Source organism: Taudactylus pleione, unplaced genomic scaffold (genome assembly GCF_031769625.1).
Source record: "Taudactylus pleione unplaced genomic scaffold, aTauple2 ptg000907l, whole genome shotgun sequence".
In the NCBI taxonomy this organism is placed as follows: Eukaryota; Metazoa; Chordata; class Amphibia; order Anura; family Myobatrachidae; genus Taudactylus; species Taudactylus pleione.
This window is the reverse complement of record NW_028285308.1, coordinates 440,623-584,801: the sequence shown is the minus strand read 5'-3', so window position 1 is coordinate 584,801 and position 144,179 is coordinate 440,623. Positions and strand designations below refer to the sequence as shown.

At 51.0% G+C, this 144,179-nt stretch overlaps 1 protein-coding gene across 4 annotated transcripts; it reads right to left on the bottom strand.

The window, feature by feature from the left end:
- Positions 1-24,855: 24,855 nt before the first annotated feature.
- Positions 24,856-91,940, bottom strand: SACK1H (scaffolding CK1 anchoring protein H). Of its 4 annotated transcripts, none has more exons than XM_088459391.1 (5): positions 91,920-91,940; positions 47,458-47,943; positions 35,099-35,263; positions 29,955-30,079; positions 24,856-28,986 (listed from the first exon to the last, which is right to left on the bottom strand). In XM_088459391.1, the coding sequence occupies exons 2-5, from the start codon at positions 47,908-47,910 to the stop codon at positions 26,358-26,360; spliced, it is 3,372 nt and encodes a 1,123-aa protein (XP_088315517.1). In that variant the 5' UTR covers positions 47,911-47,943; positions 91,920-91,940; the 3' UTR covers positions 24,856-26,357. The 4 variants fall into 4 exon arrangements, with proteins under 4 accessions (XP_088315517.1, XP_088315518.1, XP_088315516.1 ...); XM_088459392.1 differs by lacking the exon at positions 91,920-91,940 and adding an exon at positions 91,717-91,737; XM_088459390.1 differs by lacking the exon at positions 91,920-91,940 and adding an exon at positions 91,377-91,457.
- Positions 91,941-144,179: the final 52,239 nt, after the last annotated feature.

Below are 144,179 nucleotides of genomic sequence, written 5' to 3'. Positions count from 1 at the left end.
TACTACTGGGGGCACTGCATAGGAGTACTACTACTGGGGGCACTGCATAGGAGTACTACTACTGGGGGCACTGCATAGGAGTACTACTACTGGGGGCACTGTATAGGGGGGTACTACTACTGGGGGCACTGTATAGGGGGTACTACTACTGGGGGCACTGTATAGGGGGTACTACTACTGGGGGCACTGCATACTGTGGACTACTACTTGGGGCACTGTATAGAGGGACTACTACTGGGAGCACTGAATTGGGTGGACTACTACTGAGGGCACTGTATAGAGGGACGACTACTGGGGGCACTGTATAGAGGGGACTACTACTGGGGGCACTGCATAGAGGGACTACTACTGGGGGCACTGTATAGTGGGTTACTACTACTGGGGGCACTGTATAGTGGGTAATACTACTGGGGGCACTGTATAGAAGTACTACTACTTGGGGCACTGTATGGAGGGACTACTACTGGGGGCACTGCATAGGGTGGACTACTACTGGGGGTACTGTATAGGAGTACTACTACTGGGGGCACTGTATAGGAGTACTACTACTGGGGGCACTGTATAGGGGGTACTACTATTGGGGGCACTGCATAGGAGTACTACTACTGTGGGCACTGTACAGGGGGTACTACTACTGGGGGCACTGTATAGGAGTACTACTACTGGGGACACTGTATAGGGGGTACTACTACTGGGGGCACTGCATAGGGTGGACTAGTACTGGGGGCACTGTAGGAGTACTACTACTTGGGGCACTGTATAGAGGGACTACTACTGGGGGCACTGTATAGAGGGACTACTACTGGGGGCACTGTATAGGGGGGACTACTACTGGGGGCACTGCATAGTGGGGACTACTACTGGGGGCAGTGCATACGGGGGTACTACTACTGGGGGCACTGCATAGGGGGTACTACTACTGGGGGCACAGCATAGGGTGGACTACTACTGGGGGCACTGTATAGGAGTACTACTACTGGGGGCACTGTATAGGGGGTACTACTACTGGGAGCACTGTATAGGGGTACTACTACTGGGGGCAATGCATAGGGTGGACTACTACTGGGGGCACTGTATAGGAGTACTACTACTGGAGGCACTGTATAGGGGGTACTACTACTGGGGGCACTGCATAGGGGGTACTACTACTGGGGGCACTGCATAGGGTGGACTTCTACTGGGGGCACTGTATAGGAGTACTACTACTGGGGGCACTGTATAGTGGGTACTACTACTGGGGGCACTGCATAGGGTGGACTACTACTGGGGGCACTGTATAGGGGGTACTACTACTGGGGGCACTGCATAGGGGTACTACTACTGGGGGCACTGCATAGGGGGGACTACTACTGGGGGCACTGCATAGGGGGTACTACTACTGGGGGCACTGTATAGAGGGACTACTACTGGGGGCACTGTATAGAGGGACTACTACTGGGGGCACTGCATAGGATGGACTACTACTGGGGGCACTGCATAGGGTGGACTACTACTGGGGGCACTGTATAGGGGGCACTGTATAGAGGGACTACTACTGGGGGCACTGCATAGGATGGACTACTACTGGGGGCACTGCCATGGGTGGATTTCTACTGGGGGCACTGTATAGGAGTACTACTACTGGGGGCACTATATAAGGGGTACTACTACTGGGGGCACTGTATAGGGGGTACTACTACTGGGGGCACTGCATAGGAGTACTACTACTGGGGGCACTGTATAGGGGGGTACTACTACTGGGGGCACTGTATAGGGGGTACTACTACTGGGGGCACTGTATAGGGGGTACTACTACTGGGGGCACTGCATACTGTGGACTACTACTTGGGGCACTGTATAGAGGGACTACTACTGGGTGCACTGAATTGGGTAGACTACTACTGAGGGCACTGTATAGAGGGACTACTACTGGGGGCACTGTATAGAGGGGACTACTACTGGGGGCACTGCATAGAGGGACTACTTCTGGGGGCACTTCATAGGATGGACTACTACTGGGGGCACTGTATAGTGGGTTACTACTACTGGGGGCACTGTATAGTGGGTAATACTACTGGGGGCACAGTATAGAGGGACTACTACTGAGGGCGCTGTATAGGGGGGACTACTACTGGGGGCACTGCATAGGGGGGACTACTACTGGGGGCACTGCATAGGGGGTACTACTACTGGGGGCACTGTATAGAGGGACTTCTACTGGGGGCACTGTATAGAGGGACGACTACTGGGGGCACTGTATAGAGGGACTACTACTGGGGGCACTGCATAGGATGGACTACTACTGGGGGCACTGCATAGTGGGTACTATTACTGGGGACACTGTATAGAGGGACTACTACTGAGGGCACTGTATAGAGGGACTACTACTGGGGGCACTGTATAGAGGGACTACTACTGGGTGCATTGCATAGGGTGTACTACTACTGGGGGCACTGTATAGAGGGGACTACTACTGGGGGCACTGCATAGGGTGGACTACTACTGGGGGCACTGTATAGAGGGACTACTACTGGGGGCACTGCATAGGATGTACTACTACTGAGGGCACTGTATAGTGGGTTACTACTACTGGGGGCACTGTATAGGGCGTAATACTACTGGGGGCACTGTATAGGGTGGCCTACCACTGGGGGCACTGTAGGAGTACTACTACTTGGGGCACTGTATAGAGGGACTACTACTGGGGGCACTGTATAGGAGTACTACTACTTGGGGCACTGTATGGAGGGACTACTACTGGGGGCACTGCATAGGGTGGACTACTACTGGGGGCACTGTATAGGAGTACTACTACTTGGGGCTCCGTATGGAGGGACTACTATTGGGGGCACTGCATTGGGTGGACTACTACTTAGGGCACTGTATAGAGGGACTACTACTGGGGGCACTGTATAGGGGGGACTACTACTGGGGGCACTGCATAGGGGGACTACTACTGGGGGCACTGCATAGGGGGGACTACTACTGGGGGCACTGCATAGGGGGTACTACTACTGGGGCCACTGCATAGGGGGTACTACTACTGTGGCACTGTATAGAGGGACTACTACTGGGGGCACTGCATAGGGTGGACTACTACTGGGGGCACTGCATAGGGTGGACTACTACTGGGGGCACTGTATAGAGGGACTACTACTGGGGGCACTGTATAGAGGGACTACAACTGGGGGCACTGCATAGGGGGTACTACTACTGGGGGCACTGTATAGAGGGACTACTACTGGGGGCACTGTATAGAGGGACTACTACTGGGGGCACTGCATAGGATGGACTACTACTGGGGGCACTGCATAGAGGGGACTACTACTGGGGGCACTGCATAGGGTGGACTACTACTGGGGGCACTGTATAGAGGGACTACTACTGGGGGCACTGCATAGGGGGTACTACTACTGGGGGCACTGCATAGGGTGGACTACTACTGGGGGCACTGTATTGGGGGTACTACTACTGGGGGCACTGTATAGGGGTACTACTACAGGGGGCACTGTATAGGGGGTACTATTACTGGGGGCACTGTATAGGGGGTACTACTACTGGGGGCACTGCATATGGTGGACTACTACTGGGGGCACTGTATAGGGGGTACTACTACTGGGGGCACTGTATAGAGGGACTACTACTGGGGGCACTGTATAGGGGGGACTACTACTGGGGGCACTGCATAGGGGGGACTACTACTGGGGGCACTGCATAAGGGGTACTGCTACTGGGTGCACTGCATAGGGGGACTACTACTGGGGGCACTGCATAGGATGTACTAAAACTGGGGGCACTGCATAGGAGGTACTACTACTGGGGGCAATGCATAGGGTGGACTACTACTGGGGGCACTGTATAGGAGTACTACTACTGGGGGCACTGTATAGGGGGTACTACTACTGAAAGCACTGTATAGTGGTACTACTACTGGGGGCACTGCATAGGGTGGACTACTACTGGGGGCACTGCAAAGGGTGGACTACTACTGGGGGCACTGTATAGGAGTACTACTACTGGGGGCACTGTATAGGGGGTACTACTACTGGGGGCACTACTACTGGGGGCACTGCATAGGAATACTACTACTGTGGGCACTGCATAGGAGTACTACTACTGGGGGCACTGCATAGGAGTACTACTACTGGGGGCACTGTATAGGGGAGTACTACTACTGGGGGCACTGTATAGGGGGTACTACTACTGGGGGCACTGTATAAGGGGTACTACTACTGGGGGCACTGCATAGGGTGGACTACTACTGGGGACACTGTATAGGGGGTACTACTACTGGGGACACTGTATAGGGGGTACTACTACTGGGGGCACTGTATAGGGGTACTACTACTGGGGGCACTGCATAGGGTGGACTACTACTGAGGGCACTGTATAGGAGTACTGCTATTGGGGGCACTGTATAGGGGGTACTACTACTGGGGGCACTGCATAGGAGTACTACTACTGGGGGCACTGCATAGGGTGGACTACTACTGAGGGCACTGTATAGGAGTACTACTACTGGGGGCACTGTATAGGGGGTACTACTACTGGGGCACTGTATAGGGAGTACTACTTCTGGGGGCACTGTATAGCGGGTACTACTACTGGGGGCACTGCATACTGTGGACTACTACTTGGGGCACTGTATAGAGGGACTACTACTGGGAGCACTGCATTGGGTGGACTACTACTGGGGGCACTGTATAGAGGGACTACTACTGGGGGCACTGCATAGGATGGACTACTACTGGGGGCACTGCATAGGGTGGACTACTACTGGGGGCACTGTATAGAGGGGACTACTACTGGGGGCATTGCATAGAGGGACTACTACTAGGGGCACTGCATAGGATGGACTACTACTGGGGGCACTGTATAGTGGGTTACTACTACTGGGGGCACTGTATAGTGGGTAATACTACTGGGGGCACTGTATAGAGGGACTACTACTGAGCGCACTGCATTGGGTGGACTACTACTGGGGGCACTGTATAGGGGGGACTACTACTGGGGGCGCTGTATAGGGGGGACTACTACTGGGGGCTCTGCATAGGGGGGACTACTACTGGGGGCACTGCATAGTGGGTACTACTACTGGGGGCACTATATAGAGGGACTACTACTGGGGGCACTGTATAGAGGGACTACTACTGGGGGCACTGCATAGGATGGAATACTACTGGGGGCACTGTATAGAGGGACTACTACTGGGGGCACTGTATAGAGGGACTACTACTGGGGGCACTGCATAGGATGGACTACTACTGGGGGCACTGCATAGGGGGTACTACTACTGGGGGCACTGTATAGAGGGAGTACTACTGGGGCCACTGCATAGGGTGGACTACTACTGGGGGCACTGTATAGAGGGGACTACTACTGGGGGCACTGCATAGGGTGGACTACTACTGGGGGCACTGTATAGAGGGACTACTACTGGGGGCACTGCATAGGATGGACTACTACTGAGGGCACTGTATAGTGAGTTACTACTACTGGGGGCACTGTATAGGGGGTAATACTACTGGGGGCACTGTAGGAGTACTACTACTTGGGGCACTGTATAGAGGGACTACTACTGGGGGCACTGTATAGGAGTACTACTACTTGGGGCACTGTATGGAGGGACTACTATTGGGGGCACTGCATTGGGTGGACTACTATTGAGGGCACTTTATAGAGGGACTACTACTGGGGGCACTGTATAGGGGGGACTACTACTGGGGGCACTGCATAGGGGGGACTACTACTGGGGGCACTGCATAGGATGGACTACTACTGGGGGCACTGCATAGGGTGGACTACTACTGGGGGCACTGTATAGAGGGACTACTACTGGGGGCACTGTATAGAGGGACTACTACTGGGGGCACTGTATAGAGGGACTACTACTGGGGGCACTGCATAGGATGGACTACAACTGGGGGCACTGCATAGGGGGTACTACTACTGGGGGCACTGTATAGAGGGACTACTACTGGGGGCACTGTATAGGGGGTACTACTACTGGGGGCACTGCATAGGATGGACTACTACTGGGGGCACTGCATAGGGGGTACTACTACTGGGGGCACTGTATAGAGGGACTACTACTGGGGGCACTGTATAGAGGGACTACTACTGGGGGCACTGCATAGGATGGACTACTACTGGGGGCACTGCATAGCATGGACTACTACTGGGGGCACTGTATAGAGGGGACTACTACTGGGGGCGCTGCATAGGGTGGACTACTACTGGGGGCACTGTATAGAGGGACTACTACTGGGGGCACTGCATAGGATGGATTACTACTGGGGGCACTGTATATTGGGTTACTACTACTGGGGGCACTGTATAGGGGGTAATACTACTGGGGGCACTGTATAGGGTGGACTACTACTGGGGACACTTCCTGAAATTATGGGGGGAGAGGGGCATCAGTCCCTTACCTTGCCAGGGGTGCTCGGATCCCTAGATAGTATAATATGAATGAATTTCTTGGCACTGAGATTTGAGATAGGTACTTAACTGACTTTTTCTCTTTGTGATATAGAACTGTATATATGTAGTGATAGATCGTAATATATGATCTTTATTTAATATCCCTTTTACTCGTCTGTCGTATACTATATCCAACTGGATAACCTTTTTTTATCTAAAGATGTAATAAAAGCTACGTTTTAGAAGGATAACATTACATATGGACTACTACTGGGAAACTGTATAGGGGGGACTACTACTGGGGGCACTTCCTGAAATTATGGGGGGAGGGGGCGCCAGTCGATTACCTTGCCAGGGGAGCTTGGATCCCTAGATATACCCCTGCACGCTATGTTGGATGGTGCGCGCTATGTTGGTGCATGATATGTTGGATGGTGTGCGCACTATGCTGGATGGTGCACGCTGTGTTGAATGGTGCGTGCTATGTTGGGTGGTGCGCGCTATGTTGGTGCATGATATGTTGGATGGTGTGCGCTGCAGTATGCTGGATGGTGCGTGCATGATATGTTAGATGGTGTGCGCACTATGCTGGATGGTGCGTGCTATGTTAGGTGGTGCGCGCTATGTTGGTGCATGATATGTTGGATGGTGTGCGCACTATGCAGGATGGTGCGTGCTGCAGTATGCTGGATGGTGCACGCTGTGTTGATGGTGCGCGCTATATTGGTTGATGCACGCTATGCTGGATGGTGTGTGCTACAGTATGCTGGATGGTGCACGTTATGTTGGATGGTGCGCTCTATGGTGGTAGGTGCACGTTATGTTGGTAGGTATGCTCTATGTTGGTAGGTGCACGCTATAATGGTAGGTGTGCTCTATGTTGGTAGATGCATTCTATGTTGGTAGGTATGCTCTATGTTGGTAGGTGCACGCTATGTTGGAAGTTGCGATCTATGTTGGTAGGTGCACACCATACTGGAAGTTGCGATCTATGTTGGTAGGTGCACACCATACTGGAAGTTGCGATCTATGTTGGTAGGTGCACACCATACTGGAAGTTGCGAGCTATGTTGGTAGGTGCACACCATACTGGAAGTTGCGAGCTATGTTGGTAGGTGCACACCATACTGGAGGTTGCGTGCTATGTTGGTAGGTGCACACCATACTGGAAGTTGTGCACTCTGTTGGTAGTTGCGCGCTATGTTGGTAGGTGCACACCACACTGGAAGTTGCGATCTATTTTGGTAGGTGCACACCATACTGGAAGTTGCGATCTATGTTGGTAGGTGCACACCATACTGGAAGTTGCGAGCTATGTTGGTAGGTGCACACCATACTGGAAGTTGCGCGCTATGTTGGTAGGTGCACACCATACTGGAGGTTGCGTGCTATGTTGGTAGGTGCACACCATACTGGAAGTTGTGCACTCTGTTGGTAGTTGCGCGCTATGTTGGTAGGTGCACACCATACTGGAAGTTGCGATCTATTTTGGTAGGTGCACACCATACTGGAAGTTGCGATCTATTTTGGTAGGTGCACACCATACTGGAAGTTGCACGCTATGTTGGTAGGTACACACCATACTGGAAGTTGCGCGCTATGTTGGTAGGTGCACACCATACTGGAAGTTGTGTGCTATGTTGGTAGGTGCACACCATACTGGAAGTTGCGAGCTATGTTGGTAGGTGCACACCATACTGGAAGTTGCGCGCTATGTTGGTAGGTGCACACCACACTGGAAGTTGTGCACTCTGTTGGTAGTTGCGCGCTATGTTGGTAGGTGCACACCATACTGGAAGTTGCGATCTATTTTGGTAGGTGCACACTATACTGGAAGTTGCGATCTATGTTGGTAGGTGCACACCATACTGGAAGTTGCGAGCTATGTTGGTAGGTGCACACCATACTGGAAGTTGCGAGCTATGTTGGTAGGTGCACACCATACTGGAAGTTGTGTGCTATGTTGGTAGGTGCACACCATACTGGAAGTTGCGAGCTATGTTGGTAGGTGCACACCATACTGGAAGTTGCGCGCTATGTTGGTAGGTGCACACCACACTGGAAGTTGCGCACTATGTTGGTAGTTGCGCGCTATGTTGGTAGGTGCACACCACACTGGAAGTTGCAATCTATTTTGGTAGGTGCACACCATACTGGAAGTTGCGCGCTATGTTGGTAGGTGCACACCATACTGGAGGTTGCGTGCTATGTTGGTAGGTGCACACCATACTGGAAGTTGTGCACTCTGTTGGTAGTTGCGCGCTATGTTGGTAGGTGCACACCATACTGGAAGTTGCGATCTATTTTGGTAGGTGCACACCATACTGGAAGTTGCGATCTATTTTGGTAGGTGCACACCATACTGGAAGTTGCACGCTATGTTGGTAGGTACACACCATACTGGAAGTTGCGCGCTATGTTGGTAGGTGCACACCATACTGGAAGTTGCGTGCTATGTTGGTAGGTGCACACCATACTGGAGGTTGCGATCTATGTTGGTAGGTGCACACCATACTGGAAGTTGTGTGCTGTGTTGGTAGGTGCACACCATACTGGAAGTTGTGAGCTATGTTGGTAGGTGCACACCATACTGGAAGTTGCGAGCTATGTTGGTAGGTTCACACCATACTGGAAGTTGTGCACTCTGTTGGTAGTTGCGCGCTATGTTGGTAGGTGCACACCACACTGGAAGTTGCGTGCTATGTTGGTTGGTGCACACCATACTGGAAGTTGCGCGCTATGTTGGTAGGTGCACACCATACTGGAAGTTGTGTGCTGTGTTGGTAGGTGCACAACATACTGGAAGTTGCGTGCTATGTTGGTAGGTGCACACCATACTGGAAGTTGCGAGCTATGTTGGTAGTTGCGCGCTATGTTGGTAGGTGCACACCACACTGGAAGTTGCGCGCTATGTTGGTAGGTGCACACCATACTGGAAGTTGCGTGCTATGTTGGTAGGTGCACACCATACTGGAAGTTGTGCACTCTGTTGGTAGTTGCGCGCTATGTTGGTAGGTGCACACCATACTGGAAGTTGCGATCTATGTTGTAGGTGCGCTCTATGTTGGATGCAGTGGATTGATCTTTGGATACTGCACATGTGCAGAGTAAGTGACAGGTAGACAGTATTTGGGGGAGGTAATGGGGGTGGCTATAAACACAGGCGTTTCGGGACCATTTCCTGAGCGTGCACTAGTGATCCTCTGCAAATTGATACGCAGCTGGAGAGACCCCGGCGCAGATGAGACAGCGTAGGGTGACTCATGGGTTCCATGTGCGTCCGATGTTTCCGCGTTTTTCACAGGGCACATAGTGTAAACTATACTTCATTACAATGATGCACAGTCCCACTTGTACTGATCTAGGGCCTGATTCAGACCTGGTCGCTATGAGCATACGCTCGCTCGCTCAATGTGTATGCAAATATTTGAAAGTGACGCGGCGGGGAGCGATTGCTCACCAAGGCATAAGCACGCCCATCTTACCTGTGCGAGGGTTCGCATTGTGTATGCAGACTCCCCTTTGCGAATGCAGAGACGCCCACTGCCCCACGTCATCTCCTGGAAGTTTATGAAAACATTGGTACATCGACCACTATCGGATGTGAACGCAGTATTTGTGGTAGCTTTTTTCTACCGCAAGCATTGCGAGGAAAACAGAGGAAAAAAATGGCTGGTGACGTGTACTATGACGCTGCCTGTTAATTATGCACGCCTCTCTGATGCGGGACCCTCCGTAACTTCAGGTCCAAAAGGAAAGAAGGGACATAAAACTGGGATCACACCTGGGACTGTATAACCAATATGGCAACCACCAGCACCACAACAATTGGCACCCTCACAATAACCATTGTCCATCAATGGCTGCCAGCGATCGTCTTGTGATGTCCATCCCTAATTTATATCCTGTCATAATAACAGGTCCTTATGGAAACAGACGATTGCATTAACCCTTCATTAGCTGCACATGTACATCCAGCAGATGTGGGGGGAAAGGGCCTGATTCACAATGGACGCAGTGATTTTTTGCAGTCGCAGTGGCGATAATATACAAATGCTAGTTCCCGCCTTCTCCTGGTGCATCAGTGTGCGCCCAGACAGTGCGACCCCTGAGACGCCCACGCTCCATGCCTATGGACAATGTAACGCCACCGGTAGTCTCATGGCTGACATAGGGCCTGATTCAGACCCACTCGCGAGCGGCTGTCCGCTCGCAAGTGGGTCGATGTTATGCACTGAGCATGCGCACGACGGAGGGAGCTCCGTCGTGCGCATGCGCCAGACGCGACGAGCGAAGGAAAGTCCTTCGCTCGTTGTGTCCGATCAAAGGGGGCGTGCTGTCAATGTTGATTGACAGCACGCCCCCTTTGGTGGGCGTGCCGGGGGCGTGCCTCCCTGACGGGGGCGTTCCCACGGGAACGCCTCCCGTCAGAAGCCGGCCCACTGACATCACTAGTGATGTCAGTGGGAGTGATTTTGGCTCTGATAGAGCCAAAATCACTCCGGAGCTTGCGGTTGAAAACCTCAACCGCAGGCTCCGGCTCGCAATTTCGATAGTCGCGATGGTCTCGACCATCGCGGCCATCAAAAAGCACGCTCGTATAGCCTGTGGGTGGTGACCCACAGCTATACGAGCGTCCAGGAGGACGCTCCATGAAAATGGAGCCCGGCCCTCATTCAGAGCGTGCGCTCTGCTCAGAGCGTACAGCTCTGAATGAGGGCCATAGTGTCTCCCATAACACGCCCCTGACACACCCGTCACAGACACCGCCCAGGAACGTCCATGGCTGACATAGTGTCTCCCATAACACGCCCCTGACACACCCGTCACAGACACCGCCCAGGAATGCCCATGGCTGACATAGTGTCTCCCATAACACGCCCCTGACACACCCGTCACAGACACCGCCTAGGAACGCCCATGGCTGACATAGTGTCTCCCATAACACGCCCCTGACACACCCGTCACAGACACCGCCTAGGAATGCCCATGGCTGATATAGTGTCTCCCATAACACGCCCCTGACACACCCATCGCAGACACCGCCCAGGAACGCCCATGGCTGACATAGTGTCTCCCATAACACGCCCCTGACACACCCATCGCAGACACCGCCCAGGAACGCCCATGGCTGACATAGTGTCTCCCATAACACGCCACTGACACACCCGTCACAGACACCGCCCAGGAATGCCCATGGCTGACATAGTGTCTCCCATAACACACCCCTGACACACCCATCACAGACACCGCCCAGGAACGTCCATGGCTGACATAGTGTCTCCCATAACACGCCCCTGACACACCCGTCACAGACACCGCCCAGGAACGCCCATGGCTGACATAGTGTCTCCCATAACACGCCCCTGACACACCCGTCACAGACACCGCCCAGGAACGCCCATGGCTGACATAGTGTCTCCCATAACACGCCCCTGACACACCCATCACAGACACCGCCCAGGAACGCCCATGGCTGACATAGGCACTCATTCAGAGCCGTACGCTCTGAGCAGAGCGCAGGCTCTGAATGAGGGCCGCCCTCCATAAAAATGGAGCGTCCTCCTGGATGCTCGTATAGCTGTGGGTCACCACCCACAGCCTATACGAGCGTGCAGTTTGATGGCTGCGATGGTCTTGACCATCGCGACCATCGAAACTGCGAGCCGGAGCCTGCGGTTGAGGTTTTCAACCGCAAGGCCCGGAGTGATTTTGGCTCTATCAGAGCCAAAATCACTCCCACTGACATCACTAGTGATGTCAGTGGGCCGGCTTCTGACGGGAGGCGTTCCCTTGGGAACGCCCCCGTCAGGGAGGCACGCCCACCAAAGGAGGCGTGCTGTCAATCAACATCGACAGTACGCCCCCTTTGATCAGACACAACGAGCGAAGGACTTTCCATCGCTCGTCGCCTCTGGCGCATGCGCACGACGGAGCTCCCTCCGTCGTGCGCATGCTCAGTGCAGACCATCGACCCACTTGCGAGCGGACAGCCGCTTGCGAGTGGGTCTGAATCAGGGCCATAGTGTCTCCCATAACACGCCCCTGACACACCCATCGCAGACACCGCCCAGGAACGCCCATGGCTGACATAGTGTCTCCCATAACACGCCCCTGACACACCCATCACAGACACCGCCCAGGAACGCCCATGGCTGACATAGGCACTCATTCAGAGCCGTACGCTCTGAGCAGAGCGCAGGCTCTGAATGAGGGCCGCCCTCCATAAAAATGGAGCGTCCTCCTGGATGCTCGTATAGCTGTGGGTCACCACCCACAGCCTATACGAGCGTGCAGTTTGATGGCTGCGATGGTCTTGACCATCGCGACCATCGAAACTGCGAGCCGGAGCCTGCGGTTGAGGTTTTCAACCGCAAGGCCCGGAGTGATTTTGGCTCTATCAGAGCCAAAATCACTCCCACTGACATCACTAGTGATGTCAGTGGGCCGGCTTCTGACGGGAGGCGTTCCCTTGGGAACGCCCCCGTCAGGGAGGCACGCCCACCAAAGGAGGCGTGCTGTCAATCAACATCGACAGTACGCCCCCTTTGATCAGACACAACGAGCGAAGGACTTTCCATCGCTCGTCGCCTCTGGCGCATGCGCACGACGGAGCTCCCTCCGTCGTGCGCATGCTCAGTGCAGACCATCGACCCACTTGCGAGCGGACAGCCGCTTGCGAGTGGGTCTGAATCAGGGCCATAGTGTCTCCCATAACACGCCCCTGACACACCCATCGCAGACACCGCCCAGGAACGCCCATGGCTGACATAGTGTCTCCCATAAGACGCCCCTGACACACCCATCACAGACACCGCCCAGGAACGCCCATGGCTGACATAGTGTCTCCCATAACACGCCCCTGACACACCCATCACAGACACCGCCCAGGAACGCCCATGGCTGACATAGTGTCTCCCATAACACGCCCCTGACACACCCATCGCAGACACCGCCCAGGAACGCCCATGGCTGACATAGTGTCTCCCATAACACGCCCCTGACACACCCGTCACAGACACCGCCCAGGAACGCCCATGGCTGACATAGTGTCTCCCATAACACGCCCCTGACACACCCATCGCAGACACCGCCCAGGAACACCCATGGCTGACATAGTGTCTCCCATAACACGCCCCTGACACACCCATCACAGACACCGCCCAGGAACACCCATGGCTGACAGTGTCTCCCATAACACGCCCCTGACACACCCATCGCAGACACCGCCCAGGAACGCCCATGGCTGACATAGTGTCTCACATAACACGCCCCTGACACACCCATCACAGACACCGCCCAGGAACGCCCATGGCTGACATAGTGTCTCCCATAACACGCCCCTGACACACCCATCACAGACACCGCCCAGGAACGCCCATGGCTGACACAGTGTCTCCCATAACACGCCCCTGATACACCCATCACAGACACTGCCCAGGAACGCCCATGGCTGACATAGTGTCTCCCATAACACGCCCCTGATACACCCATCACAGACACCGCCCAGGAACGCCCATGGCTGCCATAGTGTCTCCCATAACACGCCCCTGACACACCCATCACAGACACCACCCAGGAACGCCCATGGCTGACAGTGTCTCCCATAATTGGCCCCTGATACACCCATCACAGACACCGCCCAGGAACGCCTATGGCTGACATAGTGTCTCCCATAACACGCCCCTGACACACCCATCACAGACACCGCCCAGGAGCGCCCATGGCTGACATAGTGTCTTGTATAACATGCCCCTGGCACACCCGTCACAGACACCGCCCAGGAACGCCCATGGCTGACATAGTGTCTCCCATAACACGCCCCTGACACACCCATCACAGACACCGCCCAGGAACGCCCATGGCTGACATAGTGTCTCCCATAACACGCCCCTGACACACCCATCACAGACACCGCCCAGGAACGCCCATGGCTGACATAGTGTCTCCCATAACACGCCCCTGACACACCCATCACAGACACCGCCCAGGAACGCCCATGGTTTTAACTCACCAACATACACAACACTGGCCCTGATTCAGCAACGATCGCAACTGCTAGAGCGCACGCAGACAGGTGATTGTTGCGTACTGCGCATGGATATGCATTGTAGTGTGCGTGCACGAAGGCACCACTGCGCTCAGGACTGCGCAGACCCAACGCAGAGTGATTAACGGGAAACACTGTTTAGGGGTGGTGACGGGTGGGGGTGGTTGGAGAAACGCAGGCGGCGTGTTAGTGTGTGTGAACGCCGTTGCATGGGCGTACATACATTAGACACTGTGATGCCATACGCAGCCTGAGCGCAGGAAGGTTAGTAATTTAGTGGTAGGGTCAGACCTGCCTTACATGTGCGAGAAGCTCCGTTGTACTGTGATGTTACCGATATTTTGGCTGGATTGCAATGTATTACGGCTATGAGAGAGGGGACGTGGCGCCTGCATGTGGTCGGTGAGAGCTTTGCGACTGCAATTATTATCATATTTTTACAGCAGAACTGTGTGCGCGATTGCTACCGCGATCGCAATAGCGAACCTTGCGAATCAGTCGCAGTGTTTGGAGCCGTACACTCTGCGTGACACATGCGCCATTGGGGTTTCAGGAATTTTCCTGCATGCGCAGTAGCAAATGATCGCTAAATTGCGCAGATATTAGATTTGTGTCCACTCCTGAATTAGCCCCAATAAGGGAGGAGATGACAAAGTGTCACCCACAAACCCACAGCAGTGTCTGCGTCGATGTTATTACAGCTGGTCAGTGCTCTGACTGTCTCACGTGTTACTCGTATTATGATGAATCCACTTTTATACGGTCAGACATCCACAATCTCTCCCCCTCCCCATCCTAGGGGTATAGCTCAGGGGTTTTCATGTATTAGATTAGATTTATCAAAGCTTGGACAGAGATAAGTAGCACCAACGAATCAGCTTGTAACTGTCATTCTACAGGCTGTGTTTGATAAATGACAGAAGCTGATTGGTTGGTACTTTGGGCCTGATTCAGAGCCGCTCACTAGATGCGATCGCTCGCACGATATGTATGCAAATTGCGCCAGTGTTTCTTACAGAGCGATCACATAGTGTATGCAGACACCCACCAGCCTCTTGTAAGATGCCCATTTGTGCACGTCATGTCCAGGAAGTGTAGGCGACCATCGGTACATCGGGTAACATCGGATGCTATCGCAGCGTTTGAGGTTGACCATACCCTGCCGCAAGCACTGCGAGCACCTCAGTGTAAAAACCAACCAGGTGATGTGTACTATGACGCTGTCTTATAATTATGCGCACCTCTAACACGCCGATGAGACGCTCAGGCACGCCTGCGTTTACACCTCCACTCCCCCGATTTTCATGGCCAGCCCGTTACCACCTACAGACGGCTTCTCCTGTCACTCACTCTGCTGGGCTGTCTATGTGCAGCGAGCGAACGTATTGTGAACTTTCACTAAGGTATGCACATGCGCACTGCGATCCATACACACTGTATACCATCGGCAGCAGCGAGAGTATGCATCCTAGCGAGCGGGTCTGATCAGGCCCTATATACCATACCATATATACACTGTATACCATCGGCAGCAGCGAGAGTATGCATCCTAGCGAGCGGGTCTGAATCAGGCCCTTTATCTCTCATCCCCCATAACGAGTTCTCTGATCAGTAAACATATTGGATTATGGCGCCACCTGGTGGATGTTGCAGTGTTACCCTCCCGGTATATCAACAGTCACAAACGGAGGTGCCCTTTATCCTGGGTACAGCTGGTTCCACCACTACTAAATGTACCCGTGGATGGAACACTGCTACATAGAGGAGCATGCCGGAGTCTTAGGCTTCAAACTCACCCCATCTGCTTAATGCTGTTTCCAATCAGTTTAAATAAGATGTTATAGCAGGAAGAAATGTGTTATTACAAAGCCTGTATGTCCATTACTGACTAATTTAATGATTATCGTTAAATTAAAGGAGATTTGAGAACTGAAAGACCCCCAAGAAGTATGATTAATGAAACCGGTCTTCTTATTGGCTGTGAGAGTGGTGTCACCTGGTATGATCCCTACTGAATGGTATAGGAAGCCACCTGATGTAATCCCTACTGGGTGGTGCAAGAAGATTCCCACACCGGGTTTCACCTGGTGTGATCCCTACTGAGTGGTGCCAGAAGCTGTCAGGAATGGTGAGATGAGCCGCCTGGTGAGTTCCCTACTGAGTTGTGTCAGGAGCCAACGGGTGTTATTTCTATAAGTGGTGTCTGTTTTAATCTCTACTGAGTGATGCCTGGAGGCTGTCTGGTGTGATCCCTACTGAGTGGTGCCAGAAGACTAGTGTGATCCCTACTGATAGGGACCGGAAGCTGAATGGTGTGATCCCTACTGAGTAGTGTCCAGACTGCCTGGTGTCATCCCTCCTACGTGGTGCCAGAAGTCTCCTGTTATAATCTCTGAGTGGCGACAGAAACTGATTGGTGCAAGGAGCCACTGATCCCTACTGAGAGGAGTCATGAGCCACTTGTGTGATTTCAGAAGAAAACATTGTGTGATCCCAACTGGGTGGTGTGAGGAGGCATCTGGTATCTCTACCAAGTGGTGCCGTAAGCCATCTCAAGTGATCCTCACAAAGGAGTCAGGAGCCACCTGTGTGATTCCTACAGAGTAGTGCCAGGACCTGCCTGTTGTCATCCCTACTATGTTGTGCCAGGAGCCACCTGTGATCCCTAATAAGTGGTTTCAGCAGCTGCCTGGTCTGATCCTTACTGAATGGTGTCAGTAGCTAACCCAGCCTGATCCCTACTGAGTAGTACCAGGATCCATTCGGTCTGATCTCTACTGAGTGGTACCAGGAGCCATCCACTCTGATCTCTCCTGATTGGTACCAGGACCATTCTGGTCTGATCCCTACTGAGAGGCACCAGGAGCCATCCGGTCTGATCCCTACTGAGTGGTACCAGGATCCATTCGGTCTGATCTCTACTGAGTGGTACCAGGAGCCATCCACTCTGATCTCTCCTGATTGGTACCAGGACCATTCTGGTCTGATCCCTACTGAGAGGCACCAGGAGCCATCCGGTCTGATCCCTACTGAGTGGTTCCAGGAGCCATCCGGTCTGATCCCTACTGAGTGGTACCAGGAGCCATCCGGTCTGATCCCTACTGAGTGGTACCAGGAGCCATCCGGTCTGATCCCTACTGAGTGGTACCAGGAGCCATCCGGTCTGATCCCTACTGAGTGGTACCAGGATCCATTCGGTCTGATCTCTACTGAGTGGTACCAGGAGCCATCCACTCTGATCTCTCCTGATTGGTACCAGGACCATTCTGGTCTGATCCCTACTGAGAGGCACCAGGAGCCATCCGGTCTGATCCCTACTGAGTGGTACCAGGAGCCATCCGGTCTGATCCCTACTGAGTGGTACCAGGAGCCATCCGGTCTGATCCCTACTGAGTGGTACCAGGAGCCATCCGGTCTGATCCCTACTGAGTGGTACCAGGTTCCATCCGGTCTGATCCCGAGTGGTACCAGGATCCTTCCGGTCTGATCCCTACTGAGTGGTACCAGGAGCCATCTGGTCTGATCCCTACTGAGTGGTACCAGGAGCCATCCGGTCTGATCCCTACTGAGTGGTACCAGGAGCCATCCGGTCTGATCCCTACTGAGTGGTACCAGGAGCCATCCGGTCTGATCCCTACTGAGTGGTACCAGGTTCCATCCGGTCTGATCCCGAGTGGTACCAGGATCCTTCCGGTCTGATCCCTACTGAGTGGTACCAGGAGCCATCTGGTCTGATCCCTACTGAGTGGTACCAGGAGCCATCCGGTCTGATCCCTACTGAGTGGTACCAGGAGCCATCCGGCCTGATCCCTACTGAGTGGTAACAGGAGCCATCCGGTCTGATCCCTACTGAGTGGTACCAGGAGCAATCCGGTCTGATCCCTACTGAGTGGTACCAGGAGCATCCGGTCTGATCCCTACTGAGTGGCACCAGGAGCCATCCGGCCTGATCTCTACTGATTGGCACAAGAAGCCATCCGGCCTGATCCCTACTGAGTGGCACCAGGAGCCATCCGGTCTGATCCCTACTGAGTGGCACCAGGAGCCATCCGGTCTGATCCCTACTGAGTGGTAACAGGAGCCATCCGGTCTGATCCCTACTGAGTGGTACCAGGAGCAATCCGGCCTGATCTCTACTGAGTGGCACCAGGAGCCATCCGGTCTGATCCCTACTGATTGGCACCAGGAGCCATCCAGTCTGATCCCTACTGATTGGCACCAGGAGCCATCCGGTCTGATTCCTACTGATTGTTACCAGGAGCCATCTGGTCTGATCCCTCACCTAAGTCCTATAACTACAGTGACCACATACTACTGTATACAGGGTAACTAACAGGGTATTAGATACAATATTTCTGACTACTTCAATCACAATCTCTTCACATGTCACTCAGCAGTCACCAGAATACACACTAACCCCACACACTAACACGCGTCACCCCCTCGCCAACAGAAACAAGAGTCACCCCCTCACTGCCAGAAACACGCGTCACCACCTCACTGACCGACGCACGCGTCACCCCCTTACTGACAGAAACAAGCGTCACCGCCTCGCTGACAGAAACACATGTCCAGAAACACGCGTCACCCCCTCATCGACACACGCATCACCCCCTCACTGACAGGAACACGTCCAGAAACACGCGTCACCCCCTCACCGACACACGCATCACCCCCTCACTGACAGAAACACATGTCCAGAAACACGCGTCACCCCCTCACCGACACACGCATCACCCCCTCACTGACAGAAACACATGTCCAGAAACACGCGTCACCCCCTCACCGACACACGCGTCACCGCCTCACTGATAGAAACATGCGTCACCCCCTTGCTGACAGTGATACAGGTCCAGGGATCGCAAAATACGCGCTATAGCAAACTGGGGACCGAATTTTAAAAAACTAATCGGATCCTGTACGCCACAAAAATGATCGGAATCAGCATGTCTGGGAATTTAACATCGGAGTCCCCTGATCGAGAAGGTTCAGCATCAGGGTAGCAGGTAATCGGGCTGCGGATTTATCACCCGTATATGAAATAATATTATTATCCGACAACAAAGGTGTATACTGCAGCAGAAATGCAGGATGTAATTTCAGTTTAAGCCCTTTGGCGCTGAGGGTTCTCTCCCCTGTGCAGAGTCTATTTTGGCACTTTTTGTTCTTCCAACATCAATCATTACTTTATGCTGTAGCCACACAAATTATATCGTCATTCTTTTTTTTTTTTCCAGAAGATTTTGAATTTTCAGGAACAAACATTAAGGACCAATGTATCAGGCTGCATTTCACATACAAAATGTGATTAAATTCATTATAGCAAGTTAACTGCCATATTGTAGTATCAGTCGTATGTATTAAACAGGAAATGAAAGATTTCACTTTTACATAAGGTTTAGGAGAGGGGGACCTGAGACCCCACCTATGTATGAGAAGACGCCCATGTATGAGACTGCCCATGTATGAGAAGACCGCCCATGTATGAGAAGACCACCCATGTATGAGACTGCCCATGTATGAGACCACCCATGGATAAGAGGACCGACCGCCCATGTATGAGAAAACCGCCCATGTAAGAGAGGACCGCCCATGTAAGAGAGGACCGCCCATGTATGAGACCTCCCATGTATGAGAGGCCATCCATGTATGAGAAGTCAGCCCATGGATGAGAGCCCACCAATTTATGAGACCTCCCATGTATGAGAGGCCATCCATGTATGAGACCGCCCATGTATGAGAAGACAGCCCATGGATGAGAGCCCACCCAGGTAAGAGAAGACAGCCCATGTATGAGAGCCCACCCAGGTATGAGAAGACTGCCCATGTTTGAGACCTCTATCCATGCATGAGACACCACCCATGCATGAGAAGACCGCCCATGTATGAGACCTCCCATGTATGAGAAGACCACTCATGTATGAGACCGCCCATGTATGAGAAGACTGCCCATGTATGAGACCTCCCATGTATGAGAAGACTGCCCATGTATGAGAAGACCGCCCATGTATAAGACCCTCCCATGTATGAGAAGGCCGCCCATGTATGAGACCTCCCATGTTTGAGACCTCTATCCATGCATGAGACCCCACCCATGCATGAGAAGACCGCCCATGTATGAGAAGGCCGCCCATCTATGAGAAGACCGGCCATGTTTTCCTGCTCCTCCTTTCCCTTGGCCTCTTTCTTACTAGTGACCAGGAGCCATCATCACAGTCTACTTCAATTGAGCTTTTAATTACAATTAATTATTTGACATGTGTAAGTAAATGGACTCACAATATATTATTTCTTTTAATTAATTATGAAGCTTCTCCTCCATGGAGCGATGACATGAGGGAATGGTTTGTGGCTCGGACAAATGCGCACGCTTGGCTTCTTTCCCGGCACACGCGCAATGCTTCAGATTCCTGGGTGTTGGCCAACAAATTAGCAAAAAGTATAAATATCGCATCTCGAAACGTTTCGCAGCCCACAGTGGCTCTCGCAATGCGACGCTGCTCGTAAATCTTGTTACATTCCGCCGATAATTTTTTTTATGCATTGCGAAACTCCCCAATAGGATCGTTTTCACAAAACAATAATGCGAAAATGATACATAGGCCCCAGAGTCTGATTAATAGTTGTATTGACTGAAAAGTGCAAAGGCAAATATGTGGTTATTTTATTTATGTATTGGAAAGGCGACCAGGAATCATGGCGGTTTTTGCCTCGGCAGAATTTTACCTTTCCAAAAGGACAAAAAGCTGGTTCTGGTCATTGGTTTCCATACTAAAATCTGCACCTGTAAAGGATCATGCATTGTGTTATGTGTATGCTAGTTTCCACCACTGAATTAAATGCATCCAATGTGCAGGAATAATACAGTAGCCCCATCAGGCATACGCATACTAGACTAGAAAACCTCACATTAACTTAGGGGACCCGTTTTTATCTGTGCTGGGCAACAGAAGCCCCCCCCCAATCTCTGGAACACATAGGGGCTAATTCTAAATGGATGTATCAGACACTGGTTTCCTAATATTCAGATGTGACAATCCGTCTGTGTGGGTGGGAAGTCCGTGCGACTGAATGCGCCAAGCCTATCCCGCCCAATGTGAGCTCCCAAGGCTGAAATGGAGTCGGATTACCATGTGGCACAGCCAGACAACGTCTATGACAGTCCTATGGAAATGAGCGTCGACAAGGTGGATACACACTGGAGCGATGTTGGGACGATACACCGCTTCGTAACGACATATCGCATAGATCACTCAGTGTGTACACGTTGCGCACTCCCGCTATCGCTAGCAAGCCGCCGGTTTTGATGTGTGCACATCAAACCTAGCAATATTGCCAGCGCCCAGCGCATTGTTAATGAATAACATAAGCTCCGTCGTTCATTAAAGTCGTCCAGTGTGGTCGCACAATCACCGTTCACGGGCATTTGTTCCTGTGTCGGAGTGAATGCCCGTCGCTCTAGTTTGTGCCCAGCCTTACAGTGTGGCTCAGTACTCCCCACGCAGATGCCGCGCATTACACGCTAACCTGTTAGTGCCCATGACAGCATACGGATGGACAGACATGCCACCTTGTACTGCCAATTGGACGTATGCACAAATGCAAATATTGGACAATGATGCATGTGCAGTAGGGATTCCGTGCACGATCGCTGTTTACTATTTGAAGTCCTTCACTGCTGAGGACTTGTCCCACTCATCCTTAGCACTGGATGGGGCTGGTTACCAGCGGCCTCTTACAGGATTCCCATCACAGCTACAGAAGGGAACATAGGTTTCTGGACAAATCTCTCTACAGCTCAAACTTCTGCCAGCCAGGCGCTGCTCACACCTCGCACAAGACACAGCAACATGCAAAACGCGTGAGGTGAGTTTGTACTGTGCATGCTCCAGAGCTGGACGCTATGGTGATTACAGACGCAGATCGAGCTACTGTTTGCGACAAAGCATGCGTATAAGCCGCACTATGTACGCACCGAGGAATCCATCGCAAAGCGAGTGACAGGCTGTAAGCATTGGGGTGGTGACAGGAGGGGGGGGTCTGTAAAACGCAGGCGTGTCTGACCATCTGACCGCTATTACATGGCTGAACGTAAATTAGCCACTGCGTTCTCCTACGCCATTGTGTGTGTCAGGAGAACTCCCAAGGCTGCGGCTGGTCAGATCTTCCGCAAGGACAAGATGGCCACTTGATGTGTCGGCCTTGCCGATATTTACACAGGTAAGCGACGTCACACGCATATGAGAAGGCAGCAGTAGGTGTCCTTTTGCTCGGGGAAACTTTGCTGCCATTAGGATATTACCGCAGCTGCGATCGCATTAGCCTCCGTCTCTGAATGAGGCCCAAGGGTCACAGGGCATGAGGTCACAGCGCATAAGAGAGTCTCCCTGTTGGGTGTTCATGCCCCTCCCTATAAAAGCGGTGGTAACAATCCCATCACCTAATGATCCCACAATATAATATAGAGCCTTCCCAGCTATCAGGGAGTCTCTGAGGTGCAATTTCTGCCCTTACCTGTAGATGGCGCAGATAATCCATGACATGAGCCATAGCAGCATGAAGAGGTCGTACAGGCAGTTACAGAGAACGGGCAGCGGCAGCGATACGCACCCAACGTAGCGCAACACCAGTGTGAGAAATGGTGCAAAACCCTTATGGCCATTTCACATGTGTACATCGTGTGTGAGGCATAAGCCGTTATTGGGGTAAAGTTACCATAGGCCAGATTCAGAGGCGCGCCTAATCCCCACGAAACGCCGATGTTCACGTAGTTGAGCGATGATTTGAAACTGCACATGCGCGAAAAGTCCTGAAAGCCCCTATAGCACACGCGTGTAACAGAATGTGCGCTCAACGTTTCTGTTGTGTACGGGACGGTATCAGAAATGGGGCGGGAAAGTGATGGGCGACGACTGGGAGACGGCTAGAAGAGAACGCATACATAATGAAGTCTAATGGGCGTTATGGGAATGTCGCCGGCGTGTCAGTGAGAGCGGCCGCGGTCTCAGATGTACAGCCGCAGAGGCCATGTGCAGAGGGAGAACCTGCGCCTATCCTAGGACTGGAGCAAGTGACAATGGCGCGAGCGTTGGTGGCGCGTTGAGAATCACCGGCGGTGTTACAGCGCTCAGTGGCGCTGAGAGTGGGCGTCACAGTGATTGCACATTCAGACGCAGGCTCCTGCACCAGAGGAAGGCAAAAATTAGCATTGGCATATTACCGCAGCTGCGAGCGACTCCAGTGACAGGCGCAGGAGCAGCAGCGCACCCTCTGAATCAGGCGGAATGGCTTCGCCGTACACAACAGTCAGCGATGGCTCCGTTGTGATTTCAGGCAGTGAGTGGAGAACAGATTCCTTTTTCTGTCATCCATTAATCTCTCCTTTCATCATTGTGTTTCCGGAAAGTCCATCAGAAGCCACACGTGCGCCAAAACCACTGACGTACCGACGCGGAGCACAGAACGCTATGTACACATCAGTGCGCATCTTCTAGGTGTTCATTTACAAATCATTTTATTATTAACTTGTCCGATGAGAAACTAATATCATTAAGTTAGTTTCTAACCTATCTACTTGTGAGCTGGAGATTTCAGCAGATACCTATCACGTGACCAATGAAAGCCACTGCCCAGGGTCTCACAGCAATCTGCCCTCTCTATTCATTGATCTAATGTACAGGACACTTTCTGTGAGGCAGCAGGATAAGGCGTTGGGACGTCCCCAATCATTTATAAGGGTGCGATCAGCGTTTGCCTCCAATTCCCTGAGAGAATAAAGAACCAAAAAATACCAAAACATTTTTTTAATTCTCCCAGAGATCGGTGTCTGCAAATAATTAGAGACGAACGCTGCGCGGCCTCATTTAGTCACAACATATTCAGGAACCGTGGTCACCGCAAGCTGCCATATTTCTGCGGAAGTCTGTACCACATGAAAAACTGCTGTATACACAAACAGCCTGGCAGCAGCCATTTATTATACAGAGAACTGTTCTCAATCTCTTGTATAAGGTCTTTAATAAAGTAAAACCCAGAGCGGATGCTCGTATGTGGCGTCACGCGTTTTACCAAAAAGGATTTCTGTGGTGGAGAACAGAGGAGCTGGGATTATGTTCTCTCTCTATTCATTGAAGCCATAAATAAGGACAAACAGAGCAGTATATTAGGAGGTAAAGCTGAGGACTATTAGTGAAGCATCCATCTCATCTGTTCTCGGCTTTATGTAATGACGGTTAGTCCCTGCACTGCCCTCTACTGACAGAAAGAGGGAGTGACAGGAGTTACACTGCGCAATCATTCAATGAACCCATCACATTTAATGCTTGTTGTACAGTTCTAGCTTTATTTTAAATATCCTCTCACACCAGACATGTTTAACTTGGTCACCATATAAAACTGAGAACAACGGTAAAAAGTAATTTATTGTAAATTGCGCAGCTTGCCCATTGCATCCCTCCAGCACATTGGTCTGTTATGAACAGAAATTCGCCATCAGGTCAGTAGTGGTAACAATCCGTGCGCATGCAGCCAATCGCCGGAGAAGTGCTACAAAGGGGCTTCCAGCAGGTCAGGGCTCACAATAATACATTAAACGGTCATGTGAGGACGCAGCTCCCATATTGCTGGAGCGACTAAAGGGGCTCTGAGCGGCTGATCAGCGTCTCCCAAATAACAGAGTGACAGCGAGACCAGATAAGCAGAGTGCCCCCAGAGACATCCGCGGGTTTCTCACAATGGAAGCTGCTGCAGCCAAACGCTCACATTGCAGATTTTCATGAGACGCTCTTATAAAGTGCCAGTAATCGCAAGCGCTGCTCTCGGGTTGTTATTGTGACACTCACTCGCCAGACGAGCAGGTGAGGGGGGGGCCCTGTGCGCTTTGTTTTTGTAAAATAAAAATGAAATAAAACCTCTCTTGTAAAACCGCACTGCGTAGGCGAATCTAGAAATTTTCGTATGTTCCCATTTTCATGGTATTTTTTTATAAACCTGAATTAAGTGACGCAGCCAATCAGACATTAGCTTTCATTTCCCGGGCCCCCATAGGCTGCGGTTACACTTCGCTGCAGCAGGTTATTAAATTAAAAACCCAATATGGCTGCCACCGTCTTCGGTCACATGACTTTCTCTGATCGCCATCATAAGACTGCGCTATTCCTTTCTGTCTGGTAAAGGCCATATTTCACAGATTTTTTTTTTTTTCATATTGCTAAGAAATATATAATTTACAAATTGTAGAAAAATAGGGATTGCTAAAACCAGTAATGACTGTTCTGTGCTTCGCCCTCTGTATATAAAACGAGGGTACCCCGTGCCGCCCCTCAAATTAGCTTCTCTCTCATTATGTTCCACATCTTCGCAGTATTAATATCATCATCTGACAGGTACCGTTTAACTTGTTAATGAATATGACACTTTAGCCAAATAAATTAATGTGTAAAGCAAGTGATGGATGCATGGCAGTTCTGGGAGTAGTAGTTCTACTGGAGAGTCCGAGCTGGGTTATCCCCCGTATATGCTGCCATTACAGAGAACACAGCTGTAGACGTAGAGAGAAAGACGGAGACTATATAAAACCCTGTCATGGATGTGCTGCTCTGCGCCGTCCCCAAGGCACACGCGGGAGTTTCTTAGGTCAGGCTCGTCCATTTCTTCTCTAGCCAGTCATCCAAGTAAATATCTTAATTGTCTCTATAGGATCAAGTCAGTAGTTTCAACACTTTTTGTTGTATATAACAATTTCAGTCTGTTAGTATAAATTTTCCACAATTGAGGTCCCCGGACAACTCGATGATGGAAGTAGGGTTGTCCAAACAGCGCCTTAGGTGGCATTTAGCACAGAAGAATTCTCGGTAGACTAAAGTAGAATTGGCACCGAATGGAAAAATCTGCACTTTGTCTACGGTCATTTCTTAATTAGACTTCCTAAAATCCTAGGCACAAACTTTCCCAGTTTCTTATCTTTAGAGTCATCCTCATTCTCGTCCGCTTGGCTCGGCTGTTCGTCCTTTTTGCAAAATACCTCAAACCTGCTGTAGACGCGTTTCTCTTTCCTAATGCTCTCCATCCGCTTTAAGAGATTGTCTCTGTCCTCTGGGGAGGTTGGGGAAGGCCGTGAAAAAAGGCTTCGGCTTAGGAAGCTTCCTGTTCTGGTTACGGAGGTTGAGTCTGTACTGCTGGCGGCATCTTCTTTGGCTTCTGATGAGTTGGAGCTGGGTGGTGCACCCTCTGAGTCATTGGTGGTCATAGCTTGTGACTGTTTGGCCATCTCAGCCCTGTTTTTTTGGCTATTGGCGGATATTTGCTCCAAAATCACTTTGGTGTCATCACGTAGGTTACTGCTGAAGATGACATTTGACGTTGACGCGGACAACCTGCTTTGGGAAGTAGATGTAGACTTTGGAGAAACAGGCGGTAATTTGGTTGTCTTATCTTCTCCATCCACTGCAGGTGCAGACTCTGGACTGTCTGTTTTAGAATTCCGTTTGAGTGCATTATTTTGTTTCTCTATTTTAGCTGCATCAGAGGCTGCGTCTTCTTCTGCCTTCTTCTCTGCTTTCGATTGCAAAAACTGTTTGAGTTTCATGGATCCTCTCCGCATGAACTCAAAGGGATTCTGCTCAGTTTTTGACAATTCCTCCTCTGACTTGGTCAAAGGGCTGACAGGTGTTGGGTTTTGTGACATACTCTCTAAAGCATTTCCAAAATGGAGGCCAGAGTTCGCTATGCTCTGGGGCTTTTGCACTTCAACTTCTGGTGGTTTTGGCGGCTCTACAATCTCAGTGATAATGGGTCCGCTCTCTGTTGGCTCTGGAAGGGCAGGTTTGTTGCTTTCTATTGATTGGATAGTTGAGACCTTTTGTTCAATCCTAGAAATAGAGCTAGACTGTGATTCTTTGCTCAAAAGTTCTTGGAATTGAGAAGTAACTGAAGATCGATACTGAGACTCCAAAAGTGTTCGACTAAAGGAATCTTTTTCCAGCAGCTTGGATTCTAGAGATTTGTATGCCAAAGTTTCGGTGCTTCTCTGTCCATCTTCCGTCTCCTCCTGTATGACTTTGGAGGCGGATTTGGCTTGCAACACTGTAGTGACATCGTTGTCTTTGTTGACACTTCTGTACCTCCCCAGGATCTCGGCCACTTTGGATGTGGTCTTTGTGATTTCATTTTCCTTAATCACCTCACTTGTGCTTTGCTCTTTCTGAAGAACCTGTACAGCCTCAGCATTGGAATTGTGAAGTTCTAGTTTTGAGTTGCTGAATATAAGTGATGATCTTAGCCGGGAACTTCTTTGGATCAATGGGTTAGTCCTTGAGCGGAAAGAATCGTGCCGTGCTAACGAACTTTCTTCTTTCTCCTTCTCAAATATGGATACATCTTTGGTGGGTTCTACTGGCATGGGAGCATCATTAAGAGTCATTAAAGGCTTGTATGGGGGGATTGGATCAACAGTAAACTTCATAAAAGTATCACTTGCAGGTGCTGATTTGTCCACGGGGACTAGAGAATCGTCAAAAGGCTCTGAATCTATGGGTACCAGCAAGCCTTCTTCATCTTGGTCTGGCTGAATGCCGCTCAAGTATGACGAAATCCGCCAGCTGCGCAAACCTTGCTTGTTTTCTTGAAGTTTTTTATCTGCATCTTGGTCCTGGAAAAAATGTTTTTGCTCATTGCCCTGCTTTTGTGTGGGTGACATTTGACACATGAATTTCTGACGTTGTTGGGACCTTTGTCCAAAGCGTCCTTCTCCCCCCAGCATCGCCTGGTCAGAACCATGTCTGACCTCTCGGGAAGAATTGGAAGGGTTGTAACCTAGTCTTGTGTGAGGACCCTCAAGAGCTAAATTACTATCTCCTTGCAATGCTTTGTAATGTGGAAACCTAGAGTCCATGTCATCCATATCTTGCAGACCTTGGCGGTTGCCTCGAATCTTTTCAAAAAGTCCCTGAGCCCGCCCAGGCCGTTCCATTTGTATAAACTGACTTTTCTGAAAGTGGCTTGACTGCATCCGGTATTCATTATTATCAGCGTTCATGAACATTTGCCTAGAGTATTGCTTAGAGGCCGTATAGTTTTCAAAAGTGCCTTCAGCAAAGCTGTGCCTCTTATAGGCATCAATGTCCAGTTGTTTGTTTTGCATGAACGGCATCTGCAATTTGTCCATCTGCATCGGCTCCGGAAACCTCTGCCCGAGAGCTCTCATGCCGGGAATGTCCATCGCGTTCCTCGTGTCCTCTCTACGGAATGGCTGGAAATAATGACGATCAGGATCTACTCCATAGGAGGGGTAAGAATGTTGGGAGCCGTCATCCCTGGGGTACATGAAGTGAAGCTTTCGATCGTACGGGCGAGGGCCGGCAAAGGGAACCATTCCCATGTATGGCTTCTCCATCTTGACCAAAGCATTCTCAGGGGGAATGAGAGGGTCAGACTGTGCAAACAGGATGCGGAACTCCTCATCGAAGCTGGAGACCAGCTCTCCTTGGAAGATGTGAGCCATGCTGCGGTGGATCTTCTCAAAAGACCACATGAAGCTGGGGGAACAGAAGAACAAAGACTTATTATGACCACAATAAATCACTCCATGTATTACACTAGGACTGGTAAAAACATAAAGACAAAGACCAAAAATACCTTTTACTCCAGGAACCTATGAACAAAACCAAGTCAGTGCTTCCATATATTTCCATTGTACTAATCCAGAAGAAAAATATAGAAGGACTGGGAACCATTTTTGCACTAATACAGTTCTTAGATATCTATACGAGTAGGTACCGCAATGGGCACCAGCTGCATCCGTGTTCCCTGAGCCATTACTCGGGACACGTGTGTTCGGTAGATGCATTCAGTGGCGTGTGACTGAGCAAACACCACGGCCACGATATGAATAAATGGCAAATCATTTGTCTCAACTTATCATGAAATCATCATCATCTATAGGATCAAGAGATGGGCGGTGGGGACAATCTGCACATCCAGTTTATAATTATATCTAAATGAGAGAATTATACTTGGACTTAATTTAACAAAAATATACTTATTAGCATATACTAATCCCAGATAATTACAATGTTATTGCATCTAATTATATTCTTAGTATAATTTGCCAGGGAAGCCCGTCTTCCAGAAAACATTACTGTACATTAGGTAACATGAGAACAGACATGCAACATATATAAAGCCTAGAATTAGGTTATTTGGGGAAGTAAAACATATTAGGCCTCAAGGATTTGGCAATATAGCTTATAATAATAAACCCCTGGTCACCTCTTCTTGCGTTTATAAGCCCCCACAGTAGAGGTTCTACAGTCTGAATGGACATTTACAAATATGGCGGCAATTAAAAATAAAATAAAAAAGGCAGGAACATTTTTCATATATATTCGCCGTTCTGGTACAGGACCATAGACCCATAAGGGTTGAAGCAAGGCTTTTCATTACAGACTCCGGATAAGGCCAACACCGGAGCTTACTACCGATATGGGTGCCCTCTGCTACTCACCTGTAAGTGCCGCTCAGGACCACCGAGCAATCCACCAGCAGAAACTTTTCCAGAAGGTTCCCTTTGAAGGTGGTTCCCGTCCTGCAGAAATAGGTGGGGCCAGTGACCGTGCGCACTCTCAGGAACTGTGCAGAGCAAAGGGAGGAAAAAAAAAGAATTCTCTGAATACAACGTAACCTATTTCTTCCAGACTATAAATGTTCCACTGCTCGGGGCCCAGGAACGCAGCCCATGGACATGGTTATTTCAGTTTACAGGAGACATTAAATGGAGCTATTGTTATTGTACGTTTTTACACAAACAGCGCAGACTAAAAGAGGAAGAGAGAAAACACAAAGATGGAGAAGCTTCCACCGTGCTCAATAATCCGGCCCAGATGTCATCCAATAAACCGTACGTGGTTATCAAGTGCATGCTATGTAGGAGAGAACTAATTACCACCACTAGTAAAGGAGAACCTGGTGTTAGGGCACAGCCGTGATGGTGGTAGACCCACGGTACATAGGGCGCTCACATGTAACCGGTGCATCGGGTTATGTGGGGCTCCCTTTCCTAGGTATAGTGGGCAGTTTGCCATTTCACCAAACTTTACCATATTTTGGAAGGAACTTTCTGCTACGTAAACAAATAGCTCGTGTCCTACTGAGTAATGGTCTAGGCCAATCCACTGCAGAGTGGTCAGCGGTTGAGGAGCCATCCATCCCCTTGGAGGCAGTAGAAATCCCAACTGCCGGAACCACAACACCAGTAGTGGGGTAGGGGGAGGTTTAGGCACTATGGGGAGGGTTAGGTATAAGGTGCAGGGAGGGAGGGTTAAGATACTTACTGACCGCTGTCAGTATCCTAACCCTGTCGGTATCACGGCATCGGGATTGTGACCGTACGGATCCGGAGCGCCAGCATCCCGTACCCAACCCCCTCTCCGTGTAATACAGACCTTTGCTAATATACATAAGTTATGCGCATAAAGATGAAGGGTCATATTAAGGGAGCCCCAATAGCAGTCCCAAATCCTCAGGGGGATGCGTATGCCGTCCTAATGTGTATGTGGCTACGATGGCGCTATATTTAGGAAAGGGTATGTTACCCTGCCCACATCAGAGAGTCTCCCCAAGTGTCTCGCTAGGCGTGCGAGGAGACTTCTGTAGGTTGTAGATGTGCTTTTCATCCGCTCGCCCCAGCCACCGTGGGACGGGAAGTAGTCGGGAAGCCAGCGGTCTAACCGCCTGTCATTTTACCTACGCCGGGAGCCCAACGCCCGGCATCCCGATTGCTGGTAAGCCGGGCTCGGACAGCGGGGGAAATAGGCACCCCCGGGAGGAGGTTAGGGCTAGGCGTACCCCCCGGGAGACATATGTTTAGGCAGTGGGTAAGGGGGGGGGTCAGAGTTAGGCACCCCTAGGGGGGTTAGGTTAGCGGTACTTACCTTTTACAGCAGTCAGGATTTTCACCCCTGCCGGGCTTCTGCTATCGGTAAATCATACGGATTCCTCATAATGATACCGTCAGTGACACCAGAGAGCAGAGCACGCTGGTGCGGGAAATAGCGGTAAACACAGAATTGGGCAACACCAAAGCCAGACAAGCGAACCAGTGTCATACAACTGACCTAGTGCCATGACGCCATATTGTCGCCCAAGTCCACCACATTCCAACAGGGCAAGTTCCACAAAGTACAGATCATCACAACCGGAAGCTACTGTAGGGTCAGCAGAAGCATCTATGGCCTAAGCCTCGCCACGCCATCAGGCCTGCGCCAATAGAGGCGGATAATGGCGAACTGGGACAGATGTCAATAATAATTGCACGGGGGGTGTTACAGGAAACATATTTGGACATTAGGACAAATTGTCTATTGGTAACGGGAACACTCACCAAGTGCCCTCCTTGGGGGTCTTCTATAAATGATCCCACCCAGGTGCATAATGCGGTCATTGGATAATTGCCTGATATACGTCCAATAAGTCACTGATTGGATTCATTGGCTGACGATCTCACATGGGAAAGCGCCAATTACTAACGAATCATCTATGAAGCTTTCAGCATGAGCCAACAACTAAGCGTACAATAATAATGGTGGTATATCAGGCACCGTACAGCTGTATCTCCTGTTCTCCATCACTAGGAAACATTTACATGTCTGTGATAGGATCTATTTACATCTAATGATCCCAACTGCACCCAAAACTTAATATGTAGCATTGGGCAGAGCTCATACAGCATATTGTTCACCTGATGAGCGCTGTGTTCCGAAACCTCGGCGCTGACGCAGCGATAACGTCGGGGAAATATGGCCAGCAGCGCAGGGGGCTCCGGGGACCCCAGCAGCCCCTTAAAAATCCGCACTCCAGATCGCTACAGCTCTGTATATTATCTTCTCCTAAGCAACACTTCTGCTAACGCTCCAGATCCGTATATATGGGAAATGACGGGCAGATGTAAGCGCACACTGCAGATACGCCTCTGCTATTTGCGCCAAACGGAGACGCATGGCGCAACTCAGACATTGCATCACTGATAGCGCTTCTGAGAATTAAGCGTCTTATTGACATCATAGCCACGTACGGTGTCCGGGGCACTTAGGATTAGTATCTTTGTCACAAAGGAATTGGTATACAGTCTCAGATGGCTGACGCAATGCAGACGCGGCTCACTCGTATCGATCCTTAGCCTTCTGCCTTATTGCCCAGGTTACCCAGATCTGAGTCAGATGCAGCCAGTGCCCAGGGTACTCCTGCACGTACTATGGTCACACTGGTGAAAGTCACTATGTCGGTAACGTGCCATAGGGGGCTATTTGGCACGATCTGAGGACAGGTTTATGGGGACTTATCTGTAGCCAATAGGGGCCGTTAGACACCGAAACACCACCGGTCTGTACACCAGGAAGGGCCTATAGGTCATAGGTAATGGTACTGTACAATTCTGAAGGACCAACTCAGAAAAGAACTACTGACGGGTGCACGAGCTACAGGATCAGACTTCTCGCCCTCCCCGGATTGGCAGAAAGAAGGTGCATGAAACACTATTTCCAGGGAATTACTGCAAATACATAACGGCCCCCACACACCTCAGCGACGGATTGCCGCAATGCTGCGATCCACAGATGCCGGGTCGGAGGTTCGGTGAAACCAAACAGGTTTTCACCGATATGCCGATAACAATCAAAATATGGTCGTCATTTGCAAAATTGGTGAAATTTAACATGTATAGTTTTACTAATCCTTCGAAAGATCAGGGAACATCGATGGCCGCCGGTGGGCATTTCGCAGGATGGGATAATACAGTACGTCAGTAGGTGTATGGGGGCCTTTAGATGTATAGGACAGAGTATTAGCAGCTGTACAGTGTAATGAGGAATTGGGAGCTCTGAGTCTATAGAAATGATCGCAGTACCATGTGTGACCACCAGATGGTGACAATGAGCTGTGCTCCTTCTTGAGCTCTTTAAAATGTATTTTAGGACAATGTAGACCAGGTGCTCAACATGCAACCTTCCAGCTGTTGTGGAACTACACATCCCAGCATGCCTTAACACAGTTTTAGCGTTCCATAGTAGCAAAACTGTATTAGGGCATGTTAGGATATGTAGTTCCACAACAGCGGGAGAGTCGCACTTTGAGCACCCTCTGATGTAGATTGTCATCGGTTTATATATAAAGAGTTTATATATTACATCATACAGACGGAGCAGAAATACATTTGGGAGCTGCTGGCAAGTTTGACGTAAAACTACTCACAAAAAAAAACAAAAACATTCAGACCATTCATGGGCGCACTGATCGCTTAGGGTTCCCCATCAGCGCTGGGGCAGCGGGTCTCCCGGTTTCTCCGATTCCCCAACTCCTTTCAGGACGGGAGTCGCTGTCTGTGGGACCTGCTAGACGCCATGGCTGGGACAATCAGGCAGGTGGGAGAGGGACAGGTGTGGTCTGACGCTGCAGCAGGTGTCATTACACTGCAGGTAAACATGGGAGTCACTCCTGGGCGGGAGCAGGGACAGCGGCTCATTATCAGTCTGGGGAGAACTTAGATCCAGACACTACAACATGGCAGAACCTGAAATTCATCTCTCGCCGTGGTGCTAGTGGCTGCGGCTGCATGGTGATGTAGTGGTTAGCATTGCTGCCTCATAGCAATGAGGCCATGGGTTCAATTCTGACCAGGGCCATAACTGTGTAGAGTTTGCATGTTCTCTCCATGTTTGCATGGATTAGTATTCTATAATCAACTGCTAATAAATTAAGTAAATCTGAAATTCATCTCATAAGAGTCTGTAAATTGTTGCAAGATATACGGGGGGTGGCATTCTCATACAATGATAAATGAGAGAGGATCTTCTCCAAGTAATCTTATTTATCGTGCTCTGAGGAAAGCAATAACCACAGGAAAGTAATCATACAGCCCCCCCGGCCCCCCGCAGGAAGATTAGTGAGAGGCAGGAAATCCACGGAGAGGAAATCCGCATCATCTAACAATTCCCGGCAGAGGAGGAAGAGGAGGGAATCCGCTCTCTCCCGGGCTGTGCGGAGCTTACACTCTGTATCCCCACATTCCGGGAACAGCTGGAATATAGACCGTCTCCCATAATGACTTCCTGACCCCATATAATCACTGTGCTCACAGCCAGGACTGTGACCGTGCGCATTCCAGGGGGCGATTCCACTGTTCAGCTGGCGTTGTTTTTTGTTTTTTTTAAGGCGCCTAACGGAGCAATTCAATTGTTGCTCCGTCTGAGTGCGAAAGCCGCCGGCGCTGGTTTTCTGGTCATGCCCTCAGGATGGTGCGAGCAGACAATGTGCGAGAAACCTGTGGTTAGGGCACCCTAAACCGTACTTTAGATGTGTTTAGCCCAGAACAACTGAACAGCAGAAAGGGGCACTCAATAATTATTGCCACCAACGCAACACTTGAATCGCCCCCAGCGAGTGCAGAATCCAAACATACCGAGCGCTCCCACTAAGGGGCCTATGTATCAAAGCTGGATGAGAGAGAAAATTGTCAGATATAAGTCACCAACCAATTGGCTTCTAACTTACATTTTATAGGCTGTATTTGAAAAATGACAGGAAGGAGCTGATTGGTTAATACTTTTTCTCTCATCAAGCTTTGATACATAGGCCCCTAAGTCCCGGGGGTCTTACCTCCACATAGTTCAGGTTGATCCGGCATTTAGACGCCATATCGAGAAAGTGCTGAGAGTTCATCTCATCCAGGATTATGTAAACAGGAACACGCCGGGCAGCGGCGTCCAGGACGTCCGAGAGGATGTCTACGTCTGTAAAAATGTCCATCACGATCCCGATCACCTGAGGAGATAAACACAAAGTGCGTTCAGTCCTGAGCAAATATCTGCAGGCAGCAGCAGAGCGCAGCTATTAGCACTGACGGGCACTGTGCGAGGGCACCGCGCAGAGGGCGGGCACTGTGCGAGGGCACCGCGCAGAGGGCGGGCACTGTGCGAGGGCACCGCGCAGAGGGCGGGCACTGTGCGAGGGCACCGCACAGAGGGCGGGCACTGTGCGAGGGCACCGCGCAGAGGGCGGGCACTGTGCGAGGGCACCGCGCAGAGGGCGGGCACTGTGCGAGGGCACCGCGCAGAGGGCGGGCACTGTGCGAGGGCACCGCGCAGAGGGCGGGCACTGTGCGAGGGCACCGCGCAGAGGGCGGGCACTGTGCGAGGGCACCGCGCAGAGGGCGGGCACTGTGCGAGGGCACCGAGCAGAGGACGGGCACTGTGCGAGGGCACCGAGGAGAGGACGGGCACTGTGCGAGGGCACCGAGGAGAGGACGGGCACTGTGCGAGGGCACCGAGGAGAGGACGGGCACTGTGCGAGGGCACCGAGGAGAGGACGGGCACTGTGCGAGGGCACCGAGAAGAGGACGGGCACTGTGCGAGGGCACCGAGGAGAGGACGGGCACTGTGCGAGGGGACCGAGAAGAGGACGGGCACTGTGCGAGGGCACCGAGGAGAGGGAAATATCACTACAAGGTTCTGCGCATTAATAATATGTGGAACAAAAGCGATCTACATTCATTATTCTGTACCTGTCAGAGGGTATCTGTAACAGCAATGTTCTGCAGATCACTACATAGGTGAACAGATGGAACAGAGCAATGCTCTGCAGATCTCTATGACTAAAGTATCAGCACAGAAGTATAGGGGTAACCAGCGAATGAGGAATTACAAAGTCATGGATGATGCATTAGGGGCCAGTGGTGATGTCCTCAGTAACCAGATTAGAACTAGATTTTTCTACTGTAGTTCAAGAAATGAAAAGAAATAACTTATGGCCTAAAGTGGATCAAACCTCCCCCAGTATACAGTATGGATGACCGCAGGGACTATGGATGACCGCAGGGACTATAGATGACCGCAGGGACTATAGATGACCGCAGGGATTAAGGATGACCGCAGGGATTATGGATGACCGCAGGGATTATGGATGACCGCAGGGACTATGGATGACAGCAGGGATGATGGATGACAGCAGGGATGATGGATGACAGCAGGGATATTGGATGACAGCAGGGATTATGGATGACAGCAGGGATGACAGCAGGGATTATGGATGACAGCAGGGATGATGGATGACAGCAGGGATGATGGATGACAGCAGGGATGATGGATGACAGCAGGGATGACAGCAGGGACGATGGATGACAGCAGGGACGATGGATGACAGCAGGGACGATGGATGACAGCAGGGACGATGGATGACAGCAGGGACGATGGATGACAGCAGGGACGATGGATGACAGCAGGGACGATGGATGACAGCAGGGATGACAGCAGGGATGATGGATGACAGCAGGGATGATGGATGACAGCAGGGATGATGGATGACAGCAGGGATGACAGCAGGGACGATGGATGACAGCAGGGACGATGGATGACAGCAGGGACGATGGATGACAGCAGGGACGATGGATGACAGCAGGGACGATGGATGACAGCAGGGACTATGGATGACAGCAGGGACTATGGATGACAGCAGGGATTATGGATGACAGCAGGGACGATGGATGACAGCAGGGACGATGGATGACAGCAGGGACGATGGATGACAGCAGGGACGATGGATGACAGCAGGGACTATGGATGACAGCAGGGACTATGGATGACAGCAGGGATGACAGCAGGGACGATGGATGACAGCAGGGACGATGGATGCAGCAGGGACTATGGATGCAGCAGGGACTATGGATGCAGCAGGGACTATGGATGCAGCAGGGACTATGGATGCAGCAGGGACTATGGATGCAGCAGGGACTATGGATGCAGCAGGGACTATGGATGCAGCAGGGACTATGGATGACAGCAGGGACTATGGATGACAGCAGGGACTATGGATGACAGCAGGGACTATGGATGCAGCAGGGACTATGGAGGACAGCAGGGATGATGGAGGACAGCAGGGATGATGGATGACAGCAGGGATTATGGATGACAGCAGGGATGATGGATGACAGCAGGGATGACAGCAGGGACTATGGATGACAGCAGGGATGACAGCAGGGATGATGGATGACAGCAGGGACGATGGATGACAGCAGGGACTATGGATGACAGCAGGGACGATGGATGACAGCAGGGACGATGGATGACAGCAGGGACGATGGATGACAGCAGGGATGATGGATGACAGCAGGGACGATGGATGACAGCAGGGACGATGGATGACAGCAGGGACTATGGATGACAGCAGGGACTATGGATGACAGCAGGGATTATGGATGACAGCAGGGACGATGGATGACAGCAGGGACGATGGATGACAGCAGGGACGATGGATGACAGCAGGGACGATGGATGACAGCAGGGACGATGGATGACAGCAGGGACGATGGATGACAGCAGGGACGATGGATGACAGCAGGGACTATGGATGACAGCAGGGACTATGGATGACAGCAGGGACTATGGATGACAGCAGGGATTATGGATGACAGCAGGGACGATGGATGACAGCAGGGACGATGGATGACAGCAGGGACGATGGATGACAGCAGGGACTATGGATGACAGCAGGGACTATGGATGACAGCAGGGATGACAGCAGGGACGATGGATGACAGCAGGGACGATGGATGCAGCAGGGACTATGGATGCAGCAGGGACTATGGATGCAGCAGGGACTATGGATGCAGCAGGGACTATGGATGCAGCAGGGACTATGGATGCAGCAGGGACTATGGATGCAGCAGGGACTATGGATGCAGCAGGGACTATGGATGACAGCAGGGACTATGGATGACAGCAGGGACTATGGATGACAGCAGGGACTATGGATGCAGCAGGGACTATGGAGGACAGCAGGGATGATGGAGGACAGCAGGGATGATGGATGACAGCAGGGATTATGGATGACAGCAGGGATGATGGATGACAGCAGGGATGACAGCAGGGACTATGGATGACAGCAGGGATGACAGCAGGGATGATGGATGACAGCAGGGACGATGGATGACAGCAGGGACTATGGATGACAGCAGGGACGATGGATGACAGCAGGGACGATGGATGACATCAGGGACGATGGATGACAGCAGGGATGATGGATGACAGCAGGGACGATGGATGACAGCAGGGACGATGGATGACAGCAGGGATGATGGATGACAGCAGGGATGACAGCAGGGATGATGGATGACAGCAGGGACGATGGATGACAGCAGGGACGATGGATGACAGCAGGGACGATGGATGACAGCAGGGACTATGGATGACAGCAGGGACTATGGATGACAGCAGGGACTATGGATGACAGCAGGGATGATGGATGACAGCAGGGATGATGGATGACAGCAGGGATGGATGACAGCAGGGATTATGGATGACAGCAGGGAAGACAGCAGGGATTATGGATGATAGCAGGGATGATGGATGACAGCAGGGATGATGGATGACAGCAGGGATGACAGCAGGGACTATGGATGACAGCAGGGATGATGGATGACAGCAGGGACTATGGATGACAGCAGGGACTATGGATGACAGCAGGGACTATGGATGACAGCAGGGACTATGGATGACAGCAGGGATGACAGCAGGGACTATGGATGACAGCAGGGATGATGGATGACAGCAGGGATGATGGAGGACAGTAGGGATGACAGCAGGGATGATGGATGACAGCAGGGATGATGGATGACAGCAGGGATGACAGCAGGGATGATGGATGACAGCAGGGATGATGGATGACAGCATGGACTATGGATGACAGCAGGGATGACAGCAGGGATGATGGATGACAGCAGGGACTATGGATGACAGCAGGGATTACAGCAGGGATGATGGATGACAGCAGGGATGATGGATGACAGCAGGGATTACGGATGACGGATGACACCAGGGATTACGGATGACAGCAGGGATGATGGATGACAGCAGGGATTACGGATGACAGATGACAGCAGGGATAACGGATGACAGCAGGGATTACGGAAGACGGATGACACCAGGGATTACGGATGACAGCAGGGATGATGGATGACAGCAGGGATATTGGATGACAGCAGGGATGACAGCAGGGATTATGGATGACAGCAGGGATTATGGATGACAGCAGGGATGATGGATGACAGCAGGGACTATGGATGACAGCAGGGATGATGGATGACAGCAGGGATGATGGATGACAGCAGGGATTATGGATGACAGCAGGGATTATGGATGACAGCAGGGATTATAGCAGGGATTATGGATGACAGCAGGGATGACAGCAGGGATTACGGATGACAGCAGGGATTACAGATGACAGCAGGGATTACGGATGACAGCAGGGATTATGGATGACAGCAGGGATGACAGCAGGGATTATGGATGACCGCAGGGACGATGGATGACAGCAGGGACGATGGATGACAGCAGGGACGATGAATGACAGCAGGGGTTATGGATGACAGCAGGGATGACAGCAGGGATTACGGATGACAGCAGGGATTACAGATGACAGCAGGGATGATGGATGACAGCAGGGATGACAGCAGGGATTATGGATGACAGCAGGGATGACAGCAGGGATGACAGCAGGGATTACGGATGACAGCAGGGATTACGGATGACAGCAGGGATTATGGATGACCGCAGGGATGACAGCAGGGATTATGGATGACCGCAGGGATGACAGCAGGGATGATGGATGACAGCAGGGATGACAGCAGGGATTACAGATGACAGCAGGGATTATGGATGACAGCAGGGATGATGGATGACAGCAGGGATTACGGATGACAGCAGGGATTACGGATGACAGCAGGGATTACGGATGACAGCAGGGATTACGGATGACGGATGACAGCAGGGATTACGGATGACAGCAGGGATGATGGATGACAGCAGGGATTACGGATGACGGATGACAGCAGGGATTACGGATGACAGCAGGGATTACGGATGACAGCACGGATTACGGATGACAGCACGGATTACGGATGACAGCACGGATGACAGCAGGGAAGATGGATGACAGAAGGTATGATGGATGACAGAAGGGATGATGGATGACAGCAGGGATGACAGCAGGGATTACGGATGACAGCAGGGATTATGGATGACCGCAGGGATGACAGCAGGGACTATGGATGACCGCAGGGATGACAGCAGGGACTATGGATGACCGCAGGGATTATGGATGACAGCAGGGATTATGGATGACAGCAGGGATTACGGATGACAGCAGGGATTACGGATGACCGCAGGGATGATGGATGACCGCAGGGATGACAGCAGGGATTATGGATGACCGCAGGGATGATAGCAGGGATTATGGATGACAGCAGGGATGACAGAATGGTCGCAGCCCACACATGAAATTGAGAACCCATCTTTAGAACCTGCGGCTGCGGCCGTATGGGCAGTGCCATGTGCCGTCACCACAGAGCATAATTACCAACAACAAAGCGTTCCGCAAAACACACTGTGGCTATATAGGGCGTAATTCAGTGATGACGCAAATCCTGTCATGACTGCGATACTGTATGAAGTGATTTGGCAAAAATATGCTAATAATTTAGCTGAAGCCTAGTGCACAGACGCCCACCTCCAGCACCTCACATCCGCCGCTTGTGTACAAAAGACGAAGCTCACTATTACTTATTCACTAACAGTGATTTATATGACGCCAGCATTTTCCATTCCGCAATTGGGAACAAAACAATTACTAAGACTGATAGAAGGTCAGAGGGCCCTGCTCGCAGGCTTACACCCTATAGGGAAACAGGAATATGGGGCATGAGGATGTGTGCTCTGTATACAGAGAGAAAGAGAGAACAACTACTGTATGGGTAATGTAAGGAATGGGTGGTGTATGGGTAATGTAAGGAATGGGTGGTGTATGGGTAATGTAAGGAATGGGGAGTGTATGGGTAATGTAAGGAATGGGTGGTGTATGGGTAATGTAAGGAATTGGGGGTGTATGGGTAATGTAAGGAATGGGGGGTGTATGGGTAATGTAAGGAATGGGTGGTGTATGGGTAATGTAAGGAATGGGGGGTGTGCGGGTAATGTAAGGAATGGGGGGTGTGCCTTGCTCTGTATGGGTCATGTAAGGAATGGGTGGTGTATGGGTAATGTAAGGAATGGGTGGTGTATGGGTAATGTAAGGAATGGGGGGTGTATGGGTAATGTAAGGAATGGGGGGTGTATGGGTAATGTAAGGAATGGGGGGTGTACGGGTAATGTAAGGAATGGGGGGTGTACGGGTAATGTAAGGAATGAGTGGTGTATGGGTAATGTAAGGAATGGGTGGTGTATGGGTAATGTAAGGAATGGGGGGTGTATGGGTAATGTAAGGAATGGGTGGTGTATGGGTAATGTAAGGAATTGGGGGTGTATGGGTAATGTAAGGAATGGGGGGTGTATGGGTAATGTAAGGAATGGGTGGTGTATGGGTAATGTAAGGAATGGGGGGTGTGCGGGTAATGTAAGGAATGGGGGGTGTGCGGGTAATGTAAGGAATGGGGGGTGTGCCTTGTTCTGTATGGGTAATGTAAGGAATGGGGGGTGTACGGGTAATGTAAGGAATGGGGGGTGTACGGGTAATGTAAGGAATGAGTGGTGTATGGGTAATGTAAGGAATGGGTGGTGTATGGGTAATGTAAGGAATGGGTGGTGCATGGGTAATGTAAGGAATGGATGGTGCATGGGTAATGTTAGGAATGGGTGGTGTATGGGTAATGTAAGGAATGGGTGGTGTATGGGTAATGTAAGGAATGGATGGTGTATGGGTAATGTAAGGAATGGGTGGTGTATGGGTAATGTAAGGATGATTACAGCAATATGGTCCAGAACTTTCCTTTTACCTTCTACCTTTATCACCTCTGAGTGTCTCCTGCTGCTTCCTCTAATACTTACTAGTACTCCCTGCTGCTTCCTCTAATACTCACTTACTGATACTCCCTGCTGCTTCCTCTAATACTCACTCCTCGGTACTCCCTGCTGCTTCCTCTAATACTCACTTACTGATACTCCCTGCTGCAGCTTCCTCTAATACTCACTCCTTAGTACTCCCTGCTGCTTCCTCCAATGGTCACTCCTTAGTACTCCCTGCTGCTTCCTCCAATGGTCACACATTAGTACTTCCTGCAGCTTCCTCTAATACTCACTCCTTAGTACTCCCTGCTGCTTCCTCTAATACTCACTCCTTAGTACTCCCTGCTGCTTTCTCCAATGGTCACACATTAGTACTTCCTGCAGCTTCCTCTAATACTCACTCCTTAGTACTCCCTGCTGCTTCCTTCAATGGTCACACATTAGTACTTCCTGCAGCTTCCTCTAATACTCACTCCTTAGTACTCCCTGCTGCTTCCTCCAATGGTCACACATTAGTACTAATTACTAAGACTGATAGAAGGTCAGAGGGCCCTGCTCGCAGGCTTACACCCTATAGGGAAACAGGAATATGGTGCATGAGGATGTGTGCTCTGTATACAGAGAGAAAGAGAGAACAACTACTGTATGGGTAATGTAAGGAATGGGTGGTGTATGGGTAATGTAAGGAATGGGTGGTGTATGGGTAATGTAAGGAATGGGTGGTGTATGGGTAATGTAAGGAATGGGGAGTGTATGGGTAATGTAAGGAATGGGGGGTGTACGGGTAATGTAAGGAATGAGTGGTGTATGGGTAATGTAAGGAATGGGTGGTGTATGGGTAATGTAAGGAATGGGTGGTGTATGGGTAATGTAAGGAATGGGGGGTGTATGGGTAATGTAAGGAATGGGGGGTGTATGGGTAATGTAAGGAATTGGGGGTGTATGGGTAATGTAAGGAATTGGGGGTGTATGGGTAATGTAAGGAATGGGGGGTGTATGGGTAATGTAAGGAATGGGTGGTGTATGGGTAATGTAAGGAATGGGGGGTGTGCGGGTAATGTAAGGAATGGGGGGTGTGCGGGTAATGTAAGGAATGGGGGGTGTGCCTTGCTCTGTATGGGTAATGTAAGGTATGGGGGGTGTACGGGTAATGTAAGGAATGGGGGGTGTACGGGTAATGTAAGGAATGAGTGGTGTATGGGTAATGTAAGGAATGGGTGGTGTATGGGTAATGTAAGGAATGGGTGGTGCATGGGTAATGTAAGGAATGGATGGTGCATGGGTAATGTAAGGAATGGGTGGTGTATGGGTAATGTAAGGAATGGGTGGTGTATGGGTAATGTAAGGAATGGGTGGTGTATGGGTAATGTAAGGAATGGGTGGTGTATGGGTAATGTAAGGAATGGATGGTGTATGGGTAATGTAAGGAATGGGTGGTGTATGGGTAATGTAAGGATGATTACAGCAATATGGTCCAGAACTTTCCTTTTACCTTCTACCTTTATCACCTCTGAGTGTCTCCTGCTGCTTCCTCTAATACTTACTAGTACTCCCTGCTGCTTCCTCTAATACTCACTTACTGATACTCCCTGCTGCTTCCTCTAATACTCACTCCTCAGTACTCCCTGCTGCTTCCTCTAATACTCACTTACTGATACTCCCTGCTGCTTCCTCTAATACTCACTTACTGATACTCCCTGCTGCTTCCTCTAATACTCACTCCTTAGTACTCCCTGCTGCTTCCTCCAATGGTCACTCCTTAGTACTCCCTGCTGCTTCCTCCAATGGTCACACATTAGTACTTCCTGCAGCTTCCTCTAATACTCACTCCTTAGTACTCCCTGCTGCTTCCTCTAATACTCACTCCTTAGTACTCCCTGCTGCTTCCTCTAATACTCACTCCTTAGTACTCCCTGCTGCTTCCTCCAATGGTCACACATTAGTACTTCCTGCAGCTTCCTCTAATACTCACTCCTTAGTACTCCCTGCTGCTTCCTCCAATGGTCACACATTAGTACTTCCTGCAGCTTCCTCTAATACTCACTCCTTAGTACTCCTTGCTGCTTCCTCCAATGGTCACACATTAGTACTCCCTGCTGCTTCCTCTAATACTCACTCCTTAGTACTCCCTGCTGCTTCCTCCAATGGTCACACATTAGTACTTCCTGCAGCTTCCTCTAATACTCACTCCTTAGTACTCCCTGCTGCTTCCTCTAATACTCACTCCTTAGTACTCCTTGCTGCTTCCTCCAATGGTCACACATTAGTACTCCCTGCTGCTTCCTCTAATACTCACTCCTTAGTACTCCCTGCTGCTTCTCCAATGGTCACACATTAGTACTTCCTGCAGCTTCCTCTAATACTCACTCCTTAGTACTCCCTGCTGCTTCCTCCAATGGTCTCTCCTTAGTACTCCTTGCTGCTTCCTCCAATGGTCACACATTAGTACTCCCTGCTGCTTCCTCGAATACTCACTCCTTAGTACTCCCTGCTTCTTCCTCCAATGGTCACACATTAGTACTCCCTGCAGCTTCCTCTAATACTCACTCCTTAGTACTCCTTGCTGCTTCCTCCAATGGTCACACGTTAGTACTCCCTGCAGCTTCCTCTAATACTCACTCCTTAGTACTCCCTGCTGCTTCCTCCAATGGTCACTCCTTAGTACTCCTTGCTGCTTCCTCCAATGGTCACACATTAGTACTCCCTGCTGCTTCCTCTAATACTCACTCCTTAGTACTCCCTGCTGCTTCCTCCAATGGTCACACATTAGTACTTCCTGCAGCTTCCTCTAATACTCACTCCTTAGTACTCCCTGCTGCTTCCTCTAATACTCACTCCTTAGTACTCCTTGCTGCTTCCTCCAATGGTCACACATTAGTACTCCCTGCTGCTTCCTCTAATACTCACTCCTTAGTACTCCTTGCTGCTTCCTCCAATGGTCACACATTAGTACTTCCTGCAGCTTCCTCTAATACTCACTCCTTAGTACTCCCTGCAGCTTCCTCTAATACTCACTCCTTAGTACTCCTTGCTGCTTCCTCCAATGGTCACACATTAGTACTTCCTGCAGCTTCCTCTAATACTCACTCCTTAGTACTTCTTGCTGCTTCCTCTAATACTCACTCCTTAGTGAGTGTACAGTGCAAATTATAGGGATGCAGTCATAATCCTGACCGCAGGGATTCTGGCGTTCATAATACCGGCACCGGCATCCGAAGGTAAGTAGCGGGGTTAGGGGGGTAGGTTTAGGCACTAAGGGGGGAGGTTAGGCTTAGGCATCAGGGAGGGAGGGTGAGGGTTAGGAAGAGGGGGAGGAGGAGGTTTAGGCATCAGGGAGGGAGGGGTAGGGAGAGGGGGAGGGTTAGGTTTAGGCATCGGGGAGGGAGGGGTAGGGAGAGGGGGAGGGTTAGGTTTAGGCATCGGGGAGCGAGGGGTAGGGAGAGGGGGGAGGTTAGGTTTAGGTAATGGGGAGGGTTAGGTTAAGGCATCGGGGAAAGAGGGTTAGGTGTATGCATCGGGGAGAGAGGGAGGGGTAGGGAGAGGGGGAGGTTAGGTGTAGGCATCGGGGAGGGAGGGTTAGGGGTAGGGGGGGTTAGGTTTAGGCATCGGGGAGGGTTAGGGGTCTGGAGAGGGGGAGGGTTAGGTTTAGGCATCGGGGAGGGTTAGGGGTCTGGAAAGGGGGAGGGTTAGGTTTAGGCATCGGGGAGGGAGGGTTAAGGTTTAGGCATCGGGGAGGGTTAGGGGTAGGGAGAGGGGGAGAGTTAGGATACTGAATGACAGGTGTCGGTATCCTAACCCTGTTGGGCCGGCGTCGGGATTCTGACCGCTGGGATCCTGTACCCACACATGTATACATTACACGCTGAGTACTGCCTCCTGTAGTGCACTGTATACATTACACGCTCAGTACTGCCTCCTGGAGGGCATTGTATACATTACACGCTCAGTACTGCCTCCTGCAGGGCATTGTATACATTACACGCTCAGTACTGCCTCCTGCAGGGCACTGTATACATTACACGCTCAGTACTGCCTCCTGCAGGGCATTGTATACATTACACGCTCAGTACTGCCTCCTGCAGGGCATTGTATACATTACACGCTCAGTACAGCCTCCTGCAGTGCACTGTATACATTACACGCTCAGTACTGCCTCCTGCAGGGCACTGTATACATTACACGCTCAGTACTGCCTCCTGCAGGGCATTGTATACATTACACGCTCAGTACAGCCTCCTGCAGTGCACTGTATACATTACACGCTCAGTACCGCCTCCTGCAGGGCATTGTATACATTACACGCTCAGTACCGCCTCCTGCAGTGCACTGTATACATTACACGCTCAGTACTGCCTCCTGCAAGGCATTGTATACATTACACGCTCAGTACTGCCTCCTGCAGGGCACTGTATACATTACACGCTCAGTACTGCCTCCTGCAGGGCACTGTATACATTACACGCTCAGTACTGCCTCCTGCAGGGCATTGTATACATTACACGCTCAGTACAGCCTCCTGCAGTGCACTGTATACATTACACGCTCAGTACTGCCTCCTGCAGGGCACTGTATACATTACACGCTCAGTACTGCCTCCTGCAGGGCACTGTATACATTACACGCTCAGTACTGCCTCCTGCAGGGCATTGTATACATTACACGCTCAGTACTGCCTCCTGCAGGGCATTGTATACATTACACGCTCAGTACTGTCTCCTGCAGTGCACTGTATACATTACACGCTCAGTACTGCCTCCTGCAGGGCATTGTATACATTACACGCTCAGTACTGCCTCCTGCAGGGCACTGTATACATTACACGCTCAGTACTGCCTCCTGCAGGGCACTGTATACATTACACGCTCAGTACTGCCTCCTGCAGGGCATTGTATACATTACACGCTCGGTACTGCCTCCTGCAGGGCATTGTATACATTACACGCTCAGTACTGCCTCCTGCAGGGCATTGTATACATTACACGCTCAGTACTGCCTCCTGCAGGGCATTGTGTACATTACACGCTCAGTACTGCCTCCTGCAGGGCATTGTATACATTACACGCCCAGCACAGTACAGAGGTGGTACACATTATAACATGCCATGATGCAATATGTAAGTGTTATAAGACACCAGGACACAGAAAACATCATGCAATAGATCATAGTACATTTGTGCAGTTTTCCCACCTGCTGTGCGGATCGGATCATCCTGCGGACCTCATCCTTTATGCTGGGGTTATCAGGAGGTGGGGGGTGTATCAGGGTGGTCACCTCCGTCCCCTGAAAGCCATAGGTTGTCGGCCAGCCAAGGTCCAGCTCTGGGGCGGCAGTGTCTGAGTGCATTGGCCAGTACGTCCCGGATGAGCAATCATCCTCCTCTGCACCATACACAGGGTCTGAGTATTGGCTTTCCTGGCTGAGCTCTGGGGGTCTCTGCAGATATTTGGAGATATGGTCAATTTCCGAGTGACATAAAAAGTCTGGAGCCCCCTCTTCCGTGAGGAAGCGATCGTACGCATTTGTCCCTTCTTCTGCAAGAACATCGATAGCGATGCGATAATATTCCTTATAGTGCGGAGGCAGGTAATTGGGGTCCAATGGGTTGTCCCCCTGTGACGAGCTCTGAGACCGACGTGCCATGGGTCTACACCAGAGGGAAGGGAGAGACGGGACCTAGAGGGAAGAGATAACCAAAATCATTACAGTATAATAATAGTGCCCTGCAGGGCATTGTATACATTACACGCTCAGTACTGCCTCCTGCAGGGCATTGTATACATTACACGCTCAGTACTGCCTCCTGCAGGGCATTGTATACATTACACGCTCAGTACTGCCTCCTGTAGTGCACTGTATACATTACACTCTCAGTACTGCCTCCTGGAGGGCATTGTATACATTACACGCTCAGTACTGCCTCCTGCAGGGAATTGTATACATTACACGCTCAGTACTGCCTCCTGCAGGGCATTGCATACATTACACGCTCAGTACTGCCTCCTGCAGGGCATTGTATACATTACACGCTCAGTACTGCCTCCTGGAGGGCATTGTATACATAACACGCTCAGTACTGCCTCCTGCAGGGAATTGTGTACATTACATGCTCAGTACTGCCTCCTGCAAGGCACTGTATACATTACACGCTCAGTACTGCCTCCTGCAGTGCATTGTATACATTACACGCTCAGTACTGCCTCCTGCAGTGCACTGTATACATTACATGCTCAGTACTGCCTCCTGGAGGGAATTGTATACATTACACGCTCAGTACTGCCTCCTGCAGGGCATTGTATACATTACACGCTCAGTACTGCCTCCTGCAGTGCACTGTATACATTACACGCTCAGTACTGCCTCCTGCAGGGCACTGTATACATTACACGCTCAGTACTGCCTCCTGCAGTGCACTGTATACATTACATGCTCAGTACTGCCTCCTGGAGGGAATTGTATACATTACACGCTCAGTACTGCCTCCTGCAGTGCACTGTATACATTACACGCTAAGTACTGCCTCCTGCAGTGCACTGTATACATTACATGCTCAGTACTGCCTCCTGCAGTGCACTGTATACATTACATGCTCAGTACTGCCTCCTGGAGGGAATTGTATACATTACACGCTCAGTACTGCCTCCTGCAGTGCACTGTATACATTACACGCTAAGTACTGCCTCCTGCAGGGCATTGTATACATTACACGCTCAGTACTGCCTCCTGCAGGGCATTGTATACATTACACGCTCAGTACTGCCTCCTGGAGGGAATTGTATACATTACACGCTCAGTACTGCCTCCTGCAGTGCACTGTATACATTACACGCTAAGTACTGCCTCCTGCAGTGCACTGTATACATTACATGCTCAGTACTGCCTCCTGGATAAGATACTATAAGTATGAAGCACCAGTGCAGCTTGATCGTACTAATCACCAGCAGAACACATAACAGACAATGTGCAGCAGATACTAAGGATAGAATTTTTGTTTTTTAAACTAGACTTTCACAGTTTGTCCCAATTTAGTCTCTGCTACATAACTAATAATAGACCATTCCTCTGTCTGACAGGACCTGCCTGACGCAATGTCACGGGTCCCCACCATGACCGCTCCTCATGTCATCATCACACGTCTGCTTTGTCCTCTGCCAACAAAAAGTGCTGAATAATTTTTTCAGTGATCAACTCAATCCAAGGAATGAAAAAATGAGGCTAGCCTAGTGCTGGGTAACAGTGTATCCCTATAGAAATACTGGGGAAGAGCGAGGGGGACTCAGGGCGGAGAGCGAGGGGGGCTGAGGGCGGAGAGCGAGGGGGGCTGAGGGTGGAGTGCGAGGGGGGCTGAGGGTGGAGAGCGAGGGGGGCTGAGGGTGGAGAGCGAGGAGGGCGGAGAGCGAGGGGGGCTCAGGGCGGAGAGCGAGGGGGGCTGAGGGCGAGGGGGGCGGAGAGCGAGGGGGGCTGAGGGTGGAGAGCAAGGGGGGCGGAGAGCGAGGGGGGCTGAGGGCGGAGAGCAAGGGGGGCTCAGGGCGGAGAGCAAGGGGGGCTCAGGGCGGAGAACAAGGGGGGCTCAGGGCGGAGAGCCAGGCGGGCTCAGGGCACAGAGCCAGGCGGGCTCAGGGCAAAGAGCCAGGCGGGCTCAGGGCAAAGAGCCAGGCGGGCTCAGGGCAAAGAGCCAGGCGGGCTGAGGGCAAAGAGCCAGGCGGGCTGAGGGCAAAGAGCAAAGCATGCTGGGTAGAACAGCTGAGCCACAGCTCAGGTGACGGATCAGTCAGGACAAGGATCAGGGTGTGGAGCAGAGTTACAATGAGTGTATTTATGATTTATGAATGGAATGTCAGAGGAGTTGCAGATTGCAGGCTACATTCTGACACATAGGTTACAGATCTATGGTCTCCACCCAGCACAGACACACACAGCAGTAGGTGCATGAAACATCCAATGCCAACCAAAGTCACAGCGGGTACAGCCGGCAACTCTTCCTGGCACTGCTGCTGTGGCAGTGTTCTGGCACCCTCTGCCGTCTATCATAGAACCAGCGATCTAGGTTACACACAGAGCCAGGAATCCACTTGTGGTGCTGTAAGGCCCTGTGGCAGAGCGAGCGCAGGAAGTGTGCAGATGTGACGGACACCGGTGCCCGCTCTGACCTCTCACTATGTCAGGAATGATCGGCAGTCTTAGCATTGCCATTCCCTATACACAGGGCGTCTGCTGCTAAATATACAGATGGGAGGGAGAACCTGATCTCCTGTACAACATCGCAGAACGCGCGAGATCACCTGTGTGCTGCCACCATTGTATAGGATATAGTATGTGACACAAATATGCAACCCAACCACCTTCTATATATAATATTCAGGATTACAATGGCATTTTGCAACTCTCAGTGATAGGAGTATGAGATGTTTACATCATATTCTTTTCTTTTCTACCCATGCTGCATGAAAGGGGGCAAATACATATTATTTGCCCCCCTCCCTCCCCCGTTATTTCTTATTTGTGAATGCAGGGTAAATACCGGCTGCTTCTGCATGTAGCCTACACGTGCTGGGCAGCTTTATCCTTACACTGTAATGTAGCTCTGAGCTAGGACACGTCCCTCCCACATCTAACTCTCTGCACATTGTACATCTGCCCCCTGCAGTACAGCATGGTGTTACCCAGGGGCACAGTTACTGGCACTATCAGAGTCAGGGTATCACACATGCTGGGCAGCTTTATCCTTACACTGTAATGTAGCTCTGAGCTAGGACACGTCCCTCCCACATCTAACTCTCTGCACATTGTACATCTGCCCCCTGCAGTACAGCATGGTGTTACCCAGGGGCACAGTTACTGGCACTATCAGAGTCAGGGTATCACACATGCTGGGCAGCTTTATCCTTACACTGTAATGTAGCTCTGAGCTAGGACACGTCCCTCCCACATCTAACTCTCTGCACATTGTACATCTGCCCCCTGCAGTGCAGCACGGTGTTACCCAGGGGCACAGTTACTGGCACTATCAGAGTCGGGGTATCACACATGCTGGGCAGCTTTATCCTTACACTGTAATGTAGCTCTGAGCTAGGACACGTCCCTCCCACATCTAACTCTCTGCACATTATACATCTGCCCCCTGCAGTGCAGTACGGTGTTACCCAGGGGCACAGTTACTGGCACTATCAGAGTCAGGGTATCACACATGCTGGGCAGCTTTATCCTTACACTGTAATGTAGGTCTGAGCTAGGACACGTCCCTCCCACATATAACTCTCTGCACATTGTATATCTGCCCCCTGCAGTGCAGCACGGTGTTACCCAGGGGCACAGTTACTGGCACTATCAGAGTCAGGGTATCACACATGCTGGGCAGCTTTATCCTTACACTGTAATGTAGCTCTGAGCTAGGACACGTCCCTCCCACATATAACTCTCTGCACATTGTACATCTGCCCCCTGCAGTGCAGCACGGTGTTACCCAGGGGCACAGTTACTGGCACTATCAGAGTCAGGGTATCACACATGCTGGGCAGCTTTATCCTTACACTGTAATGTAGCTCTGAGCTAGGACACGTCCCTCCTACATCTAACTCTCTCCACATTGTACATCTGCCCTCTGCAGTGCAGCACGGTGTTACCCAGGGGCACAGTTACTGGCACTATGAGAGTCCGGGTATCACACATGCTGGGCAGCTTTATCCTTACACTGTAATGTAGCTCTGAGCTAGGACACGTCCCTCCCACATCTAACTCTCTGCACATTGTACATCTGCCCCCTGCAGTGCAGCATGGTGTTACCCAGGGGCACAGTTACTGGCTCTATCAGAGTCAGGGTATCACACATGCTGGGCAGCTTTATCCTTACACTGTAATGTAGCTCTAAGGATCTCCCACCCAGTCATGTAATTCCGCATAACCTGTGTTTAGAATGTCCCCTTTACTACAGACGTACCCCATGTATGACACAGGCTATGCAGACTCTGAACTGATTCATACGGAATCGGTATGATTCCCGGCAGCGGCAGCCCGACAGCGCTGGAAATCCCGATCGTCCTCAGGTAAGTATATACTAACCTAACTCCCCTAACCATCCTTAGGAGTGCCTATCCCTAACCTCCCCCCAAGTGCCTAACCCTAATCCCCCCTGTAAGTGCCTAACCCTAACCCCCCCTTTCCCGCTGCCTAAACCTAAGTCCCCCCCGGGGGTGCCTAACCCTAACCCTCCCTCCCCCTAGCCTAACCCTAACCCTCCCAGGGGGGTGCCTAACCCAGAGTCTCCCCCGGGTGCCCTAAACCTAACCCTCCTCCCCCCGCGGCTGTCCGCTCGCGGCACCCGGCATCCCTACGATCGGGGTGGCGGGCGCCTGTCTCCCGGCGTCGGCAAAATGAATGGCGTCTAGATATAGACACCTGTCATTTAACCCACGCCGGGATAAAGCAGTCGGGAAGCCGGCTGTCGGGATCACATCAGTCGGTTTCCCGACTGCATCCCGATTTATACTGGGGGGCTAGTGATGCCGCCCCTCACCCTGTGAACGCCTGTAAGTACCTGCGTATTAGAGCCACACAGTTAAGATGGCCGCACGGCCTGAGAAAAGCTGAACCTCTCATGCTGCAGCGTCCTCAAGGGGAAATGTCTGCGCTCTGCGTCTAATATAGACACTATGGCCCTCATTCAGAGCCACTCGCTAGCGGCAGTACGCTCGTTCCGAGCGATGTTCGCACATCTGCGCATGCGTACGGTTTTTAGTACGCATGCGCGAACCAGTCAGTGCGGCCGAAAATCGTTGGTACGCAATATAGCAAGGGCCTGCTATTTTGAGTGACAGAATGAGGCGTATGTGGGTGGTAACAGGGGAAGGTGCTTGAAAACGGGGAGTGGAGATCCGAACGCAGGCGTGCTTAAAGGTCAAAACGGGCGTTTTAAGGGAGTGCATAATTAATACAGCAGCGTCATTGCCCACGTCACTTGTTTTTTTTTAACTCAGAACTGCTCGCAAAATAGCGGTTGAAAACACCAACCACAAGAATAGCGAGCAGTTCATACGCTGTACGATGTACTCGATTAATCTAATAAATAGCGGACATGACGTATGGTGCGTGCGGCCAGGGGGCGTTTTTATCAAATAAACGAGCGTATGTTTTGCTCGCTCGTTCAGACTTAGAGGTGGGAACAGACTGCAATTTGTGAACGGATCATTTGAATAGCCACCCCTTGTTTTTGAACGAACGACCACAAATAGCGAACGGCTCTGAATCAGGCCCTATATGTACTTAATGTTGTGCAATGGATGTCTTTGTACACATTTATTAGTCCGGGACTAGTGAAATATTGATGTAAAGGTAACTGAGAACTTAGGCAATGCTAGAATGTATTTAACATGTTATATTTGGGCAGGACTGGAGCTAAAATAGTTGATGTCCGGCTGTGCAGCACCACAGGGGATTAAGTCCTGGCGCTGTGCTGCAGTTGTAGGAAGGTATAAATGTAATATAAATGTACTGGTTGGTAAGGCATTGCCATTCTATAGGGGATAACATACATCTACATGCCTCCAACACGCCTGCATCTGCTTTGTGTCCTGTGACCGCCAGATAAGCCACACACTTATCTGTTCTCTAGCCATCCTGAATACACCTGGTGTCTCCGAGCTCCACACTCTGCCCCCTACAAAAGCGGAGCTGGCCCATAGCAAGCGATCAGTGGGGAATTAGCCCAGCCAGGAGGTGCTGCAGCAGCAGCATGACCACACACATACCCATCAGTAAGTCCCGGAGCCTGGTGGTGGCAGTGACTTTTATGACGCAGTAGGAGGAATTAGTAAAAGGTGGTTACATATAGCAGGTGACCCGGCTGACTGAATAAGCCCAATCACTCATAAAATACAAGCTGCGCGAGCCCGCCCAGATGCAAGGTATAGGTACTGGTCGGAGATGTAGCCCGGTATGTTGCAAGGAATGGTAGAAAGCCGAGGAAGCCCATCCAATCACAGCACCAAGCCGAGGAAGCCCATCCATCACAGCACCAAGCCAAGGAAGCACATCCAATCACAGCACCAAGCCAAGGAAGCCCATCCAATCACAGCACCAAGCCAAGGAAGCCCATCCAATCACAGCACCAAGCCAAGGAAGCGTCCATCCAATCACAGCACCAAGCCGAGGAAGCCCATCCAATCACAGCACCAAGCCGAGGAAGCCCATCCAATCACAGCACCAAGCCGAGGAAGCCCATCCATCACAGCACCAAGCCAAGGAAGCCCATCCAATCACAGCACCAAGCCAAGGAAGCCCATCCAATCACAGCACCAAGCCAAGGAAGCCCATCCAATCACAGCACCAAGCCAAGGAAGCCCATCCAATCACAGCACCAAGCCGAGGAAGCCCATCCATCACAGCACCAAGCCAAGGAAGCCCATCCAATCACAGCACCAAGCCAAGGAAGCCCATCCAATCACAGCACCAAGCCGAGGAAGCCCATCCATCACAGCACCAAGCCGAGGAAGCCCATCCAATCACAGCACCGGGCAGACCGTGATTACATTATAATGTCATTGTGGAACAGTTGGATGACTCCCAGGTGCTTGTGGAATGTTCATCACCAGATATCTAGGCCCTGTCCCCCAGTCCGAGCAGTGTGGAGACACCAGTTCTACGAGTCCCGACAGCCATGTGTTGTGCTATTTACTATAGAATGTCAGCAATGAGACTAAAGTATTTGGAAATTGCAAGTGACATTTTTGTTTCCAATTAATAAGTAATGCAGCATTACAAATATCTACAGCGCCTACAGCCATGGTGCGGAAAAACACTACGATCAATGACTAGTAATGTCTCCATATCAGAGGGAGTCATAGCCATGAATCTCAACTTTCCGGGGAACTACAAGTCCCATAAGGTGTTAGGGCATCAGAGAACCCAGCCATGAATGACAGGGACTGTGCATGGTCGTAGCTGCTCCAAGAGGTGGAAAACCTTTTGCAATTAGACTGTTTCTATAATCAGTGATTTGGATTAATATGGACACACTGACTTCCTCTGTCATGTGAATCACTGAAACGCGTAGTGTTGGGGACAGTAACGCGCTTCACACATGGGTCACACCTTCCAACCGTCCACATATCAGAGGGACATTCCCAATTCATGGACCCCAGGAGGGATGGAGACAACAGGTCACTGACAGAAAGAGTCTGTGCATAGAGGCTGGGATTAGCTTCCGGAATAAATGTAGAGAACTTTAGGCATAGGCCTCCGTCTCCCACAGCAATGGCTGACGGATGCTGGATTGTCATAGGCTGGTCTTACAAAGCACCATAGCGCAGCCGACCAGCAGACACGGAGCAGGGACTGCACAATGGTCCCATAACAGCGCAATGCACGGTGGCGTTCTCCTTTCACTACCTGCAATTGCCTGCACGACGGCCAGGTGGAGCAGACATGGTCATATGAGTTTGTGCTCATCTCCCACTTGTTTGGATTAAGGTGAAACCGCCCTGATTCTCAGGGTTTGTCCTGACAGCTGTTACAGCGGTTTCATTCATTCATTGCGACCATAGGATACACGTCCCCGCACCCATTCTCGGATGCGTGTAGCGGCAGTGCGCACAAAGTGTCTAGATTGGAGGTTATGAAGCTGCATTTCCAATTCCATGCTGCACTATTGCAGAAAAGCCTCACTGAGCCGAGCGTCTCTGGACACAAAGCATCCCAGGAACTTTAGGCATGAGCAGAACTCTGCACCGGCGTCTGCTCCTGGGAGGGTGCGGCCCGAAATACCAGTCTGTGCAGGAATGGCGCTCACAGCTCTGCCTTGTAAAACACTCAAGACAGCTACAGGACTCGACGCGCCACGAGGCACTTCCCAGACAACATGTGCCTCACTCAGGATTAGATCAGGGCAGCTACGGCATGCAGATCGTCTCACCTATAATTATAGGAGGAATGCACAGAGCGTGGCAAGGAAAGCCACTTTACCATCATTGTTATATGTATAGGCCTTATTCAGACCATGTGCACATCACGCTTTAAAAACACTTTATATTTTTCTTCTCCAATGCGGAACAGGAGCAGAGATGGCAATCCCGTACACAGCTGGCCATTACTCCTTCTATATAAACATTATACCATAGTACATATTCTATAATCCCCTGTACAGACCTGAAAAGTGCGTCATTCTGGAAAAGGGACGTATTCCACAGTGATCCCCACAGCAACGGCGACAGCAAAACGTTATAATTACTGAGTCTCTGTACATTATCACTGGAGGTTAATATCATATTTCTGTTCCTGCTCCCAGGGTCACAAAACCGACCCGCGCGGAGGGAACCCGGCTCCGGGGCGGTCAGTGGAAACTTACTACAATCTCACAGCTCAAAGTGCAGGAGACGCAGAACAGAAACGTCAGTACAAGAGCTCAGACAGTCCGTGTACAGAGTAATGGATTTCAACATCCGTCAGGCAGGTTAAAAAAAAAGTGAGATCCCCCAACGCCGTTACCGAGGGTGTAAAATACCCCTTTCAGTGTTTAACATTTTAGATTTTGAGATCACGTACAGCAATGCTCAAATTTGTTTCCGATACGGGCCGACCAATCCGCCCGTAGCCACGTCCAATTGGCGCTAAAGCCTCAAAATGAGTTTGCTAACTTTGAATCATAATTGTCCGACATTTGGGGCCTCCTGCAGGGGGTGTGTTGCCACTAAGTGCCACGATTCATGTCAATGTGCAGCTGCGGCAATGATGATGACATTGCAAGCCCGCCCACCCTATTTACTAAGGAGCTGGGCGGCCCACCCTTCCCAGCAAGTAGACAAGGGTGCGTTACATAGACTATAATATTAGAGGCAAGTACAAGAAAAGTGGACAGGTCCAACCATGATCAAGATGGTTGTTGGTGCTACGCCCACATGGTACAGTACATATGGTTTTACGCCCAACACAAAATTCAAATCCTAACACAGTAGCGCTCGCTGTCCAAATAAAGAGTTAAAATAAGCGACAACATGCAGCCATTTAGGATCGGGCAGACACCATTTCATAGTTTATTTTCACTGCAAGATTCGAACCACAAACCCAAATCGCAATTATGCCGCAAACAACTTAGACTCTTAGAGGTTTCCAGAGCAGCCAAATACGACCAGTTTAAATCATTTGCGCACCGATATTGAGAGAGAATCTGACCAGAATTCATCCATTAATTCTCTCAAAGATCAACTCAAAATATACTGTGATGTCCAATAAAGAAAACCAGACCATAATGGATTGTGTATGTTATCACCCCGTTTTCTGAGACGCCCCACAAACACGGTCAGCTGGCCTCAGAGGCCCGATAATAAATCAATGAATCGATGATCGTTCTGTCAATAATTTAAGTGTTCAAATGATTCTAAAATAACAGATTTTGTGTTTGCATTTCCTATAGATTGTAAGCATGCGAATAGCGCCCGCTTTGTCTGTACGGTAATGCCCAGTCTCCTTGTAGTGCTGTTTGTTCCCAATTGTAAAGTGCCGCAGAGGATTCTGGCGCTACATCTTCATCATCATCATCATAATAATAATAATAATAATCATCATCATCATTATGGAGATCTAAGAAATTGGAAACAAAACGGAGGACGGAAATGGGAAGATTTAAAGCTTTCAAATACGTCCCACACAAGTCTGAGCATTTGCGTACGGTGCCCCAGTCACCAGGGTGTGCAGGGATAATGGCCGCCATTGTGAAATGAGCTCAGGATATACACACGGCGCAGGAAATGTCCTGTGCAAGGTGCAGGGTCAAAGAGCAGATTCTTAAGGTATCTTCCAAATGGTCTGTGTCCAAAGTATTACAGAACAGTAAATATATACTGGAATAAACGTAATGAACATGACAGATGGGCTTTGTGGTCAAGGCCATCAGCGTATAGGGTGCTGCGCTGGGACGACTACAGGGACTGGACACTTGGATGGGGCTGGTTGATAGATGCCGGTAGGTGGGGGAGACAGATACTGGATAACATCACACTGACTGCAGGCTACAAGGTATAAATTACCAGCACTCCAGGGAGTCAGGGCCTGCAAGACATCGCTCGTGCCCTGGTACTGGAGAGGGGATGTGACCAAAAACGGGGATGTAGCCGCACCTTCTCGTATAACCATGAGGATAGTGTGTGCACCGCCTGTGCTATATCGCCGGCCCAATATCCACAACAGCCTATCTAAGCCCCCAAGAAGGCCCATGGCTCATTATACAATCCAAGCTCCAGATGTATAGATCATTTACATACATTTCTTACAGCCATATATTCAATCTGCAGAGACATACTGTACCGTACACACACTACCACTCTGCTTAGCAATCAGGGCCCTGGTCACGTACCTGAAGGGTTTAGTTATGTTCTCTATTTACATGTATCCCACATGCTGGAGGTATTGAGGCCACCAGACACCTCTTAGAGTCAGACCCCCCTTTATGAAGGTCCTAATTTGGATTCTGTTTGGTCATTTATTACGACTTACAACTAATGTCCTTTTCAATGAAGGATTCCTCCTGCAACGTACGAGGTGTGTGCTGGGTTCTAACGTCGCCCAAGTATCTCAAGTATTGAACACCAAGGGCCAAATGTAATAGGGTGCGAGTTTAGCAGTAACCTCTGACGCTTTGTATACTGGGCCAATGTAATATAGAGTCTGAGAACATGAAACTCTCCTGTTTATAGACTAAATACTCTCGTCCAGATGTTTTCCCATTGTGAAGATAACACTCGGCCAATGTGACAGTGAGAGAGGTTACTGCTAATCTCCCACATTCTCTACACCCTCACCCTGTTACATTAGGCCCCAGCTGTTTCTGGCATCACACAGGTCTAAGTATGCATTAGAATTGTTGGCAACAATATTACATGTAAATAGAAAATAGTCAGCTCACATGTCCAGGCTGTACAAGAGCTGAATAACGGGAGGGGGGGGGGGGGGGCACAATTACCGCAGCTGTAGTCAGTGCTGCGCATGCGCTGCTTTTACAGATGTAACGACGCATGCACAGCACTGATTACACCTGCGGTAAGGTAGAGTAAATAGGGAAAAGTATCTATAGCCCGAAAAGCTGTCACCGCAAAAATGACAGCTTTTCTAAATAGATACTGATGGGGAGGAGGAACGAGGGAGGGGAGGAACGAGGGAGGGGAGGAGGAACGAGGGAGGGGAGGAGGAACGAGGGAGGGGAGGAGGAACGAGGGAGGGGAGGAGGAACGAGGGAGAAGAAGAACGAGGGAGGGGAGGAGGAACGAGGGAGGGGAGGAGGAACGAGGGAGGGGAGGAGGAACGAGGGAGGGGAGGAGGAACGAGGGAGGGGAGGAGGAACGAGGGAGGGGAGGAGGAACGAGGGAGGGGAGGAGGAACGAGGGAGAGGAGGAACGAGGGTGAGGAGGAACGAGGGAGGGGAGGAGGAACGAGGGAGGGGAGGAGGAACGAGGGAGAGGAGGAACGAGGGTGAGGAGGAACGAGGGTGAGGAGGAACGAGGGTGAGGAGGAACGAGGGTGAGGAGAAACGAGGGAGGGGAGGAGGAACGAGGGAGAGGAGGAACAAGGGAGAGGAGGAACGAGGGTGAGGAGGAACGAGGGTGAGGAGGAACGAGGGTGAGGAGGAACGAGGGTGAGGAGAAACGAGGGAGGGGAGGAGGAACGAGGGAGGGGAGGAGGAACGAGGGAGAGGAGGAACGAGGGTGAGGAGGAACGAGGGTGAGGAGGAACGAGGGTGAGGAGGAACGAGGGTGAGGAGAAACGAGGGAGGGGAGGAGGAACGAGGGAGGGGAGGAGGAACGAGGGAGGGGAGGAGGAACGAGGGAGGGGAGGAGGAACGAGGGAGAGGAGGAACGAGGGTGAGGAGGAACGAGGGTGAGGAGGAACGAGGGTGAGGAGGAACGAGGGAGGGGAGGAGGAACGAGGGAGGGGAGGAGGAACGAGGGAGAGGAGGAACGAGGGTGAGGAGGAACGAGGGTGAGGAGAAACGAGGGAGGGGAGGAGGAACGAGGGAGGGGAGGAGGAACGAGGGAGGGGAGGAGGAACGAGGGAGGGGAGGAGGAACGAGGGAGAGGAGGAACGAGGGTGAGGAGGAACGAGGGTGAGGAGGAACGAGGGTGAGGAGGAACGAGGGAGGGGAGGAGGAACGAGGGAGGGGAGGAGGAACGAGGGAGAAGAAGAACGAGGGAGGGGAGGAGGAACGAGGGAGGGGAGGAACGAGGGAGGGGAGGAACGAGGAAGAGGAGGAGGAACGAGGGAGAGGAGGAGGAACGAGGGAGGGGAGGAGGAACGAGGGAGAAGAGGAACGAGGGAGAAGAGGAACGAGGGAGAAGAGGAACGAGGGAGAAGAGGAACGAGGGAGAAGAGGAACGAGGGAGAAGAAGAGGAACGAGGGAGAAGAGGAGGAACGAGGGAGAGGAGGAGGAACGAGGGAGAGGAGGAATGAGGGTGAGGAGGAACGAGGGTGAGGAGAAACGAGGGAGGGGAGGAGGAACGAGGGAGGGGAGGAGGAACGAGGGAGAAGAAGAACGAGGGAGGGGAGGAACGAGGGAGGGGAGGAGGAACGAGGGAGAGGAGGAGGAACGAGGGAGGGGAGGAGGAACGAGGGAGAAGAGGAACGAGGGAGAAGAGGAACGAGGGAGAAGAGGAACGAGGGAGAAGAGGAACGAGGGAGAAGAGGAACGAGGGAGAAGAGGAACGAGGGAGAAGAGGAACGAGGGAGAAGAGGAGCGACGAATTCCTCCGGTAATTAGGTAGAGCTCCATGCAAGCTGTAAACCTAATTACCTCCAGAGAGTTTTTAGTAATGATGAATAGGCCCCTTAGATTCTCCTACAGATCAGCGAAGTGCCAAAGCCCAGGCAGACTCTATACAGAGGGCAGAGACTGAAAACAACCACTACGGAAAACAAGACGGGCGGCGTAACGCCTCAGACATCATCGTCTCACAATCATTCAGGTCTCCGTGGCCTATTGTCTAAAATGACCAAGACCTGAAGTGATCTCCTGCTACAAGAGAGGAACATCTGGGGCTGGATAGTCCGCATGGTCATCACGGGTCTCCCTCCATCCATTCCATATGTACAAGTAACACCAGGGGCTGCGATAAATGCTGGGGCTGCACCACATGTACTATAGCTATATGATCCATTCCATATGTACACGTAACACCAGGAGGCTGCGATTATATGCTGGGGCTGCACCACATGTACTGTAGCTATATGATCCATTGATCCATTCCATATGTACACGTAACACCAGGGGCTGCGATAAATGCTGGGGCTGCACCACATGTACTGTAGCTATATGACCGATACCATATGTACAAGTAACACCAGGGGCTGCGATAAATGCTGGGGCTGCACCACATGTACTGTAGCTATATGACCCATTCCATATGTACACGTAACACCAGGGGCTGCGATAAATGCTGGGGCTGCACCACATGTACTGTAGCTATATGACCCATTCCATATGTACAAGTAACACCAGGGGCTGCGATAAATGCTGGGGCTGCACCACATGTACTATAGCTATATGATCCATTCCATATGTACACGTAACACCAGGGGCTGCGATTACATGCTGGGGCTGCACCACATGTACTGTAGCTATATGATCCATTCCATATGTACACGTAACACCAGGACGCTGCGATTATATGCTGGGGCTGCACCACATGTACTGTAGCTATATGACCCATTCCATATGTACAAGTAACACCAGGGGCTGCGATAAATGCTGGGGCTGCACCACATGTACTATAGCTATATGATCCATTCCATATGTACACGTAACACCAGGGGCTGCGATTACATGCTGGGGCTGCACCACATGTACTGTAGCTATATGATCCATTCCATATGTACACGTAACACCAGGAGGCTGCGATTATATGCTGGGGCTGCACCACATGTACTGTAGCTATATGACCCATTCCATATGTACAAGTAACACCAGGAGGCTGCGATACATGCTGGGGCTGCACCACATGTACTGTAGCTATACGATCCATTCCATATGTACACGTAACACCAGGAGGCTGCGATTACATGCTGGGGCTGCACCACATGTACTGTAGCTATATGATCCATTCCATATGTACACGTAACACCAGGAGGCTGCGATACATGCTGGGGCTGCACCACATGTACTGTAGCTATATGATCCATTCCATATGTACACGTAACACCAGGAGGCTGCGATTACATGCTGGGGCTGCACCACATGTACTGTAGCTATATGATCCATTCCATATGTACACGTAACACCAGGAGGCTGCGATACATGCTGGGGCTGCACCACATGTACTGTAGCTATATGACCCATTCCATGTGTACAAGTAACACCAGGAGGCTGCGATACATGCTGGGGCTGCACCACATGTACTGTAGCTATATGATCCATTCCATATGTACACGTAACACCAGGAGGCTGCGATACATGCTTCCGCTGCACCACATGTACTGTAGCTATATGATCCATTCCATATGTACAAGTAACACCAGGAGGCTGCGATACATGCTGGGGCTGCACCACATGTATTGTAGCTATATGATCCATTCCATATGTACACGTAACACCAGGAGGCAGAGATTACATGCTTCCGCTGCACCACATGTACTGTAGCTATATGATCCATTCCATATGTACAAGTAACACCAGGAGGCTGCGATACATGCTGGGGCTGCACCACATGTACTGTAGCTATATGATCCATTCCATATGTACACGTAACACCAGGAGGCTGCGATACATGCTTCCGCTGCACCACATGTACTGTAGCTATATGATCCATTCCATATGTACAAGTAACACCAGGAGGCTGCGATACATGCTGGGGCTGCACCACATGTACTGTAGCTATATGATCCATTCCATATGTACACGTAACACCAGGAGGCTGCGATTATATGCTGGGGCTGCACCACATGTACTGTAGCAATATGATCCATTCCAAACATTTATCATCCCCACGGTGATGTTACTATCAGCTTCCCCTAGACTAGCAATAGTACATAGGTTGCTTACATGATGAAATGCCCTTGCGCTCTGTGCTATATTGGTCAGCCCGTCAGGCCTTACACCAGCCCGCCATTCCTGATGCCCAGAAGGATAAGGACATTGACCACCCAGGGGCTAAACACCTCGTACTGGTGAGAGACAGCCTCTCAATGCAGCGCTACATTATTACTGACCAGGTACAAAGTGATCTACGCGGTGGAGACGGTGACCAGAAACGCGTTGGATTGTCAGACTGGACACTGTAGAGCCCACAGGCGGTTGAATGACCAATTGACCCATTTCTTTCAGGTTGGATACAGGTTTTGTCATGTGATCTCCGATTATTATTTTTGTGCTTTGTTTTTTAATGCACCCATTTCATCATTTTATTGTTTGCCCCTCACTGGTCGGGTGGGTTATAGCCTTTGCATAGTTTATCCCGTCGGCCCTTTTCTTTGCTCGCCATCATGTGACTTTTTCGCTCTCCTCTTATGTTATAGTTTGGCGTTTTTCTGCCTGGTCTCACCATCGCTTCCGTACCCAGGTTTACAATTTTTTATTTTTTTTCTCAACACAATATACTGTAATATGTAGTTATTATCACATGGAAGTATTACTATAATTACTGACATATCGGTGTGCAGTCCAGGTCGGCTATAGACCCTATGGTCAGTTATTGCAGCAGCAATCTCGCTCATGTACAGACTTGGTTGGGATTCAGCCAGTTCTGTTTATGGCTCCATCTTGCCAATACGTTGGTGGTTAGCACAGCGGTTGTGGTTTATGTCTTCACAGGCTATGGTAATGCGTCAGGGGCCTCATGGCGCACTTCCAGTATTCAGGGAGCGTAAGTGACGCGAGGCCAGTCTGGGCGTCTCCCTCACATGGAGGCTGTTATAAGGTGCGGTGTGATTTGTTATCTTGATGATGAGCACCATGATGGCGGATAAAAACGTAATCCGAAACGTTGGAAAGCGCAAAGTCCGATTAGCGCCTTTCTTGGAGACTTATTTCTATTTTTACCTTTACTAAGTGGAACAGAAATCCCAAACACAGCACACCAGGTAACATATACACATATCCCCCAATACTTACCCGGAATAGCGGTAAATTTACTATTACCAATCCCGGCCAGTAACGCTCAGCTGCCTCGGCGAGGATTTAGCGCTACACTGTGGCAGTAGGTGGCTTCCTATCCTGGATACATAGGCCTGCACCTCACAGCAATAGGACTGTGTTATATGTATTACTATTATCAGCAATGATTTATACAGCGTCAGCATATAACGCAGCATTTCTGTAACTGGCGATGTGGCATTACAGGGGGCTCACACATTTTATTTCATTTTGTTTTTCAAATCTAAATGTCTCCCCAGCAGAGTCCCTGCCAGTACCCAGGCGCACAGCAAAGACATGTACAGTATGAGGCAATGCCGACCATACTCTGTGACCAGTGATATGAGGGCCTGTAATAACCGTATAATCAGTGCCCAGTAATGTGACACTATGGAAGTTATCCAGACATCTACCTGGGAATGATTTACCTGTTCTACGGCCACAGATTTCCATGCCGGACAATATTTGGGTAATATCTAACTGCGCCAATACGGGACAGACTGGTTCTTTACCCCTTTTTTTATTCATCAAGAACTGTACGTCCTGCCCCGCAATCTCCCAGCCCCACAATACGTAGTTACAGAGCTAGAAATGAGGGCGTGACAGGTATAGAATATTAAACGGCCCCATTCTGGTGTACAGACCCCGTACAGCAACAAAGGAATGATACATATAGCTGTAAGATACTCGGATCAGAAACCTCAACATCCATTACCGACCGGCCTTACCACGGAGAGGAGCTCAGGGCCTGATTCAGAGCCGGACGCTCTGAAAGAGCGCTCGCTCTGAATCAGGGCGTTTTTTTTTTGGAGCGGCCTCCTGGCCGCTCACATAGCTGTGGGTGACTACCCACAGCTACTGCGAGCGGCCAGGATGATTGTTGCGATGGTCAAGACCATCGCTACCATCGGGCTTGCGATGAGACCATTGTGGTAGGGTCTCGTGGCCGCAAGCCCCAGAGAGCTTACGGCTCTTACAGAGCCGGAAGCTCTCCCACTGACATCACTTGTGATGTCAGTGGGGCCGCCCCCAAATGGCAAACGTTCCGTTGGGAACGCCTCCGTTTGGCCGGCCACCCCCCCGGTCCGCCCACCAAACGGAGTGAGCTGTCACCATCGATAGCTCGCCCCCTTTGGTGCGAGACCTGGAGCGACCGTCGCTAGCCGGGTCTCGCGCATGTGCACAACGGAGCCGGCTCAGTCGTACGCATGTCCAGTGGGCAAACATCGACCCGGTTGCGAGCGCTCAGCGCTTGCGACCGGGTCTGAATCAGGCCCTCAGTTACAGGAGGAAGGAGAGCATGCACTGTACGTCCATCACACACTACAAAGGTCAGGCTTAGGGATGCAGCCATTAACTACCTACATAACGAAAACATGACCGGCCGGCGCGTGTCCAACAGCTGCGTAACTGGTGGCGTCAGGATATCCTGACAAGTCTAAAGCAGATGCTGCATTCACTCACTGTCTGCCAGTGCCACCACACCGCCCTCACCCAGGCATGGAACGTATATGCTTATTTACTAAGCTAGCCTGGCACAGCCACATTTCTCGGACCAGATAGACAGCAAAGAATTGTGAGCTCTGAGCTATTACTGCAGAGACCGCTAAGCTGAACCAACATGGTCATTCACCAGCCAACGCGGCCACCAAGCGACATCTCGCACCAACGCGCTCAGCACACACCCATGTTTTCTTCCTACCAGATCAATTTGGATTACTAGTTGAAGTCTGAATTACTCTGCACAACAAAATGGAAGGTGTACGGTAGTGCACTACAGCTCTGCGCCCCCCCGAGCGTAGGGCAGAGCCAATTGCGTTACCTGCTAAATAAAGGAATCTGTATTTCCATCACATGGGTGTGAGGTGACGAGATTATTGTTTTTAATTAGATGCAATGACAACGCATGGAACATCTCCAGTTTTCTTTCCACCCAATGAACGCCATGCCAATCACTAACACAAACGGAAACCACACGTGACCAATCAGGGCAGGGAGTAAGGGCAGCACCTGGGCAGGGAGCTGGCATTACAGGTGGGCGGAACATCGGTCCTGATACATAACATCCATCCGATATTCCGCTGAGTATATTTACCCAACACGTTATTCACCAGAGAAAGAAATTCCGTCATCACTGCACAAAGGTCTATAGAACGTCACCATCCCCAATTCACAAACCCTGCCCCAGGCTCCTCCATGCTGGTCCTGGACCTACCACAGTGTTATCAGGCATGCAGGATATATGATGGCACAGTCCATGTCGGGGAGGGCATTCAGTCAGGATATCCCTGTCTGAGGGACTCCTATCTCCCCTTCCCAGGCCTGATACCTGTCCTACATGCACAATTCCTCCCCGACAATCTGCCTGTACCTGTCCTGCGTGCATTCTCTGTGACTCACAGCCTGCCTCTACCTGACGCTCCCGGCGTCTCCCAGCACCGGCCAGTAACCCCTTCACTGCCTGCTGGGAGAGCTGCGGACGGTGCAAGCGGCATGGAGGGCAGGTGGTGGTGGCAGTGCTCAGTCAGCTCACTAATACACACATAATGGTACATAGGGAGAACAACACTTCAAACACCGCACAATGTAAGCAGCTACACAGCAGATTGGCCAGTCACACCACATAACACACACACACACACACATATATATATATATATATATACACATACATACACACACATACATATATATATACACATGTATATACATACATACACACACATTATATATATATATATATATATACATATATATATATATATAGTTACACACACACACACACACACATATATATATATATATATATATATATATATATATCTATATATATATACATACACACACATATATACATATACACACAGACACATATATACATTTACACACATATATATATACACACGTATATACATATATACACACACATACATATACATATATACACACACATACATATATATATAAAAACACATATACACACACACATATATACACATATACACATGTATACACACACACACATATACACATTATATAAACACATATACACACACATTATTGGCAGCATTATTAAGCATGGGAGTTTTCCCCGTATACTGCGTGTAACTTGGTAACATATTAATAGCGTGTTATCATGCTGAGTGGTCCATAGTCCACGTTCCGCACATCGGCTGGCATCTCAGATAAACAGCTCAAGAACAGGACACAGTACTTTAGCCTCCATTTACAGCCTATTTATTCTATAACACTTCCCTCAGTGTCTCCCCAGCATCTCACAGAACAGGGAGAGGGACCCCGGGGTCCTAACCTACCACAGAGCGGCTCCATGGGCAGATGGAAGAAGTGAAGGACTCCCCTAGTTCCCCACATGACAGGAAGGGAGGAGGCGTAACGGCCACCCAGACTTTCTGCCCCCATGTCCTCGTTTCCTGGACCACCGGGAGGTACAGACTCCATGCTCCTGGCCACACTGGCTGCATTATCTGTCCGTGGCGCTTGCATGCAGGGTAGGACATGGTCAGGCGCGGACAGCCGGAGCCATAGTGAGGTGGGACAGTCACCGAGCATCAGTCACAGTGACACAGAGGGAGGGGAGCGACGTGTGGGGCATATTTACCACATATATGTCACTTAATCCCTTCTCTAGGCCCAAACGCTCATTAAAAACTTCAATGGAGACACGCCGGCGAGATGAGCCTTCTGTCCTTTGAAGAGGACACTGTGATGTTTGGGAACCTCCATACGACACAATCACTTTTATATTTCTACTAGGAGAAAAACTACGCTGCCTATAATGGAATCTCTCATTGTATACAGGATTGGGATAGATGGTAACATTATACTAAATGCACCTTCCCCACTCTGGCCCTACTGGCGCAATAGGGCACACTCACAGCCTGGTCGGCGCAGTAGGGCACACTCACAGCCTGGTCACCGCAGTAGGGATCCGGTACTAGTGATCAGCCGGGGTCAATGGCAATTAGCAGGTGGGAGTTAGGTGGGTGTTCCTATAAATAAACTTTCAATATAAGTGCAGAACCCCATCAGTACAACTGAGGTCCAGGGCTAGAGGAAGTCTGAGACGTGGGGCCTGTACACAAGGTCTCCTAATCCACGAGTAGCAGTCGTTGACAAGACCTGACCAAAAGTGCGGAGTCTAACCAGCCGGGAGGTGTTCTCCAAGTGGGATATGGGTTTAGCTGCACCCAGCTGGCAGGTCGCGGTCCTTTGGTCAGGTAACTGGTACTCACAGGAATAGAGAGCCTTGCTACTGTGGCCCTAGAGGATACTTCTACAAGGATTATGCTATACCCTTGTATAGCTTCCAATATATACACTGGAGGATCTAGGAAGCACAATAGCACTGAGGCTGGACGCTGTACTGACAGCGGTACTGAGGCTGGATGCTGTACTGACAGCGGTACTGAGGCTGGACGCTGTACTGACAGCGGTACTGAGCACAATGATTAGGTAATTGCTGTAAGCACTGGGGAGATATACTGAACACACTGGAGCACAATGATTAGGTAATTGCTGTAAGCACAGGGGAGATACACTGAACACACTGGAGCACAATGATTAGGTAATTGCTGTAAGCACAGGGGAGATACACTGAACACACTGGAGCACAATGATTAGGTAATTGCTGTAAGCACTGGGGAGATATACTGAACACACTGGAGCACAATGTTTTGGTAATTGCTGTAAGCACTGGGGAGATATACTGAACACACTGGAGCACAATGTTTTGGTAATTGCTGTAAGCACTGGGGAGATATACTGAACACACTGGAGCACAATGATTAGGTAATTGCTGTAAGCACTGGGGAGATACACTGAGCACACTGGAGCACAATGATTAGGTAATTGCTGTAAGCACTGGGGAGATATATTGAACACACTGGAGCACAATGATTTGGTAATTGCTGTAAGCACAGGGGAGATATACTGAACACACTGGAGCACAATGATTAGGTAATTGCTGTAAGCACTGGGGAGATATTCTGAACACACTGGAGCACAATGTTTTGGTAATTGCTGTAAGCACTGGGGAGATATACTGAACACACTGGAGCACAATGATTAGGTAATTGCTGTAAGCACTGGGGAGATACACTGAGCACACTGGAGCACAATGATTAGGTAATTGCTGTAAGCACTGGGGAGATATACTGAACACACTGGAGCACAATGATTAGGTAATTGCTGTAAGCACAGGGGAGATATACTGAACACACTGGAGCACAATGATTAGGTAATTGCTGTAAGCACTGGGGAGATATTCTGAACACACTGGAGCACAATGATTAGGTAATTGCTGTAAGCACTGGGGAGATATACTGAACACACTGGAGCACAATGATTAGGTAATTGCTGTAAGCACTGGGGAGATACACTGAACACACTGGAGCACAATGATTAGGTAATTGCTGTAAGCACTGGGGAGATACACTGAACACACTGGAGCACAATGATTAGGTAATTGCTGTAAGCACTGGGGAGATATACTGAACACACTGGAGCACAATGATTTGGTAATTGCTGTAAGCACTGGGGAGATACACTGAACACACTGGAGCACAATGATTAGGTAATTGCTGTAAGCACTGGGGAGATACACTGAACACACTGGAGCACAATGATTAGGTAATTGCTGTAAGCACTGGGGAGATACACTGAACACACTGGAGCACAATGATTAGGTAATTGCTGTAAGCACTGGGGAGATATACTGAACACACTGGAGCACAGGAGTCGGCACTGGTAATCACAGGAGTAACACAAGGACAGACCTGGAATGAAGTAGCAGCAGACACTGGAAAACGACAACATTGCTCAGACCACTTCCTGTGGTCCGCAATCTGGCTTTATCCCCTGCAGTAGCAGATCATTGGTGGATAGCGTCAGCTGACCACCGTCATGCTACCATTGAGTATGGAGTCGTCAGGTGATGCAAACTGTCATGGCCGCATCCATGATGGCAACTGCAGAAACCAGGCACGGAGCAGTCCCAGGCAGTTCACATGGCATTAAATATAATACTCAGCGCGTTACCCTCCACCGCACATAACGTCTGACCCCACGGGAGATCAGGGGAAGCCGGCACAAAGGTGAGTAACGGATGATCCTAGGCCGCAACCTGACAACTTCACAGACGGCACTTTCCACCACTACAGGCCGTAGGTGCTGGGCGGCAGAAATGGTAAAAATTGCTAAAACAGCCCATCTCCATTGTGACCCCTCAAACCCCCCCCCAAAATAGATTGGAAACAACCTGAGGAATACAGCATCAGGACACCAGGAGGAACACGGTGCCGCCTCTGTTATTGCACGGAGGGCATCTGCCATTAGTTACTTATGCACATAAATGATCATCTGTCCACCGATACACGTAGGCAGCATGTATGCCAAGCAAGCGTTTTTATATATGTTATCCATTTATAATGTAAGATACTTCTATATGGAAGCTGCATATTCATATATGTATTTCATTTCCACCATCAGTAAAGTATTTAGAAAGGGAACTCTTCCGAATTTGCACAATTTTCATTTAACTTTAATTTTATATTTGCAAACTACTTAGGTGCGGTAACCCAGGGCTGGATCCAGGTGCGGTAACCCAGGGCTGGATCCAGGTGCGGTAACCCAGGGCTGGATCCAGGTGCGGTAACCCAGGGCTGGATCCAGGTGCGGTAACCCAGGGCTGGATCCAGGTGCGGTAACCCAGGGCTGGATCCAGGTGCGGTAACCCAGGGCTGGATCCAGGTGCGGTACACGAGGCTGGATCCAGGTGCGGTAACCCAGGGCTGGATCCAGGTGCGGTACACGAGGCTAGATCCAGGTGCGGTAACCCAGGGCTGGATCCAGGTGCGGTAACCCAGGGCTGGATCCAGGTGCGGTAACCCAGGGCTGGATCCAGGTGCGGTACACGAGGCTGGATCCAGGTGCGGTAACCCAGGGCTGGATCCAGGTGCGGTACACGAGGCTGGATCCAGGTGCGGTAACCCAGGGCTGGATCCAGGTGCGGTAACCCAGGGCTGGATCCAGGTGCGGTAACCCAGGGCTGGATCCAGGTGCGGTAACCCAGGGCTGGATCCAGGTGCGGTAACCCAGGGCTGGATCCATGTGCTCTAATAAGGGTTTGAGGAGTATAAAACGCCAGAGTAGATAATGCTACAGAATGGAGCTGTATTTGTAAGCAAAAGTCATTGTAGTCAAACGCCAAAAAGCAGCGCTATACGGCCACTTATTTGTTATTCAGTGAATGAGCTGAATGCGAGAGCAATGACTGATATTACACGCCAGGACGGAACCGGCACAAATCTAACAGCCGTGAATCAGCGCCAGGAAAGGGAATGAGGTCCCTCCATTTTAAAGGACCTAGCGTGACCTTTATAGATGCACCTACAGAAAGATAGCATTCTCATTGTGGGATGGACAAAAACATTCACCCAAGCAATGAGCCGATAAGAGAAGGATCTGCAGCCAGACACCTGCTACAATGGTATGGGGCCTTTCGTCTTGTATATGACCTGGAAGAATTCGCACCTACTTACATAAAAAGGGTCACAGCTCCACCAATTACTCACCCCATCCATACCCATATTCCTCTACTAGCACCCACAGTATGGCCCTGTCACCCCCAATAGGACGCACGACTACATAATACGCAGACATCATCCCAATACCGCCTGACCGTAACCATCAGCACAAACTGAACGGACCATTCTTCTTCCATGGTGTCTAAGGTTAGAGAAAGCTCTGTATGTGGCATGTTCCCTGCTCTGAGGATGAGCCCCCCTCTGTATCGGGTCTGCCTCGCGTGTCCCGCTGTGGTTTCTCCGTATGGCTTGGCAATATTTCCTATACTGACTATACATTGGCAGCTTCATGCCCCCTGAGCAGTCAGAAAATAAGCAGCACTTGGACACGGACGCCCCTCACAGCCATCAGTACCCCTTGTGCGCTCACTGATTCCAGGTTGTGGGACAGTGTGAAACTGCAGCTGCCCATTTGGACACATAAAAGATGGAGGACACAACAAGCTCTGATAATCGCTAATAACACCCTACAAATATCCCCTCCATACATTTAATAACTGTCCTTGGGGTGCTCTAAGAAACCTGAACACCTACTTTGTACAAGATACACCCTCCACCTGCCCAGTGCTTCCCAAACCGGCGAACTATGCAAAATTCAGGGCACCCCCGCGCAAATCACAGAGCGTCTCCTGGCAGGATTATGCACCGCGCCTAGGCACGCCATATTCCAGGCCCAATGTTAGCAGAGACATGGCGGCCATGACTGAGAGTAGCGCTATTCCACCTAAGTCATGAATGCCCCTGGTAGAAACGTTGCTAAAAATACCCGGGGGAGGAGGGGGGGGCAGGATGTCTTCTGCCATCCCTATCGCTCGGCTTCTACTGCTCAGAACTATACAAAGTAAGATGATAAAGATTCTCCCCTTTACCCATCAACTCCAAAAGCTTTACCACCTTCACAATATCGTGCCCCATATGTGCCCTCCTGCAGCTTATACTATATACATTGCTCTATATATATAATCCTATAGATGGTAAGCCTGGGGTCCTCTAAGTCTGTCTGTTATTACCCCAGTCTTGTTTTATTACGGTTTTGTTCCCAATTGTACAGCGCACTAATCTGTCGCTATGTAAGACATGTTTAGAAAAATAATGTCTATCATCTTCTTTTGGTGCTTTCCAGCCCTGTTTGTATATCATCAGGCAGAGATGGCATCACTGCAGGTAGCAGAACGGACTCTCCCTGTTGATATAAAGCACAGATGGATAATGCAATGTATTTAGTACAAGTTGCAGGAGATCATACACATAGATAAGTGACACACCTGTGCAGATGTGCTAGCACTCATCCTGGAGTATCCATGTACAGGGTCTCCCGACCAGGCCCCTGTAATTATACTCCTTCCCTAGTACATGATCTGCTCCAGGCGCATCGCCCAGGACCCCCCCCCTTATTATTATATAGCTGCTCTGTTTTCCTACAGACTCAGCATTTTCCTACCGACAGCCCCAGAAGCACAAATGTAAACATATTTTCCAAGAATTGAGGTATCCCCATATTACAAGCCCGTCTCCGCCAACCTGCCCACAAGAACGTTCCTCTGCTTTTTACTTAAAGAACCACTAACCCTAATATCCACTCTGGCTGATGAGCGCTTGTAATAACAGGATGCGGGCAGCGTTTCAGGAGCTATCGGAGCGGAGGGCATCAGAGGTGACGTTCTGATGGCGAGGGAAGACATTCTCCACGCACAGAAGACTTCCTGTCAGTATTCCCAGTAAAAGGATAATACAGCCGCTTCCTGTCACCGGGAACAATAGTCTGACCTGTGTGACCCCACTATCCCCGCTGATCACCCCGGCGGTGGGAAGCGCAAGTTCACCAATGTAAATCACACACGTATATGTGTTCCCGCCACGATACCTATTCTGTTACCAAATTAAAATCATTTAAAAATGTTTTTTTTTTCCCCTTGAAAAAGTGTTTTGTTTAAATGTATAAAAACTTTAAAATATCTGAATACATTTTCCTGGAAATGGAGGCCCAAAGCTGGCATGCCGCGCCAATGGCTGGCCTGGCAAAGCCTAAAATGACCCCTTCCTGACTTAGGCCTGGGAATATAAATTGTGGCGGTGCGGTTTTTGTTTTTTTTGAATCGCCTTGATATATACAGAAAGTTACGTCACCACGAAGAGGCTGTTCATACTACATAGGTGCGCAATTCTTTAATCCTCGTGGCTAATTGAATCTGCCCATTAAAGTGGGACTTCAGCAGCACTAACAGTACCTACAACCACACTACGCCGCTGCACTATTGGTCCCCGCCCCTTCATTAATATATGACAGCCAATCGCTGTGTGCGGATTCCAGACCTTGCGTTATATGCTGCCCTCCCTGCATTGGCTATCTGGTCTGGCCACACCCCCTCTAAAGACTGGCACCGCCCCTTCTGCGGGTGCCACCAATCACACTTCCTCTACTGATATTACACTGTTTGCTTCCATGGGCCCCATCAGATACCCCAGGGGGCCCCTCATGCATCTGACCGACACTGCAGCCCCAGCTGCTTTGTTCTCTCACTTCCTTTTGCCCCCACGCCCTGGCTGGCTATGCCCCCTCCCCAGACACCCTTCAGTATTGGGGGGGGTGCGTAGCATGCTCTGGCTCTGGGCGCTGTGGCTTCGCATCTGACTGTTAGAAGGGCCACAGATGGTGCCCGGGGCAGTTGAACCAGAGAAAATTGCCCCGAAAGTAAAACGCTCTCCTCTCACTTGCTGCATATGAATTGTGCATTATAGTACGTTGGGTTGTTTCTCGTATAGACCGAAAAACTAAAGAAAAAACCTTTTGGGGGCACTAATTATTCATATGAAAAATGAGTTAATAATAAAACATAACTTTTATTTATAGTTTAATTAAAATAAGTTAGTAACACAAGGACAGATGTAACATATACACTGACACAGAAATATCTACAATAACCAAAGGAATAGAACATATCGATTGTCACACATTAGGTCAGATAAAAAGGACGATAACGATATAGTTAGTTTATATCGTCCTTTTTTTAGCCCCCTCCAACGACCATCGATACGCGGGCATGGGTGGTCGATATCATCCAGGTTAGCCCGTTTACTATAGGGACCCGCGAGTCGTTTAGGGGTTGGCGCATGTTGCTGATGTTCGATATCGAACATGCAGGACGATCAGACAACGATATCTGATCAATATCTGATCGTCCCGTGTGTACGGGCCCATAAAGCAACATTATAATAAGAGCCCCCAGCTGCCTCTGTAGGTTCCTTATGAGAGATATAGATAGTGAGAGAGATATAATTTATCTGTAATATTATATACTCCGTAAACGAATCATCATGGCTGAGACCAATAATATATGTAGATAGTGAATATGTCATTGGGGAGCCTGTAATTACTATTAGCAGAAGACAAATGAGAACGTCACAAATTCTAAAGCTCAGAAAAATCTCCTGTTCAGGTTCTGATCAGTATATAGTCAGTAAGTCGCGGGGATGCGCTGGAAGATCCCCGAATACTATAGATTAGCAGCAAACAGTGTATTAGTACTGTCACAGGTCCTCTCCGCTACATCGCTAGGATACACAATATTCACCCTTTGCAGAGCTGCTGGTTTCCAATCACCAGACACAAGGTGACATATTATCTGTTACAATTATTGGGGAGAATTCAATTATACGCGATACGCAATAGCGCCTAGTGATATTCATATGGGCGCGCTGTAAACCCCCGGCTAGAGGATTTCTGCTGGATTCCTGCTGATGTGTGCGCAGAAATCCGTCTGAACTAGTGTCGCGATGTTAGTTGCAGGATTACCGCGTGCGCTAACTGCATCGCACCCGGCACTTAAGTCGGAGAATGCCGGTTACCACGACTAAATCCTGGCATCGGTCACAGTAAACTGCATCTCCCGACTGAAGTGCCGGGCGTGATGCGGACATTTGGATTCCGCCCATGGTTATAAGGTGGGTACACATTGGAGCAATATCAGCCCGATATGTCGTTTCTGGCTGAATCAGAACACCTATCTGCACACTCCCGCGGTCGTTAGCAATACCGTCCAATCTGCACGGTCTACCGGACAATATTGTAAGCGGCACCATGGAAAGTAATAAAAGATGGAAAGAGGGATCGTTCCATCCTTCATTACATCGTACTGATGCGTACCGCGGATGTGTCGCCCCATCAGCCGCCATATCATCCGGGTACACACGGCTCCAGTGCGTACCTAGTTTTAGATATGAGATTAACAATAACGGATCCCCAGGTTCAAATCATTTAGATGTATGTGTATGGTAAACAGATGTATTGTAACATAACGTCCATCCCAACATAAAGAACACGTAGTGGAGGATCAGAGCGTGGAGCGCGGACCAGTGCGTGGGGCAGCTGCATACGAGGGTATTCACAATTGTAATTTATGGCGCTCAGCGGTGTCACTGGGACGCGTGTCTGGAAAAGGGACTTGGCCTTGCGGCACACCTCTGGTTTCATCGCACTCCCGGAGTTGCCGGGCTGTCCCCCGAGACTATCTCCGCATTACCGGCTCCTCCTCAGTGACCGGGAGCCAGATGCTGCACGATAACATCACAGCCGGTCACTGAAGAGGAGCCGGCGTTTTGGGGTCACCCCTGGTTTCATCGCACTCCCGGAGATGCCGGGCTGTCCCCCGAGACTATTCCCGCATTAGCGGCTCCTCCTCAGTGACCGGGAGCCAGGTGCTGCACAATGACATCACAGCCGGTCACTGAAGAGGAGCCGGCGTTTTGGGGTAACCCCTGGTTTCATCGCACTCCCGGAGATGCTGGGCTGTCCCCTGAGACTATCACCGCATTACCGGCTCCTCCTTAGTGACCGGGAGCCAGGTGCTGCACAATGACATCACAGCCGGTCACTGAAGAGGAGCCGGCGTTTTGGGGTAACCCCTGGTTTCATCGCACTCCCGGAGATGCTGGGCTGTCCCCTGAGACTATCACCGCATTACCGGCTCCTCCTTAGTGACCGGGAGCCGGTGGCTGCACAATGACATCACAGCCGGTCTCTGAAGAGGAGCCGGCGTTTTGGGGTCACCCCTGGTTTCATCGCACTCCCGGAGATGCTGGGCTGTCCCCTGAGACTATCACCGCATTACCGGCTCCTCCTTAGTGACCGGGAGCCGGGTGCTGCACAATGACATCACAGCCGGTCACTGAAGAGGAGCCGGCGTTTTGGGGTAACCCCTGGTTTCATCGCACTCCCGGAGATGCTGGGCTGTCCCCTGAGACTATCACCGCATTACCGGCTCCTCCTTAGTGACCGGGAGCCGGGTGCTGCACAATGACATCACAGCCGGTCACTGAAGAGGAGCTGGCGTTTTGGGGTCACCCCTCGGAGTGACACCACTGATAGCACTCCCCCCATAATCACCGTCCTAGTATCAGTCCCCATCAATCACCAAAGTGACCAATAATAAGGGCGTGTTCTGTAAAATATGACGAGATTTCATACATACAGGAGTAGCGAGTTTGTGCGTCTGTAGGTCAGATGTATTACACCTTCATGCAATTGTTTATGACCTAAAATAAAGAGCTTTTCTCATTGTAATTTACGGTATTAGCCAAGTGTTTACTTTAGCAGCTGTTGGAGAGACAGACGTCTGCAATTGTGTTAGACAGCTAGGAGCAGTGCGGAGCGGTCTCCCTCGGCAAAGCCCCGTCACTGCTGTCAGGGAGATAAAGGGTGAGAGCGTCCCAGAAGAAAGATCGTTTCTGCGGATCGTTTAGTCGCCGGGATTCTCTGCTGGACCAGATGAGAGCGTGTGCAAAGTACCTTAGTGCTTCCCATCCTCGGTCCTCAAGGCACGCTAACAGTCCAGGTTTTAGTGATATCCATGTCTGAGCACAGATGGCTAATTCAAAATAACTAATTAGAAAAAAGGGTGGGGGGGGGGGGTTTAACAAAGGGGGGTTAAACTCCCCCCCACCCCTTTCCTACTTGGTATGACCCCTACCTTTCATGCACCTGAATAATACTACCAGATTGATTGAGCAGCTGCCATTTTTTGTTTGTTGTTATGAGATGCATGAATGAGCCAGTATTAGGAGGGCATGCTCGGTCTAGTAGTGCTAGGGGTGACTCCCAGGTAAGCTGGCTCTTAATTTGGATGCATTTATGTACGTGCCTTTATCATGAGGCCTTATAATTGGTATATTACATTTGGGGTGAGCGTTTGGGTGTAGGGCCCCCGGGGCTGGTCTGGCTGGGCCCCCTCATGGCATCACCACTTAATACACATAGTTACTTTTCACATCACCTTTAATGTTTGTTTTTTATTCATGTAACATTTCACATATATTTTAACCCCTTTTTCAACACTTAATGATTACTCGCACACATCTATACTTTACACTGCACTGTCATCCTTCTTCATTTTTTCGTGTGATGCCCTGTGGGGGTCCTGGGCTGGACGTTTTTCGAGGTGCACTGCTCCCCGGACGTGAACCCCTTAGTGTTAGGGACTGCTAGTGACAGAGAAGCCGTGACGTGGCCTAGCAGCTTCCCATGTATTTGCAAATGCATGCAACTAATATCTCTGATTTCTATGACCATATAGTATTCATATGTTGTTGCAGGTATTATTCAGTGTGCTGAGGAACAATAGGGGGTTAAACCCCCCCACCCCTTTTTCTACTTGGTATGACCCCATCCTTTCATGCACCTGAAAAGATTGATTGAGCAGCTGCCATTTTTTGTTTGTAATTCAAAATAACTGAGGTACTAATTAAGACACCTGTTCTCAAGTATGGCTATCCTTAAAACCTGGACTGTTAGTGTGCCTTGAGGACCGAGGTTGGGAACCCCTGCCTTAGAAGTATGTATGGGTGCGGATCAAGCTCAGCGTCACTCACTGCTGTAATGACTAGTTCCTGTAGATGGGAGCTCACCAGGCGCGCGTTTCGCCCTTAGGAAGCGCGTTTGTTCACCTCTCAGTCTTCGTATAGTTCACACAAAATAAAAAACCTCTATGGGGGCACTAATTATTCATGTGACAAATGAGTTAATAATAAATTGTGGAAATACACAGCACGCCCTGGACCACGCCAAGGCCGCTCTATAGCATACAGTGTGTCTTACACCTGCGTGTCACCGATGATCACACAGTCACTGTAGAAAACACACTTACAGAAGTGAGGATGAACTTTGGATCATTCCTGACAAACAATCTTATATCTCCGGTAGAATCCAATATCCATCTCAGTAACCCCAATCGGGAAGCCTCCATGATCCATAGTCACTGCTGATTAGCAAGTTCTCTGATCACCATTACAGAGGTGTCCACATACATCTATCCTCCGTGCGCTACATGTCGCGCTACACATAACGCGGGATCTCCGTGTGACTCGGGAGCACAGAGCGTCTTTCATGCTACTTTTTACCTTCAAATGCGTTTTATTTGTTACAGCCGCTGACTCGGTAACAACGGTAACAGCCGCTGACGCGGTAACAGCCGCTGACGCGGTAACGTAGCGTTTCACATGCAGATACACCGCAGTCACGGAACACAGACATGCTGCGTATCATAACAGTCGGATCTGCTTGTGCTAAATATTCGCATCGCTGTGTGAATAAGACGCATTTGAAGGTAAAAAGTCACATGAAAAGACGCTCAGCGCTACCGAGTCCCATCACGGCATGGCACGACTAGAAGGGCTATTTAGCGCGCAAGGAGGCTAGATGTATGAGAACACATCTGTATATCAGGCAATAAATTAGCAACGTGTTACAATGCTGCATAGGCGCAGACGCTACATGACGCTAGCGACATCTCCGCTCCAGCTGCCGCGTCGTACACAAGAAGCTGTTACTATATTGGAAGCGTTTTTAACTCATTGATGTTCTTGCATTTTAATAAATAACAAAAAGGTTCCAACAATGTGGCTGATATTTACCCCAAAACTGGAGAGAGAGCGCTAAATGCTACTCTCTGGCATTACCCACAGCTATGCGAGCGGCCAGGAGGCCGCACAAAAACAAACAAACGCCCTGATTCAGAGCGAGCGCTATATCAGAGCGTCCGGCTCTGAATCAGGGCCTTAATGCGCAGTGTATGGCCAGCTTCAGAGATGGCCGCAGAGAACAGGGAATTGCCCCTGTACATACTATTCCCGTATATGCCCTATACAGCAACAGATTCAGGAGCTGCAAGCAGGCCATGCTTTAAGGATATTCCTTCCGGATCACAGAACAGCTAATGCTTAAACCGAAAAAGAGGCGGTTTCTGACATTCAAATAAGTGTCATTTATTGTATTTGTTAAAGTGTAACTCAAAAGTTAAGTTGTCTAATTAAGATCATAATGATTGGTACTAAAACGATTTGGAAGATAGTAACTTGCTGCAAATGACCCTGATATCGCCCTCTGAACACTCTGAAACACACTGTGAGGGACGTGTGGCCGATTGTGAAATCCTGACCTTTCCCATAACTTCAGTTCAAATAAGCAGATGTGAAAATGAAACCTATTGGAAAAATGAGCGAGTTTAACGTCTATTACTGAGAGGCTGAGCTCCAGGACTGGATGATGCCGGTTGACTGCGGCTGAACCCTGATAACACAGAGGCCCTGATTCAGAGCCGGACGCTCAGATATAGCGCTCGCTCTGAATCAGGGCGTTCTTATTTTATTTTCTGCGGCCTCCTGGCCGCATGCATAGCTGTGGGTGACTACCCACAGCTATTGCTAGCGGCCAGGATGATGGTCGCGATGGTCAAGACCATCGCGACCATCGGGGCTTGCGACGAGACCCTTGTGATCAACATCGACAGCCGCCCCTTTTGTAGTGAGCCACGGAGCGAGAGAAGTTCTCTCTCGCTCCGGGGCTTGCGCAAGCGCAGTGCGGCCGCTGTGCGTGCGCAGAGCACAACATCGACCCGCTCACGAGCGCTCAAGCGCTTGCGAGCGGGTCTAAATCAGGCCCTGAGGCCCTTATGGAGGGAGCTCATCAGGAAAGGACAAGACTGCAGCACAGCCAACAAACTGGATTTACACTGGGGGATTCACAGCGGCAATACACGGACCATGTGCCCAATCTTGGCACTTATGCCGGGTACACATGCCGCAGTTGCTCCGTCTTTCCCAGCGTCGGCAAGTGTGTATGCACTTGCCGATGCCAGCGCACCGCCGGGTCCATCCGCACGCAACATGGGTGCTGGGTACACATCGCTTAGGGTGTTTCCAGCTTTAGACATCAGGTATCAGTCACAATCAAATCCTCATTCTTTCATCTGTGGAACATAATCAAGCACTTCATTCCCTCAGATTATCTGCCTATGCCAGTGGTTCCCAAACTGTGCGCTGTGGCACCCTGGGGTGCCTCGGGACACTTGCAGGGGTGCCTCAGGTTGGTGGTCAGCACAAAATTAAATTATTTATGGTCAATGTAATGTAAATATGAGGAGAAACAGAAGCACACACCTGTCCCCACCACACAACCGAACCTAAGGATGACAGGGGAGTACAATTTACTACATTTTATTCTGAATCTCTCAATAACAAACTTATACTTAGGGGTGCTGTGAAAACAATGCTGTTACTCTAGGGCGCCGGGATTCAAAAGTGTTTGGAAATCACTAACCTACAGTCCTACATGTATCTGTATCATCCCACCTAAGCTGGGTATATACTGAGCGAAGTGTACCCAACCATGGCCCGACGGGATCCTGGGTACACATCAGAACAATGTAATGAATGACGGAACGATTATCCGTACCGTCCTTCATTACACTGCATGGTGTATATATGCGATATATTCGTCAGGTATAATGTGCAGCACAATATTCTGTACATGATCTGTTGTTCCGATTTGGCCAAATCAGAACGACAGTGCTCCAGTGTGTACCCAGCTTTAGACTACTGCAACGCCCTCTACCTGGGTAAGAATTGCACCTCTAGCAGATGGCACAAAATGCAGCAGCCGGGCTATTCACCAACCAGCCCCGTTCCTGCCACATATCACCCATTCTCTGCTCCCGTCACTGGCTGCCGGCAAGATGGTGAATTGTTTCCAAGATTGGCTCACTGACGTCCAAAGCCAACATGACCAGGGCCCAAGGTACCTGCCCCAGCTTCTGACCCCTTCCTGCCCCGCTCACTTACTGCGATCTGTAGATGAAGGACTATTAGCAGCACCTAGAATCTCCCGGAATTCATCTGGGGGTCGAGCTTTTAGCTTTGTGTCTCAGGGCCAGATTCAGACCCGCTCGCGAGCGAAGGAGGCTCGCAAGCGGGTCGATGTTGGCCGAATGCGCATGACGGAGGGAGCTCCATCGTGCACATGCGCGAGACCCGGCGAGCGAGGAGGAATACGTCCCTCGGGGTCTCGCACCAAAGGGGTCGTGCTGTCGATGGTGACTGACAGCACGCCCCCTTTGGTGGGCTTGCCGGGGGCGTGGCTGCCAGACGGAGGCGTTCCCATGGGAACGCCTACCGTCTGAGTCCGGCCCCACTGACATCACTAGTGAAGTCAGTGGGAGTGATTTTGGCCCTGATAGAGCCAAAATCACTCCAGGGTTTGCAGCAGCGAGACCCTACCACAGGGTCTCGTCGCAAGCCCGATGGTCTTGACCATCGCGACCATCATCATGGACGCTTGAATAAGCTGTGGGTGGTAACCCACAGCTATGCGAGCGTCCAAGAGGCCGCTCCATTTTTAGGGAGGAGGGCCCTGATTCAGAGCGAGCGCTCTGGTCAGAGCGTCCGGCTCTGAATCAGGCCCTCAGACTCTATGGAACTCGTTTCCCTGCTCAGTCAGAGAGGCCCCTGCTCTAGAATCCTTCAATAATAGACACCTCTTTTCTGTTCAGCTTATTTTCTATTTTAAATGCAAATGTAGGGTCCTATTAGGAGAAAAGTGCTATAGAAATAACTTATTATGAAGATGATGATGGTACAGTGCATTTATGTTTTATGCTTCTATTTCCATACATCATCCCAATGGGAGCACATTTTATACGCAAGGAGATGCAGCCTTCGGCTCCAACAAGATGGCCACTACCTGTTCTGTCACAGACGCAGTCTAAAGCTCTTCCAAATTCATTTTCTTTTTCTACATGCGAGTTAACCTGAATACAGCATCGCTACGCCAGAGAAAACAGCCATAAACCAACCTGTAAGCATGGGGATAAGTTGAGTCCTGCACTGACTGTGTCCATGGCCACATTGCTAAGGGAGGCTGGGTACTCACATCCTGACAACAGTGTGTTTCTGTGTTTTGAACAGGGGATTTCAGACATTGGTCCTGTATTCCAGTGTCTTCCTAATCATGGCTATTAACCTTCCATAGCATTCCCTTTGGGAGGTGCCGTGAGGAAGGGAGAAGAGAATAGGTGGGAGTGACCTGATGAAGCGGCCTGTATCATCATGTGGGCAGGGCAAGGCGTATGGCGGCACGGATTACGTCATCATGCCCCTTACCTGCTGCAGACGGCGCTCTTGTTAAACATGACACATGCAGAAATATACACGATTGTGGAATGAACTACACTGTGACAAATACATGTAAAAGTGATAATATTGGAGTATTGTCAGGATAAGTCTAGGAGAGCGTACACCATACTGGTCTACTTAGAGGGCGTGGCCGGGCTCTATGTCATCAGCTCCCGTGTACATCAAAAAATTCGTAGGGAGGGGCTACAACAATGCGATTGCCATAATTTTAGCTCTGCCCCCCTCCCTACAGATCTGCGATTCCCGTATTATTTCCCCATTCTGCCCATTTCACTAGGAAGCTGGCGGGAGATCTGCCCACTCTTCCAGGGGTGTGGGGGACTACTCAAAATATCAGGAGTCTCCCGCACCTTCCAAGACAGCAAGTATGGAGTACACTATCAAAACAAAGAGAGACTACACAGCGACAACAAAGGACACAGCGCCACCTCCAGTCCCTCCAGTATATCTTCTCTAATAATACAGAGCCTGCAGCAATTGCTACTGTATGTTCCAACACTGCCCACCTGGCGTCCAATGGTTGGCATCATGACATTATGGAACAGAAATATATCACAGATACTGGTGCAAGGTAAAAAGCTGGCAGATAAAGCCCAATAAAAGAACAAACTTATCAGTGATCAGAACACGAAACTGCTCAGAACCATTAGTGGAGGCTAAATTCCCTCATAATGAGCTATACACATAGATATACCTACACCCTCCCCCTGAAACACACGCCTCCAGCACTGTATGTACAGATAACAGAGTATTCATAATGATCTACTACTGTCCTCAGGATAAACATCTGCCTGCACAGAGGAGGAGGAGAAGCTGCAATGACACAGGATAAAGCCGAGTGCTCCGTACACAATGTAAGAGTCAATAGACCGTTCCTCAATCTACTTCCACTGTAATGCCTGGCAGACAAGACAATGGGCCAGCGTTATACGTCGGGGAGGGGGGGGGGGGGGATTGGCTGGGACACCGGCGGGGGGGCCGGGTGGGGATGGGGGGGGACTGGCTACGGACAGAAGTGCAGAGAACGTCTCTTATCCAATCCCCAGTATGGGACTATTTCACATCCCATTATATGACAGCGGCTGGGGGCCTCATTCAGAGATGTATGCAATGTCGATTTTTACGCTGATTAAGCGATTCTTTGCCATTGCACATAAGCCGCACTGTACACACGCAGAATATGCCTGCACAGAGGATCCATTCGTAAAGTGAGTGACAGGTAGACGGGGTCTGGGGGAGATAACGCAGGCGTGTCTGACCATTTCATGGGCGTGCATAAATTAGCCACTGCGATCTCCTTCGCAGCACGAGAGCTCTCTGCGCATCAGTAGTGGTTGCACGGCTGCCCGATAGGCGGCAATGTCCCAATGTTTACGCAGCCTCTGGGATGGGACATAATCCAGGACATTCGCATCTTTTCCGCTGTTTGAGCTCCAGTTTATGAAACACAATGTGGCCTATTCATCATAACTTAAAATTCTCTGTAGGTAATTAGGTTTAGAGCTCACATGGAGTTCTACCTAATTACCGGAGGAATCCATCATTCCTCCTCCATCATTCCTCCTCCTCCATCATTCCTCCTCCTCCTCCTCCTCCATCATTCCTCCTCCATCATTCCTCCTCCTCCTCCGCCTCCATCATTCCTCCTCCATCATTCCTCCTCCTCCTCCATCATTCCTCCTCCTCCTCCATCATTCCTCCCCTTCCTCCATCATTCCTCCTCTTCCTCCATCATTCCTCCTCCTCCTCCTCCTCCTCCTCCTCCTCCATCATTCCTCCTCCTCCTCCATCATTCCTCCTCCTCCTCCATCATTCCTCCTCCTCCTCCATCATTCCTCCCCCTCCTCCATCTCCATCATTCCTCCTCCTCCTCCTCCTCCTCCATCATTCCTCCTCCATCATTCCTCCTCCTCCTCCATCATTCCTCCTCCTCCTCCATCATTCCTCCTCCTCCTCCATCATTCCTCCTCCATCATTCCTCCTCCTCCTCCTCCATCATTCCTCCTCCTCCATCATTCCTCTTCCTCCTCCTCCATCATTCCTCCATCATTCCTCCTCCTCCTCCTCCTCCATCATTCCTCCATCATTCCTCCTCCTCCTCCATCATTCCTCCATCATTCCTCCATCATTCCTCCTCCTCCATCATTCCTCCTCCTCCTCCTCCATCATTCCTCCTCCTCCTCCTCCATCATTCCTCCTCCTCCTCCTCCTCCTCCATCATTCCTCCTCCTCCTCCTCCTCCATCATCATTCCTCCTTCCTCCTCCTCCATCATTCCTCCTCCTCCTCCATCATTCCTCCTCCTCATAACTATCAATTTCAAAAAGCTGTCATTTTTGCGATGACAGCTTTTCAGGAAATAGATAGTTATCCCTCTCTACACTAACTTACCGCATCTGGAAACAGTGCTGCGCATACGCCGTTACATCCGTAATAGCAGCGCATGCACAGCACCACCTACAGATGAGGTCATTTTGTGTGTGTGTGTGTCCAACCCCCCCCCCCTATCCCAGACTTACCTGCCCGCTGCAGCGCTGGTGTCAGACACTGTGTTCTCCCAGCAGCACAATGTACAGTTTAGAAATATATATATATATTTTTTTTTTTTATTTTTTTTTTCTAAACTTTATTGTGTTCTACTGGGAGAACACAGTGTCTGAGCAGACACCGGAATTTGATGAATACCATAATTTCCATATCCCCATACACCATACTAATGTACTAATGTATGGGGAGTGTGGAAATTAACGCAGGGGGACTTAACCAGGAGATATCAGTGATACCTCCTGTGTTAAGTCTCTTCATGAATACTAAAATAACGATATTTAAGGAAAATGTCCTTAAAAACGTTATTTTAATGTTGATGAATAGGCCCCAAAATCTCTGTAAATATTTTGTGGAATAAGAACATTTTTATTAGTGACTGCCAGAGCCACAAGATATCACCTAGAGCAGGCCTGGCCAACCTGTGGCTCTCCGGATGTTGTGGAACTACAAGTCCCAGCATGCTCTGCCACAGTTTTGCTGTTGGGGAATGCTAAAACTGTGGCAGGGCATGCTGGGACTTGTAGTTTCACAACAGCTGGAGTATCACTGGTAGACCTAGATTAATCTCATTCTGTTGCCTAGAGACTGATATCGGCCACAGCTAATAAGAGTGTGCCCGTCACCGCAGGCAACAAGAGTGCCCGTCACCGCAGGCAACAAGAGTGCCCGTCACCGCAGGCAACAAGAGTGCCCGTCACCGCAGGCAACAAGAGTGCCCGTCACCGCAGGCAACAAGAGTGCCCGTCACCGCAGGCAACAAGAGTGCCCGTCACCGCAGGCAACAAGAGTGCCCGTCACCGCAGGCAACAAGAGTGCCCGTCACCGCAGGCAACAAGAGTGCCCGTCACCGCAGGCAACAAGAGTGCCCGTCTCCGCAGGCAACAAGAGTGCCCGTCTCCGCAGGCAACAAGAGTGCCCGTCTCCGCAGGCAACAAGAGTGCCCGTCTCCGCAGGCAACAAGAGTGCCCGTCTCCGCAGGTAATCAGAGTGCCCGTTACCACAGGTAATAAGAGTGCCCGTTACCACAGGTAATAAGAGTGCCCGTTACCACAGGTAATAAGAGTGCCCGTTTCCACAGGTAATAAGAGTGCCCGTTTCCACAGGTAATAAGAGTGCCCGTTTCCACAGGTAATAAGAGTGCCCGTTACCACAGGTAATAAGAGTGCCCGTTACCACAGGTAATAAGAGTGCCCGTTTCCACAGGTAATAAGAGTGCCCGTTACCGCAGGTAAAATTACCAGGTTTACTCCAAGAATCCTGTTGCTAATAAATAACATAGGAATTACAATTCTGTCATCCATGGATATCCAAGTGCGCAGTTCCCATGTCCGGGGCTCCAGCGTCATGGAGAACCTTACATGTATCCCCCACTCTGTGCTCAGCATAAATGTTTCTAAGCACTCACTGCACATCGGGGGAGAAATCCGGAGCCGCAGGACCCTAAACTTGGGTATAATGACACTTGGGTATAATGACACTTGGGTATAATGACACTTGGGTATAATGACACTTGGGTATAATGACACTTGGGTATAATGACACTTGGGTATAATGACACTTGGGTATAATGACACTTGGGTAACTTGGGAGGAGCGAGGATGAGAAGAATAAATAATCTGCCATTGTTCACTAATCCGTGGAGATTGCCTATTTATTTTGGATTGCCTAATTCTGCAAAAGGTCAGTGCAGGCCATGGTTTCAGAGTCTCTCAGGTTTACGGTTTTATACTATAATACACTTACAAAGCAGTGAGCACAAGCTATTGTCCTCTGTTATCAGCCATTCCACAGAGCCCTTCAGGAAACTTGTACTGCATCCATTTATGGATCATAGAGTAAGTATCATAGAGTAATACTGTACCCCCTTCTCTATTCTAATACTGTACCCCCTTCTCTATTCTAATACTGTACCCCCTTCTCTATTCTAATACTGTACCCCCTTCCTATTCTAATACTGTACCCCCTTCCTATTCTAATACTGTACCCCCTTCTCTATTCTCTAGTTCTCGCTGTCATTTTGATGCCGCGAGTGCTGGATACAGGAATATTTATGGTAACGTCACATGAATGAAACATAACAATCGATCAGAGATATTTTATACAACTAGTACAAGAGAGTGCAATGTTAAATACTGGGGTCACTCTAATATAACTCTGCTGCGGAGGACGGGGGCTAACCACTCAGCTGCCCAGTGACCATATGGACATAGTGATTTATGACCCTTCTATCAGAACGGTGGTACTCCCAGCACGAACGCATACAGGTCTGGCACATCTGAATTAATAACTTCATACAGGATTTAGAGGCAGATGATTGTACGTGCGATCGTAGGAGCAGACCCAGGGATTGGAGGCAGATTTCTGATATCGCATGAAAGCCAGGAAACAGCCGGATATACACGGACGTGCCCATTTCTATGGCCTACTGTGCCCGCACTGCGAGAGCAACTGGGCTGGTCGCTGACTAAGAGATTAATCACCACATTTTTAATAAGCACCCAAGGAATCGTACGTTCCTCGGGAAGGCGGTCCTGGCGGTCCATGTGGGTCGGAATAATGACTAAGTGCTTCTCGTTCTAATTCCAGGAATGAAGCGCAAGGCAGCAGCGCTCACTGCCCCAGGTGTCTCATCTGTGAGGAGTGGGCCAACCTGTCTTACAGCGCTCCGTCCCCTCCCCCACCTGAGTAATAGGAGTTTCTGCCCAGAGGCCACCACAGTAATTCCTCAATAATCTGGGTCTATATATCATATATCTATAACACGCAGATAAGTGGTATCTCTGAGCCCAGGTGAGGCATCTGGTAACTATCCAGCTACTGTAGAACTACAAGTCCCAAGCATACTACAACCATTAGGCAGCTACAGGCCGTGTGAGTCTGCTCTAACACCTCACAAGAACACGGAGGCACAGGACAATGTGGGGACCACCTGTGGGAACAGGGCGATAAGCAGTTTAGGCCGAGTCTCACCCTAGGGAGAGGTGTCAGACCCAGAACAACAGCCCCACTGTCCCTCCCATACGTATTATACAAAGAATTCCTGGTGTGAGCCTGGGAACCGCTTATTAAATCTCCCGGATAATTCTCTGCACATCCTCCTCGGTCACTCAGCTATAATAACCCCGACAGACTGCAACCAGGGCACAATGCCACCGTCATTCATGGAAAGCTGGTTCCTGCCCCCTGTGGGGCAAATAAGTGGTGTATAAACGTTAGACAGCTCCAGGGAGAGGGGTCAGTTACCCCAAAACACAGGGCATGATTAAGAGAGCGCTCGCTATTTGCGTGCGCTCGCTCTGAATCAGGGCGTCCCTATTGTTTTGTTTTTTTAATTCCGGCCTCCAGGCCGCTCGCACAGCTGTGGGTGACCAGACACAGCTTGTGCGAGCGGCCTGGCGATGGTCACGATTATCGCGACCATTGGCATTGCGAGGAGACCCTTGTGGTACGGTCTCAGCACTCGCAATGCCAAGTGGACTTCCAGCTCTAATAGAGCGGGAAGTCCACTACTGACAGCACGAGTAGGGCCTCCCGCAAACGGCAGGCGTTCCTTCGGAAACGCCTCGTTGTTCAGCCATCCCCCCTACAAAACGGGGCGAGCTGTCGATCAACATCGACAGCCGCCCCATTTTGCTGCGAGCTCTGGAGCGAGTGAAGGCGCGTGCGCACTGGGCCACCATCGACTCGCTTGCGAGCGGGTCTGAATCAGGCCCACAGTGCTCCCAAATCTTCTGTGTACCCCCACTACACACAGACGCTGCCCTGCTGGAATTTACATGGTTATTCATATACAATTCATACTGACAATAAAACGCCATAAGTACACCACATCCACTGCGAGAAGAACATAAGGAAATATCCCAGTATATATAATACAAACAGCGATAAGCCTGTAACTCCTGCAGTATTCCTCCAGTACTGGTCTGGACATTCGGCTAAACAAGTACATCATGAAATCCTGTACTGTCACCAGTCCTAATTTGGACAAGAACGGAGCTGCGCCATGGCACTGGGCTAAATAGACTGCGCCACCACCAGCGCTCATGGCGAACCGGCCTCACATCCTTCTCACCAGTTATATTATATAATACATGACAGAAAGTGAAAGTCAGAAAACCGGGTAATAAAGTTTCACCACATTGACCAGGCCACAAATTTAGTGAGGAGGGACCCCCCCAACAGGTGACTGATTAAACATGGCCGACAGCGCAGCACTGTTATCGCGTCACATAACATACAGAATACGCTCCTATCAATGTCAGATATACAAAACCAAACACAAGGAAAACAGAGATACTAGAACGGAGCCTGGTTGGGATTCACCTGCACTAATACATATTATACTGAGGGAAATGCACAGTATGAGGAGGAACGGACAGGATTTCAGGATATACCAATATAGTTATATTAACAGACTCACACATGACTGGTGGTAACCGGCGGAAAATGTTCAAACTGATTACGGAGATCTATAAAATCGCCAATATCGCCAGTAGCGCTGTACGTAGACAGCAATTCAATTAAACGCGATGTGAATAGCGCCGGGAAGGAGTTCCTGGTGCTATTTAATTGTTTCCCCTGCATCTGGCACTTGGTTGAGAGACGCTGATTAGCGCAACTTAAGCCGGGTGTTTAGGCACGCTAACCGGCATTTTCCAAATAAAGTGCCGGCCGCGATGTTGTTAGCACTGCGCTAAGCAGAATATCAGTATCGCAGCGGCACTTTAGTCGGATTCTGCTCGCACCCTCGGGAGGGTATGAGAAATCGTTTAGTCAGGCCAACAGCGCGGTCAATTGAATATCTCCGAGAATCCCTTCCCAACGCTATTCACACTGCGCTTAATTGAATTGCCCCAGATAGATAGATATATAAATGAGATAGATAGATAGATAGATAGATAGATAGATAGATAGATAGATAGATAGATACACAAAGGCAGAGGACACTATAAAGAGCACAACACAAAGAGACAATAAATAGGAGATACCCCGCTAAGAAGAGCTTACAATCTAAATGAGACGCAGTTTGTCTATGCAGTCGGACCCCTGTAACCTTCCTGCTAACGCTGCCCCACAGACTGTACACAAGGGTCAGATCTATATTTGTGGCTATTGGAGAAGATCCTGCGTCAGTCCCTCTTGCCCGCCTGGGGCGGCGGATATGAGAGCGCAGAGTACACGGTCAGCTGAATACGCTGTAATCCTGGAGCCCTAGTTCTGTAATACTCAGTCTTGCTTTATTACTGTGCTATGACACAATCTCCCCACAGCAGCCAGATGAATGGGGGCAGCTCAGTAATGGAACTAGACAAGTTTGTAGCCAGTAAAAGTTACAGAGAAGTTGTGGGGCCCCTCCTGTAAGGGCCCCTGAGAGCCTGACAGTGCTGGGGTCCTACCTTGGCAGGTGGTGGGGAGCGGTCTCTCTCTCTCTCTGCAGCTGTGACTGTCTCTTCCTGGGTCTCTCTCCCTATCAGACAGACTCCCTCTTCCTTAGGAAGAGAAGCACAAACCCCTCCCAGAGGCAGAGAGGCAGGGAGCAGTCAGAGAGCCTGGCAGGCTGCAGTGTTTGCTCAGTCACCAGCACTAACCACTGGGAGCTGTCAGATAAAGAGACATTCCTGAGGCTGACCCAGCCCTGCACTCTCCTCCCCCACTGTACTCTCACTGTGCATCTGCCTGTCTCTTCCCAAGCACACCTAGGGGTGTAACATGTATCGTCTTCCCCTCACACCTTACTGTGTGCGTGCTCCAATAGCTTCCTCTCACTGTGTGCAACCTCCATTATCTTCCCCTCACACCTTACTGTGTGCGTGCTCCAATAGCTTCCTCTCACTCACTGTGCAACCTCCATTATATTCCCCTCACACCTTACTGTGTGCTTGCTGCAATAGCTTCCTCTCATTGGGTGCAACCTCCATTATCATCCCCTCAAACCTTACTGTGTGCGTGCTGTAATAGCTTCCTCTCACTCTGTGCAACCTCCATTATATTTCCCTCACACCTGTGTGCAACCTCCATTATCTTCCCTCACACCTTACTGTGTGCATGCTCCAATAGCTTCCTCTCACTGTGTGCAACCTCCATTAAATTCCCCTCACACATTACTGTGCAACCTCCATTATCTTCCCCTCACACATTACTGTGTGCATTCTGTAATAGCTGCCTCTCACTCTGTGACCTCCATTATATTCCCTTCACACCTGTGTGCAACCTCCATTATACTCCCCTCACACCTTACTGTGTGCGTGCTGTAATAGCTTCCTCTCATTCTCTGTGCAACCTCCATTATATTCCCCTCACACTTTACTGTGTGCGTGCTCCGATAGCTTCCTGTCACTGTGTGCAACCTCCATTATCTTCCCCTCACACCTTACTGTGTGCGTGCTCCAATAGCTTCCTCTCACTCTATGCAACCTCCATTCTATTTCCCTCACACCTGTGTGCAACCTCCATTATCTTCCCTCACACCTTACTGTGTGCATGCTCCAATAGCTTCCTCTCACTGTGTGCAACCTCCATTATATTCCCCACACCTTACTGTGTGCGTGCTGCAATAGCTTCCTCTCATTGGGTACAACCTCCATTATCTTCCCCTCACACCTTACTGTGTGCGTGCTCCAATAGCTTCCTCTCACTCTGTGTGCAACCTCCATTATATTCCCCTCACATCTTGCTGTGTGCGTTCTGTAATAGCTTTCTCTCACTCTGTGCAACGTCCAATATATTCCCCTTACACTTGTGTGCAACCCCCATTATCTTCCCCTCACACCTTACTGTGTGCGTGCTGCAATAGCTTCCTCTCATTGGGTACAACCTCCATCATATTCCCCTCACACCTTATTGTGTGCGTACTGCAATAGCTTCCTCTCACTCTCTGTACAACCTCCATTATCTTCCCCTCACACCTTACTGTGTGCGTGCTCCAATAGCTTCCTCTCACTCTGTGTGCAACCTCCATTTTATTCCCCTCACATCTTGCTGTGTGCGTTCTGTAATAGCTTCCTCTCACTCTGTGCAACGTCCATTATATTCCCCTTACACTTGTGTGCAACCTCCATTATCTTCCCCTCACACCTTACTGTGTGCGTGCTGTAATAGCTTCCTCTCACTCTCTGTGCAACCTCCATTATCTTCCCCTCACACATTACTGTGTGCGTGCTCCAATAGCTTCCTCTCATTGGATGCAACCTCCATTATATTCCCCTCACACCTTACTCTGTGCAACCTCCATTATCTTCCCCTCACACCTTACTGTGTGCGTGCTGTAATAGCTTCCTCTCACTCTCTGTGCAACCTCCATTATCTTCCCCTCACACCTTACTGTGTGCGTGCTCCAATATCTTCCTCTCACTGTGTGCAACCTCCATTATATTCCCCTCACACCTTACTGTGTGCGTGCTCCAATAGCTTCCTCTCACTCTGTGTGCAACCTCCATTATATTCCCCTCACATCTTGCTGTATGCGTTCTGTAATAGCTTCCTCTCACTCTGTGCAACCTCCATTATATTCCCCTCACATCTTGCTGTGTGCGTTCTGTAATAGCTTCCTCTCACTCTGTGCAACGTCCAATATATTCCCCTTACACTTGTGTGCAACCTCCATTATCTTCCCCTCACACCTTACTGTGTGCGTGCTGTAATAGCTTCCTCTCACTCTCTGTGCAACCTCCATTATCTTCCCCTCACACATTACTGTGTGCGTGCTCCAATAGCTTCCTCTCATTGGATGCAACCTCCATTATATTCTCCTCACAGCTTACTCTGTGCAACCTCCATTATCTTCCCCTCACACCTTACTGTGTGCGTGCTGTAATAGCTTCCGCTCACTCTCTGTGCAACCTCCATTATCTTCCTCTCACACCTTACTGTGTGCGTGCTCCAATAGCTTCCTTTCACTCTGTGTGCAACCTCCATTATCTTCCTCTCACACCTTACTGTGTGCGTGCTCCAATATCTTCCTCTCACTCTGTCTGCAGCCTCCATTATCTTCCCCTCACACCTTTCTGTGTGTAGCCTCCATTATCTTCCCCTCACACCTTTCTGTGTGTAGCCTCCATTATCTTCCCCTTACACCTTTCTGTGTGCAGCCTCCATTATCTTCCCCTTACACCTTTCTGTGTGCAGCCTCCATTATCTTCCCCTCACACCTTTCTGTGTGTAGCCTCCATTATCTTCCCCTCACACCTTTCTGTGTGTAGCCTCCATTATCTTCCCCTCACACCTTTCTGTGTGTAGCCTCCATTATCTTCCCCTCACACCTTTCTGTGTGTAGCCTCCATTATCTTCCCCTTACACCTTTCTGTGTGCAGCCTCCAATATCAATCCGTGTTCTCCTGGGGCAGATGGATCAGCACAAGGCCTTTAAGTCCCAGTACAGTCCCAGTATGGTCCCAGTGCCTGAATCTATGAAGTAATTCTGACAAACGTTCTTCTGGCCAGAAACCAGATTATAACTGGGATACACAGAATAGGAGCAGTCTTTAAAAATAACCTATTTCCCTTAAAAGGAAGTGTAAAAGGCCGGCACGAGGGGGAATGGTTAGACCGTCAGACTTACATGTGCAACTAAACGTTTCCATTCCTTGGCGTTCTCAGGTCACAGATATAATTACCAGTCTTATGGGGAGAATTACAGGCCCAGCTGCTGCTTTACCGCTGCACTCTGACCTCTCCGGCGAGGGTAATGCCGCACTCTGACCTCTCCGGAGAGAGTAATGCCGCACTCTGACCTCTCCCGAGAGAGTAATGCCGCACTCTGACCTCTCCGGACAGAGTAATGCCGCACTCTGACCTCTCCCCGGAAAGAGTAATGCCGCACTCTGACCTCTCCCCGGAAAGAGTAATGCTGCACTCTGACCTCTCCCCGAAGAGAGTAATGCTGCACTCTGACCTCTCCGGAGAGAGTAATGCTGCACTCTGACCTCTCCGGAGAGAGTAATGCTGAACTCTGACCTCTCCGGAGAGAGTAATGCTGAACTCTGACCTCTCCGGAGAGAGTAATGCTGCACTCTGATCTCTCTGGAGAGAGCCATGCCGCACTCTGGGCCTGATTCAGAGCCGGACGCTATTTGCGCTCGCTCGTTCAGAAAAAGGGGCCGGCTATTTAAATTGAGCGCTCGCTCTTTGCGATCTGTTGACGCCTTTATGTCTGAGCGAGCGAACAAAACATGCGCTCGCTATTTTGTAAAGACGACCCCTGGCCGCTCGCATCATACGTCATCTCCGCTATTTATTAGATTAATCGAGTTCATCGAAAGGCGTCTGAACTGCTCGCAGTGCTTGTGATTGGATTTTCCTACCGCAATCATGCGAACAGTTCAGGCTAAGAAACAACCAAGTGACATGGCCGATGACGCTGCTTTGTTAATTATGCACACCCTTAAAACGCCCGTTTTGACCTTTTGGCAAGCCTGCGTTCGGATCTCCACTCCCCGTTTTCAAGCACCTTCCCCTGTTACCACCCACAAACGCCTCATCCTGTCACTCAAATTAGCAGGCACTCGCTATTTTGCGAGCGCTCGATTTCCGACCGCACTGACTGGTTAGCGCATGCGCATTACGATCCATACGCATGCGCAGATGTGCGAACATCGCTCGGAGCGAACGAGCAGCCGCTTACGAGCGGCTCTGAATCAGGCCCTCTGATCTCTCCAGAGAAAGTAATGCTGCACTCTGACCTAACAAGAGAGAAAAATGCTGCACTCTGAACGTAATGCTACCCTCTGACCTCTCCGAAGAGAGTAATGCTGAACTTTAATGCTGAACTCTGACCTCTACGGAGAGAGTAATGCTGCACTCTGGGCCTGATTCAGAGCCGCTCGTAAGCGGCTGCTCGTCCGCTCTGAGCGATGTTCGCACAATTGCGCATGCGTATGGGTCGTAATGCGCAGGCGCAAACCAGTCATTGCAGTCGGAAATCGTGCGCTCGCAAAACAGCGAGGGGCTGCTAATGTGAGTGACAGAATGTACCGTTTGTGGGTGGTAACAGGGGAAGGTGCTTGAAAACGGGTTAGTGGAGATCCGAATGCAGGCGTGCCTAACGGTAAAAAGGGCGTTTAATGGGAGTGCATAATTATCAAAGCAGCGTCATCGACCACGTCACTTGGTTGTCTTTTATCCTGAACTGCTCGCAGTGATAGCGGTAAGAAAATCCTACCACAAGCACTGCGAGCAGTTCAGATGCCTTTCGATGTTCCCGATTAATCTAATAAATACCGGAGATGACGTGTGATGCGGACGGCAAAGGGGCGTCTTTACAAAATAGCGAGCGCATTTTTCATTCGTTCGCTCGCTCAGACATAGAGGCGTCAACAAACGGCAAAGAGTGAGCGCACAATTTAAATAGCCGGCCCCTTTTTTTAAATGACCGTCTGCAATTAGCGTCCGGCTCTGAATCAGGCCCTCTGACCTCTCCGGAGAGAGTAATGCTGCACTCTGACCTCCCAGGAGTAAGTACAGGTTATTGATCCTTATTGGGGGCATACCATCAGTATAAGGTGATGTACGTCCTGTCCAGTCCGAGTTGTGGTCCTGCCGTGCATAGTATACATTATGTATTTTATTGTGGTCTTTGTCCATCCAGCAATGATAGAAAAGTGGGGATCATTGGATAAGTGAATGTATGTGAGTGAGGGCAGGTGAGTGTTGTCATTGGGTGGGTGAGTGCTGATGAGTAGGGATTATCCAGTGAGTGAGTGCAGGTAACTGGAGAGGCCCAGGTGTGAGACGCAGGGGTGTGGTGCGGTGAATTGCGTCACCATTGGCACCTCCCCCCCAGTTACTACAGAAACCCCTGCAGCAGGGGTGGGCGATAAATCGCGCCATCATGATCCCGCCCTCTTCTTCACAATGCTGGCAATCTCGCCATTGTGTAGTGGGGAGGGGCCAAAATGATGCGATCGCGTGACCATGTCCCCCTCTCCACCCGCCCCCCGCCCCATACCAGCCACGTCACGTCCCCCTCCCAGAAGAGGGCAGGCAGAATGTCGGCAAGCATTGCCTATATATCATTAAATTTAGCAGCATATTCCCAGAAAAACGGTAGGCATCAGTACGTTGTGCTGCTGATGCCTATGGGCTAAACTTCGCAGAATTTACCAGGAGAGAATTCTGGAGGAATACACACAGACCGCAATGGTCGCGGTGCATACGTAGTCTGTAAACCGCGCACTTGTTGGTGTCGCTGACACGGTCACGTCACACCCAGCACATCACATGACTACCTCCTTTTGGAGCCCCTGTCCCTGCGGGTGCTGGTTAATACATCCGAGCGCTATTATCGCATATGTTACTCACTCATAACAAGGGGTGCAGCTGTTCTGTCAGTCTGCAGGGGGCGCCACACTTTATTGTATAGGCGCTAATGTACCCTTGTGCATCTTGTAGGAAATATATTGATTTACCAGTTACGATTCTTCTGTCCATGTCATTGTATCACGGGGCAGAGTTGTGTCCAAAATGCAAAGTGGAAAAACGGAATCGGTATGTAAGATCAAATAACGACAGCGGGAGCCCGAGGGGTCGGAACAACATCAGGTAAGTAGTCTAATCCTCCCTTCTCCCCCCTCTAACACGAACCCTCTTTTAAGGGTGCCTAACCCTAACCCATTAGTGCCTAACCCTAACCTCCCCCCATTAGTACCTAACCCTAACCTCCCCCCATTAGTGCCTAACCCTAACCTCCCCCCTGAGTGCCTAACCCTAATCTCTCCCCATTAGTGCCTAACCCTAACCTCCCCCTTAGTGCCTAACCCTAACCTCCCCCCCTTAGTGCCTAACGCTAACCTCCCCCTCTTAGTGCCTAACCCTAACCTCCCCCCCTTAGTGCCTAACCCTAACCTCCCCCCCTGAGTGCCTAACCCTAACCTCCCCCCCTGAGTGCCTAACCCTAACCTCCCCCCTGAGTGCCTAACCCTAACCTCCCCCCATTAGTGCCTAACTCCCCCTTAGTGCCTAATCCTAACCTCCCCCCATTAGTGCCTAACCCTAACCTCCCTCCCTTAGTGCCTAACCCTAACTGACCCCTTTAGTGCCTAACCCTAACCTCCCCTAGTAGTGCTTAACCCTAACCCTCCCCCATAGTGCCTAACCCTAACCTCCCCCCTAGTGCCTAATCTTAACCTCCCGCCATTAGTGCCTATCCCTAACCTCCCCCCTAGTGGCTAACCCTAACCTCCCCCCTAGTGCCTAACCCTAATCTCCCCCAGTTAGTAACTAACCCTAACCTCCCCCCATTAGTGCCTAACCCTAAACTCCCCCCTGAGTGCCAAACTCTAACCTCCCCCCATTAGTGCCTAACCCCCCTTAGTGTCTAACCCTAACCTCCCCCCGTTAGTAACTAACCCTAACCTCCCCCCGTTAGTGCCTAACCTCCCCTAGAAGTGCCTAACCCTAACCTCCCCCCTACTGCCTAACCCTAACCTCCCGCCTAGTGCCTAACCCTAACCTCCCCCCTAGTGCCAAACCCTAACCCCCATAGTGCCTAACCCTAACCTACCCCCTTGTGCCTAACCCTAACTCTCCCTCCTGGTGCCTATCCCTCCCCCCTAGTGCCTAACCCTGACCTCCCCCTATTAGTGCCTAACCCTATCCTCCCCCCATTAGTGCCTAACCCTAACCTCCCCCCTAATGCCTAACCCTCCCCCCTAGTGCCTAACCCTAACCTCCCCCCTAGTGCCTAACCCTAACCATCCCCCTAGTGCCTAACCCTAACCTCCCCCCTAGTGGCTAACCCTAACCCTCCCCCCTAGTGCCTAACCCTAACCTCCCCCCATTAGTGCCTAACCCTCCCACTAGTGCCTAACCCTAACCTCACCACTAGTGCCTAACCCTAACCTCCCCCCTAGTGCCTAACCCCCCCCTTAGTGCCTAACCCTAACCTCCCCCCTAGTGCCTAACCCTAACCACCCCCATTAGTGCCTAACCCTAACCTCTCCCTTTAGTGCCTAACCCTAACCTCCCCCCTAGTGCGTAACCCTAACACTCCCCCCTAGTGCCTAACCCCAGCCCTCCCCCATTAGTGCCTAACCCTAACGTCCCCCAGATAGTAACTAACCCTAACCTCCCCCCATTAGTGCCTAACCCTAACCTCCCACCTGAGTGCCTAACCCTAACCTCCCCCCATTAGTGCCTAACCCCCCCATAGTGCCTAACCCTAACCTCCCCCCGTTAGTAACTAACCCTAACCTCCCACAGTTAGTGCCTAACCTCCCATAGTAGTGCCTAACCCTACCCTCCCCCCTAGTAATGCCTAACCCTAACCCTAACCCCCTCTACTGCCTAACCCTAACCTCCCCCCTAGTGCCTAACCCTCCCCCCTAGTGCCTAACCCTAACCTCCCCCGATTAGTGCCTAACCCTAACCTCCCCCCAGTGCCTAACCCTAACCCTTCCCCCTAGTGCCTAACCCTAACCACCCCCCATTAGTGCCTAACCCTAACCTCCCCCCTAGTGCCTAACCCTAACCCTCCCCCTAGTGCCTAACCCTAACCACACCAATAGTGCCTAACCCTAACCCTCCCCCCTAGTGCCTAACCCCCCCTAGTGCCTAACCCTAACCTCCCCCATTAGTGCCTAACCCTAACCTCCCCCCTAGTGCCTAACCCTCCCCCTAGTGCCTAACCCTAACCTCCCCCCTAGTGCCTAACCCTAACCTCCCCCCTAGTGCCTAACCCTAACCTCCCCCATTAGTGCCTAACCCTAACCTCCCCCCTAATGCCTAACCCTAACCTCCCACCATTAGTGCATAACCCTAACCCTCCCCCTTAAGTGCCTAACCCTAACCTCCCCCCTTAGTGCCTAACCCTAACCTCCCCCCTTAGTGCCTAACCCTAACCTCCCCCCATTAGTGCCTAACCCTAATCTCCCCCCATTAGTGCCTAACCCTAACCTCACCCTTAGTGCCTAACCCTAACCTGCCCCCATTAGTGCCTAAACCCCCCTTAGTGCCTAACCCTAACCTCCCCCCATTAGTGCCTAACCCTAACCTCCCCCTGAGTGCCTAACCCTAACCTCCCCCCATTAGTACCTAAACCCCCCTTAGTGCCTAACCGTAACCTCCCCTCATTAGTGCCTAACCTCAATCCATTAGTGCCTAACCCTAACCTCCCCCCTGAGTGCACAACCCTAACCTCTCCCCATTAGTGCCTAATCCCCCTTAGTGCCTAAACCTAACCTCCCCCAATAGTGCCTAACCCTAATTTCCCCCCCTTAGTGCCTCACACTAACTTCCCATAGTAGTGCCTAACCCTAACCTCCCCCCTAGTGCCTAACCCTAACCCTCCCCCTAGTGCCTAACCATAACCTCCCCCCATTAGTGCCTAACGCTAACCTCCCCCCTAGTGCCTAACCCTAACCCCCCATAGTGCCTAACCCTAACCTCCCCCAGTTAGTAATTAACCCTAACCACCCCCTGAGTGCCTAACCCTAAACTCCCCCCGTTTGTAACTAACCCTAACCTCCCCCCGTTAGTAACTAACCCTAACCTCCCCCCGTTAGTTCCTAACCCTGATTTCCCCTAGTAGTGCCTAACCCTAACCTCCCCCCTAGTGCCTAACCCTAATCTCCCCCAGTTAGTAACTAACCCTAACCTCCCCCCATTAGTGCCTAACCCTAAACTCCCCCCTGAGTGCCAAACTCTAACCTCCCCCCATTAGTGCCTAACCCCCCTTAGTGTCTAACCCTAACCTCCCCCCGTTAGTAACTAACCCTAACCTCCCCCCGTTAGTGCCTAACCTCCCCTAGAAGTGCCTAACCCTAACCTCCCCCCTACTGCCTAACCCTAACCTCCCGCCTAGTGCCTAACCCTAACCTCCCCCCTAGTGCCAAACCCTAACCCCCATAGTGCCTAACCCTAACCTACCCCCTTGTGCCTAACCCTAACTCTCCCTCCTAGTGCCTATCCCTCCCCCCTAGTGCCTAACCCTGACCTCCCCCTATTAGTGCCTAACCCTATCCTCCCCCCATTAGTGCCTAACCCTAACCTCCCCCCTAATGCCTAACCCTCCCCCCTAGTGCCTAACCCTAACCTCCCCCCTAGTGCCTAACCCTAACCATCCCCCTAGTGCCTAACCCTAACCTCCCCCCTAGTGGCTAACCCTAACCCTCCCCCCTAGTGCCTAACCCTAACCTCCCCCCATTAGTGCCTAACCCTCCCACTAGTGTCTAACCCTAACCTCACCACTAGTGCCTAACCCTAACCTCCCCCCTAGTGCCTAACCCCCCCCTTAGTGCCTAACCCTAACCTCCCCCCTAGTGCCTAACCCTAACCTCCCCCATTAGTGCCTAACCCTAACCTCTCCCTTTAGTGCCTAACCCTAACCTCCCCCCTAGTGCGTAACCCTAACACTCCCCCCTAGTGCCTAACCCCAGCCCTCCCCCATTAGTGCCTAACCCTAACGTCCCCCAGTTAGTAACTAACTCTAACCTGCCCCCATTAGTGCCTAACCCTAACCTCCCACCTGAGTGCCTAACCCTAACCTCCCCCCATTAGTGCCTAACCCCCCCATAGTGCCTAACCCTAACCTCCCCCCGTTAGTAACTAACCCTAACCTCCCACAGTTAGTGCCTAACCTCCCCTAGTAGTGCCTAACCCTACCCTCCCCCCTAGTAATGCCTAACCCTAACCCTAACCCCCTCTACTGCCTAACCCTAACCTCCCCCCTAGTGCCTAACCCTAACCTCCCCCCATTAGTGCCTAACCCTCCCACTAGTGTCTAACCCTAACCTCACCACTAGTGCCTAACCCTAACCTCCCCCCTAGTGCCTAACCCCCCCCCTTAGTGCCTAACCCTAACCTCCCCCCTAGTGCCTAACCCTAACCTCCCCCATTAGTGCCTAACCCTCACCTCTCCCTTTAGTGCCTAACCCTAACCTCCCCCCTAGTGCGTAACCCTAACACTCCCCCCTAGTGCCTAACCCCAGCCCTCCCCCATTAGTGCCTAACCCTAACGTCCCCCAGTTAGTAACTAACCCTAACCTCCCCCCATTAGTGCCTAACCCTAACCTCCCACCTGAGTGCCTAACCCTAACCTCCCCCCATTAGTGCCTAACCCCCCCATAGTGCCTAACCCTAACCTCCCCCCGTTAGTAACTAACCCTAACCTCCCACAGTTAGTGCCTAACCTCCCCTAGTAGTGCCTAACCCTACCCTCCCCCCTAGTAATGCCTAACCCTAACCCTAACCCCCTCTACTGCCTAACCCTAACCTCCCCCCTAGTGCCTAACCCTCCCCCCTAGTGCCTAACCCTAACCTCCCCCGATTAGTGCCTAACCCTAACCTCCCCCCAGTGCCTAACCCTAACCCTTCCCCCTAGTGCCTAACCCTAACCACCCCCCATTAGTGCCTAACCCTAACCTCCCCCCTAGTGCCTAACCCTAACCCTCCCCCTAGTGCCTAACCCTAACCTCACCACTAGTGCCTAACCCTAACCCTCCCCCCTAGTGCCTAACCCCCCCTAGTGCCTAACCCTAACCTCCCCCATTAGTGCCTAACCCTAACCTCCCCCCTAGTGCCTAACCCTAACCCTCCCCCTAGTGCCTAACCCTAACCTCCCCCCTAGTGCCTAACCCTAACCTCCCCCCTAGTGCCTAACCCTAACCTCCCCCATTAGTGCCTAACCCTAACCTCCCCCCTAATGCCTAACCCTAACCTCCCCCCATTAGTGCATAACCCTAACCCTCCCCCTTAAGTGCCTAACCCTAACCTCCCCCCATTAGTGCCTAACCCTAACCTCCCCCTGAGTGCCTAACCCTAACCTCCCCCCATTAGTACCTAAACCCCCCTTAGTGCCTAACCGTAACCTCCCCTCATTAGTGCCTAACCTCAATCCATTAGTGCCTAACCCTAACCTCCCCCCTGAGTGCACAACCCTAACCTCTCCCCATTAGTGCCTAATCCCCCTTAGTGCCTAAACCTAACCTCTCCCAATAGTGCCTAACCCTAATTTCCCCCCCTTAGTGCCTCACACTAACTTCCCATAGTAGTGCCTAACCCTATCCTCCCCCCTAGTGCCTAACCCTAACCCTCCCCCTAGTGCCTAACCATAACCTCCCCCCATTAGTGCCTAACGCTAACCTCCCCCCTAGTGCCTAACCCTAACCCCCCATAGTGCCTAACCCTAACCTCCCCCAGTTAGTAATTAACCCTAACCTCCCCCCTGAGTGCCTAACCCTAAACTCCCCCCGTTTGTAACTAACCCTAACCTCCCCCCGTTAGTAACTAACCCTAACCTCCCCCCGTTAGTTCCTAACCCTGATTTCCCCTAGTAGTGCCTAACCCTAACCTCCCCCCTAGTGCCTAACCCTAATCTCCCCCAGTTAGTAACTAACCCTAACCTCCCCCCATTAGTGCCTAACCCTAAACTCCCCCCTGAGTGCCAAACTCTAACCTCCCCCCATTAGTGCCTAACCCCCCTTAGTGTCTAACCCTAACCTCCCCCCGTTAGTAACTAACCCTAACCTCCCCCCGTTAGTGCCTAACCTCCCCTAGAAGTGCCTAACCCTAACCTCCCCCCTACTGCCTAACCCTAACCTCCCGCCTAGTGCCTAACCCTAACCTCCCCCCTAGTGCCAAACCCTAACCCCCATAGTGCCTAACCCTAACCTACCCCCTTGTGCCTAACCCTAACTCTCCCTCCTAGTGCCTATCCCTCCCCCCTAGTGCCTAACCCTGACCTCCCCCTATTAGTGCCTAACCCTATCCTCCCCCCATTAGTGCCTAACCCTAACCTCCCCCCTAATGCCTAACCCTCCCCCCTAGTGCCTAACCCTAACCTCCCCCCTAGTGCCTAACCCTAACCATCCCCCTAGTGCCTAACCCTAACCTCCCCCCTAGTGGCTAACCCTAACCCTCCCCCCTAGTGCCTAACCCTAACCTCCCCCCATTAGTGCCTAACCCTCCCACTAGTGTCTAACCCTAACCTCACCACTAGTGCCTAACCCTAACCTCCCCCCTAGTGCCTAACCCCCCCCTTAGTGCCTAACCCTAACCTCCCCCCTAGTGCCTAACCCTAACCTCCCCCATTAGTGCCTAACCCTAACCTCTCCCTTTAGTGCCTAACCCTAACCTCCCCCCTAGTGCGTAACCCTAACACTCCCCCCTAGTGCCTAACCCCAGCCCTCCCCCATTAGTGCCTAACCCTAACGTCCCCCAGTTAGTAACTAACCCTAACCTCCCCCCATTAGTGCCTAACCCTAACCTCCCACCTGAGTGCCTAACCCTAACCTCCCCCCATTAGTGCCTAACCCCCCCATAGTGCCTAACCCTAACCTCCCCCCGTTAGTAACTAACCCTAACCTCCCACAGTTAGTGCCTAACCTCCCCTAGTAGTGCCTAACCCTACCCTCCCCCCTAGTAATGCCTAACCCTAACCCTAACACCCTCTACTGCCTAACCCTAACCTCCCCCCTAGTGCCTAACCCTCCCCCCTAGTGCCTAACCCTAACCTCCCCCGATTAGTGCCTAACCCTAACCTCCCCCCAGTGCCTAACCCTAACCCTTCCCCCTAGTGCCTAACCCTAACCACCCCCCATTAGTGCCTAACCCTAACCTCCCCCCTAGTGCCTAACCCTAACCCTCCCCCTAGTGCCTAACCCTAACCTCACCACTAGTGCCTAACCCTAACCCTCCCCCCTAGTGCCTAACCCCCCCTAGTGCCTAACCCTAACCTCCCCCATTAGTGCCTAACCCTAACCTCCCCCCTAGTGCCTAACCCTAACCCTCCCCCTAGTGCCTAACCCTAACCTCCCCGCTAGTGCCTAACCCTAACCTCCCCCCTAGTGCCTAACCCTAACCTCCCCCATTAGTGCCTAACCCTAACCTCCCCCCTAATGCCTAACCCTAACCTCCCCCCATTAGTGCATAACCCTAACCCTCCCCCTTAAGTGCCTAACCCTAACCTCCCCCCTTAGTGCCTAACCCTAACCTCCCCCCTTAGTGCCTAACCCTAACCTCCCCCCATTAGTGCCTAACCCTAATCTCCCCCCATTAGTGCCTAACCCTAACCTCACCCTTAGTGCCTAACCCTAACCTGCCCCCATTAGTGCCTAACCCTAACCTCCCCCCTTTAGTGCCTAAACCCCCCTTAGTGCCTAACCCTAACCTCACCCCATTAGTGCCTAACCCTAACCTCCCCCTGAGTGCCTAACCCTAACCTCCCCCCATTAGTACCTAAACCCCCCTTAGTGCCTAACCGTAACCTCCCCTCATTAGTGCCTAACCTCAATCCATTAGTGCCTAACCCTAACCTCCCCCCTGAGTGCCCAACCCTAACCTCTCCCCATTAGTGCCTAACCCCCCTTAGTGCCTAAACCTAACCTCCCCCAATAGTGCCTAACCCTAATTTCCCCCCCTTAATGCCTAACCCTAACTTCCCATAGTAGTGCCTAACCCTAACCTCCCCCCTAGTGCCTAACCCTAACCCTCCCCCTAGTGCCTAACCATAACCTCCCCCCATTAGTGCCTAACGCTAACCTCCCCCCTAGTGCCTAACCCTAACCCCCCATAGTGCCTAACCCTAACCTCCCCCAGTTAGTAATTAACCCTAACCTCCCCCCTGAGTGCCTAACCCTAAACTCCCCCCGTTTGTAACTAACCCTAACCTCCCCCCGTTAGTAACTAACCCTAACCTCCCCCCGTTAGTTCCTAACCCTGATTTCCCCTAGTAGTGCCTAACCCTAACCTCCCCCCTAGTGCCTAACCCTAACCTCCCCCCTAGTGCCTAACCCCCCCCAGTGCCTAGCCCTAACCTCCCCCATTAGTACCTAACCCTAACCTCCCCCCTAGTGCCTAACCCTAACCTCCCCCTTAGTGCCTAACCCTCACCTCCCCCCATTAGTTCCTAACCTCCCCCTATTAGTGCTTAACCCTAACCTCCCCCCTGAGTGCCTAACCCTAACCTCCCCCCATTAGTGCCTTACCCCCCTTTAGTGCCTAACCCTAAACTCCCCCCATTAGTGCCTAACCCTAACCTCCCCCCCTTAGTGCCTAACCCAAACCTCCCCCCCTTAGAGCCTAACCCTAACTTCCCCCCTTAGTGCCTATCCCTAACCTCCCATAGTAGTGCCTAACTCTAACGTCCCCCCTAGTGCCTAACCCTAACCCTCCCCCTAGTGCCTAACCCTAACCTCCCCCCTAGTGCCTAACCCTAACCTCCCCCCTAGTGCCTAACCCTAACCTCCCCCTTAGTGTCTGACCCTAACCTCCCCTCCTAGTGCCTAACCCTAACCTCCCCCTAGTGTCTAACCCTAACCTCCACCCATTAGTGATTCACCTTAACCTCCCCCCTTAGTGCCTAACCCTAACCTCCCCCTAGTTCCTAACCCTAACCTCCCCCAATTAGTGCCTAACCGTAATCTCCCCATTAGTGCCTAAACCTAAACTCCCCCTTAGTGTCCCCCTAACCTTCCCCGTAGTGTCTAACCCTAACCTCCCCTCCTAGTGCCTAACCCTAACCTGCCATAGTACTACCTAACCCTAACATCCCCCTATTTGTGCTTAACCCTAACCTCCCCCCATTTGTGTCTAACCCTAACCTCCCCCTTAGTGTCTAACCCTAACCTCCCCCTTAGTGTCTAACCCTAACCTCCCATAGTAGTGCCTAACCCTAACCTCCCCCATTTGTGCCTAACCCTAACCCCCCCCCTTAGTGCCTAACCCTAACCTCGCCCTTAGTGTCTAACCCTAACCTCCCCCCTTAGTGTCTAACCCTAATCTACCCTCCTTCTGCCTAACCCTAACCTCCCCCTTAGTGCCTAACCCTAACCTCCCCCTTAGTGTCTAACCCTAACCTCCCCTCCTAGTGCCTAACCCTAACCTCCCCACATTAGTGCCTAACCCTAACCTCTCCCTTAGTGTCTAACCCTCACCTCCCCCCTTAGTGCATAACCCTAACCTCCCCCTTACTGTCTAACCCTAACCTCCCCCTTAGTGTCTAACCCTAACCTCCCCCCCTTATTGCCTAACCATAACCTCCCCCTTAGTGTCTAATCCTAACCTCCCCCTTAGTGTCTAACCCTAACCTCCCCGCCTTAGTGCCTAACCTCCCCCCATTAGTGCCTAACCTCCCCCCATTAGTGCCTAACCCTCCCCCCTAGTGCCTAAACCTAACCTCCCTCCATTAGTGCCTAACCCTAATCTCCCCCGTAGTGCCTAACCCTAATCTCCCCCCTAGTGCCTAACCCTAACCTTCCCCCTGAGTGCCTAACCCTAACCTCCCCCCATTAGTGCCTATCCCCCCCTTAGTGCCTAAACCTAACCCTCGCCCCTTAGTGCCTAACCCTAACCTCCGCCCTTAGTGCCTAACCCTAACCTCCCTCCTAGTGCCTAACCCTAACCTCCCCCCTACTGCCTAACCCTAACCTCCCCCCTAGTGCCTAACCCTAACCTCCCCCCATTAGTGCATAATCCTAACCTCCCACCATTAGTGCATAACCCTAACCTCCCCCCTTTAGAGGATAACCCTAACCTCCTCCTATTAGAGCATTACCCTAACCTCCCCCTTAGTGCCTTAACCTAACCTCCCCCCTAGTGCCTAACCCTAACCTCCCCCTTAGTGCCTAACCCTAACCTCCCCCCATTAGTGCCTAACCTCCCCCCATTAGTGCCTAACCCTAACCTCCCCCCTTAGTGCCTAACCCTAACCTCTCCCCCTTAGTGCCTAATCCTAACCTCCCTCCTAGGGCATAACGCTAACCTCCCTCCTAGTGTCTAACGCTAGCCTCCCCCTTAGTGTCTAACCCTAATCTCCCACCAATAGTGCCTAACCCTAACCTCCCCCTTAGTGTCTAACGTTAATCTCCCCCATTAGTGCCTAACCCTAACCTCCCACCATTAGTGCCTAACCCTAACCTCTGCCCCTTAGAGCCTAACCCTCCCACCTTTAGTGCCTAACCCTAACCTCCCTCCCTTAGTGCCTAACCCTAACTGCACCCTTTAGTGCCTAACCCTAACCTCCCCTAGTAGTGCCTAACCCTAACCCTCCCCCTACTGCCTAACCCTAACCTGCCACCCCATGTGCCTAACCCTAACCCTCCCCCATAGTGCCTAACCCTAACCTCCCCCCTAGTGCCTAATCTTAACCTCCCGCCATTAGTGCCTATCCCTAACCTCCCCCCTAGTGGCTAACCCTAACCTCCCCCCTAGTGCCTAACCCTAATCTCCCCCAGTTAGTAACTAACCATAACCTCCCCCCATTAATGCCTAACCCTAAAATCCCCCCTGAGTGCCAAACTCTAACCTCCCCCCATTAGTGCCTAACCCCCCTTAGTGTCTAACCCTAACCTCCCCCCGTTAGTAACTAACCCTAACCTCCCCCCGTTAGTGCCTAACCTCCCCTAGAAGTGCCTAACCCTAACCTCCCCCCTACTGCCTAACCCTAACCTCCCACCTAGTGCCTAACCCTAACCTCCCCCCTAGTGCCAAACCCTAACCCCCATAGTGCCTAACCCTTACCTCCCCCTGTTAGTTCCTAACCCTAATTTCCCTTAGTAGTGCCTAACCCTAACCCTCCCCCTAGTGCCTAACCCTAACCTCCCCACGTTAGTAACTAACCCTAACCTCCCCCCGTTAGTTCCTAACTCTAACCTCCACCCTAGTGCCTAACCCTAACCTCCCCCCTAGTGCCTAGCCACCCTAGTGCCTAACACTAACCTCCCCCCTAGTGCCTAACCCTAACCTCCCCCTAGAGCCTAACCCTAACCCCCCTAGTGCCTAACCCTATCCCTCCCCCCTAGTGCCTAACCCAAAACTCCCCCCATTAGTGACTTATCCTAACCTCCCCTCCTAGTGCCTAACCCTAACCTCACCACTAGTGCCTAACCATAACCTCACCACTAGTGCCTAACCATAACCTCCCCCCTAGTGCCTAACCCTCACCTCCCCCTAGTGCCTAACCTCCCCCCTAGTGCCTAACCCAACCCCCCCCCTAGTGCTTACCCTAACCCTCCCCCCTAGTGCCTAACCTCCCCACTAGTGCCTAACCATAAACTTCCCCCATAGTGCCTAACCCTAACCTCCCACCCCAATAGTGCCTAACCCTAACCTCCCCTCCTAGTGCCTAACCCTCCCACGTTGTGCCTAACGATAACCTCCCCCCATTAGTGCGTAACCCTAACCTCCCCCCATTAGTGCATAACCCTAACCTCCTCCTTAGTGCCTAACCCTAACCTCCCCCTTAGTGCCTAACCCTAACCCTCCCCCCTTAGTGCCCAACCCTAACCCTCCCCCCTTAGTGCCTAAACCTAACCCTCCCCCCTTAGTGCCTAACCCTAACCTCCCCCATTAGTGCCTAACCCTAACCTCCCCCCTACTGCCTAACCCTAACCTCCCCCCTAGTGCCTAACCCTAAACTCCCCCCTAGTGCATAACCCTAACCTTCCCCCCCTTAGTGCCTAACCTCCCCCTTAGTGCCTAATCCTAACCTCCCTCCTAGGGCATAACTCTAGCCTCCCCCATTAGTGCATAACCCTAACCTCCCCCCATTAGTGCATAACCCTAACCTCCCCCCTTTAGAGGATAACCCTAACCTCCTCCTATTAGAGCATAACCCTAACCTCCCCCTTAGTGCCTTAACCTAACCTCCCCCCTAGTGCCTAACCCTAACCTCCCCCCTTAGTGCCTAACCCTAACCTCCCCCCATTAGTGCCTAACCCTAACCTCCCCCCATTAGTGCCTAACCCTAACCTCCCCCCTTAGTGCCTAACCCTAACCTCTCCCCCTTAGTGCCTAATCCTAACCTCCCTCCTAGGGCATAACCCTAACCTCCCTCCTAGTGCCTAACGCTAGCCTCCCCCTTAATGTCTAACCTTAACCTCCCCCCATTAGTGCCTAACCCTAACCTCCCACCATTAGTGCCTAACCCTAACCTCCGCCCCTTAGTGCCTAACCCTCCCACCATTAGTGCCTAACCTGCCCCTTAGTGTCTAAACCTAACCTCCCCCCATTAGTGCCTAACCCTATCCTCCCCCCATTAGTGCCTAACCCTAACCTCTCCCCATTAGTGCCCAACCCTAACCTCCCCCCATTAGTGCCTAACCCTAACCTCCCCCCATTAGTGCCTAACCCAAACCTTCCCCCCTAATGCCTAACCCTAACCTCCCCCCTAGTGCCTAACCCTAATCTTCCCCCCCAATAGTGCCTAACCTCCCCCTTAGTGCCTAATCCTAACCTCCCTCCTAGTGCCTAACGCTAGCCTCCCCCCATTAGTGCCTAACCCTAACCTTTACCACTTAGTGCCTAACCCTAACCTACCCTCCCTTAGTGCCAAATCTTCCCCCCATTAGTGCCTAACCTCCCACCTTAGTGCCTAACCCTAACCTCCCCCCATTAGTGCCTAACCGTAACCTTCCCCCCCTTAGTGCCTACTCCGCCCCCCATTAGTGCCTAACCACCCCCTTAGTGCCTAACCCTATCCTCCCTCCTAGTGCCTAACCCTAACCTCCCCCTTAGTGTCTAACCCTAATCTCCCCCCATTAGTGCCTAACCCCCCCTTAGTGTCTAATTCTAACCTCCCGCATAGTCTCAAACCCTAACCTCCCCCCTTAGTGCCTAACCCTAACCTCCCCCCATTAGTGCTTAACCCTAACCTCCGCCCATTAGTGCCTAACCCTAACCTTTCCAGCTTAGTGCCTAACCCTAACCATCCCCCCCTTACTGCCTAATCCTCCCCCCATTAGTGCCTAACCTCCCCCTTAGTGTCTAACCCTAATCTCTCCCCATTAGTGCCTAACCCTAATCTCCCCCCATTAGTGCCTAACCCTAACCTTTCCCCCTTAGTGCCTAACCCTAACCTTCCCCACCTTAGTGCCTAATCCCCCCCATTAGTGCCTTACCTCCCCCTTAGTGTCTAACCCTAACCTCCCTCCAAGTGCCTAACCCTAACCTCCCCCTTAGTGTCTAACCCTAATCTCCCCCCATTAGTGCCTAACCCTAATCTCCCATTAGTGCCTAACCCTAACCTCCCTCCAAGTGCCAAACCCTAACCTCCCCCTTAGTGCCTAACCCTAACCTCCCCCTTAGTGCATAACCCTAACCTCCCCATTAGTATCTAACCCTAACCTTCCCCCATTAGTGCCTAACCCTAACCTCCCACTATTAATGTCTAACCCTAACCTCCCCCCCTTAGTGCCTAACTCTAACCTCCCCACATTAGTGCCTAACCTCCCCCTTAGTGTCTAACCCTAACCTCCCCTCCTAGTGCCTAACCCTAACCTCCCCCCTTAGTGTCTAACCCTAACCTCCCCGCTTAGTGCCTAACCCTAACCTCCCCCTTAGTGTATAACCCTAACCTCCCCCCTTAGTGCCTAACCCTAACCTCCCCTCCTAGTGCCTAACCTTAACCTCCCCTCCTAGTGCCTAACCCTAACCTCCCCCCTTAGTGCCTAACCCTAACCTCCCCTCCTAGTGTCTAACAATAACCTCCCCCCATTAGTGTCTAACCATAACCTCCCCCTTAGTGTCTAACCCTAACCACCCCACTTAGTGCCTAACCATAACCTCCCCCCTTAGTGCCTAACCCTAACCTCCCCCCTTAGTGTCTAACCCTAACCTCCCCCCTTAATGCCTAACCCTAACCTCACCCCTTAGTGCCTAACCCTAACCTCCCCCTTAGTGTCTAACCCTAACCTCCCCTCCTAGTGCCTAACCCTATCCTCCCCCCTTAGTGCCTAACCCTAACCTCCCCCTTAGTGTCCAACCCTAACCTCCCCTCCTAGTGTCTAACCCTAACCTCCCCCAATTAGTGTTTAACCCTAACCTCCCCCTTAGTGTCTAACGATAACCTCCCCCCTTAGTCCCTAACCCTTATCCTCCCCACTAAGTGCCTAACTCTAACCTCCCCCTTAGTGTCTGACCCTAACCTCCCCTCCTAGTGCCTAACCCTAACCTCCCCCTAGTGTCTCACCCTAACCTCCCCCCATTAGTGATTCACCTTAACCTCCCCCCTTAGTGCCTAACCCTAACCTCCCCCTAGTTCCTAACCCTAACCTCCCCCAATTAGTGCCTAACCGTAATCTCCCCATTAGTGCCTAAACCTAAACTCCCCCTTAGTGTCCCCCTAACCTCCCCCTTAGTGTCTAACCCTAACCTCCCCTCCTAGTGCCTAACCCTAACCTCCCCCCTAGTGCCTAACCTCCCTCTTAGTGTCTAACCCTAATCTCCACCATTAGTGCCTTACACTAATCTCCCCCTAGTGCCTAACCCTAACCTCCCCCATTAGTGCCTAACCCTCCCCCCTAGTGCCTTACCCTAACCTCCCCCTTAGTGTCTAACCCTAACCTCCCCTCCTAGTGCCTAACCCTAACCTGCCATAGTACTACCTAACCCTAACATCCCCCTATTTGTGCTTAACCCTAACCTTCCCCCATTTGTGTCTAACCCTATCCTCCCCCTTAGTGTCTAACCCTAACCTCCCCCTTAGTGTCTAACCCTAACCTCCCATAGTAGTGCCTAACCCTAACCTCCCCCCATTTGTGCCTAACCCTAACTTCCCCCCTTAGTGCCTAACCCTAACCTCGCCCTTAGTGTCTAACCCTAACCTCCCCCCTTAGTGTCTAACCCTAATCTACTCTCCTTCTGCCTAACCCTAACCTCCCCCTTAGTGCCTAACCCTAACCTCCCCCTTAGTGTCTAACCCTAACCTCCCCTCCTAGTGCCTAACCCTAACCTCCCCACATTAGTGCCTAACCCTAACCTCTCCCTTAGTGTCTAACCCTAACCTCCCCCCTTAGTGCATAACCCTAACCTCCCCCTTACTGTCTAACCCTAACCTCCCCCTTAGTGTCTAACCCTAACCTCCCCCCCTTATTGCCTAACCATAACCTCCCCCTTAGTGTCTAATCCTAACCTCCCCCTTAGTGTCTAACCCTAACCTCCCCGCCTTAGTGCCTAACCTCCCCCCATTAGTGCCTAAACCTAACCTCCCTCCATTAGTGCCTAACCCTAATCTCCCCCCTAGTGCCTAACCCTCCCCCCTAGTGCCTAACCCTAATCTCCCCCCAGTGCCTAACCCTAACCTCCCCCCTAGTGCCTAACCCTAATCTCCCCCCTAGTGCCTAACCCTAACCTTCCCCCTGAGTGCCTAACCCTAACCTCCCCCCATTAGTGCCTATCCCCCCCTTAGTGCCTAAACCTAACCCTCCCCCCTTAGTGAATAATCCTAACCTCCCACCATTAGTGCATAACCCTAACCTCCCCCCTTTAGAGGATAACCCTAACCTCCTCCTATTAGAGCATTACCCTAACCTCCCCCTTAGTGCCTTAACCTAACCTCCCCCCTAGTGCCTAACCCTAACCTCCACCCTTAGTGCCTAACCCTAACCTCCCCCCATTAGTGCCTAACCTCCCCCCATTAGTGCCTAACCCTAACCTCCCCCCTTAGTGCCTAACCCTAACCTCTCCCCCTTAGTGCCTAATCCTAACCTCCCTCCTAGGGCATAACGCTAACCTCCCTCCTAGTGTCTAACGCTAGCCTCCCCCTTAGTGTCTAACCCTAATCTCCCCCCATTAGTGCCTAACCCTAACCTCCCCCTTAGTGTCTAACGTTAATTTCCCCCCATTAGTGCCTAACCCTAACCTCCCACCATTAGTGCCTAACCCTAACCTCTGCCCCTTAGTGCCTAACCCTCCCACCTTTAGTGCCTAACCTGCCCCTTATTGTCTAACCCTAACCTCCCCCATTAGTGCCTAACCCTAACCTTCCCCCATTAGTGCCTAACCCTAACCTCCCCCCATTAGTGCCTAACCCTAACCTCCCCCCATTAGTGCCTAACCCTAACCTCCCCCCATTAGAGCCTAATCCAAACCTTCCCCCCTAATGCCTAACCCTAACTTCCCCCCTAGTGCCTAACCCTAATCTTCCCCCCCAATAGTGCCTAACCTCCCCCTTAGTGCCTAATCCTCACCTCCCTCCTAGTGCCTAACTCTAGCCTCCCCCCATTAGTGCCTAACCCTAACCTTTCCCACTTAGTGCCTAACCCTAACCTACCCTTCCTTAGTGCCAAATCTTCCCCCCCATTAGTGCCTAACCGTAACCTTCCCCCCCTTAGTGCCTAATCCTCCCCCCATTAGTGCCTAATCACCCCCTTAGTGCCTAACCCTATCCTCCCTCCTAGTGCCTAACCCTAACCTCCCGCTTAGTGTCTAACCCTAATCTCCCCCCATTAGTTCCTAACTCTAACCTCCCCCTTAGTGTCTAACCCTAACCTCCCGCTTAGTGTCAAACACTAACCTCCCCCCTTAGTGCCTAACCCTAACCTCCCCCCATAAGTGCTTAACCCTAAACTCCGCCCATTAGTGCCTACCCTAACCTCCGCCCATTTGTGCCTAACCCTAACCTCCCCACTTAGTGCCTAACCCTAACCTCCCCCCATTAGTGCCTAACCCTAACCTTTCCAACTTAGTGCCTAACCCTAACCTCCCCACTTAGTGTCTAACCCTAACCTCCCCCTTAGTGTCTAACCCTAACCTCCCCGCTTAGTGCCTAACCCTAACCTCCCCCCTAGTGCGTAACCCTAACACTCCCCCCTAGTGCCTAACCCCAGCCCTCCCCCATTAGTGCCTAACCCTAACGTCCCCCAGTTAGTAACTAACCCTAACCTCCCCCCATTAGTGCCTAACCCTAACCTCCCACCTGAGTGCCTAACCCTAACCTCCCCCCATTAGTGCCTAACCCCCCCATAGTGCCTAACCCTAACCTCCCCCCGTTAGTAACTAACCCTAACCTCCCACAGTTAGTGCCTAACCTCCCCTAGTAGTGCCTAACCCTACGCTCCCCCCTAGTAATGCCTAACCTTAACCCTAACCCCCTCTACTGCCTAACCCTAAACTCCCCCCTAGTGCCTAACCCTCCCCCCTAGTGCCTAACCCTAACCTCCCCCGATTAGTGCCTAACCCTAACCTCCCCCCTAGTGCCTAACCCTAACCCTTCCCCCTAGTGCCTAACCCTAACCACCCCCCATTAGTGCCTAACCCTAACCTCCCCCCTAGTGCCTAACCCCCCCCTTAGTGCCTAACCCTAACCCTCCCCCCTAGTGCCTAACCCTGACCTCCCCCTATAAGTGCCTAACCCTATCCTCCCCCCATTAGTGGCTAACCCTAACCTCCCCCCTAATGCCTAACCCTCCCCCCTAGTGCCTAACCCTAACCTCCCCCCTAGTGCCTAACCCTAACCCTCCCCCTAGTGCCTAACCCTAATCTCCCCCCTAGTGGCTAACCCTCCCCCATAGTGCCTAACCCTAACCTCCCCCCATTAGTGCCTAACCCTCCCCCTAGTGCCTAACCCTAACCTCACCACTAGTGCCTAACCCTAACCTCCCCCCTAGTGCCTAACCCCCCCCCTTAGTGCCTAACCCTAACCTCCCCCCTAGTGCCTAACCCTAACCTCCCCCATTAGTGCCTAACCCTAACCTCTCCCTTTAGTGCCTAACCCTAACCTCCCCCCTAGGGCTTAACCCTAACACTCCCCCCTAGTGCCTAACCCCAGCCCTCCCCCATTAGTGCCTAACCCTAACGTCCCCCAGTTAGTAACTAACCCTAACCTCCCCCCATTCGTGCCTAACCCTAACCTCCCACCTGAGTGCCTAACCCTAACCTCCCCCCATTAGTGCATAACCCCCCCATAGTGCCTAACCCTAACCTCCCCCCGTTAGTAACTAACCCTAACCTCCCCCAGTTAGTGCCTAACCTCCCCTAGTAGTGCCTAACCCTACCCTCCCCCCTAGTAATGCCTAACCCTAACCCTAACCCCCTCTACTGCCAAACCCTAACCTCCCCCCTAGTGCCTAACCCTCCCCCCTAGTGCCTAACCCTAACCTCCCCCGATTAGTGCCTAATCCAAACCTCCCCCCTAGTGCCTAACCCTAACCCTTCCCCCTAGTGCCTAACCCTAACCACCCCCCTCTAGTGCCTAACCCTAACCTCCCCCCTAGTGCCTAACCCTAACCCTCCCCCTAGTGCCTAACCCTAACCTCACCACTAGTGCCTAACCCTAACCCTCCCCCCTAGTGGCTAACCCCCCCTAGTGCCTAACCCTTAACTCCCCCATTAGTGCCTAACTCTAACCTCCCCCCTAGTGCCTAACCCTATCCCTCCCCTTAGTGCCTAGCCCTAACCTCCCCCCTAGTGCCTAACCCTAACCTCCCCCCTGGTGCCTAACCCTAACTTCCCCATTAGTGCCTAACCCTAACCTCCCCCCTAATGCCTAACCCTAACCTCCCCCCATTAGTGCATAACCCTAACCCTCCCCCCTTAGTGCCTAACCCTAACCTCCCCCCTTAGTGCCTTACCCTAACCTCCCCCTTAGTGCCTAACCCTAACCTCCCCCCATTAGTGCCTAACCCTAATCTCCCCCCATTAGTGCCTAACCCTAACCTCCCCCCTTAGTGCCTAACCCTAACCTCCCCCCATTAGTGCCTATCCCTAACCTGCCCCCATTAGTGCCTAACCCTAACCTCCCCCCTTTAGTGCCTAAACCCCCCTTAGTGCCTAACCCTAACCTCCCCCCATTAGTGCCTAACCCTAACCTCCCCCTGAGTGCCTAACCCTAACCTCCCCCCATTAGTACCTAAACCCCCCTTAGTGCCTAACCGTAACCTCCCCTCATTAGTGCCTAACCTCAATCCATTAGTGCCTAACCCTAACCTCCCCCCTGAGTGCCCAACCCTAACCTCTCCCCATTAGTGCCTAACCCCCCTTAGTGCCTAAACCTAACCTCCCCCAATAGTGCCTAACCCTAATTTCCCCCCCTTAGTGCCTAACCCTAACTTCCCAAAGTAGTGCCTAACCCTAACCTCCCCCCTAGTGCCTAACGCTAACCTCCCCCCTAGTGCCTAACCCTAACCCCCCATAGTGCCTAACCCTAACCTCCCCCAGTTTGTAATTAACCCTAACCTCCCCCCTGAGTGCCTAACCCTAAACTCCCCCCGTTTGTAACTAACCCTAACCTCCCCCCGTTAGTGCCTAACCCTAACCTCCCCCCTAGTGCCTAACCCCCCCCAGTGCCTAGCCCTAACCTCCCCCATTAGTGCCTAACCCTAACCTCCCCCCTAGTGCCTTACCCTAAGCCTCCCCCCTAGTGCCTAACCTTAACCTCCCCCCATTAGTGCCTAACCTCCCCCTATTAGTGCTTAACCCTAACCTCCCCCCTGAGTGCCTAACCCTAAACTCCCCCCTTTAGTGCCTAACCCCCCTTTAGTGCCTAACCCTAACCTCCCCCCATTAGTGCCTAACCCTAACCTCCCCCCCTTAGTGCCTAACCCAAACCTCCCCCCCTTAGAGCCTAACCCTAACTTCCCCCCTTAGTGCCTAACCCTAACCTCCCATAGTAGTGCCTAACTCTAACGTCCCCCCTAGTGACTAACCCTAACCCTCCCCCTAGTGCCTAACCCTAACCTCCCCCCTAGTGCCTAACCCTAACCTCCCTCCTAGTGCCTAACCCTAACCTCCCTCCTAGTGCCTAACCCTAACCTCCCCCAGTTAGTAACTAACCCTAACCTCCCCCCATTAGTGCCTAACCCTAACCTCCCCCCTAGTGCTTAACACTAACCTCCCCCCCTAGTGCCTAACCCTAACCTCCCCCCTGAGTGCCTAATCCTAACCTCCCCCCGTTAGTGACTATCCCCCCCTTAGTGCCTAACCCTAACCTCCCCACGTTAGTAACTAACCCTTACCTCCCCCTGTTAGTTCCTAACCCTAATTTCCCTTAGTAGTGCCAAACCCTAACCCTCCCCCTAGTGCCTAACCCTAATCTCCCCACGTTAGTAACTAACCCTAACCTCCCCACGTTAGTTCCTAACTCTAACCTCCACCCTAGTGCCTAACCCTAACCTCCCCCCTAGTGCCTAACCACCCTAGTGCCTAACACTAACCTCCCCCCTAGTGCCTAACCCTAACCTCCCCCTAGAGCCTAACCCTAACCCCCCTAGTGCCTAACCCTGTCCCTCCCCCCTAGTGCCTAACCCAAAACTCCCCCCATTAGTGACTTATCCTAACCTCCCCTCCTAGTGCCTAACCCTAACCTCACCACTAGTGCCTAACCATAACCTCACCACTAGTGCCTAACCATAACCTCCCCCCTAGTGCCTAACCCTAACCTCCCCCCCAGTGCCTAACCTCCCCCCTAGTGCCTAACCCAAACCCCCCCTAGTGCTTACCCTAACCCTCCCCCCTAGTGCCTAACCTCCCCACTAGTGCCTAACCCTAACCTCCCACCCCAATAGTGCCTAACCCTAACCTCCCCTCCTAGTGCCTAACCCTAACCCTCCCACGTTGTGCCTAACGATAACCTCCCCCCATTAGTGCGTAACCCTAACGTCCCCCCATTAGTGCATAACCCTAACCTCCCCCCATTAGTGCATAACCCTAACCTCCCCCCATTAGTGCATAACCCTAACCTCCTCCTTAGTGCCTAACCCTAACCTCCCCCTTAGTGCCTAACCCTAACCCTCCCCCCTTAGTGCCTAACCCTAACCCTCCCCCCTTAGTGCCTAAACCTAACCCTCCCCCCTTAGTGCCTAACACTAACCTCCCCCCTTAGTGCCTAACCCTAACCTCCCCCCTACTGCCTAACCCTAACCTCCCCCCTAGTGCCTAACCCTAAACTCCCCCCTAGTGCATAACCCTAACCTTCCCCCCCTTAGTGCCTAACCTCCCCCTTAGTGCCTAATCCTAACCTCCCTCCTAGGGCATAACTCTAGCCTCCCCCATTAGTGCATAACCCTAACCTCCCCCCATTAGTGCATAACCCTAACCTCCCCCCTTTAGAGGATAACCCTAACCTCCTCCTATTAGAGCATAACCCTAACCTCCCCCCTTAGTGCCTAACCCTAACCTCCCCCCATTAGTGCCTAACCCTAACCTCCCCCCATTAGTGCCTAACCCTAACCTCCCCCCTTAGTGCCTAACCCTAACCTCTCCCCTTAGTGCCTAATCCTAACCTCCCTCCTAGGGCATAACCCTAACCTCCCTCCTAGTGCCTAACGCTAGCCTCCCCCTTAATGTCTAACCTTAACCTCCCCCCTTTAGTGCCTAACCCTAACCTCCCACCATTAGTGCCTAACCCTAACCTCCGCCCCTTAGTGCCTAACCCTCCCACCATTAGTGCCTAACCTGCCCCTTAGTGTCTAAACCTAACCTCCCCCCATTAGTGCCTAACCCTATCGTCCCCCCATTAGTGCCTAACCCTAACCTCCCCCCATTAGTGCCCAACCCTAACCTCCCCCCATTAGTGCCTAACCCTAACCTCCCCCCATTAGTGCCTAACCCAAACCTTCCCCCCTAATGCCTAACCCTAACCTCCCCCCTAGTGCTTAACCCTAATCTTCCCCCCCAATAGTGCCTAACCTCCCCCTTAGTGCCTAATCCTAACCTCCCTCCTAGTGCCTAACGCTAGCCTCCCCCATTAGTGCCTAACCCTAACCTTTACCACTTAGTGCCTAACCCTAACCTACCCTCCCTTAGTGCCAAATCTTCCCCCCATTAGTGCCTAACCTCCCACCTTAGTGCCTAACCCTAACCTCCCCCCATTAGTGCCTAACCGTAACCTTCCCCCCCTTAGTGCCTAATCTGCCCCCCATTAGTGCCTAACCACCCCCTTAGTGCCTAACCCTATCCTCCCTCCTAGTGCCTAACCCTAACCTCCCCCTTAGTGTCTAACCCTAATCTCCCCCCATTAGTGCCTAACCCCCCCTTAGTGTCTAATTCTAACCTCCCGCATAGTCTCAAACCCTAACCTCCCCCCTTAGTGCCTAACCCTAACCTCCCCCCATTAGTGCTTAACCCTAACCTCCGCCCATTAGTGCCTAACCCTAACCTTTCCAGCTTAGTGCCTAACCCTAACCATCCCCCCCTTAGTGCCTAATCCTCCCCCCATTAGTGCCTAACCTCCCCCTTAGTGTCTAACCCTAATCTCTCCCCATTAGTGCCTAACCCTAAACTCCCCCCATTAGTGCCTAGCCCTAACCTTTCCCCCTTAGTGCCTAACCCTAACCTTCCCCACCTTAGTGCCTAATCCCCCCCATTAGTGCCTTACCTCCCCCTTAGTGCCTAACCCTAACCTCCCTCCAAGTGCCTAACCCTAACCTCCCCCTTAGTGTCTAACCCTAATCTCCCCCCATTAGTGCCTAACCCTAATCTCCCATTAGTGCCTAACCCTAACCTCCCTCCAAGTGCCAAACCCTAACCTCCCCCTTAGTGCCTAACCCTAACCTCCCCCTTAGTGCATAACCCTAACCTCCCCATTAGTATCTAACCCTAACCTTCCCCCATTAGTGCCTAACCCTAACCTCCCACTATTAATGTCTAACCCTAACCTCCCCCCCTTAGTGCCTAACTCTAACCTCCCCACATTAGTGCCTAACCTCCCCCTTAGTGTCTAACCCTAACATCCCCTCCTAGTGCCTAACCCTAACCTCCCCCCTTAGTGTCTAACCCTAACCTCCCCCTTAGTGTCTAACCCTAACCTCCCCGCTTAGTGCCTAACCCTAACCTCCCCCCTTAGTGCCTAACCCTAATCTCCCCCCTTAGTGCCTAACCCTAACCTCCCCTCCTAGTCCCTAACCCTAACCTCCCCTCCTAGTGCCTAACCCTAACCTCCCCCCTTAGTGCCTAACCCTAACCTCCCCTCCTAGTGTCTAACAATAACCTCCCCCCATTAGTGTCTAACCCTAACCTCCCCCTTAGTGTCTAACCCTAACCACCCCACTTAGTGCCTAACCATAACCTCCCCCCTTAGTGCCTAACCCTAACCTCCCCCCTTAATGCCTAACCCTAACCTCACCCCTTAGTGCCTAACCCTAACCTCCCCCTTAGTGTCTAACCCTAACCTCCCCTCCTAGTGTCTAACCCTAACCTCCCCCCTTAGTGCCTAACCCTAACCTCCCCCTTAGTGTCCAACCCTAACCTCCCCTCCTAGTGTCTAACCCTAACCTCCCCCCATTAGTGTTTAACCCTAACCTCCCCCTTAGTGTCTAACGCTAACCTCCCCCCTTAGTGCCTAACCCTTATCCTCCCCACTAAGTGCCTAACCCTAACCTCCCCCTAGTGTCTAACCCTAACCTCCCCCCATTAGTGATTCACCTTAACCTCCCCTCTTAGTGCCTAACCCTAACCTCCCCCTAGTTCCTAACCCTAACCTCCCCCAATTAGTGCCTAACCGTAATCTCCCCATTAGTGCCTAAACCTAAACTCCCCCTTAGTGTCCCCCTAACCTCCCCCGTAGTGTCTAACCCTAACCTCCCCTCCTAGTGCCTAACCCTAACCTCCCCCCTAGTGCCTAACCTCCCCCTTAGTGTCTAACCCTAATCTCCCCCATTAGTGCCTTACACTAATCTCCCCCTAGTGCCTAACCCTAACCTCCCCCATTAGTGCCTAACCCTCCCCCCTAGTGCCTTACCCTAACCTCCCCCCTTAGTGTCTAACCCTAACCTCCCCTCCTAGTGCCTAACCCTAACCTGCCATAGTACTACCTAAACCTAACATCCCCCTATTTGTGCTTAACCCTAACCTTCCCCCATTTGTGTCTAACCCTATCCTCCCCCTTAGTGTCTAACCCTAACCTCCCATAGTAGTGCCTAACCCTAACCTCCCCCCATTTGTGCCTAACCCTAACCTCCCCCCTTAGTGCCTAACCCTAACCTCGCCCTTAGTGTCTAACCCTAACCTCCCCCCTTAGTGTCTAACCCTAATCTACCCTCCTTCTGCCTAACCCTAACCTCCCCCTTAGTGCCTAACCCTAACCTCCCCCTTAGTGTCTAACCCTAACCTCCCCTCCTAGTGCCTAACCCTAACCTCCCCATATTAGTGCCTAACCCTAACCTCTCCCTTAGTGTCTAACCCTAACCTCCCCCCTTAGTGCATAACCCTAACCTCCCCCTTACTGTCTAACCCTAACCTCCCCCTTAGTGTCTAACCCTAACCTCCCCCCCTTATTGCCTAACCATAACCTCACCCTTAGTGTCTAATCCTAACCTCCCCCTTAGTGTATAATCCTAACCTCCCCGCCTTAGTGCCTAACCTCCCCCCATTAGTGCCTAACCCTCCCCCCTAGTGCCTAAACCAAACCTCCCTCCATTAGTGCCTAACCCTAATCTCCCCCCTAGTGCCTAACCCTCCCCCCTAGTGCCTAACCCTAATCTCCCACCAGTGCCTAACCCTAACATCCCCCCTAGTGCCTAACCCTAATCTCCCCCCTAGTGCCTAACCCTAACCTTCCCCCTGAGTGCCTAACCCTAACCTCCCCCCATTAGTGCCTATCCCCCCCTTAGTGCCTAAACCTAACCCTCCCCCCTTAGTGCCTAACCCTAACCTCCGCCCTTAGTGCCTAACCCTAACCTCCCTCCTAGTGCCTAACCCTAACCTCCCCCCTACTGCCTAACCCTAACCTCCCCCCTAGTGCCTAACCCTAACCTCCCCCCATTAGTGCATAATCCTAACCTCCCACCATTAGTGCATAACCCTAACCTCCCCCCTTTAGAGGATAACCCTAACCTCCTCCTATTAGAGCATTACCCTAACCTCCCCCTTAGTGCCTTAACCTAACCTCCCCCCTAGTGCCTAACCCTAACCTCCCCCCTTAGTGCCTAACCCTAACCTCCCCCCATTAGTGCCTAACCTCCCCCCATTAGTGCCTAACCCTAACCTCCCCCCTTAGTGCCTTACCCTAACCTCTCCCCCTTAGTGCCTAATCCTAACCTCCCTCCTAGGGCATAACGCTAACCTCCCTCCTAGTGTCTAACGCTAGCCTCCCCCTTAGTGTCTAACCCTAATCTCCCCCCATTAGAGCCTAACCCTAACCTCCCCCTTAGTGTCTAACGTTAATCTCCCCCCATTAGTGCCTAACCCTAACCTCCCACCATTTGTACCTAACCCTAACCACTGCCCCTTAGTGCCTAACCCTCCCACCTTTAGTGCCTAACCTGCCCCTTAGTGTCTAACCCTAACCTCCCCCATTAGTGCCTAACCCTAACCTTCCCCCATTAGTGCCTAACCCTAACCTCCCCCCATTAATGCCTAACCCTAACCTCCCCCCATTAGTGCCTAACCCTAACCTCCCCCCATTAGTGCCTAATCCAAACCTTCCCCCCTAATGCCTAACCCTAACTTCCCCCCTAGTGCCTAACCCTAATCTTCCCCCCCAATAGTGCCTAACCTCCCCCTTAGTGCCTAATCCTCACCTCCCTCCTAGTGCCTAACTCTAGCCTCCCCCCATTAGTGCCTAACCCTAACCTTTCCCACTTAGTGCCTAACCCTAACCTACCCTTCCTTAGTGCCAAATCTTCCCCCCCATTAGTGCCTAACCGTAACCTTCCCCCCCTTAGTGCCTAATCCTCCCCCCATTAGTGCCTAATCACCCCCTTAGTGCCTAACCCTATCCTCCCTCCTAGTGCCTAACCCTAACCTCCCGCTTAGTGTCTAACCCTAATCTCCCCCCATTAGTGCCTAACCCTAACCTCCCCCTTAGTGTCTAACCCTAACCTCTCCCTTAGTGCCTAACCCTAACCTCCCCATTAGTGTCTAACCCTAACCTCCCCCCATTAGTTCCTAACCCTAACCTCCCACCATTAGTGTCTAACCCTAAACTCCCCCACTTAGTGCCTAACCCTAACCTCCCCACATTAGTGCCTAACCTCCCCCTCAGTGTCTAACCCTAACCTCCCCTCCTAGTGCCTAACCCTAACCTCCTCCCTTAGTGTCTAACCCTAACCTCCCCGCTTAGTGCCTAATCCTAACCTCCCCACTTAGTGTATAACCCTAACCTCCCACCTTAGTGCCTAACCCTAACCTCCCCCCTTAGTGCCTAACCCTAACCTCTCCCTTAGTGTCTAACCCTAACCTCCCCTCCTAATGTCTAACCCTAACCTCCCCCCATTAGTGTTTAACCCTAACCTCCCCCCTTAGTGCCTAACCCTTAACCTCCCCACTTAGTACCTAACTCTAACCTCCCCATTAGTGTCTGACCCTAACCTCCCATCCTAGTGCCTAACCCTAACCTCCCCCTAGTGTCTAACCCTAACCTCCCCCCATTAGAGATTCACCCTAACCTCCCCCATTAGTGCCTATCCCTAACCTCCCCCTAGTTCCTAACCCTAACCTCCCCCAATTAGTGCCTAACCCTAATCTCCCCATTAGTGCCTAAACCTAAACTCCCCCTTAGTGTCCCCCTAACCTCCCCCTTAGTGTCTAACCCTAACCTCCCCCCTAGTGCCTAATCTCCCCCTTAGTGTCTAACCCTAGCCTCCCCCTTAGTGCCTAACCCTAATCTCCCCCATTAGTGCCTTACCCTAATCTCCCCTAGTGCCTAACCCTAACCTACCCCATTAGTGCCTAACCCTCCACCCTAGTGCCTTACCCTAACCTCCCCCCTTAGTGTCTAACCCTAACCTCCCCTCCTACTGCCTAACCCTAACCTCCCATAGTACTACCTAACCCTAACATCCCCCCATTTGTGCCTAACCCTAAATTCCCCCCATTTGTGTCTAACCCTAACCTCCCCCTTAGTGTCTAACCCTAACCTCCCATAGTAGTGCCTAACCCTAACCTCCCCCCATTTGTGCCTAACCCTAACCTCCCCCTTAGTTTCTAACCCTAACCTCCCCCCTTAGTGCCTAACCCTAAACTCCCCCTTAGTGTCTAACCCTAATCTCCCCTCCTAGTGCCTAACCCTAACCTCCCCCTTAGTGTCTAACCCTAACCTCCCCTCCTAGTGTCTAACCCTAACCTCCCCCATTAGTGCCTAACCCTAACCTCCCCCCTTAGTGTCTAACCCTAATCTCCCCTCCTAGTGCCTAACCCTAACCTCCCCCTTAGTGTCTAACCCTAACCTCACCTCCTAGTGCCTAACCCTAACCTCCCCCCATTAGAGCCTAATCCTAACCTCTCCCTTAGTGTCTAACCCTAACCTCCCCCCTTAGTGCCTAACCCTAACCTCCCCCTTAGTGTCTAACCCTAACCTCCCCCTTAGTGTCTAACCCTAACCTCCCCCCCTTAGTGCCTTACCCTAATCTCCCCCTTAGTGTCTAACCCTAACCTCCCCCTTAGTGTCTAACCCTAACCTCCCTGCCTTAGTGTCTAACCCTAACCTCCCCGCCTTAGTGCCTAACCTCCCCCCATTAGTGCCTAACCTACCCCCATTAGTGCCTAACCCTAATCTCCCCCCCTTAGTGCCTAACCCTAATCTCCCCCCTAGTGCCTAACCCTTCCCCCTAGTGCTTAACGCTAATCTCCCCCAGTGCCTAACCCTAACCTCCCCCCTAGAGCCTAACCCTAACATTCCCCCTAGTGCCTAACCCTAACCTTCCCCCTGAGTGCCTAACCCTAACCACCCCCCATTAGTGCCTATCCCCCGCTTAGTGCCTAACCCTAACCTCCCCACGTTAGTAACCAACCCTAACCTCCCCCTGTTAATAAGTAACCCTAACCTCCCCCCGTTAGTAACTAACCTTAATCTCCCCCGTTAATTCCTAACCCTAACCTCCACCCTAGTGCATAACCCTAACCTCCTCCCTAGTGCCTAACCCTAACCATACCCCTAGTCGCTTACCCTAACCCACCCTAGTGCCTAACCCTAACCTCCCCCCTTGTGCCTAACCCTAACCTCCCCCTTAGTGCATAACCCTAAACTCCCCCCATTAGTGCCTAACCCTAACCCTCCCCTAGTGCCTAACCCTAACCTCACCACTAGTGCCTAACCCTAACCTCCCCATTAGTGCCTAACCCTAACCTGCCCCCATTAGTGCCTAACCTCCCCCCTTGTGCCTAACCCAAACACCCCCTAGTGCTTAACCCTAACCCTCCCCCCTAGTGCCTAACCCTAACCTCCCCACTAGTGCCTAACCGTAAACTTCCCCCATAGTGCCTAACCCTCACCTCCCCCCCAATAGTGCCTAACCCTAACCCTCCCACGTTGTGCCTAACCATAACCTCCCCCCATTAGTGTGTAACCCTAACCTACACCCTTTAGTGCATAACACTAATCTCCTCCCATTAATGCCTAACCCTAACCTCCCCCATAGTGCCTAACCCTAACCTCCCTCCTAGTGCCTTAACCTAACCTCCCCCTTTGTGCCTAACCTTAACCTCCCCTCTTAGTGCCTAACCCTAACCATCCCACCCTTAGTGCCTAATCCTCCCCCCATTAGTGCCTAACCTCCCCCTTAGTGTCTAACCCTAATCTCCCCCCATTAGTGCCTAACCCTAATCTCCCCCCATTAGTGCCTAACCCTAACCTTTCCCCCTTAGTGCCTAACCCTAACCTTCCCCACCTTAGTGCCTAATCCCCCCCATTAGTGCCTTACCTCCCCCTTAGTGCCTAACCCTAAGCTCCCTCCTAGTGCCTAATCCCCCCCCATTAGTGCCTTACCTCCCCCTTAGTGCCTAACCCTAACCTCCCTCCTAGTGCCTAACCCTAACCTCCCCCTTAGTGTCTAACCCTAATCTCCCCCCATTAGTGCCTAACCCTAATCTCCCATTAGTGCCTAACCTCCCTCCTAGTGCCTAACCCTATCCTCCCCCTTAGTGCCTAACCCTAACCTCCACCTTAGTGCATAACCCTAACCTCCCCATTAGTGTCTAACCCTAACCTTCCCCCATTAGTGCCTAACCCTAACCTCCCACTATTAGTGTCTAACTTTAACCTCCCCCCCTTAGTGCCTAACCCTAACCTCCCCCTTAGTGTCTAACCCTAACCTCTCCCTTAGTGCCTAACCCTAACCTCCCCATTAGTGTCTAACCCTAACCTCCCCCCATTAGTTCCTAACCCTAACCTCCCACCATTAGTGTCTAACCCTAACCTCCCCCCCTTAGTGCCTAACCCTAACCTCCCCCCCTTAGTGCCTAACCCTAACCTCCCCACATTAGTGCCTAACCTCCACCTTAGTGTCTAACCCTAACCTCCCCTCCTAGTGCCTAACCCTAACCTCCCCCCCTTAGTGTCTAACCCTAACCTCCCCGCTTAGTGCCTAACCCTAACCTCCCCACTTAGTGTATAACCCTAACCTCCCCCCTTAGTGCCTAACCCTAACCTCCCCCCTTAGTGCCTAACCCTAACCTCTCCCTTAGTGTCTAACCCTAACCTCCCCTCCTAATGTCTAACCCTAACCTCCCCCCATTAGTGTTTAACCCTAACCTCCCCCTTAGTGTCTAACCCTAACCTCCCCCCTTAGTGCCTAACCCTTAACCTCCCCACTTAGTACCTAACTCTAACCTCCCCATTAGTGTCTGACCCTAACCTCCCATCCTAGTGCCTAACCCTAACCTCCCCCTAGTGTCTAACCCTAACCTCCCCCCATTAGTGATTCACCCTAACCTCCCCCATTAGTGCCTATCCCTAACCTCCCCCTAGTTCCTAACCCTAACCTCCCCCAATTAGTGCCTAACCCTAATCTCCCCATTAGTGCCTAAACCTAAACTCCCCCTTAGTGTCCCCCTAAACTCCCCCTTAGTGTCTAACCCTAACCTCCCCTCCTAGTGCCTAACCCTAACCTCCCCCCTAGTGCCTAACCTCCCCCTTAGTGTCTAACCCTAACCTCCCCCTTAGTACCTAACCCTAATCTCCCCCATTAGTGCCTTACCCTAATCTCCCCCTAGTGCCTAACCCTCCCCCCTAGTGCCTTACCCTAACCTCCCCCTTTAGTGTCTAACCCTAACCTCCCCTCCTACTGCCTAACCCTAACCTCCCATAGTACTACCTAACCCTAACATCCCCCCATTTGAGCCTAACCCTAAATTCCCCCCATTTGTGTCTAACCCTAACCTCCCCCTTAGTGTCTAACCCTAACCTCCCATAGTAGTGCCTAACCTTAACCTCCCCCCATTTGTGCCTAACCCTAACCTCCCCCTTAGTGTCTAACCCTAACCTCCCCCCTTAGTGCCTAACCCTAACCTCCCCCTTAGTGTCTAACCCTAACCTCCCCCCTTAGTGTCTAACCCTAATCTCCCCTCCTAGTGCCTAACCCTAACCTCCCCCTTAGTGTCTAACCCTAACCTCCCCTCCTAGTGCCTAACCCTAACCTACCCCCATTAGTGCCTAACCCTAACCTCCCCCTTAGTGTCTAACCCTAACCTCCCCCCTTAGTGCCTAAACCTAACCTCCCCCTTAGTGTCTATCCCTAACCTCCCCCTTAGTGTCTAACCCTAACCTCCCCCCCTTAGTGCCTAACCCTAATCTCCCCCTTAGTGTCTAACCCTAACCTCCCCGCCTTAGTGTCTAACCCTAACCTCCCCACCTTAGTGCCTAACCTCCCCCCATTAGTGCCTAACCTACCCCCATTAGTGCCTAACCATAACCTCCCCCCATTAGTGCCTAACCCTCCCCCCTAGTGCCTAAACCTAACCGCCCTCCATTAGTGCCTAACCCTAATCTCGCCCCTAGTGCCTAACCTTCCCCCCTAGTGCTTAATGCTAATCTCCCCCCAGTGCCTAACCCTAACCTCCCCCCTAGTGCCTAACCCTAATCTCCCCCCTAGAGCATAACCCTAACATTCCCCCTAGTGCCTAACCCTAACCTTCCCCCTGAGTGCCTAACCCTAACTTCCCCCCATTAGTGCCTATCCCCCCCTTAGTGCCTCACCCTAACCTTCCCACGTTAGTAACTAACCCTAACCTCCCCCTGTTAATATGTAACCTTAACCTCCCCCCGTTAGTAACTAACCTTAATCTCCCCCGTTAGTTCCTAACCCTAACCTCCACCCTAGTGCGTAACCCTAACCCTCCCCTAGTGCCTAACCCTAACCTCACCACTAGTGCCTAACCCTAACCTCCCCCCTAGTGCCTAACCCTAACCAGCCCCCATTAGAGCCCAACCTCCCCCCTAGTGCCTAACCCAAACACCCCCTAGTGCTTAACCCTAACCCTCCCCCCTAGTGCCTAACCCTAACCTCCCCACTAGTGCCTAACCATAAACTTCCCCCATAGTGCCTAACCCTCACCTCCCCCCCCAATAGTGCCTAACCCTAACCTCCCCTCCTAGTGCCTAACCCTAACCCTCCCACGTTGTGCCTAACCATAACCTCCCCCCATTAGTGTGTAACCCTAACCTCCACCTATTAGTGCATAACCCTAATCTCCTCCCATTAGTGCCTAACCCTAACCTCCCCCATAGTGCCTAACCCTAATATCCCTCCTAGTGCCTTAACCTAACCTCCCCCTTAGTGCCTAACCCTAACCCTCCCCCCTTAGTGCCTAAACCTAACCCTCCCCCCTTAGTGCCTAACCCTAACCTCCCCTCTTAGTGCCTAACCCTAACCTCCCTCCTAGTGCCTAACCCTAACCTCCCCCCTACTGCCTAACCCTAACCTCCCCCCTTGTGCCTTACCCTAACGTCCCCCCATTAGTGCATAACCCTAGCCTCCCCCCATTAGTGCATAACCCTAACCTCTCCCCATTAGAGGAGAACCCTAACCTCCTCCTATTAGAGCATAACCGTAACCTCCCCATAGTGCCTTAACCTAACCTCCCCCCTAGTGCCTAACCCTAACCTCCCCCCTTAGTGCCTAACCCTAACCTCCCACCCATTAGTACCTAACCTCCCCCCATTAGTGCCTAACCCTAACCTCCCCCCTTAGTGTCTAACCCTAACCTCCCCCCCTTAGTGCCTAACCCTAACCTCCCACTATTAGTGCCTAACCCTAACCCTCCCCTAGTGCCTAACCCTAACCTCACCACTAGTGCCTAACCCTAACCTACCCCCTAGTGCCTAACCCTAACCAGCCCCCATTAGTGCCTAACCTCCCCCCTAGTGCCTAACCCAAACACCCCCTAGTGCTTAACCCTAACCCTCCCCCCTAGTGCCTAACCCTAACCTCCCCACTAGTGCCGAACCATAAACTTCCCCCATAGTGCCTAACCCTCACCTCCCCCCCCAATAGTGCCTAACCCTAACCTCCCCTCCTAGTGCCTAACTCTAACCCTCCCACGTTGTGCCTAACCATAACCTCCCCCCATTAGTGTGTAACCCTAACCTCCACCTATTAGTGCATAACCCTAATCTCCTCCCATTAGTGCCTAACCCTAACCTCCCCCATAGTGCCTAACCCTAACATCCCTCCTAGTGCCTTAACCTAACCTCCCCCTTAGTGCCTAACCCTAACCCTCCCCCCTTAGTGCCTAAACCTCACCCTCCCCCCTTAGTGCCTAACCCTAACCTCCCCTCTTAGTGCCTAACCCTAACCTTCCTCCTAGTGCCTAACCCTAACCTCCCCCCTACTGCCTAACCCTAACCTCCCCCCTTGTGCCTTACCCTAACCTCCCCCCATTAGTGCATAACCCTAGCCTCCCCCCATTAGTGCATAACCCTAACCTCTCCCCATTAGAGGAGAACCCTAACCTCCTCCTATTAGAGCATAACCCTAACCTCCCCCATAGTGCCTTAACCTAACCTCCCCCCTAGTGCCTAACCCTAACCTCCCCCCTTAGTGCCTAACCCTAACCTCCCCCCATTAGTACCTAACCTCCCCCCATTAGTGCCTAACCCTAACCTCCCCCCTTTGTGTCTAACCCTAACCTCCTCCCCTTAGTGCCTAACCCTAACCTCCCACTATTAGTGCCTAAACCTAACCTTCCCACCTAATGCCTATCCCTAACCTCCCCCCTAGTGCCTAACCCTAACCTTCCCCCCCTTAGTGCCTAACCTCCCCCTTAGTGCCTAATCCTAACCTCCCTCCTAGGGCATAACCCTAACCTCCCTCCTAGTGCCTAACCCTAGCCTCCCCCTTAGTGTCTAACCTTAACCTCCCCCCATTAGTGCCTAACCCTAACCTCCCACCATTAGTGCCTAACCCTAACCTCCGCCACTTAGTGCCTAACCCTCCCCCCTTAGTGCCTAAACCTAACCTCCCCCTTAGTGTCTATCCCTAACCTCCCCCTTAGTGTCTAACCCTAACCTCCCCCCCTTAGTGCCTAACCCTAATCTCCCCCTTAGTGTCTAACCCTAACCTCCCCGCCTTAGTGTCTAACCCTAACCTCCCCACCTTAGTGCCTAACCTCCCCCCATTAGTGCCTAACCTACCCCCATTAGTGCCTAACCCTAACCTTCCCCCATTAGTGCCTAACCCTCCCCCCTAGTGCCTAAACCTAACCGCCCTCCATTAGTGCCTAACCCTAATCTCGCCCCTAGTGCCTAACCCTCCCCCCTAGTGCTTAATGCTAATCTCCCCCCAGTGCCTAACCCTAACCTCCCCCCTAGTGCCTAACCCTAATCTCTCCCCTAGAGCATAACCCTAACATTCCCCCTAGTGCCTAACCCTAACCTTCCCCCTGAGTGCCTAACCCTAACTTCCCCCCATTAGTGCCTATCCCCCCCTTAGTGCCTCACCCTAACCTTCCCACGTTAGTAACTAACCCTAACCTCCCCCTGTTAATATGTAACCCTAACCTCCCCCCGTTAGTAACTAACCTTAATCTCCCCCGTTAGTTCCTAACCCTAACCTCCACCCTAGTGCCTAACCCTAACCTCACCCCTAGTCGCTTACCCTAACCCACCCTAGTGCCTAACCCTAACCTCCCCCCTTGTGCCTAACCCTAACCTCCCCCTTAGTGCCTAACCCTAAACTCCCCCCATTAGTGCCTAACCCTAACCCTCCCCTAGTGCCTAACCCTAACCTCACCACTTGTGCCTAACCCTAACCTCCCCCCTAGTGCCTAACCCTAACCAGCCCCCATTAGAGCCTAACCTCCCCCCTAGTGCCTACCCCAAACACCCCCTAGTGCTTAACCCTAACCCTCCCCCCTAGTGCCTAACCCTAACCTCCCCACTAGTGCCTAACCATAAACTTCCCCCATAGTGCCTAACCCTCACCTCCCCCCCCAATAGTGCCTAACCCTAACCTCCCCTCCTAGTGCCTAACTCTAACCCTCCCACGTTGTGCCTAACCATAACCTCCCCCCATTAGTGTGTAACCCTAACCTCCACCTATTAGTGCATAACCCTAATCTCCTCCCATTAGTGCCTAACCCTAACCTCCCCCATAGTGCCTAACCCTAATATCCCTCCTAGTGCCTTAACCTAACCTCCCCCTTAGTGCCTAACCCTAACCCTCCCCCCTTAGTGCCTAAACCTAACCCTCCCCCCTTAGTGCCTAACCCTAACCTCCCCTCTTAGTGCCTAACCCTAACCTCCCTCCTAGTGCCTAACCCTAACCTCCCCCCTACTGCCTAACCCTAACCTCCCCCCTTGTGCCTTACCCTAACCTCCCCCCATTAGTGCATAACCCTAGCCTCCCCCCATTAGTGCATAACCCTAACCTCTCCCCATTAGAGGAGAACCCTAACCTCCTCCTATTAGAGCATAACCGTAACCTCCCCATAGTGCCTTAACCTAACCTCCCCCCTAGTGCCTAACCCTAACCTCCCCCCTTAGTGCCTAACCCTAACCTCCCCCCATTAGTACCTAACCTCCCCCCATTAGTGCCTAACCCTAACCTCCCCCCTTAGTGTCTAACCCTAACCTCCCCCCCTTAGTGCCTAACCCTAACCTCCCACTATTAGTGCCTAACCCTAACCCTCCCCTAGTGCCTAACCCTAACCTCACCACTAGTGCCTAACCCTAACCTCCCCCCTAGTGCCTAACCCTAACCAGCCCCCATTAGTGCCTAACCTCCCCCCTAGTGCCTAACCCAAACACCCCCTAGTGCTTAACCCTAACCCTCCCCCCTAGTGCCTAACCCTAACCTCCCCACTAGTGCCGAACCATAAACTTCCCCCATAGTGCCTAACTCTCACCTCCCCCCCCAATAGTGCCTAACCCTAACCTCCCCTCCTAGTGCCTAACCCTAACCCTCCCACGTTGTGCCTAACCATAACCTCCCCCCATTAGTGTGTAACCCTAACCTCCACCTATTAGTGCATAACCCTAATCTCCTCCCATTAGTGCCTAACCCTAACCTCCCCCATAGTGCCTAACCCTAACATCCCTCCTAGTGCCTTAACCTAACCTCCCCCTTAGTGCCTAACCCTAACCCTCCCCCCTTAGTGCCTAAACCTCACCCTCCCCCCTTAGTGCCTAACCCTAACCTCCCCTCTTAGTGCCTAACCCTAACCTTCCTCCTAGTGCCTAACCCTAACCTCCCCCCTACTGCCTAACCCTAACCTCCCCCCTTGTGCCTTACCCTAACCTCCCCCCATTAGTGCATAACCCTAGCCTCCCCCCATTAGTGCATAACCCTAACCTCTCCCCATTAGAGGAGAACCCTAACCTCCTCCTATTAGAGCATAACCCTAACCTCCCCCATAGTGCCTTAACCTAACCTCCCCCCTAGTGCCTAACCCTAACCTCCCCCCTTAGTGCCTAACCCTAACCTCCTCCCATTAGTACCTAACCTCCCCCCTTAGTGCCTAACCCTAACCTCTCCCCCTTAGTGCCTAACCCTAACCTCCCCCCTTAGTGCCTAACCCTAACCTCCCACCATTAGTGCCTAACTCTAACCTTCCCACCTAATGCCTAACCCTAACCTCCCCCCTAGTGCCTAACCCTAACCTTCCCCCCCTTAGTGCCTAACCTCCCTCTTAGTGCCTAATCCTTACCTCCCTCCTAGGGCATAACCCTAACCTCCCTCCTAGTGCCTAACCCTAGCCTCCCCCTTAGTGTCTAACCTTATCCTCCCCCCATTAGTGCCTAACCCTAACCTCCCACCATTAGTGCCTAACCCTAACCTCCGCCCCTTAGTGCCTAACCCTCCCACCATTAGTGCCTAACCTGCCCCTTAGTGTCTAACCCTATCCTCCCCCTAGTAGTGCCTAACCCTAACCTCCCCCCATTAGTGTCTAACCCTAACCTCCCCCCTTAGTGCCCAACCCTAACCTCCCCCCATTAGTGCCTAACCCAAACCTTCCCCCCTCATGCCTAACCCTAACCTCCCCCCTAGTGCCTAACCCTAATCTTCCCCCCCGTTAGTGCCTAACCTCCCCCATTAGTGCCTAACCCTAATCTCCCCCCTAGTGCCTAACCCTCCCCCCTAGTGCCTAACCCTAATCTCCCCCCTAGTGCCTACCCCTAACCTCCCCCCATTAGTGCCTATTCCCCCCTTAGTGCCTGACCCTAACCTCCCCACGTTAGTAACTAACCCTAACCTCCGCCTGTTAATAAGTAACCCTAACCTCCCCCCCCGTTAGTAACTAACCTTAATCTCCCCCGTTAGTTCCTAACCCTAACCTCCACCCTAGTGCCTAACCCTAACCTCCTCCCTAGTGCCTAACCCTAACCTCCCCCCATTAGTGCCTAACCCTAACCTCCCCCCTAGTGCCTAACCCAAACCCCCCCTAGTGCTTAACCCTAACCCTCCCCCCTAGTGCCTAACCCTAACCTCCCCACTAGTGCCTAACCATAAACTTCCCCCATAGTCCCTAACCCTCACCTCCCACCCCAATAGTGCCTAACCCTAACCCTCCCACGTTGTGCCTAACCATAACCTCCCCCCATTAGTGCATAACCCTAACCTCCCCCCATTAGTGCCTGACCCTAACCTCCCCCTTAGTGCCTAACCCTAACCTCCCTCCTAGGGCATAACCCTAACCTCCCTCCTAGTGCCTAACCCTAGCCTCCCCCTTAGTGTCTTACCTTAACCTCCCCCCTTTAGTGCCTAACACTAACCTCCCACCATTAGTGCCTAACCCTAACCTCCGCCCCTTAGTGCCTAACCCTCCCACCATTAGTGCCTAACCCTAACCTCCCCCTATTAATGCCTAACCCTAACCTCCCCCCATTAGTGTCTAACCCTAACCTCCCCCTTAGTGCCCAACCCTAACCTCCCCCCATTAGTGCCTAACCCAAACCTTCCCCCCAATGCCTAACTCTAACCTCCCCCCTAGTGCCTCTCCCTCCCCCCTAGTGCCTAACCCTAATCTCCCCCCTAGTGCCTAACCCTAACCTCCCCCCATTAGTGCCTAACCCTAACCTCCCCCCTAGTGCCTAACCCTAACATTCCCCCATTAGTGCCTAACCTCCCCCCATTAGTGCCTAAACCTAACCTCCCTCCATTAGTGCCTAACCCTAATCTCCCCCTTAGTGCCTAACCCTCCCCCCTAGTGCCTAACCCTAATCTCCCCCCTAGTGCCTAACCCTAACCTCCCCCCATTAGTGCCTAACCCTAACCTCCCCCCTAGTGCCTAACCCTAACATTCCCCCTAGTGCCTAACCCTAATCTCCCCCCTAGTGCCTAACCCTCCCCCCTAGTGCCTAACCCAAACCGCCCCCCATTAGTGTCTAAACCTAATGTCCCCCTTAGTGCCTAACCCTAATCTCCCCCTTAGTGCCTAAACCTAACCCCCCCTCCCTGCACCCTACAACTAACACTCCTGGGGGGGAGTGCCTATCCCTAACCCCCCCCCTAGTAGTGCCTAACCCTAAACCCCCCCTTTCCATACCTTAACTCTCCCGTGGGTACCTAACCCTAAGTCAACCCAGGGGTCCCTATACCTAACCCTTCCCCCCCTCGTGGCTGCATGCTAAGACACCCGGCTTTTCTTTGTTCGGTATGCCGGGTGTCGGGATTTAGTAGTGGGGCTAATGATAGGCGTTGGGATTTCGACGCCTATCTTTAGTCCCATGTCGGGATAGCGCTCGCCGGTATCCTACCTACATCCTGGAAAAACCCTTTAGCTACTTATATATAGAATATGCAGTAACTGTATATAACATGCGGCGTTATAATGTGGATATTGCTACAATATGACTCTGATCTGCTGTATACGGCGCGGAGATCCGGCAACATCATCACTTAGTGGAGTATTTTTAAACCAATTTCTCTTATTATGTCTTTGCAGTGCACTTGTGTGTTTTTAGTGGATAGAACGTGTTCATATTATGCAATTTGTGGGTAGGGGTCTTCTCCGCCCCTCTGACTCCGAATATCCCCCCTGTAGTTATTACATAAATCACAGACAGACGTCATCACATATTTCAAAGTAAAATTCCTCCTACCTGTAATAACTTGTTACTAGTAACGATGATAATTCTGTCTGACTTGTAGACTGTAAAATGTTGATATTTGGTGCTAGAGGTCTGTACATAGCTGCCCCCAGACCTTTATCCCCAGGACAGTCCCAATATCTATGCCTGCAACAGTCCCTACTTTTCATATTACTCTAAATATTATATAGAAATTAGAGATGTGCGCAGGACCATTTTTGCTGGTTTTGTTTTTTCACTTTTTCCTAAAAAAAATAATCAAAAAAATAAACAAAAATCAATGTTGTTTTGTTCCTGGAGTATTATCAGCCTCAATAACATTAATTTCCAGTCATTTCATCAATTTCAACCACTTCACAGCTCACAATATTGGTCACCAACATGGGTCACAGGCTGGCCGGCTAAACCAAGCACCCAGCCGAGCGGCGGCACAAACACGCGGCAGTTATATCAAATTACAAATGTTTTATAAATTAGTAATGTACAGGGTGAGTCTCCCATATCCAAATATTCCGAAATACAGAATATTCCCATATCCAGAATACCCCTGATCCCAAGCATTTTGGATATGGGAGACTCATCCTGTATCAGCAATAACCAATCATACCAACGCACAGGTACGTTCCATAGAGCACAGAAATGTACTAAGAATTGTGCCTGGAATATCCTTGCTGTAAAGTAGTAAGCAAAGAAGAAAAACTCCTAAACTATGTGTAACTAGCAACAGCAGACGTGAATGCCCCCTACACAAGTGCACATGCCCCCAGCACACACCTATTCTCAGTGCCCAATCTGTACCTCTCTCCTGGGCATACTTGCCTACCCTACCGATTCTGGCGGGAGCCTCCCGAAAATCGTGTGCCACTCCCAGCCCCCCAGGAAAGGAAGCCCCTCGTGTGGTTACACTATAAACATCGGCAGGGGGGGAGGTGGCGCAATTCGCGCTGAATCGCGTTATCGTGGCCCCATCCCCTGCTTCACAATGCCATTAATATCCCCAGCCCCCGATGATGCGCCATTGTCGGGACGCCCCTTTTTGCTGCGACACCCCCTTCCCCATAAGCCCGACAGCTCCCTCCAAGAAGGAGGGAGTTAGTAGTCGGTAAGTATTCTCCTGGTGGCGCTGGGTCACTGATGACTGGCACTCTGTGCCCATGGTAAGCCCAGATCAATCAGACTTTTTGTTGAGCAGTTCCCCAAAATCTCCACAAACATAAAAACAGCATTCTATACATGCGGGTCGGATACAGTGCAGGGTACAGTGCAGGTCGGATACAGCGCAGGGTACAGTGTGTGTCGGATACAGCGCAGGGTACAGTGCAGGTCGGATACAGCGCAGGGTACAGTGCAGGTTGGATACAGCGCAGGGTACAGTATGTGTCGGATACAGCGCAGGGTACAGTGCAGGTTGGATACAGTGCAGGGTACAGTATGTGTCGGATACAGCGCAGGGTACAGTGCAGGTCGGATACAGCGCAGGGTACAATGCAGGCCGGATACAGCGCAGGGTACAGTGTGTGTCAGATACAGCGCAGGGTACAGTGTGTGTCAGATACAGCGCAGGGTACAGTGCAGGTCGGATACAGCGCAGGGTACAATGCGTGTCGGATACAGTGCAGGGTACAATGTGTGTCGGATACAGTGCAGGGTACAGTGCAGGTCGGATACAGCGCAGGGTACAGTGTAGGTTGGATACAGCGCAGGGTACAGTGCAGGTTGGATACAGCGCAGGTTACAGTGCAGGTCGGATACCGTGCAGGGTGCAGTGTGTGTCGGATACAGTGCAGATTGGATACAGTGCAGGGTACTGTCGAAGCTGAATAATTGGCTGAGACAAGTTCAGTTTAAGATTTAATCGCGACGACACCATCTTGCGATTGGCCGCAAGACGCCATCTTGAAAATGAGATCGCAAGACACCATTTTGCGAATGGCCGCCTAAGCGCCATTTTAGATAAACTCACATTTTAGTACATGTGGCGATACTATTAGCACCATGCGATTGCATCTTTCACCATTTCTCATACACACATTAATACACACAATTGCGCTGTTAACTAGTCGCATATTAGCAAATGCATAGGACTTTGTATGAAACCGCTGTTTTATTAGCTTTATGCGCATGCATCTGCCCCAAGTTAACTAGCGTCCTTATATCAAACCCCGAATACTCACACATTACATATTCACACATAAGGTTTAATAAGCTTTAAAGTATATGATTTAAGTTGGTTCAGTTAGTTTAAATGCTGAGAAATAAAGATATTTGATAACTAAGGTTTTATACATGCTAAACAAGTCGTGTTTGATTTCGTACTGATGCGTACTCTTTTTACAGTATTCCGATGTTATCGGTGGGGAGATCGCATCATGCATTCTCGAGTTATGGATTGCAGAGCCTACAAGCAACAAAATGTATATTTCATGAACAACTGTTAGGATGTTGCAGGGGGCGGGAAGGGAAAGATCCCCAGCTGTTAGAGGCAGGGAGAGTCTATTTGAACCAGCCTTTTAAATGTGCTGTAACAGATGCTTCTCCCCTGGGAACCAATGACATCAGCAACAAACTTCTCTATTGTCCTGTCTATTCTGGGGGGGTATAAATATGTGTGCTCAAGCGCTGGGTTCTTAGTCTTAATGCTGAATGCTGAATGACGAGGGGTCTCTTGCTGATGCCTATCTTTGGGTCCGGAAGCGCCTGTGTATGTATACTGTACTTGGGTCTGTATAATTCCTTTTGCGCCTAAATTGTGTCTGGATCAATTGCGTGTAACTGTCTGAACTTTTACTTGAATAACACTTGTGCGTTGGAGCCACAGATTCCAGGTCTAAGTCTTTATTTACTGTATGACTGCGTACGCAAATTAGCGTCATCCTTAGAGGTTTATAGGAAGGATTTTAGAAGGTACAGGCAGGGGTATATAGAGGTTCTGATCCAGTATCGTTAGTTGGGGGCTCGTAGTGAAGTCACTTACCTGCTCACACGGTACATACGTCTATCGATATTTCAGCAAAGGGTGGAGTGGCCACATGTAGGGTTTGCCTGCAACCGCTTTGTGCTGAAAGATCGCTATCCGTCTCCGTGTGAATCAAGGAAGCTGACTAGAATCCAGGGACAAGAGAGGAAAAAGTTTGTTTTCCTCTGTTGATAGAACCTTACGTTTAAAAGGGTGCCGTAGTACTGAGTACGCGGCTAAGTCACAGGTTTGCGCATAGCAAAGACGCACTTTTGTGTACGCAGTTAAAAAGTAATTATACGGTTGGTTGGTAGTCGCATTATTGTGTATGCGGCTGATCGCACAATAGCGTATACGCACTTCTGGTTCTGCTGCCACGTGTTTTAACAAAGCCGTTGAGGTTTACTTTTTTTCAATTGTTACCAATATCTGGGTTAACGTGTATTTTTCTGCGCAGGAAAAAAGTGTGTAACAGTGAATATTTGTTGAACAAAGTTAAGGGTATCGTATGATCCTTAAGGGCTAGGTGCAAGGGTTAGTCTAGCCGCTCGGCAAGTAGCTTTACCGTTCTATACACAGTAGCAGGTGTACATGTTTTCTTTGTTGTAGAGAGGTGCGTGAGAGTAGCCGACATACAAACTCTCATAGGTGTGGAAGTTGCCTTACTAAATCTTATCCGGGTGTGGAAGTTGCCTTTTTCAAATCTTATCCAGGTGTGTGGGCGCCACCGACTTAAATCATCCACAGGTAAGTGAAAGTATCTTGATTGTCTTTCACCAGTTTAAATCTTTATTGAAAAGCATAGGACTTTGTCTCAGAATGGGAGCCGTGCAAACAGTAGAGATGTTAGACAATGATGTGCCGCCGATCGGATCAGCCCGTTGAATCATGCATACTAAGTACGGTACTTATGCAATAAGGTATTGTGATGTATGGTTTAATATGACAAGGAAGAGTGTTAGACCGTTTCCCAGAATTGGTAGTTTTGATAAGAATGTATTAGATAATGTCCGGGATCACATCAGCCTGATGCTCTCCCGAGAGAAAAAGGTTAAATATTTTGAATGTTTAAAACTGTGGCAGCATGAAGGGGATGTGTGGTTTCAAAATGTGCAAACGACGCAAACTAGCGTCGTGAGCACATTGCCAGAAAATACATCCACCACGCTAAATTGCAATACGGACGAGCCGCAAAATGGCGCGCCCGTACGGCAAAGTAGCGTCGTGGAGAGTATTGCCAGCATTTCACGCTCACCTCCCCCACCTTATGTGGATGGAGGTGCAAGTACAGTTACCAAAAATACCCATAAAAATGTAACAAGCAACTTGTACCCTCTCTTAAGCAACCATAAAGAAAATGTTCATGATGTGGATGATGAGCCTATTGTAATGTCTGCCATTTCCCATGCTGTACAAATGATAGATGCGGCATCACCACAATCACGAGTGGTGCCGCCATTTCCATCGGTAACAGCAAGGGAAGTGTTAATGCCCTCTGCACCCGTAGAGGAAGTTGTTCATACCATACGTAGCAGCAGCAGACTAAACCCCCAGCCAGGTAATCAGGTCAAAGGTAGCAGTGCTACCGGTCTGCATCCCATTCGGACAATAACAGTTCCAAATGGAAATGCAGATGAAAACGGTATAGTGCCCACGAGGGAAGTAGTAATGCATTGTCCTTGGACAAGAGCAGAACTAAATTCCATCATAAATGATTTCCCCGATCTCAAAAAGGAATTAGCCAAATATCAAAGATTTTTGAAAAATTTGGGTAGTGAACCCACTAATAAAGATTGGCGTGTGGTGTTAAGGGCCTGTCTACCACGCAATACCGACGTGACAAAATTTATCACGGATTGTGTATTGGATGGTGACATTCCCTTAACAGACCAAGTAAACCAAGGTAACATTTCCCGTATTGTAACTCAATTGGGTATATATTTTCCAGTAGTAGTTAATTGGAACAAAATTTTCACCATTAAGCAGAAGGAGAGTGAAAGTGCAGAAGATTATTGCGATCAGGCTCTGCAGACTATCACCCAGTACACTTGGATAGAAGATATTAAAGATAGCACTCACCACCGGGGAATGATAGTCACAGTACTTGTGGACGGTCTGAAAGAGAGTTTAAAAACTCGGGTTCAGACCTCACAGCCTGGCTGGTGGGGACTCACAATAGAAACCACCATTGAACATGTTAAAAACATCTCCAAGAAGAGAGAAGCCCAGAGCGAAAAACTAATGGCTGTCAGTATCCAAGCTCTGGAGGGAATGACGGTAACATCACAGCCAACAGACACACCTGCACACACACTCACTTCTGAACAAGTATGTGCTCTCACTAACCCCACGCAACAACAAACACAACTCTATCCCACTAACCCGATGCAACCACAGGTCCCAGGCTACCCACCAACTTCTTATCCCCGACAATACCCTTACCCTCCCTATCCTTACCCATATCCACCACCTTTACCCTCTGCGCAAACCTCACAACACCACATGTCTTCACCCGATACACGAACATGTTTTAACTGTAAACAAACAGGACACTTAAGTAGAAACTGTACAGTAAAAAGACTAGGGATCCCACATCAGGGGAAACCTAGAGATCCCCATAAGGGATATGCACAGAGACCAGCAAATGTTCAGCAGGCACCAGCTCCAATTGTAGCCGTAAATGCTTTATTGGAGAGTGGGAGCCAACGCTAGGGGTCAGGTCATACCTGTAGTCTACAGATGGTCAGGTTAACGGGAAGTACTAGGGAAGAACCGGTCATGATGGTTGATGTAGCTGGTACTGAATATCCTTTTCTTGTAGACAGGGGCGACCAGGTCAGTGATAAAATCTCCCGTTAATTTGCAGGTGACCAACGAGACAGTACCAACAATGGGTGTAACAGGTAAAGTGGAATATTATCCTTTAACAAAGTCCACAGAGGTTACTATTGGGCCATTGCATACCAGACATTCTTTTCTCCTGGCTGCTGCGGCTCCTACTAACCTACTGGGCAGAGACTTGTTATGTAAAATGGGATATGTTATATATTGCACCCCTGATGGTGTATATTTATATATCCCAGAGAGAATGATATACAAAGTGCGGGATATGTTAGACACTCCTCAAAGGATAATGTATCACTCTACAGTTTTAAATGAAACTCCATCACAGGTAGATGAAATGTTGTCCCTAATTCCAGATTCCCTTTGGACTAAAGATGGACAGGACACTGGATTAATGGCAAACGTAAGTCCCGTAATGGTAAATTTAAAAAGTGGTAGGCAAGCTCCAAAAATTCCCCAGTACCCACTAAAACAGGAGGTAGAATTAGAGGTTTTTCCAATAATTGAGCGATTATTGCAACAGGGAATTTTACTTCGTACAGCTAGTGTAGCCAACAGTCCCATTTTCCTGGTGAAGAAGAGAGGTGGGAGGGGTTACAAGACCTTAGAGGTGTTAATAAGGTAGTAGAGAGCCAATTCCCGGTAGTGCCAAATCCAGCTGTCATTTTGATGCAGATCCCACCAAATGCAACCCATTTCACTGTCATTGACCTCTGTTCTGCTTTCTTCTCTGTGCCTCTCCATCCTGACTGTCAGTATCTATTCGCATTTACATACAGAGGTTTACAATACACATGGACACGGTTACCCCAAGGTTTCATAGACAGCCCCAGTATCTTCTCCCAGGCATTGCACGACTGTTTACAATCTTTTCAACCTGCCAATGGATCTGTTCTAATTCAATATGTGGACGATTTATTGCTATGTTCTGACTCGTTTATGTCATGTTTGAATGATACTAAACTTTTGTTACTTCATCTCTCACAAACAGGACACAAGGTGGCTAAGGACAAACTACAACCGTGCCAATCCAGAGTAAAATATTTGGGACACTGCCTAACCCAGGGGTTACGACATCTTACTACAGATAGAATCCAGGACATACAAAACATGACACTGCCGCAGAATCAACAGCAAATTCGTACCTTCTTGGGAATGTGTGGATGCTGTAGAATGTGGATTCCAGGTTTTTCTATTTTGGCCTTACCTTTACAGGAATTAGTCTCTTCCTCAAAGCCTGATCGTGTCGTACACACAGAGGAATCAGAACAGGCTTTCCTTAATCTTAAGGATAGTCTGACAAGAGCTCCTGCATTGGGAATACCCGACTATGAAAAACCTTTTGATTTGTATTGTATGGAAGCCGATGGTTGTGCTGCAGGTGTCCTTACACAAAAACATGGTGATGCCAGTAGGCCCGTAGCATACTACAGTGCCCAATTGGACACTGTGGCAAGATCACTCCCCACCTGTTTGAGAAGTTTAGCAGCTACCGCTCTATTGGTGAGTGAAAGTGAGGATGTAGTATTGGGCCATGATATGATTGTCTACACTCCCCATGCTGTATCTGCTCTGTTGAACTCAGCTCAAACCAGACACGTCTCCTCGGCTAGGTTCACCAAATGGGAACTAGCACTAATCGCTCCTGCAAATATTACTGTTAAACATTGCAGTACGCTGAATCCAGCAACATACCTACCATATGTACAACATGATGTACAAAGGGTGGAAGGAGAGGAGTTGCTGGCGGGAGGTGAGTTCGGCAGACATAATGATACGCACGATTGTATGACATATCTGAATCAGACCTTTACTGCTAGACCTGACATACATGACACACCTTTAGAGAACGTGGATGTAACTTTTTATACGGATGGGAGTTGTCATAGGCAAACAGACACAGGTGAATTATGTACAGGTTATGCTGTTGTAAATGACACAGACATCATGGAAGCTAAACCTCTCGATCCTCCTCACTCAGCCCAGGTGGCAGAGTTAGTAGCACTGACTACAGCATGTGAACTGGCAGCAGGCAAATCTGCTAACATTTACACTGACTCGAGGTACACGTTCGGGGTGGTGCACGATTTTGGGGCTCTATGGCATCTGAGAAATTTTATGACAGCAGCAGGCACACCAGTTGCACATTCCCGACACATAAAACATCTTTTAGAAGCAATCCAACTGCCCAAAACAGTGGCAGTAATTAAGTGTAAAGCCCATACATGTGAGGATGACCAGGTGTCACTGGGCAACAACAGAGCTGATGAAGCTGCAAAATGGGCAGCAGGGTTAAAAATGTTTTCTCCAACTGAAACAATTATGTCATTTCAAACAATTGATATTCTGAAATTAATTGAGATGCAAAATTTGTGTTCAATTCAGGAAAAATCCATTTGGAAGTCCAAGGGATGTGGGCAAGAGTCCTCTGGGCTCTGGAGGGACGGACATGGTAAGCCAGTAGCCCCCAAGGCATATTACCCCAGCCTGGCTGAGGCAGCACACGGTCTG

What these genes read in the sequence shown, in the direction of transcription:
- SACK1H (XM_088459389.1), bottom strand. An exon ending in TCAACCTGAACTATGTGGAG is followed by an intron (nt 30,080 to 35,098) that starts GTAAGACCCCCG and finishes TGCTCTGCACAG; the next exon opens with TTCCTGAGAGTGCGCACGGT. An exon ending in GTCCTGAGCGGCACTTACAG is followed by an intron (nt 28,987 to 29,954) that starts GTGAGTAGCAGA and finishes CTGTTCCCCCAG; the next exon opens with CTTCATGTGGTCTTTTGAGA.